Below are 143,012 nucleotides of genomic sequence, written 5' to 3'. Positions count from 1 at the left end.
TATCCCTAGGCCACCACCAATCTGCTTTTTGTCTATACATTGCATATTCTGGATATTTCATACAAATAGAATATCTGTTACTATTTTTCACATTCCTGAATTTTCCCTGTCACATGCTTATTAATACTTCCCGGTTTCCCAGGAATCAGAGTTTTTTGTGTTCCTTTTTTTTTTGACCCCAGTTTGTTTTCATTCTTTCTGAAATCAACTCTCCAAGTGCCCTTTGTCCTGCTGCTTCCGTTTGACTGGCCCCTCTGTTATTGTATAAGTGTCGTCTGTGTTCTTTCGTATTAGTCTCTTGTGTCCTAGATCGTATGTTTTCCTTTTTATTGCTTTATAGTCTTGCTGGAGCATATCCTGCAGAAGCTCCCTGGGAATGACTGTTTTGGAAGAATTTTTTAAAAATCTAAAGGGGGAAGGACTTGATCCCTACATAGAATGGAAGATAGGGTATAGAATTCTGGGTTTAAAATCAGACTTTTTTTCCTTTGGAAGGGCCCACAATTTTTTTTATGGTGTTGTCATTTTAGTCCTTTAACCCATTTGGAATTTTTTTTTGGTGTCTGTTATGATTTCATCCATATTGGTTTCTTCTTCAAATATTTAACTAATTCCTCCCACTTCAGGTTTGATTTTACCCTTTATCACTGATGCCTCTTTTTTAAATAACATTCTATTCTTATATATATCAGGATTGTTTTTTGGTTGTGTGTTCTGATTCAGTGTTTGGTATGTGTGTGTCTAGATATACATACACTAGCCGTTTAATTCCTGTGACCTTGTAAACTTCTTTTACTAAATTTAACCTGAGAGTCCTATACATAGTATCTGTGTGATCTTCAGAAGGTAAGGTAATCTTTGAACTTGTCTGTAATATGGGGGATAGCACTTAGGCTTTGTTACAAGCTGCAGAAACCATTTCTTTCTCTTTTTTTTTTTAAGATTGATTTATTTATGCATATAAGAGCTAGGTACAGGCCAGAGGTGAAGGGGGTGAGAGGATCCACCAGAGACAGAGTGGGGAACAGAACAGGCAGATTGACTGAAATACACAGCCGAGGGGAGCAGCAGGCGAGACAGGAGAGGTCTGCCTCGCCATGTGGTTTCTCCCTGGCCTGCCGGGGATCGAACTCGCATTGCAGAGGCTGTGGACCACCTCACAGTGCCGTGCTTAACCCCTTGCGCCACCAGGGAGGCCCCAGAAACCATTTCTGCCTCTAGTAAAAGTTGGGACACATGCTGATCAATCTTCCATTCTCCAGTGTTCTCTCTCCTGCAATGCATCCTTTGGGGCTGTCCTCTGTGGAGTGCATGTGGAATTTCTTTGTCGTCTGAGTTGTGACTGTTTGGTCAGTAGCAGAAAATCAGAGCAGACAGAGGTCAGAGTATTATTTCCTCCCTCCCTCCCTCAGCAGTTATTGTCAGTAGTCTTTCTCCTTCCCTCCCCCCCTCCCTTCCTTCTCCCTTTTGTTTTATTTTTTATGACCACAGACCCTATCATCATGTCTTTTCTGCTCTGGCCATATAGGATTCTGCTAATACACTCCCTTCTCTTGCTTTTTAGTCTGCAAGCAGAAATGGCATTATGTTGATGCTTCCTGAGCTCATCAGCTTCTTTCCTGGATTTCTTAACTCTAGGGATCTAGCTTGATAGAAGGTAATAACTTTTGGCAGGACACCACAGTTTGAGCTAGTGAACTCCAACCATTTTTAGGGGAGAATCTAAAGATTCTTTACTCAAAATCAATATTTGAAGAAAAAAGCAATTGGTTTACCATAGATACTGGCTTGGGGGAAGCTGTATACCTGGAAAAGTAGTCGTAGTGATGAATTCAAGGATAATTCCCCAAGAGAAATTAGGGTGACCTTATCATAGGAAAGAAATAGGATAAGAAAGGCATTGATCAGCCAAATAATACATTTCTGTTATACAGGATGGTGCTAATCACTGTCCCACACAATTGCAAAGATTATAGAAAAAAATATATAAAAGTAACAGTGCCTGATATATGGTTACAAATCCATAATTTTTTTTTTGATTTTTTTTTAATTTTTTTTTTTTAATAGAGGCATGCTTTATTTATTTGTTTGCTGGTTTGTTTGCTTGTTTTGTTTATACATGCACTGGGTACAGTCAGAAGTGCGGGAGGGAGGGTGAGAGAATTCACCAGAGCCAGAGCCGGGAGCAGAGCAGGCAGAAGGACCGAAGTACACTGCTGAGGGGAGCAGCGGGCGGCAGGAGAGGTCTGCGCGCCATGTGGGACCCGCCTCCGTTGGCCGGGGAGCAGCCGGGGATTGAACCGGCGCCGCAGAGGCCGCGCGCAGTTTCGCAACCCAGCGCTCAACCGCTGCGCCACCGGGGAGGCCCCAAATCCATAATTTTTAAAAAAGATTTATTATGCATTCAAGAGCTGGGGTGTAGTCTAGAGGTGCAGGTAGAGAGTGGTGAGAGGATTCACCAGATACAGAGTGGGGAGCAGAATAGGCAGATTGACTGAAATACACTGCTGAGGGGAGCAGCGAGTGAGACAGGAGAGGTCTGCTGTGGGTCACCTCCCTGGCTTGGGATTGAACTCGTGCTGCAGTAGCTGAGGATTGCTTCATAGTGCTGACACTTAACCCCTTGCACCACAAGGGAGGCCCCACAATCAATAAATTTTGACTTGTTATAAAAGTTTTTTCTATTGTAAAATATTTTATTTTTATTTTCCTAAATTAAGTTTAAAGCATTTTCCAGCATTTTGAAAAGTTGAAGTTCTTGGAAATTTTCATTGGAATCAGATTTATAAATAGGAAAGAATGTATAATACTTTTTTCTTTTGCTCTGGATATATGATATGTGTATTTATTTGTTCAAATATTTTTAATTTCTGGCAAAAATCTGTAGTTCACGTCATGCATTGTTTTTAATTACTTATAAGATTATTCTGTGTATTTTATGATTTCAGTTCCTGTCAGTGGAAATCCCCTTTAGTTATGTGTAAATTATTGCAGAGATCATCTGAGGTAAATTAGGTTTGAAAGTGGAATCATGGATTCAACAATTGCTCAGTTTTTGCTGTTTACTGGTTAAAGGTCTTTTCCACCTGGCCATTCCAGAGTTCTGGAAATCTGGCCAGAATTCCAATGTTCTCAAATTCCTTATGGTGTTGACCTGTAGGTGGCACTGTTGATTAGAACAAATGCCTCCGTTTGCTGGGAAGTGAGTTGTTGACTCTGGTATCCAGGAAGGTCACCATGGAAAAGGGTTTTGTTCAGACAGAAGTGGGAATATCAATGGCTCTGCTGATAAATTGCCTTCCCTGCCTCCCATTTGTTAACTCTGCAGATTACTTGAGCTTCAGGTGGTTACTCTAGGGCAAGGCATAAGCCCCAAGATGGTAAAGAAAAAACATGTTTGGCTATAATTGCCAGTGATCATGTATTCTTTTAAATTAAGAAACATAAGTAAACTGTTTTAATTTCCACCCATATTCCTTCACAGTGAGGTTACTGTATTTTGAACAACTCCAGGGGACATGTTGTTTGACTTATGTAGCTTACCACTTTGCAAAGCACTTACCAGGTGTGAACTCATTTAATTCTCCTATCTGTACAAAGTGGGTACTATTATCTTCATTTTACTAATGAGGATACTGAGCACGGAGAGGTTAAGTAACTATCTTCATGCTACACAACTAAGAAGCAATGAGGCTGAAATTTGAACCCAGGCAGTCTACCCCGGAGTTAGGGCTTATGTTTTGAATCTATCCTCTGAAGTTGAGGAGCTCTTAACAATGCATACCTTCCTTGCCTGCCTCTCTTAATTGCTGACCTTTTCTTTTTTCTTTTTTTTTTTAATTTATTTATTTACGCATAGAAGAGCTGGGGTACAAACCAGAGATGTGGGGGGACCCACAAGAGACAGAATGGGGAATAGAACAGGCAGACTGACTGAAACACTGCTGAGGGGAGCAGTGGGCAAGACAGGCGAGGTCTGCCTCGCCATGTGGGTTTCTCCCTGGCTGGCTGGGAATCGAACTCGTGCTGCAGAGGCTGTGGATTGCTTCATAGTGTGGTGCTTAACCCCTTGCGCCACCAGGGAGGCCCCCTTTTCTTTTTTCTTTTGTGATATTCTTTACTTTCATTTTAACATACCACAAGCTTAAAAGAAAAATTGCAAGTACAGCACAAAGAGCTTTCTCCCCTGAACTGTGAGAATGTTGTTTATCTGATGCCCCATCAACTTTAAATTCATTAGTATTTCCCACAAAGTCATTCACTCATGTAACTACAATGCAATATCAGTCAGGAAATGCTAATATTGATGTATTACTAACATCTAATTCTCAAATAAGAAATTTTGGTTACTTGTTCCAATAATGTCCTTTCAAGCAAAAGGAGCTATATTGCCATATCTCCTACTCAACTTTAGTCCTTTTTTTGACTTATGATTTTGAAACTTGAAATTATAGGCCTCTTTCATCAAATATCTCTCGACTTGATGTTTCTTCATGGTTTTTGATTCAGGTTGCACATTTTAAGAAGTGTAATCCCGGAACTATTGCTGTGTTTTCCCCACTGCATCCTGTTAGGTGGTATGTGATGTTAACAGTCACCTCTTGATTAGGGAGATGTCTGCCAGTTTTTTCCATTATAAAATACTTATTTTCTCCTGTATATATTAGTGTCCTTTTGTGGAGAGGTACTTTGTAACTACCAACATGAACTGTTCTCCTTCCAACTTTCCACTTATTCACTTATTTATATTTGTGTCATCATGTGTTTTCCTGGTTGTGCCAATAAGTTATAATTCATTTATTAAATAACTTACTTTGATGGGCATAATAAATTTTAGTGTACCTTGTTTGGTTGGCAGGATTCCCTTTGAGCTGGCTGCTTTCTTCTTTACATGTCTCCATTCTTCTTTCAGCTACTTTCTTACTTTCTAGAACAAGAGGTCCTAGTTTCCTCCTGTGCTTTCCTGCTCGAGCTGTGGACTCAGCCTTTTCTCCAAGGAGCCAGGGTCCTTTTAGTAGGGAACTATTCTTAGAAGCTGAATCTATCAATGTGTCACTGCTCCCAGGCTCTCACAGTAGATAGAGCTGGAAAATAGACGTTTACACATTTTAATTCTAAATCTGACTGCTTATATTAATGACAGTACGTTCACATCAAAACTTCTATATCCAGTCCAACAACACCACAGGGTTCATCTTAGTTCTTTTCCTTTTAAGTAATTGCAACTCTTACCTCTGATAATGAGAAACCTGCCTCCCACAAAGAGCAAATCAGGGAAACTTCAAAGTTGTATAGGAAAGGGTGAAAGGTAGGAGAAATCATATTGCATAAATGGTCCCAGGTACCTGGAACAGCAGGTACTTGGAAGAAGTCCTGGTAAGCAGAAAGGTGATAAAGGAAGAGAGGCAGGTCTGAGCATCCTCCTTGTGCCTCTGCTCCATTTTCCGCTCTGGCTCAGTGGATTCTTAATCTACCACGTCAGGACTCTCAGAAGAGCTGGATTCAGTTCCCATCTCTGCACCACATGATATTGTGAAAGCCACATCTCTTCTAAGGCCCAATAGCCTCCTCTGAAATGGGCATAAGTTTTCTACCATACTTCTTCCAACGTACAGTAAACTACAAATGCAGTATGACATGTTAAAACTGTGTCAAGTACCATAGATGATAAAGGGGGTTTGTGGAGCTGGTCTCGACTTGGGTCAGCCCAAGAGGCACTGATTTGATTATGAGAGGCCAGGAAGTCTGGACTGATGGGAATCATCCCTGATTGACGGTCATTCTTTCAGCAAACCTAGGAGAGCGCACACACTCTGGGGGGTTAGGAAGTTCTGGGATATCTGAATAGGTACCTTTCTGGAGAGGTGGAGAAGGTATCTCAAGTGTCTAGTAGTGAGAAACCCCTTAGGCTTGGCCACAAGTGGAGCTGCCTCTGATAAATGTGGATTCCCTTTAAGGAAGTGTTAGTCCAGGGCTTTTGATAGGGCTCCAGGAACCCTGGCTAGAACTGGTTTGAACTGCAGCAGAATCTCCACTTTTGACTGGGTTTGAACTCTTGAACTCCTATTCAAATTGTTCAGTGTACAGCTGTCAACATCCCTGGAGTGGAATGAGGGGACATTTTCTCCTTTTCAGGAGATAATTTGAGAGTTTCCAATGTGAGGACACTGGACTGTGAACTAGAAACCTGAGTTTTGCCCACAGTCTCAGTCAGTGCCTCTAATCAGCTTTGCCTGTTGGGGACTTTGATGTCACATTGCCTTAAATCTTACTCCATTTTGCTCTGCAACTTGGAGAATCAGATGTACGTTTTATACTATATCCCTCAGTATTAATAGTCTTAATTTAAATAATGTAACATGATTCTAAGAATAATGAAAATGATTCATTGAAGATTTTCCTTTCTTGCCTTAAAGTGATGGTCTGTTCCAGCTTTAAAAATTATGCATAATCATCAGTGTTTCCCTGTTGAAATCCAGACATTGGATACCACGAACAGAATGAGCAAATTATTTTAACCTCTTGAAGTGGAAAAGAAACTCTGAAGAAAAAGTACCAGGAAATTTTTCATAGATTCTGGATTGCAGAACCTGCAGCAAGAGAGAAATAAAATTTTGTCCTCATAGTTTTCCCTGTGTAAGGATCAGACAAAGATAGGACATTTTCTCACCCTTTTCTCTGCCCTCCACCTCAGCTGACAACTAAATCACAGATGATTCTAGTGTTTTTTTGTGAACACAGGTAAGCTGCATGCACCCAGCCTTATTCTCCATTTGTGTTTTTTTTTACCTCTACACATTTAACTATGACTTTCTTGTCATCACACTGCTTTCCTTCCTTCTTGAGGGATTTCATTATATTCGCACTCACAGAAAGCGCAAACCACACTGGCTGAGGCTGGTTTGACCTTCCCAGAACTCCCTTTGGACTGTCGCGTCCCAGAACTGCACCCTTTGGACGGAGCCTGGCTGCTGTTGAGATTTCACAACCCACGTGCCTCTCAGGCTAAGTGGTTGGAGTTGTTGCATCCTCTCTGTCCTGCGTATTTATAGACCACCAAGTTAGTATGCCCTCCTGTCTCTTCCTCCAAATGCTTCATCTCTGCAAAATGCTTCCTTTGAAGCAGGCAAAAGCCAAATTGTTCCCAAACCAAAGCACTTGGAATTTTAGTAGCTTCTGGAAACAAAAGGGGCATTTTTAAACGGACAAACAATTCCCACCAGCAAAGTCCTTCTGGCTGACCTTTGTTTACCATTAAGTAGCATAGTGCCAGCTGAACAGTGGCTCCTAGTTAAATAATCACTACAGGAAATTTGCTTCAGGGTCCTTGTTAGACTTAGAAGGTTTATTTCTGGTTTGTTATTTTTCTTGTGTTTATGTCCCTTGACAACAATAAGGAAGTTTACCAAAATTTTTTTATGACCATCCTCACCCCAAAGTCAAATTGACTATTGTAAGGGCAGGATGCACGGAGCAGGTTTTCTAATCCAGCAGATAGGGTAAAGGAGGAGTTCTGGAGCCCTCAGTGACTTTTGCAGGCTTTTATTGGGATTTACCGGGTACATGGCAGGTAGGGGTGCAGGGGGGCTGAGAGGCTGGCAGGCCTCCCAGCCCCCAACAAGTCTTTGCTCTTATCTGGGCTCTCTGGCGTTCTCTGGTGCTTCTCTGCTTCTACTGCTTCTCTTCTGCTGGTGTCCCCGTGACGCCACCCTTAAAAGCCCAGGCTTAGCCCAGGTGAATCCCCTCTACTTATGCCCACACCCTACTCCAGGTGCCCGCCATCAGGCATGCATTCAGGACCGCAGGGTTCCGTCATCCATCCTAATGGCCGGAGGGCAGAAAACCCTGATACTTTTACCTTACCCTACAACTTCTTTCTCTTTTTTGCTTCTGGCAGTTGTGCCTCTACTTTTTTTTTTTTTTTAAGATTTATTTATTTATGCATACAAGAATTGGAGTGTAGGTCAGAAGTGCAGGGGGTGAGAGGATTCACCAGAGGGAGGGGAACAGAACAGGCAGAGCTACTGAAATACACTGCTGAGAGGAGCAGGGGCCAGACAGGAGAGGTCTGCTGTGCCATGTTAGCTTCCTGGTCAGCAGGCTGGGTAAATCACACTGTAAAGTCAGGACTGGACACAGTGCAGGTTTTCTGATCCCATGCAGACCTGGTAAAGGAGGAGCCAGAGTCCTCAGTTTTTTGCAGGTTTTTTATTTGGGGTTCACCAGGCATATGGCAGGCAGGGGTGCTGGCTGGGGGGCTGGGAGGTCTTCACTCTATCTGAGCTCTCTGGAGTTCGTTCTGCTGCTTCTCGGCTTCTCTTTCGGCTTCTGCTGCCGCTCCCGCTGCTGCTATTGGTGCTGCTGGCGTCCCCCCCCCCCCCGCCCCATGACGCCGCCCTTAAATAGCACAGTCTTAGCTCAGCTGAATCCCATCTACCTATACCCACACCCTATTCCAGGTGCTGCCATCAGGCATGCATTCAGGACAAGGATCCACCATCTATCCTGATGGCAGAAGGGCAGAAAAGCCTGACATTTTCTTTACCCTACACACACTCATGCTGCAGTGGCTGGTGATAGCTTGATTGTGCTGTGTCTATAACCCCTGTGCCACCAGGGAGGCCCCATGCCTCTACATTTAAATGACTGGGTCTCTCAAAAGGAAAGCTCTAGGAGGGTAAGACCTCATGTAGCTTATGTGGCTCTAGTCTTGCCTATGTGTAGTGCAGTGCCTGGCTCACAGCATGGAACTAATAAATATTTGTTCAGTAAGCAAATAGATAGTTTGTGGAGATTTGGAGATTGGCTTTTTTTTTTTCATATGTATAAGGAAAGGAAAAATAATATTCTACCCTCTTAGGTTCTTTCACAGGATCTGTGAATTAAACTGAAGAAAAAAAAAACAGACTAAGAGGGGAAAACATACATAAAGTTATTTGATATTGCTATTTAAAATTTTTATGTCCGTGGAAGCCTTCATAAAATGAAGACCCAAGGAAGCAATTTCATTTGAGGACTTATATATCATTTTAACAATGGGCGTTAAATTGTTGAGAAGTGAGAAAACAAAGGAAAAGAGCTTGGTTTTAATGGAAGAGAAGGGGGTCTCTAATGAAGTTTAGTTCACGTAAATTTGTCTCAGTGTCCCCTCAATCTCTGGAGATAAAGCTTGTCCTTCCCTGCTAGGCATGGGGGTGGCGGTGTTGAGAGAGAAAGTTGGGGAGGGCAGCGAGAGAGGAAGAAGCCTTTTAAGGGAAGTTTATGTCTTGCTGTGAGGCAGATGGAGGGAGGGCAGAGAGCTTTTCCTATGCCAGTTTTTTTCTCAAATGCCCTCAACTCAAAATAATCCTCATGCTAAAGTGGCATGTTTTGGGGTGGCATATTCTGATCCACTTCATGTGCTTGATAGAATTTGGTTATAGCAGAGATGGCTTATTTCCTATTCTAACATCCATCCTCTTCCTCATACAGTGGGCATTTGACTGGAATAAAGACTCTCCAAGTCTCTTTGCAGTGAAATGTGGCCTTGTGGAAAAAATGGCTGTTCCTGAAGACTTCTAGGCAAGGCCATACCAGCTCTGGACTGCTCACCCCTATGCTCTTCTGAGACAGAGAGATAAGCTTCTATTTTGCTTATGTTTTTGTGGCAATTTTGGTGTTTCGTTTTATTGTTACAGCCAAACCTACTTGTAGCAGGTACGTTAGTTTAATGTTTACATTTCTGAGGATTAAAAATCTGAATCTGGCTGCAAAGAACATAGAAAAATGTCAGTAAAAGATGATAGATTTTATGACAGCCTTCACTGAGGTTTTATTCTTTTCTAATTTATTTCGTATCTATCCACTCACAAATGAGAAGCATGTCCCTTCTTTCCATCTTACCTCGTTGGCCTAGAAATATGAATCACAATTAGTAGATTTATTTATTTATTTTTAAAATGAATTTTATTTTTATATTCCCCATACAATTGCAACCCCCTTATTTTGACCCCAATCCCTCCCCTCCCCCCCCCCATAGAGTGTCTCTGGTTCATAGTTTTTTGTTGATTTTGATTTTCACTTTCTTATAGTTATTCATTTTCCTGGTCCCTTATTTAAGTTTTCTAGATTCCTGCTATGAGTGAGACCATCCGGTATTTTTCTTTTTCTTTCTGGCTTAGATTTAAGTGTTGATATATTTAATGTATCCTGTTAGGCTAAAAATACCTGTGCACCAGTGACTGACAACAAACCCAGAAGAGTTGAATGCTCTTACTCTGAGTCTTAAGGAGGACATGACCAACTGCTCTTTTGTTTTGTTTTGTTTTTAAGAATTTCCCCTATTATTTTTATGCCTATTTCTTTTTTCCTGATTCTTTTAAAGGCTTTAAATTTCTTTATTGCCTTGTTTAACTTAGCTTATATGAATAAGAATGTCCATGACAGTGGAATGTTTCTTTACTTCTTAAACAGGTTATTTTCTATCTACGTTGGTTGTTTAAACTATAACAAAGGTATTGTCTTTTAAAAAGCAGTGGTGTCTATCTGCAGCGTGAGTTTGATCCCCGGCCAGGGAGCTACCCACATGGCGCAGCAGACTCTCCTGTCTCACCCGCTATTCCCCTCAGCAGTTTATTTCAGTAGATCTGCCTGTTCTGCTGCCCACTCTATCTCTGGGGAATTCTCTCACCCCCTCACACCTCTGGACTGTACCCCAGCTCTTGTATGCATAAATAAATAAATCTTTAACAAAAAAAGCAGTGGTGGGTGTGGGTGATATGCAGATAGTCATGAAGGGGTAATCTATGATTTATGCCTCAAGATGAACAAATTTATCTTTCACAAAGTCAGGGGTTTGTGAAAAAGTTTTTGTTTTTTTTTCCCCTTCAAGTTTTATTGCATTTTCCCTAGTCTACATAACTGTAATTTGGGGGGTACAGCTTCACACCTCCATATGTGTATACATGCTTCTCCTACTCTCCACCACCTCTCTAGTACCAATACCCTATCATCTTCCCTCCTCTATCCTCTCCTTCCTCCTCTCACCTCCCCTCTGTTATTCAGGATATTATTCATAGAGTTTAAGAAATATTTTTGTTTTGCTCATTTGTTCTCTTTGGCTGTTTATGTTTTACAAATAAGTAAGACTATCTGGTACCTGCCTTTCACTTTGTGAGTTATTTCACTTAGTGTAATCATTTCAAGATCCATCCATTTTTGTCCTAAAATGCACTGTTTCCTCTTTTTTTATTTAATATATTTTATTTTATATAATTCTTACATCATTTTTCATTTTTGCACAGTGTGTGCATTTTCATTTTGGTTATATTCCCCATACAATTCCACCCCCCTTATTTTGACCCTAATCCCTCCTCTCCTTTCCCCACCCCGGTAGTGTGTCTCTGATTTATAGTTGCTCGTTGATTTTTATTTTTTCTTTATTATTATTAGTCTTTTTCCTAGTCCCTTAGCTGCGTAGTATTCATTCCATTCAACAATTTTTTTTTATCTAGTTGTCAGTTCTTGGGCATTTAGGTTGATTCTGTCTTGGCTATTGTGAATAATGCTGCTGTGAGCACAGGAGAGCATAAAGCTTTTCATATGAGTGTTTTCATATTCCTTGAGTAAATACCTAGCAGTGGTATTGCTGGATCATATGATTTTTTCCATTTTTTCCTTTTTTTTTTTTTTTAAGATTTATTTATTTATACAAGCATGGGGTACAGTCAGAAGTGCGGGAGGGTGAGAAATTCACCAGAGCCAGAGCAGGGAACATAATAGGCAGACTGACGAAATACACTGCTGAGGGGAGCAGCGGGTGCGGCAGGAGAGGTCTGCATGCCATGTGGGACCCTCACTGTCGGTCAGGGATTGAACCGGTGCTGCAGAGGCTGCGGGCAGCTTCGCAGCCCAGCGCTCAACCACTGCGCCACCAGGGGAGGCCCCATTTTTACCTTTTTAAGGACTTTCCATATTGTTTTTCATAGAGGCTGCACAAGATTATATTCCCACCAATAGTATATGAATGTACCTTTTTCTTTACATCCTCACAAGCATTTGTTTCCAGTTGTTTTTTTTTTTAATAAAGCCCATAGGAATATCTTTTCCTTTATTTAAGTCAGTAATACTTAAAAATTTAGAAAGTCCCATTAAGCTCTGACAATCATGAAATTGTGAACTTTATCAATTTAATTGGAGTCATGGAACATTAACATAAGTACTTTTTTTTTTAAATAATAAATTTTATTTTTATATTCCCCCATACAACTGCACATGCCCCATTCTGACCCCAATCCCTCCCCTCCTGGCCCCCACCCCCCAAAAATTGTCTCTGGTTCATAGTTGTTTGTTGATTTTGATTTTCACTTTCTTATAGTTATTCATTTTCCTGGTCCCTTATTTAAGTTTTCTAGATTCCTGCTATGAGTGAGACCATCCGGTATTTTTCTTTTTCTTTTTGGCTTATTTCGCTGAGCATGATCCCTTCCAGCACCATCCATATTGCTGCAAATTGCATGTGTTTATCTTTTTTGAATGCTGAGTAATATTCCATGGTATATATGTACCACATCTTCTTGATCCAGTCATCTATTTTTGGGCATTTGGGCTGTTTCCAAAGCTTAGCTATTGTAAATAGTGCTGCTCTAAACATAGGGGTGCAGGTGTTCTTTGGAATTGATGTTTCTGTGTCCTTTGGGTAAATACCTAGGAGTGGAATTGTTGGTTCATATGGAAGCTCTATGTTTAGTAGGTCCAGAAATCTCCACACAGCTCTCCATAGTGGTTGGACCAGTTTGCACTCCCACCAACAGTGCAGGAGAGTTCCTTTTTCTCCACAACCTCGCCAACATTTGTTGTTGCTAGTTTTTTTAATATGTGCCATTCTCACTGGTGTAAGATGGTATCTCATGGTAGTTTTGATTTGCATTTCCCTGATTACAAGTGATGTTGAACATTTTTTCATATGTCTGTTGGCCATTTGCATTTCCTCTTTGGAGAAGTTTCTTTTTAGCTCTTCTGCCCATTTTTTGACTGGGTTATTTTCTTTGTTGTTGTTGAGTCTCATCAGCTCTTTGCAGATTTTTGTGATCAGTCCTTTATCATTAGTGTTGGGTGCAAAAATGTTCTCCCAGTTGGTGGGGTTTCTCTTTGTTTTTGTTATTGTCTCTTTTGCTGTGCAAAAGCTCTTTAATTTGATGTAGTCCCAGCTGTTTATCTTTGCCTTCACTATCACTGCTTTGGGTGATGTGTCTGTAAAGATATCTTTGATATACAAATCACGTAGTGTTTCACCTATATTTCCTTCTATGTATTTTATGGTTTCAGGTCTTATGTCTAGTTCTTTAATCCATTTTGAGTTGATTTTTGTGTATGGTGTGAGGTAGTGGTCAAGCTTCATTCTTTTGCATGTAGCAACCCAGTTTTCCCAGCACCATTTATTGAACAAACTTTCTTTGCTCCAATGCATATTCTTTGCTCCTTTGTCAAAGATTAGTTGACCATAAATCTGTGGGTTTATTTCTGGATTTTCTATTCGATTCCATTGGTCTGTATGTCTGTTCTTGTTCCAATACCATGCAGTTTTGATGATTATGGCTTTGTAGTATAGTTTGAAGTCTGGGAGTGTGATGCCTCCATTCCCTTCTTTTTTTTTCAGGAGAGCTTTGGCTATTCGGGGTTTTTTGTGATTCCATATGAATTTCATCAATAATTGTTCTATTTCTTTGAAGAATGACATTGAAATTTTGATTGGAATAGCATTGAATCTGTATATTGCTTTTGGAAGGATGGCCATTTTAATAATGTTTATTCTTCCAATCCATGAGCAGGGGATGTCTCTCCATTTCTTTGTGTCTTCTTCTATTTCTTTTAACAGTGTTTTATAGTTTTCTTTGTATAGGTCCTTTACCTCTTTTGTTAGATTTATTCCCAAATATTTGATTTTTTTTGTTTCAATAACAAAAGGGATGGTTTTTTTGATTTCTTCTTCTTCAGATTTATTGTTTGTGTATAGGAAGGCTACTGACTTTTGCGCGTTGATTTTGTATCCTGCCACTTTACTGAACTGATTGATGAGTTGAATTAGCTTTTCTGTGGAGTTTTTGGGGTTCTCTATGTATAATATCATATCGTCTGCAAATAGTGATAGTTTGACTTCTTCTTTTCCTATTTGGATTCCTTGGATGTCTTTCTCTTGTCTTATTGCTCTGGCTAGGACTTCCAGTATTATATTGAAAAGCAGTGGTGAGAGTGGACATCCTTGTCTTGTTCCAGATCTTAATGGAATTGCTTTCAGCTTTTCACCATTGAGGATGATACTGGCTGTTGGCTTGTCATAGATGGCCTTTATGATGTTGAGGTATGTTCCTTGTATCCCAAGAATTTCAAGGGCTTTTATCATGAATGGGTGTTGCACTTTGTCGAAAGCTTTCTCAGCATCTATTGATATTATCATATGTTTTTTATATTTCTTTTTGTTGATGTGTTGGATAACGTTGATTGATTTTCGGATGTTAAACCATCCTTGTGTCCCTGGAATGAATCCTACTTGTTCGTGGTGAATTATCTTATGGATACATTGTTGGATTCTGATAGCTAAAATTTTATTGAGGATTTTTGCATCAGTGTTCATTAGGGAGATTGGCCTGTAGTTTTCTTTTTTTGTGTTGTCCTTGTTCAGTTTTGGTATTAGTGTAATGTTGGCTTCATAGAACGTGTTTGGTATTGTCCCTTCCTTCTCAATTTTTTGGAAGAGTTTGTGAAGGATAGGCACTAATTCGTCTCTGAATGTTTGGTAGAATTCATTTGTAAATCTATCAGGTCCTGGGCTTTTGTTTTTGGGAAGGTTTTTGATTACCATTTCAATTTCGCTGCTTGTAATTGGTCTGTTTAGGTGTTCTATTTCTTCTTTATCTAGCTTTGGGTGATTGTAAAGTTGTAGGAATTTGTCCATCTCCTCTAGATTGTTGAACTTGTTTCCATATAACTGTTCATAGTAGTTACTGATTATTCTTTTGATTTCTGCTGTGTCCGTTGTGATTTCTCCTCTTTCATTTATGATCCTGTGTATTTGTGCTTTCTCCCTTTTTTCCTTTGTGAGCCTGGCTAGGGGTTTGTCTATTTTATTGATTTTTTTCAAAGAACCAGCTCTTGGTTTCATTGATCTTTTGGATTGTTTTTTTAGTTTCAATTTCATTTATTTCTGCTTTGGTTTTTATTATTTCTTTTCTTCTACTGGTTTTGGGGTTTTTTTGTTGTTCTTTTTCTAGATCTTTGAGCTTCGAGATTAGGTTGTTTCTTTGCATTCTTTCTTGTTTCTTGATGTGAGCTTCTATTGCTATATATTTTCCTCTTATTACTGCCTTTGCTGCATCCCATACATTTAGGATATTAGTGTCCTCCTTGTCATTCAATTCAAAGAATTTTTTAATTTCTTCTTTGATCTCCTCGTTAGTCCAGTGGTCTTCCAGTAGTGTGGTTTTTAATCTCCATGAGGTAGGATAGTTCCTTGCCTTCTTTTTATGGTTTATTTCTAGTTTGATGCCTTCATGGTCAGAAAAAATGGTTGGTATTGATCTATCCATTGTTGATAGTGTTGTGTTGAAGTCTCCCACTACGTATGTGTTTTCTTTGATGTCTGTTTTCAGAGAGGACAACAGTTGTCTAATATATTTTGGTGCTCCTTCGTTTGGTGAGTATATGTTAATGAGTGTTATTTCTTCTTGAAGTATTGTCCCCTTGATCATAACGTAGTGACCATTGGGGTCTCTTTTTATTTTTTTGAGTTTGAAGTCTGTTTTATCTGATATAAGTATAGCTGTTCCTGCTTTCTTTTTTGGTCCATTTGCTTGTAGGATTGTTTTCCATCCTTTAACTTTGAGCCCATTTTTATCTTTTGTAGCTAAATGTGTTTCCTGGAGACAGCAAAAGGTTGGGTTTTGTTTCCTAATCCAGGCTGCAACTCTGTGTCTTTTTATTGAAGAGTTTAGTCCATTTACATTTAGAGTTAATATTGATATGTTAGCATCTGTATTTGCCATTGTGTTTGTCTTTCCTTTGATTTTATTTATTTATTCTTTTAATAACTTTTTTTTTTTTTTGGTCTTCTTTCGTTGTTATTCATCCCTCTGAGGTTCTGGCTTTAGGATTTCTTGTAGTGTTTTTTGGAGTGGGGGTTTAGTCGTAATGAAATTCTGGAGTTTCTCTTTGTCTGGGAAGGTCCATATTCTTTCTTCATAGAGGAAGGAGAGCTTTGCGGGATAGAGTATTCTTGGTTGGCATCTGTTTTCTTGGAGTCTGTTGACTATGTCCCTCCACTCTCTCCTTGCCCGTAGTGTTTCTTCAGAGAAGTCTGATGTCAGCCTGATTGGTTTTCCTTTGAATGTTATCTGTTTCTTCCCTCTTGTCAGCTTCATTATTTTTTCCTTGTCCTGGATTCTTGGGAGCTTTACTATTATGTGTCTTGCTGTGTTTTTCCTTTCGTCGTGGAAGTTTGGTGTTCTTCTTGCTTCTTGTATATCTATTTTCAGCTCCTTCTTCGCATTTGGGAAGTTCTCTTCAATTATCTCCTGGAATATTTTCTCTGTTCCTACATCTCTCTCCTCTCCTTCTGGAATTCCTATAACTTTTATATTTCCTTTCCTCATGGAGTCAGATAGTTCCCGAAGTCTTTCTTCGTTCTTTTTCCTTCGTACTTCTCTTTCCTTTTCTGTTTTGGTTCGTTTTATTTCTGTGTCTTCAAGAGTACTTATTCGTTCTTACATTTCATCTATTCGGCTTTCATTGCTTTTCCCAGAGTTCTTTAGTTCCTCCATTAATTCTTTGATCTCTTGCATTTCTTTTACTTCCCTCTTTAGGGACTCAATTTCATTCTTCTGACCATTGTTTTCCCTCTTTAGGGACTCAATTTCATTCTTCTGACCATTGTTTTCCCTCTTTAGGGACTCAATTTCCTTCTTCTGATCATTGTTTTCCTTTATGACTTCTGTCACTTTTTTAATCAGGGCAATTTTAAATTCTCTTTCTGGAAGGCTCAGAAGTTCTTCCAAGTTACTGTCGTTGCAATCTGGAGGGTGGTTTTCTTTTTGTGGTGTGCTTCTTTCCTGAGGCGTTGTTAGGTTGCGTGTGGTTCTTCTACTCCCTACTGTCTGTTTTCTAATTTGTCGTATGCATTGGGACACTGTGTTGCTCGGACTGGCCGTCATCTTGGGTGAACTTCTCCGCTCCCTCTGGCTCCTCCAGGAACCATCTCTGGCTTCTGGGGGAGCTTTCTGCTGGTTTTAGGCAGTCTTTACTGAAGAAATGTACGTGTTCTAAACTGGCGAAGCGGGACGCAGTCCCTGCGCATCCGGTGTCAGGCACACTCTTCTGCGTGCCCGGTCTGCCCCGGACGTGGGTGCCTGCTCCCTCTGTGGGCTCAGACTGCTGGTTGGAAGGGGCCTGGCGTGGGCTAACTTCCCAGCTGGCCACTGGGTCCTCCAGAAGCCTTCTGCCCTTTTCAAGAAGTCTTAAGAAATTTCCCTGTTCTATGGGGTGTTAGTGACTTTTTTTCTGGTTGCTAGGTGGCGCCAGAGATCTCTCCTATTGTCCTTGGGGGGCTGTTTTTCAACCCCCCCACCCCTGTGGGACAGGGAACAGAGAGCGAGAATGGTAGGGTAAACCTCAATGGCTTTGGGGTGCTGTGTCTGCCTTGTGCCCCACCGTCGTGGAGAACCCACGTCGTGGAGAACCCACGTGCCCCGGGTCTCAGTTCAAAGCCCTCAGGTCTAGGACGCGGGCTGTAGCCCAGTTCAGTGGCGCAGGAATGGCGCCTTTTGCACCCAGCTCCCGTGCCTGGGCGCCTGGTTCCTGCTTACTCAGGGAGGGACTTTCACCCCCATGAGGGCCTCCGCGCGTCTCCCGGCAAGCCTAGGTCGCAGGCGTGGGGACCTGGGCAGCCGCGATCCCGGTCCGCGTTTGCTTTTCCAGCGTGCCAAGCGCGCCGCTTTTCAGCGCAAGCTTACCGGCCGGCCCCGGGGCTGTGTGTAGGTCTCCTCGGGAGTCTCTTTGTTCTTCTCTAATGGTGCCCGGAGCCGTTAGCTCACCGCCCCCCTCTTTTAACATAAGTACTTTTATCTCCAAGTGCCCCTGGGTGACTGAAAATTGGACATTTTTTAAATGAATAGGTTATATATAAGGAAACTAAGGCGAAAGAGTTGAGGTTATTTGCCCATATGACATTGCTGGGAACGGGGGAAAAGTCTGGATCTTACTGAATCTGAAACCCAGGATCTTTTCATCAAGGGCCACTGCCCCTTCACTTGTATTTAATATAGAACCTCCTTGATTGAATTTAGAAGAGAGTAATCATTGAGATGAACCTTTTGTTCTGAAGCTATTGAAAAGCCTTGAGCTATTATACAGTTGTGTGACTGTTTAATATTAAAGAACCACCTCAGTGTATTGTTAACTTTAACAGTCGTCTTTTAAAAATACACAAATAGTTTGTTTTCTGACTATGAAAGCAGGACATTGAAGAAAAACAGCTGAAAGTACAGGTAGGTAAAAGAAGAAGTTTGGCAGTCACAAGCCCACCAGCCAGAGACAAGCACTGTTAACTCTTGTATGTGTATTCTTATCTCTGCTCATTTATTTCACCAATGTGCATGGAGTGCTCACTCTGCCTGGCACTGTAGTAAGTGTTGGGAGACTTTGAGGACACATTGGCATTGGGTTTGTCTCTGTCTAGTAGGGGGCAAAGTCAGCAAACAAGTAGGTCAACAAATACCTGGAAGACAAGGGTGAGATATTTGAAACAAAGTGTCACTAAATACAGAGAAGTCTATGATAAAGAACTATGGGATGAGAGTGAAATGATGAAATCTTGGACAGGGAGGTCCTTATTGAGGAGGAGGCATTTCAGCTGAGGTGAGAATAGTAAGTAGTCAGTGACAGAAGTATAGTCAGGGCAGTGAAGAGGATCAGGATGTGACACCCCAAAATATCCTGTTTTGATATGTTGGTTATTTTGAGCTTAAGGAACTTGACAAACACAGAAGGAGAAAGACTCTGCCCTCCTTTCTGAGGATTGCAGAAATTTCTCCTGAGAACAGAACCTCCCTGTACCAAGAAGAGGAGAACTTCTTATCAAAGGAAATGAGTTTATACAAACAAACCCAACTAAAATGACCCTAATTGTCCATTACCCACACCCCGATGTATTTCCTCATCATTTTCTAACAGTTTACCACTCCCAGGGAAAACCTACTTTTCCCTTGTCTTGTCAAGGACCTACGGTTTTTCAGTCTTTGTTTTGGTGATATATAAGGCTTTAGATTTAGGTTCTTCCTTGAGGGTTTCACTTCTTTCTAAAAGACCCCCATACCACATACAAATATTACTCTAAAATAAAACATATATAGTTTTTCTTCTGTTAATTATTATTTTGGGGGGTTTAATTCATAGGCCCTAGACAGAACTTGAGAGGGAAGAGGAAAAAAGCTTTCCTATAGCAGGAAGGAACTTGGTATATTAGAGAGACTTTCTAGAAGAAAGATGAGGAGGCCCATATGATTGGATTGCAGTGAGACAGAGACGTAGGCCAGGACCAGTGGTATACACTTTCATAGGACTTGGAAAAGAGTTGGAATTCTGTCTCTTGGAAATGCTTATCAGCATATGCTTCCAACATATAGTTTTTAAAAAGAAAAAAGGAATAATTTTGTGTACATGATCATTTGTAACTTGTTTTTCTAGATATGGATATATGCATGCTTTATTTTATTATATATGTATCAATAAATTTATATATCTTATTAATATATTTTACATAATATAATATTAACCCATTAATACAATATATTTTATTATATTAACACTCATATGCATGAGTGCTTTTGAATGAGAACTAGACTATTATTTCTACCAATGTAATATAAATTAGGAAAAAGAAATACTGCCCCTTCCCTGCATATGTGTCTATGAAAGTGGTTTGCCTGCAACTGAGCAAAAACACATAAAGGGATATTTTCCTGGTAGGAAAAGATTATTTTTTGTTGTTGGCTGTCTCCTCCCCTCTCTGAAGCCCGGGCAGGGGAGAAAAAAATCAATTTAATATATAGTGTTGGTATCATTAATTAAATTATAACATGTTAAAACCAAATTATCTTCTCTTATGTTCATCAGAATCTCACAAAACATAACCTAGTGGTTAGCCAGGTTAATACTCTGGTCTCTCCAAGAAGCTGATCGGCTCTTTTGCCCTTTAGCTGGTATATCAGTGGTGCATTTGGCAACATAGCTTACTTCACATCACTGTGCTCTTTTTGGTCACCAGCACTAATTTTTTTTTTTTTTTAATTTTCTAGAGGCATGTCTTATTTATTTATCTATTTGTTTGTTTGTTTGTTTGTTTTGGTTTATACATGCACTGGGTACAGTCAGAAGCCGGGAGGGTGAGAGAATTCACCAGAGCCAGAGCAGGGAGCAAAGCAGGCAGAAGGACCGAAGTACACTGCTGAGGGGAGCAGCGGGCGGCAGGAGAGGTCTGCGCGCCATGTGGGACCCTCCTCCGGTGGCCGGGGAGAAGCCGGGGATCGAACCGGCGCCGCAGAGGCTGCGGGCAGCTTCGCAACCCAGCGCTCAACCGCTGCGCCACCTGGGAGGCCCACCAGCACTAATTTTAATTGATATTCACTGAATGGTCCCAAGGAATATGGCATGTTGCTTTTAGAATTTAAATGTTGAGAATCACAAAATCCATTCCTTACAAGTCACACTTCATAAGCTCAAATGAAAAAGACATTATTTAGAGAGAGAACTTCAGCAAAAATGGCATATTTTGGGTGGTACTTGATGACAGACTTACACAAGACAAAGCAAACAAAACAAGCTCAGATCATTTTATACATGGTGGGTAATCTCACAGGGTTTACCAGGTCTCAGAAGAAAAATTCTTTTCAGGTTTGTGTACTCAGATGAAAGCTTTGCTTGATTGAGAGCAAGAAAAGCAACCCCCACATTCTCACACACTCTATTTGAGCGGAAAATTACCCTTAGTCCCTCTCTAACTGGAATTACCCCACTTGCTCCACATTTTGGTAAAATCTAACATCTAAGATGTGATTGCTGGCTCCAACTGTAGTTCCATAAGCCCAGAACATACCATGACTGGTGTGTGTGTGTGTTTGTGTTGGGGCTTAGGAGGGTAGCCATTTTTGTCCTATTCAAATTCAGGCTAGTCTGAGATTCAGAGGAGTTGGGGGTCATTTTACTTGGCAGTTGTTTTCCTGAATTATTAACAGAAAAAAAATGAAATTAATATGAATAGATAAGTGGTTCAAATGGATTTTCTTCAAATAAACTTTAAGTTTCCTGGTCAACTGTTACCATGAAGGGGGAAAGACACATGAGATATATTTTATTTAAGCAAATCTGAGTCCCAGAAAGAGGACAAGAAAACTACCCTCTGATTCAGCAGCTAAGGAAGTTGTAAGATTCCAAAATGGGTGGGCTTGAGTGAAGCATTGAGGGGGAAGTTGAATGCTTGGATTTTTCTCCATTGAATGACTTCCAGAAGATTGGAAGACTGTATTTAGTTGAAATAACTTATAGAATCAATGCTGGATAACACTGAAGTCATCATTAGAAAAAGTCAGGGAGTTTTCACTGTGCTTAGGAATCTTGAACAACTTAATGGATTTACTCCCAGGAGACTTTTTAAGAAACTGGAGGTTTGGGCTTCTAAAATCCCTGAGTGGAGCTTGAAATGAGAAGTGACTTTGGCCTATTTTATCTTTGATTTCTAGACAGTGAGTGCTGGCAAGTGGGACATGGGCTTGATTTGGCCTCTGATTCATTGGAAAGCCCTGGGCAGCCTTCTGTGGAGCTTCTGTTCCCAAGGCCTGCAATTCTGGAGACTTTTTCCAGAAATGTTTACTTTTAGAAAATAAATTTATGGTATTGGAGCACTTTTCTCAGTCTAATAAAAGAAATGCCTCATCTAGTAACATGGGTTTATTTACTTGGTTTCTCATTCTGAATTGGCTCCATTTAGACTTGGATAATGGGAACACATCTCAGGGACTTCTAAGATTTAAGGAACCCAACAAAGCAGTACAGTTTACTGATACAAAAAGAAATTGTAATCTCAATTATTCCACGCTATGGCTTCAGGAGTCACTCTGAATCTGTAATTTTTGCATTTTGCTCTCTAGTTTCCTAGCCTTGAGAAGTGATCTAATTTGTAAACATACTGACTGTTTTGATGGACATCTGTCTAAATTGTTACAGATCTTCCTTTTTATTTGCGCAAATAACCTTTAAAGTTTTTGTTTTGTTTTTACAAATACGTCAAAGAATCATGCAGTGCTGCAGCACTGGATACCATTCTAGGCAAAAATTCTGCACACTCTTTTGCAACTGGTCCAGTGATGGCAGAATCTTTCATCTCACCTTTATGGATTACTATGACCTCAGTATTATATTCAAAATAAAGAAATATACCATCTTTTCTCTGGTATGATTTTCATTGTCAAATTGCCACTGCTGTAAGTACCAGCAGTCCCTCTCCACCTCCTCCCTTCCATCATTTAGTTATGAGATTTTCATTTTTTTTTTTAAGATTTATTTATTTATTTATACATGCACTGGGTACAGTCAGAAACGCAGGAGGGTGAGAGAATTCACCAGAGTCAGAGCAGAGAGCAGAGCAGAGCAGGCAGACTGACAAAGTACACTGCTGAGGGGAGCAGCGGGCGGCTAGAGAGGTCTGTGCACCATGTGGGACGCTCGCCCTGTGGCCGGGGATTGAACCGGCACTGCAGAGGCTGCGGGCAGCTTCACAACCCAGCACTCAACCGCTGCACCACCAGGGAGGCCTTAGTTATGAGATTTTCAAAGCATTACACGCTATTAACAACATACTCCTGAGGCATATATTGTGGTAGGAAGAGACTAGGATTTCAAGTCAAAATAACTGGATTCAATTGTTTTTCCTTGCAGTTTATTCCATTGGGTGTCACTTAGATTGCTGAAAGTCAGCTTACTCATCTGTAAAATGTTAATATGTGCCTGAACTTTTTAATAAACTGGTGTTAAGTCACAAAAATCCAAACTAGTTGATTTTAAAGATTTTACATTTTAAGATAAAATTTAAAGATCACCCCTTTCTAAGAGATGGTGACTGCCTAAAATTTCCATCTTTTGATAATAACTTGTTTCAGCCTCTTTCTGTGTATAACAAGCTTCCATTTTTCACTTCTCACAGTGCCTTTCTACTTACTACATGGAAGGATGCCTGATTCCATGAATCATTTGATAAAGTCACATCTCCAAATTTATTTTGATGAATTTTGCTTTGTAACAGTTCAGTACTTGAAGCCTGTGATTTAAGTAAATGAAGGACAGATTAATAGGACAAAAGGTATAAAGGACATGTGTGAAGGGCTTCATGGAAAAGAAGTGAAAACCCCAAAGTGGCTATTAGACTTGGAGGCTTGTATACCTAGTAGGAGAAAGAGAAGGGGAGAAAGGTTGTTTACAGGAAAACAAATGACTTTTTGGTAAGACAAATGGGCCCTTAGGAAAATAGATGGGAGATGTGCTAGTCTGATAATGTCTGTTTGGATGTAGTGCTGACTTCTAGGAAGATAGAAATTATTAATAGGGAGGGGATTTATAATAATTGTTTTCTTATAGAATATTTTGATTTTAGTCAGAAAGGTGATACTGGGTGAAACAGAGGGACCCCAAACTGTTAAGGGGAAAAAACCCTGTTGTTCATTCTAAGGGTCCACACTACCCACGTACACAAAGGAAAGTAATCAATTCTACTGTGCTCAAATATTTTTAATAGAGAAATAGGTTAGAGAAAGATTTCAAACTACAGATTTCTGATCAAACTCAGAAATCAGTCTTTCCCTGGTAAGCATTAAATATGCTCAGCCAAAGAGGCAGGGCCAGATCTGATCTGCCAGGAGAATGAGTCCAAGGCACCTCCTGTCAGGGAAAAACAAATAGGTTGGGCAGGGCTGGGAGAAAAAGAGAGGCCCAAAGTTCAAAATGCATCATCCAAGCTGTAAAATCCACCACCAAGTTAAGATGGCACTGCCATCGTCTCTAAAGAGTGCTGGGGTGTCCAACTTGCCAAAGCAATCAAGCTAGAAGGGAAGAAATTGAAGTCAGCCTCTCTTTAGTCCTGTAAAGCTCAACATGGCTTCTCAACTCCACCCCTAGTTCCCAGTAGCTTCTGTCTACCTCCCTGCTATGAAAGTGAGGTTCATATCATTCTGGGAGTTGCAGTCATGTTAGTCCATAGATGGGGGGTGCACTTTGTCACTCACTGACTGAAATTGCCAGTGCCACCTCCTCTAACAAAGGCCTTTCAGAAACTCAAACTCTTTCAGCTCAAAATAATTCTTATACTAAAATAGCATATTTGGGGGTGGAATTCTGATCCCCTTCCATATGTTTGACTGAAAACTACCTAAAAGTTACCTAGTTAATGTGATATTTAGAGTTATTCACTGTGCTTCTGGTAAATAGATCTCTTGTAGGGAGGGATTCATCTTTATGGAGACTGTTCAGTGAAATAAAAGTCTTACAATAGGGTTTATTAGGTAATCAAAGTGAGTACTTGAGGATGGGAAGCAGTCTGACAGATTTTTACTCTGTAACAACTGTTCTAGACAATCACAAAGTTCAAGGTCAGTTATATACATAGAAAAAGTCGTTGAAGACAAAATATGTGATTATTCTTAATGAGATGGTGTGGGGAGGGTGAGTATTGGAGTTGGGCAGGAGGCTGGGCAAAAGGGGGCTTCTGGTTTTGGGTATGGGTTTTTTATTTTTTATTATTTGTTTTGTTTTGTTTTGTTTTTTTTTGCCTATAGGCTTAGATCTCTCAATTTCCTAAATTATCTTGACCTAAAGATATGTTTATGGTGTCTGTGGCCAGAGAAGGGCAAATTCTGGGCTTTACTACCTTCCTTGTTTTCTAAAGAATGCCCTGTGAAGATGCAAGGACTAGCTGCTTATTGTTTAAATCTTCCTGACTTGGCTCCTTAGTCATTAGTAGAGGCTGAAAGGCTGACTTACCTGCAGGTAGTAGTTTCCTTCATAGCATTTCGTAGACCAGGAAGTGAGCTCTGACTATGCAGCCTGCTTTGTTTTCATGCCTACTGGTGAGAGAAGGGGTTCTCACATCATTTACAACATGTTCACAATACAGTACATGGAGAAGCGCCCTTAGGGCAGAAGGTAGGCCTCCATGCTGGGGAGTCTGGCTGGAGGGGCTGCTGCCAGTGGTGAGGGAAGGCCACATGGTATGAGCAAAGGCACTGGCAAAGAGCAGACTGAGACATGGGGACTAGGAAGGAGAACAGCAGTGCTGGTTAGTGCATGATGAGCCCTCTCTCTAAGATCCCTCAAAATGCCAGTATATTTATACCTTCAGGCTCTTATACTGGATCTTTCAGCAAAATTGATGAAGATGGTAGTGCCCAGGTTACCAGTACCCATAGATATAAGTGGCAGCATGGATACCAATATGAGGCAATAAATCTGTGAAACAGAAAAATACATTTCAAGCAAAACTAAATATTAAAAAGGTAATAAGCTATATATGTGATGATTAATTTTATATGTCAAGCTGATTAGGCTAAGGGATGCCCAAGTAGCTACTAAAACATTATTTCTGAGTGTGTCTATGAAGGTGTCTCTTGAAGATATTAACATTTGAGTAAGTAAATTGAGTAAGTAATTTCACCCTTGCCAGTGGGTGAAACATCGGGTCTGTTAATAAAAGTAAAAGGTAGAAGAAGGTGAATTTGTTCTCTCTTTTCATGAACTGGGAAATCCATCTTCTCTGGCCTAAGACTTTAGAATTTCTAGTTCTCAGACCTTTGAATTCACACTGAATTATACCATTGAGTTTCTTGGGTTTTTTTCAGCTTGCAGAAGGCATATGGTGGACTTCTCAGCCATCATAATCATGTGAGTCAATTTCCATAATAAATCTGTTCTTATATAGCTATATGTGTGTATCTTTCTGGTTCTGCTTCTCTGGAGAACCCTAATTAATACAACATACTGGGTCACATAGGATGCCTAAATAAATTCCCAAGGGAACAATACACTTCAGACTATGTCCTCTGACCATATTGTCAAAGTAGAACTTAGTAACAGAAGAATAGCTTAAACACCTTACATCAAATAATATTACTATTGAAATCTTGAATTGAAAAAGAACTCATAAATTTAAAAAGAATTCCAAATTGACAAATATTTGCAAGTGAATGATAAGTGAGCCAGACACAGATAGAAATCCTCCTGGACTGAAGTCATGATTGACCTAAATATCTGAGGTGCAAGAAGGGCAAAACTATCACAAATGTTTGGGCAGTAAGATTGGCGTGATGCTAGGGAAGTTCAAGACCTTGTTTTCAGTAGTTTGATGCCAGTAAAGCTGCAAAGCCCTTACTAAGGAAGTGCATATTTTGATGCTTGGGATTCCCATGCTTTTCTTAAAGAATATGTCCTCTGAATTCTGGGTCATTGGGGACAGTTTCAGTTTATGCCAATTGTCCTCATGAAATTATTAATAGGACTGCCTTTTCTCTTCAAAATGTCATATAATGAATGATAATTTATGCCATTGCCTTAATGAACTGTTATCACTTAGAGTGGCTATCATCTGAAGGGACTGATATTTTTTATTTAAATAATATGTGAAATTGTTACATTTTTCTCTTGGTAATTGTGCTTGTATAATTGGTTTGTTTTTACCATTTTGATTGATTTGTTCCTTCCCTTTAATTCTTTGTTATCAAGTTCCCACCCTCACTCCACCCCTCCCTGCCCCATGAGAGAGTTGGAATGGATGAGGTCCACAAGATGAGGGGGACTTCCCACCCTGAGTGGAGCACATTAAAAAAAAGTCTGGGTCATCTTTCTCTGCAGCCCCCTCTCTGTTGTGAGGTTTCTGTTTCAGTACATTCTCATTTCTGATGCAGAAGAGAACACTTCCCAGGATACTTAACATTTAAATTCCACCAAGAAATGTATTTAATGTGGATGTGATCTATTTAAATTTCACAAGTGCAGAAGACCCCCCCGAGCAGTTCTAAATAGAACAAATTGCCCTGATTGGTCATGTGGGGATGAGAGCCTCCTGGTTCTAGAGGACAACTGTGCGGTGATTTTTAGGACGTCTGCCTCTAGTTGGGAGCACAGACATTGTGTTATCTCAGGAGATGCTCTCAGTTCATAATTGGATTTTCAATAACTATTGTGTTTCTATCAATGTAAATTTCTGGTTTGAAACATGCTCTGATATCTCTCGGTGAACATTTTTATTCATACCTTTTATCAGTGATGGTTCAGACCCACTCCTTCCTTTACTAAATCTGGAATAGGCATGATGGCTGCAACCATTAAGATAAGTCATGTCCTCAGGGCTAAACACAGACCTGGGATGGCTAAGCACAATGTTGGCTGCTGCTTCCTATTTCTTATGGCACATGAACATGGGTTTTGCTGGCAATGAATGTTCCCTTACAATTTTAAAGAACCTCATGACTTACAAGCAGGGCTAGTGAATTACTTGAATTTAGCATTTTGCTCTGTTGAGTGTGTAGGACTAAATTTTCAGAGATTTGATTGATTGATTGTGATTTTTCTTGTCCAAGGCTTATTGAAAACATTATAGCACAGCAAAAAAAGATTCAAATGGGGCCTGAGGATCTGTTTCAATGAACTGCTGCCTCCCTAGCATTCTGTGTTAGCCTCAAGTACATATTCTTGGTGGGACAGCCAATGCCTTTAAACCCATTGGGAGTTAATCCCTGGGGAAGCCAGAATTGAAGGGGAAGAGTCCTATGGAGGAATTCCTCCCCAGACTGGGCCTCTGGTTTCAGAAGGGTCAGATTTTCTTTTTCCGGAAGAGTCAGATTTAGAATGAGGGACCGATGATAGCAATCTTCTTGTGGCAGACTGGTTGGTTGGTCTGTTTTTTTTTTTTCCAGGGCCAGAGTAACTAGGAGAGCAGAGTGCCTGTGACAGCTTGAAGGTAGGTGAAACTTAAATACCTAGGAAAGTGAGCAACAAAAGCTTCCAGTGTCTCAACCTTGGACAGTGTTTGTATACTAGATGATTAAATTAGAATCTCATCAGGGAATGCAGTGTCTCATTACACTGTTTGATGTTGTGCCAAGTGCCCAAAAGTAAAGAAATAATATTAGCAAACATAAAGTGAGAAAGTGTTTATGGGATCCTAAATAATTAATGAAAACCACTTTCACAGGAACAAAAACTAAGTGCCATGTTGTTCATTTTCTCAAACCAGATCTTGACTGGACAGGTGTGTATGAACAAAGACACACAGGATGAGCACCCAGATTGGAAAGGAAGCACAGCAGTCTGAAAGAAGTCCTCTTTGGTCAAGCCTGCCTGCTCATCTCCAGAAATTTTTTTAGGCTGTCTCAGGTACTGTGTGTGAATTTGGAAGCAGAAGATGGGAGTGACATATTTTGTCCTTTACAAACATTGTGGGTTGATGTATTAAAATTTACCCAAAGGTTAGGAAATCTTTCCTATGTAAAAATTTGATAGTACTTAAACAAAAGACTATCAAATGTTCTATTTCTATTTTTGTTTGGACACAGTAATAAAAGAAAGTGGCCATTTAATGGCTTAGAAATAGATACCCCTCCTATTTTTTCCAGGAAGACAATGTTCCTCAGCCATTATCCACCTCAGTAGCAGGCGTGGTCATGTGGAACTATTTACTGGGAGGAGAACCAAATAGAAAGCTGGCAGCCTTTCCCGTCAATCTAATCACGTTGTTGCGGTTACTCATTTCAGAAAAAATGTGGCTGTCTTAGTGCCATCATCACTATAATTTTATGCCATTTTATAGCTTTAAGGGCTTTACAGTTGTCCTTATGCCCTATCCATCACCACTTCCCCAGACATTTTTCAAACTTTTAGCCTATATTTAGATTTCATGTTGTAGCAGCCGGAAGGCACAGGGCAGGATCTCTATGATCCTATGCAGACGGGTTAAGGAGAAGGTCCTGGAGCCCTCGGTGGCATTTTCAGGGTTTCATTGAGTTTACCAGGTACACAGAAGGCAGGGGTGCCCCGGGGCAGGGAGGCTAGCAGGCCTCCCAGCCCCTGGCGGATTTTCACTTTCTGGGCTCTCTGATGTTCTCTCGTGGCCTCTGCTTCTCTGCTGGTTCTCTTCCTGTCTCTTGCTTGTTCCCCTTTTGGTCTGTTTCCTGTGACACCGCCCTTATATGCCCAGTCTCAGCCCACATGAACCCACTTACGTATGCCCACACCCTACTCCAGGTGCCCGCCATCAGGCATGCATTCAAGGACCGCAGGGATCCATCATCCATCCTAATGGTGGGAGGGCAGAAAAGCCTGACAATCATTTACCCTACACATGTGAAAATGGACTCATTGTGTTCTGATTGGAGTCAGTCATGTTCCTTCTTCCCATGGCTAAACAGAAGGGGGATAGACTTCCGAGCCTTCAGCTTGGAGTGTGGATTCCCACCTACTTTGATACTTTGCCCTTCAAAAAAAGGAGTGAGTCAATTGTTCAGGAAGGTTTTACAGGTACTCCAGATGACTACCAAATTGATCTCACTTTTGGAGACCTATTTTCATATCATTTGTTCTTTGAAGTTAATTATTATTCTTCACATTGAAAATATAAGGCAAAAGATTAGCAACCTTGAACTTAAGCTTCTCAAAGTGTTCATATATAGTGTTCTTTTTTTTTTTAAAGATTTATTTATTTATACAAGCACAGGGGTACAGGCCAGAGGCACGGGAGGATGAAAGAATTCACCAGAGACAGAGCAGGGAGCAGAACAGGCAGAAGGACTGAAATACACTGCTGAGGGGAGCAGTGGGCGAGACAGGAGAGGTCTGAGGCACCATGTGGGTTTTTCCTGGCCAGCCAGGCATCGAACCCGTGAGCAGAGGCTGCGGACATCTTCACAGTGCTGCGCTCAACCAGCTGTGCCACCGAGGAGGCCCTGTAGTATTATTTTCTTATCAAACTTCATTCAAAGATCCATCCACGCAGAGGATCAATAGTGTCACAAGCCTGCAAGACAGACCTGCTTAAGCTGAATTTCATATTGCAGCAAATAGTGACAGAGAAGAGCATCAGTGTCATATACTACTCACTGATCATGCAAAAGGATATGAAATACAATTGAAAAATCTTCCATAGTTTCCCAAGAGTTTAAAAAAAAACCCACAAAGCAGACAATGACAGCAAAATGAAGTGTATACTGACCCAAAGCTTATTTACTTGTTTTACTGAAGTTCCCAATTAGGATTCTCCTCATAGGGAGTCATTTGCGCCCCGGTGCAGAACAATTTACTAGGTTTAGCTCACGAGGTCACTGTTGGATTGGGAGATGCAGGTGGAAATTACCTTGTGTTTCATCTTGGATAATCCCTCTTCCTCCTTGTTATTTAATTTTCTTTAGGGTGACTTCTGAATTTACACAGCATTTTATTCAGTTCAGTAGCTGCTTGGCTTTGACTGTGCAATCAGTGCTCTGCCTTCAATTTCCTTCTGTCAGTAAACTACATCTCTGGAACAACTGCCTGGCAAACAAATTGGGTCACAATATGCTTGTCTGCAAAGCCGACAGCACATCCCATCCTCCACACAACGTTACACAGACCAACCGTGTCAGAGCTCCCATGTTATGTGTCTCTTGTTTTTATTTCTTGGGTTAGTAAGAAATGGCTTAATTTCCTGAGGGAGAGTTTAACCCTTGAATGGAAATTTACCACAGTCTTAAAAATGGGGGACTGCCATGGAGGAAATGCAGATTACTTGTTCACCACAGTTCTTTTCTCAAGAACCATTTTATGGCAAGCAATCTAGGAAATTCCTTCACACACTCCCCCCAGCCCCGCCCCTGACAACTGACTTGCTTTGACTATCTTTCTAACTGAGTGATTACTAAATAAGGAGCATTTTAACAAGTCCAAAATTGATGGGGAAGCAGACTGGAACCTGTGAAGATCTCTCTCTCTCTTTTGGGGAAGTGCAGGACTAGGTTCTTCTGTGATCTAAAACAACCCATTGAGGGCCCTTCCTGGTGCCGCAAGTGGTTAAGTCTCAGCACTATGAAACTATCATCAACCACGAGTTTGATCCCCTGCCAGGGAGCTACCCATATGATGCAGCAAACCTCGCCTGTCTTGCCCGCTGCTCCCCTCAGCAGTGTATTTCAGTAGATCTGCCTGTTCTGCTTCCCACTCTGTCTCTGGTGAATCCTCTCAACCCCCACACCTCTGGCCTGTACCACAGTTCTTGTATGCATAAATAAATCTTAAAAAAAAATACCCATTGACCTGCTGAGGGGTGAACCCATTCCAATTAAATCAATGGATTTTGTGAGGAAACCAATGTTACCTCTGAAAAAAAAATTAAAAAACCTTAATAGTCAATAGAAAATAAATATCAATTATGATGTTTTATTCTGGGTTTCACCACACAGACTTCACCTCATGAAGGCTGATGCAACTGCGTGCCTAAGCCGACAACAGCAGAGATGGTCTCTGAGCCTCCTTGGTGGCAAAATTAATATATTGGCCTTCTGCCACTATGGAGAGGAAAGACATCTGTCTTCTTTGGAATAGGAATATGCTCTTGATATTGATCTGCCTTCTTTGCCATAGTGTTTCTGCCATATTCACCATCATGGTGGCGTCACTTCACACTATATTGCCTCTGATCAAAAAAACCATTTAACAGTAAAAGAATTCTAGCAGAGGCCCAACACCTGTGGAATTCACTGATTTTTACCACTTATTCCAGTACTCAGAAGCTGCTAGCTTCATAGAGCAAGGGCATGGCGTGCTGAAGACTCTGTTAGGCTGCCAGTTAGGAAAGACATCCTGAAAGCCTGGGGTTCTATCTTACAGGAAGTAGTAAATGCTATGAAGCAGAAAGTGTGCCTATAGCCATGGGTCCAAGAGTCAAGGCTGGAGGCAGGAATGGCTGCAGGTTTGAGCTCTAATAGTTGGACAGGTTGGTTTGCAAATGTTTCCATTGAACTGGAAGCTGAGACCGGCAAATATCTATTTTGGTGTACTAAGTCCATTTAACCTACAGACAACCAAAAACTACAATAAAAAGGAAAAAAAAAGTCCATTTCCTTTCAGGGCTAGAACTGTGGCAGTAGTGGGGTCAGGATTTCCTTGCTCTCTGCAGGTTCTGGGCTGCCTTCTTTACACCTTCTTATACCCTCCCCCAGCACCAGGGGGTGGGGCACTCAGAACCCCCTAAGCATTGTGTGCATGCTGTCCCAGTAGCCCTGCAGAGTTGCAGGATAAATTCTTGCCCTCTTATCCAGCAGGGCCTGGATGAGGAGCACTGTGTCTTGGCTCAGGTAGACAGGGCCAGGCCCTTCCTCATATTCTTCCTCCTCCTGTCCTGGCTTCACAAGGTTGCTGGTCGAGTCTTTCAGACTCTGGCTTCACTGCTGCAGCTCACCTACTGGGTAGGACTGGGGTCTGCACCTTCTTGCTAGGAGAAGGGGTCCAAAGGGTATACTCAGCTTCCCAGATGGGCCTTGAGCAGGGCCAGGATTTTCTCTGCCACCTCCATGCTCCCAGTCACAGGGGAGATCCAGGGCCTCCCTGCAGGGCTGTTACCTCCTAACTTTTTTTGAAGCTCACCTCTCTTCCACGAGCTGCTGCTGCAGCCAGGTGATGTTACTCCACATTATATTGCCTCTGATCAAAAACCCATTTCACAGGGTTCATGAAGCTGCTGTAGGGCTCGTGGGGAGGTGTGTGTGGGTCAGAGGGACTGGGAGATGTACTGGTCCCTGAATACCTCAGAAGGCCCGGTATCACCTCCCCATGCCAGAAGAATTTGAGTTGGAGGTTTTTAATTGGGTGCGGGGATGCCAAGTGAAGCCAAACAAGTCATCAGACTCCCCTGGTGTTGCTCCTTGAGGCTTCAAACCCACCCAACACCTGGCGCTGGGAAAGCCTGCGGGCCAATAAAGCCGGAAAAGCCGTGACTCCTCGGGAGGCGGCAGCCTGGGAGGTTGCAGTGAGGGCGGTGGCTCTCCATGCAGCTCGGGGAAGACGCAGCTCGGGGAAGACTCTGTACAGCAGAGACATACACCAAGAATGTCGGGACTTGGCATCTCATCGTTTTCAGGAAAGGTGAGACTATCTTCTTTTGTAGAAAGTATAGTTGCATCACGTGGAAACAGAGTTGTATTTCTTGTGTAAGAGTTCAAGTGTGTGTAGGTGCATGGTCTGCATGGATGCCCAACTCAATAACCACCCGAGCAGGCTGTTACTAAGTTATTATGGCTTAAAGTCTGTTACTAAGTTATTATGGCGTAGCCCTAAGCCCTCCCTTCAAGATTCTGCTCTGTGACGCAAATGTTGAGACTTGAAACCACATTTCTGTTTGACCAGCTGTTACCTGTTAGATTTTGCTAAGAGGTGCCCTAGTAAGAGCCTTGAGGCTAGAAGGGGCAAAGGGTTGCTCCTTGCTCTTTGCTCCCTAAGACCTTGTTGATTTATCCCTGTTCCAGGGTCACCTTCTCACTTCACCCTGCGAACGGATGCCAGTTTATTTCTGCAGCAGCAGCTGAATCCAGTTTGCCATTTGCTCAGCATTTGCAGAACCGGCCTCAGCACGCCTTTCTCACACCCCCCCACCCCATATGAGCGCCACCTGGTATGCCCTGTCTTCTGGGGCTGAGTTTCAGCTCCATGGAGCCCCTCCTGATTGCTAAGCTTTTAGTTTCTACCACGTCTTTCTAGTTCCTCAAACATAGGTTTTGCTACCTTCATTACTACCTAAGCTCTCTATTTCCCTTTTTTGTTGCCAAGTTAACACTTCTTACTGCTTGGTTCACATTCCTTGTCCTCATATTTCCTATGGTGTGGGATTTCCATTTCCATTCAAGATGCAGTCACATGGCCTAGCTTTGACTTCTCACCTGTGCGAAAAATTCAGAAAGAGCTGAAATACAAACAATGACCTGCTGAAGTAGTAATTAGTAAAGATTTGTCGCGCTCACACTGCAAAGAGTTCATTAACCAGGAGCACTCAGACCAAACCTGGAATGAAGCTCAGGGGCATGGGTTTGTTTTTTTTTTTTTTTTTTTTTTTTTTTGGTGGGACCTTCATTGGCTGCTGGGGAACGAACTGGCTCTGCAGAGGCTGCGGGCAGCCTAGCAGTCCAGGGCTCAACCGCTGCACCACCAGGGGAGGCCCCAGGGACATGGTTTTTTAAAATCAACTTGGAGAGTGAGGAGACAGTGGCTATTCTTCATAGTGATTGGTCGTAATATTAGAATTTTCCTAAATGATAGGGAATTGGTCAGTGGTTAATGTATTAATCCTGGAAAACAGTTTGAGTTTTGCTTATGATTGCCAGGCATAAAGGAGAAATAAGCCCAGTCATGTAGTCATGCAAAATAAGCTTCGTTAAGCTTTGCTTGTGTGACTAAACCAGTTTTGTCTGCTCAGAGAATTTCCGAGGCTGGTCTCCATTTGTTTTATTTTTTCACCTGAAGCAACCTCCCAAAAAATCCACACAAAATATGACACTGGTGATTAATACATTTCGGAAATCAGTTAATGGAGGACAGTTGTGCTTGAGAGAAGAGAAACAATGGAGAATAGCTCTGTGATTTCCCCAGGCTGAGGGCCTCCAGTGAGTTTTTAGGCTGTGGTTCAGGGAGGAGACTGGAGAAGAAATGAGCTACAGAAATAGAGCTGGGACTAAGGCCAGGTGGCTAGAATTTGCAGAACAAAGCACTGGAGAGGACAGCATCTCTCTTTGAAAGACATAAAGAGAAAAAACAAGCCATAGTCTAAAAAAAATTTGCAAATCACATATCTGCTAAAGAACTTTTATTTAGACTATAGAATGAATTCTCAAAGCTCAGTAATAAAACAGTCCAGTTAAAAAATGGGCAAATAATTTGAACAGACCCATCAAAGAAAATATACAGATGATGTCATATAGAACATGAAAAGATGCTTAACATCAATAGTCATTAGGGAGCTGCAAATTAGAACTACAGTGAGATATCATTATCACACCTGTATTAGAAACTCTACAATTTAAATATTTTATTATATTATTAAAATTTGAGGCTATAAGGAATTTAGTTTTTTTTTTTTTTAAGATTTATTTATGCATACAAGAGCTGGTTTACAGGCCAGAGGTGTTGGGGGTGAGAGGATTTACCAGAGACAGAGTGGGGAACAGAACAGGCAGATTGACGAAATACACTGCTGTGGGGAGCAAAGGGCGAGACAAGGAGAGGCCATGTGGGTATCTCCCTGGCCAGCTGGGGATTGAACTCGTGCTGCAGAGGCTGCGGATTGCTTCACAGTACTGTGCTTAACCCCTTGCACTGCTAGAGAGGCCCAGAAACTCTACAATTTAAAAGACTGTTTATATCAAGTATTGATGAACATTTAGATGAACTGGCAGTCTCATACACTGCTAATAGAAGTGTTTCATGGTACGCTTTGACAAAAACAGCTTGACAGTTTAACAAATTAAACACATACCTGCTATATGACCCAGCCATTCCAATCCTAGTTCATTCCAGAGAAATGAAAGTGTATATTCATACAGAGGCCGTACAGTAATGTTTGTAGTAGCTTTGTTTATACATTGAGGTAGTACCGGTTTACAACACTAAGTTTCAGGTGTACAGCTTCACACCCTAACCACTGTACATGCTACACTATGCCTACCACCAAACGACTGCTTATATCTACCAAAATCCATTTGACTTCTTTCACATGTTTGATGCATCCTTCTGGTAGCCATCATTCTGTTGTGAGTCTTAAGTGTTTGTTTTGTTTGTTTGCTTTGTTTCATTGTATTTCATATATGAAAGGAAATCATCACATGGATCTCATTTTATGTCTTATATAATTTCCATAACCAATTGCTGTAGCTTTAATTTTTGTTACTGTATCATTTTTTAAAGATTTATTTTTATTTATGCATAGAAGAACTGGGGTGCAGACCACAGGTGTGGGGGTGAGAGCATCCACCAGAGACAGAGTGGGGAGCAGGACAGGCAGATCTACTGAAATACACTGTTAAGGGGAGCAGTGGGTGAGACAGGAGAGGTCTGCTGCACCATGTGGGTCAGCTTCCTGGCCGGGGATTGAACTCAGGCCACAGTGGCTGGCAATAACTTGATAGTGCTGAGACTTAAGTCCTGCGCCTCCAGGGAGGCCCATTATTTTTCTCTTTTAATCTTTACTCTTGCTTTGTAGTTGATTGTGCCATTACTTTTAATGTGAATCTATCTCTCCCAGTGAGAGTTTATTCTTTTTTGTATGTTTTTGTTGTTTTTATTCAGTGCCTTTTCATTTTAGAGAAGTCTCTTCAGCATGCTCTCCTTAACTTTTGCTTCTCAGTAAAGCTCTTGCTCTTTCATTAAAATCTGAATGACAACTTTGCTGCTTTAAAATTCGTGTTTGAACGTTTTCTTCTGAGAAGAGCGCAAGGGACTATGGTAATGGTTCACGGGTAAGTTGATGGTAGGAATTTTATGGGGAGTACACCTACAAGGAGAAAGCATTCTAGCATACGTTGTGCAAGAATATACACACATACATTCATACATACATACATTTACATATACATACACACATAAAACAACTGAAAAGTAAACATATGATTCTACAAAAAAGTTTTCTTCTTTTGGCACTTTGAGTATGTTATACTACTGTCTACTGGGTTTTTTTTCCTACTGAGAAGTTAGCTGAGAGCCTTATGGGATATCCTTTGTATGTGACATGCTATTTTTTTTCTTGCTGCTTATAAGATCCTCTTTATCTTTAATTATTTAATTTTTTTTGATAAAAGAACTGGGATGTAGGCCAGAGGTGTGTGGGGGGAGACAGAATGAGGAGCAGAACAGGCGGATCAACTGAAATACACTGCTGAGGGGAGCAGCGGGTGAGACGGGAGAGGTCTGCTGTGCCATGTGGGTCACCTCACAAGGCTTTTTATAATCAAGGTCAGGTTTAGACAGAACAATGGAAGTGAGACTTACTGAAAGAATTCTTTAAAGACCCATGGAGAGTGGGCTGCTTGTGTTAAGTGGAGCCTCTGAGAAGGGTGTTTTTTTTTGTTTTGTTTTGTTTTTTGTGGGACCCTCGCCGGCAGCTGGGGAATGAACCGGCGCTGCAGAGGCTGCGGGCAGCCTTGCAACCCAGCCCTCAACCGCTGTGCCACGGGGGAGGCCCAGAGAAGAGTGGTTTTGCCTGTGGAAAGCAAGGGCCATCTGTCTCCCTCTTCTCAATACCACACGCTGGCATTATTACTATGGTGGATGCCATGTGTGTTAGGAAGAGTAATTATAGAAAATAGAAACATAGAGAAGAGAAACAGGAAGTAAAGTGACAACACTCAGGTCTCTGGATTTTTTTCAAAAGAGGAAAAATGCTTAGTTTTTTAAAAAATATCATCTTTAATTATTGGATAATAGCAATATTAAAGAAAACTTCTTTGTAATTCACAATTTCACTACTTCAACAAGGCAAGTATTTTCATGACTGTGTTCCCTACCAGGGATTTGTCCATATGGCTCAATATTTTTACTTAGAAACTGTCCAATAATTTTGCACTCAAATTTATTTCTGAACATTATAACTTTGAATATATCTTTGCTGCTTTTTGATTGTTTGAGGAATAAAACTTTCCTACTAGTTAGAAATGGACCTATAACAGTCACTTAGAAGGTTAAAAGCAGATACTAAAAAAAATTTTGCCTTAGCAAGAGTAGCTACTAACGGAAATTATTTTTTATTAAATTGAGGTATAATCGACAAATTAGTTTTAGGTGTACAACATGATGATTTGGTATATATATATTTATATTTATGTGTATATGTATGTATCTAGTTATATATATATATATATGTAGTGAAATGATCATCACAATAGGTCTAACTAACATCTATCACCATACATAACTACATTTTTTTCTTGTGATAAGAACTTTTAAGATTTATTCTTAGTAACTTTTAAATATGCATTACAGTATTGTTAACTATAGGCTTTGCATGCTTTGCATTACATGCTTTGCATTACATACTTTGCATTACATACATATGATTTATAACCAAAAATTTGTGCCTTATGATTCCTTGTACCCATTTTGTCCCTCTCCCATCTTCCTCACCCCCTGCCTCTGGCAACCATCATTCTGCTCCATTTCTATGGGCTTGGGTTGTTTTTTCATTTATTATTTTTACATTCCACATGTAAGTGAGATTATATGGTATTTGTCTTTTTCTGTCTTACTTCACTTACCATAGTGCCCCCAAGGACTGTACTCGTTATCTCACATGGCGAGATTTCATTTTTTTATATAACAGAATAATATTCATTTAATTGGAATAACTAATTCACCCTGTGATGCACACTTAGATTATTTCCATATCTTGGCTATTGCAAATAATGCTGCAGTGAACATAGGAGTGCATATATTCTGTGAATTAGTGTTTTTTTTTTTTTCATTCCTTGGATAAATGCCAAGTTAGTTTTTTTGTTTTCAGATAAATATCCACAAGTGAGCCCACTGGATCATATGGTAGCTTTATTTAAAAAAAAAATTTTATGGGCCTCCCCTGGTGGCGCAGGTGGTTGAGCGCAGTGCTGTCCGTAGCCTCTGCAGCGCAGTTTTGATCCCGGCCAGCCAGAGAAATATCCACATGGCGCGGCAGACCTCTCCTGTCTATCCCATTGCTCCCCTCAGCAGTGTATTTCAGTCAGTCTGCCTGTTCTGTTCCCTGTTCTGTCTCTGGTGAATATTCTCACCCTCCCGCACATCTGGCCTGTACCCCAGTTCTTGTATCCATGAATAAACATGAATAAATCAATCTTAAATTTTTTTAGGAACCTCCATACCATCTTAGATAGTAACTGAACCAATTTATAGTCCCACTAACACTGCATGAGGGTTCCCTTTGCTCCACATCCTTGCCAACAGCTGTCACTTCTGTTATCTCGGCTTTATTTGCATTCCCCTCATGATGATTTGTGATGTTAAGCATCTTTTCATGTACCTGTTGACCATCTTCTGGGAAAATGTTTATCAAATACTTTTGTTTCTTTTAATCAGATTTTTTAAGTACTAAGTTGTATGAATTCTTTATATATTTTGATTATGAACTCCATGTCAGATACATGATTTGCAAATATTTTCATTGTATATGTTACATTTTAATTTAGATGATGGTCCTCTTAGCTGGGTAGAAGCTTTTTAATTTGATAATCCTACTTGTTTGTTTGCTTTTGCTGTCAATCTAAAAGATCGTCACCAAGACTGATATCAAGTCACTTACTGTCTGTTTTCTTCTATGATTTTTATGGCTTCATGTCTTCTATTTAAGTCTTTGTTTTGAGTTAGTTTTTGTGTCTGGCATAAGATAGGTCCAGTTTTATTCTTTTGCACATGTGTGCATCCAGTTTCCCAGCACCACTTACTGAAGAGAGTGTTTCCCATAGTATGTTCTTGTCATCTTTACTGTAAATTGATTGACGATATATAAGTGGGTTTATTTCTGGGCTTCTATTTTGTTGTATTGATCTATTTTTTTATGTCATCACCGTACTGTTTTCACTACTATGGCCTTGGAGTCATTTACAATCAGGAAATATGGCACCTCTAGCCTTTTCTGTCTCTCAAGATTGCTTTGGCTATTTGGGATCATCTGTGGTTCCATACAAATTTTAGGATTGTTTGTTTGATGTCTATTAAAAATGCCAGTGGATTTTTAACACAGATTGCATTGAATCTATAGATTGCTTTGGCTAAAACCATGAAGTGCTGGAAATTCAGTGGTCAAAGATACTTGATTTAATGTGTCTGCATTTTTTTTTTTAGTCAGGAACTGGTCATATTATTAGCATGGATAGGCTTAATACAACCCAATGAAAAAATATTGTATCACTGAGCTCCTTTGTGAGCAAATTAGATTTGTGATCCCAGTGATAGTATGACTGATATACATAGAATTTTGATTTTTACAAAATGCTTAAAAGCAAAATCACTGGGCCATCCATAATATTGGTGTTGGGCAATAGGAAACATGCATAAACATGGAAAGTATCACCTGAATTTCACTAATTTTTTGGTCTATCTCCATGAATTTATGAATTAGCATGAGCTGAAGTCAAGGAAAAGGCATCATGAAAAATGTCTGATGGTTTCAAAGAATTAAGTAAATGAAAGTTTGAAGTTAAAAATATTTCCTCTTTATGTTAGACTTTAAATTTCTAATCACCAAAATAGTATATATTTAATCACACATTAAAATATCAAAATGCACAGAAATAGCATTAGTCAGTAATCTCTTAAGTTTTATCCCCCTGGTTCTAAATAGATAATACTTGAATTTTAAAGGACAAGGCATATGGTAGACAGTTTTTTTTTTAATATTTATTTTTTATTTATGCATGTAAGAACTGGGGTGTAGGCCAGAGGTGCAGGGGCTGAGAGGATTCACCAGAGACAGAGTGGGGAACAGAACAGGCAGATCTACTGAAATACACTGCTGAGGGGAGCGGCGGGCAAGACAGGAGAGGTCTGCTGTGCCATGTGGGTCTGCTCCCTGGCCAGAGATCTAAGTTGTGCTGCAGTGGTTGCGATAGCTTGATAGTGCTGAGACTTTAACCCCTGTGCCCCAGGGAGGCCCATATGGTAGACATTTGCCATCATTATGGTCACTCAATAATTTGAAACTCCTTCCTAAGGTTAGAATTTCCTACTTTCGTGTCTTGGTAGTGGAGGCTAATGAGTGTCAGGGGCTTGCTTTCTCGGGCTTCTTTGTAGTTAATATGTACACATATGATGGAGATTTTTAAATTTTTTAAATTTTTAAATTTTTTAAACAATATTTGCTTCTCTCCACCCCCCTCAGGTTGAGTCCCCATAGAATTTCCTTCCCCAAGGCACCCATGCACCATCACCTCAGTCCCCTGTGCTCCTCCCTCCCTTCGATCCCTCTCCCTCCTCCACCCCTGCAGTATGTCTGATTTATAATTGTCTGTTTTTGCTTTGTTGTGTTTTGTACTGTTACATTTTTTTTTTTTTACACTGATGTCTTATTTAGTGCCCCTATATTCCTGCTATAAGTGAAACCATCCGATATTTTTCTTTTTCCTTCTGGCTTATTTCACTGAGCATAATTCCTTCTAGCTCCATCCACATTGCTGCAAATGGCATGAGTTTATCTTTCTTGATTGCTGAATAATATTCCACTGTGTATATATACCACATCTTCTTGATCCAGTCATCTATTTTTGGGCATTTGGGTTGTTTCCAGGTTTTACCTATTGTAAATAGTGCTGCATTAAACATAGGTGTACAGGTGTTTTTTTGAATCAATGTTTTTGTGTCCTTTGGGTAGATCCCTAGGGGTGGAATTGCCGGGTTGTATGGTAGCTCCATTTTTAGTAGACTGAGGAACCTCCAGACAGCTTTCCATAGTGGTTGGACCAGTTTGCACTCCCACCAGTAATGTAGGAGAGTTCCTTTTTCACCACATCCTCGCCAGCATTTGTTGTTGCTTGTTTTTTTGATATGTGCGATTCTCACTGGAATAAGTTGGTATCTCAGTGTGGTTTTGATTTGCATTTCCCTCATTATAAGGGATGCTGAACATTTTTTCATATGTCTGTTGGCCATTTGCATTTCCTCTTTGGAGAATTGTCTTTTAAGTTCTTCTGCCCATTTCTTGACTGGATTGTTTATTTTGTTTTTGTTGACCCCTGTGAGTTCTCTGTATATCTTTGTGATCAGTCCCTTATCAGTTGAATGGAGTGCAAAGATTGTTTCCCAATCAGTGGGGTGTCTCCTTTGCTGTACAGAAGCTTTTCAGTTTGATGTAATCCCAGGTGTTTATCTTTGCCTTCACTATCACTGCTTTGGGTGATGAGTCTTTAAAGATGTTTCTGAGATGTATGTCTTGTAGTGTTTTACCTCTATTTTCTTCTGTATATTTTATGGTTTCAGGTTTTATGTCTAGTCCTTTTATCCATTTTGAGTTGACTTTTGTGGCATGGTGAGAGGTAGTAGTCTAGTTTCATTTTTTTTGCATGTGGAAGTCCAGTTTTCCCAGCACCATGTACTGAACAAACTGTCCGTGTTCCATTGCATATTCTTTGCTCCTTTGTGCTTACCTTTGAATGCAATATTCTTTGTGCTTACCTTTGAATGTAATTTTATCATTCTTTGCCAGTGTAACTCTAAATAGTGACATCATTTAATTACTGTGCTATTGAAATATAGCCTCTAGTATTTTGCTGTCATAAAACTCCTTTGTCAAAGATTAGTTGTTCATATAAGTATGTCTTTATTTCTGGACTATTTGGTTCCATTAGTCTGTGTCTGTTTTTGTTCTAATACCAAACTGTTTTAATCATTATGGCTTTGTAGTATAGCTTGAAGTTCGAAAGTGTGATACTTCCTTTCTCCCTTGTTTTCATAAGTAGGGCTTTGACTATTTGTGGTTTTTTGTGGTTCCATATGAATTTCATCAGTATTTGTTCTATTTCTTTGAAGAATGTCATTGAGATTTTTATTGGAATAGCACTGAATCTGTACATTGCTTTTGGGAGGAGGGCCATTTTAATAGTTAATTCTTCCAGTCTATGAGCAGGGGATGATATGATGGAGATTTTGATTTAGGGCTTGTAACAAAATTGAAACGAACAATATCCCCAAAGAAAAAATGACTAGGTCTAGAAGTGATGAAACTCTGTCTTTTTCAAGAGTCAACAGTAGTGATTATTGGAAAAATCACTAAAAAAGTAGCTTCTGGGGAAAAAATAGTATTGGTGCTATGTGTATAGGGGCAGTTCTGTGATTACCTGCTGACAATTACTTAGTATTTTAAGTCAACTTTTTGATTAAAAAAAGGTAGTAGCTTCACATTATTCAAGGTTTGGCAAGTATAGGAAAGATCAATGAATTTGCGCTTCTGTATATATGTACACAGACACATATGAGTAAATGTTTCTATAGAAAAACACAGTTTATATAGAAATACACTTTCTAAGAGCCCTTTGTAGTAGTCATGATTTGTAAGATCTTGGATCTGTTGACAAATTGAAATCATACATCTATGTCAGATATCATGTTACAGAAATGCTATTGATATAGAAATGTTTACTGTAAAATGAAATTTTAAAGTGGGATACTATGTAGTTTTGTGCTTACCTTTGAATGCAATTTTATCATTCTTTGCCAGTGTAACTCTAAACAGTGACATCATTTAATTACTGTGCTATTGAAATATAGCCTCTAATATTTTGCTATCATAAAACTCCAAAGAATATTCTTGTATATAAATCTTTGAGATCTCTGAATGACTAGGTCTCTGATTAGTGATTAAAGATAAATTTCTAGATGGCAGGTTACTAGTTCTGTGAAATTTGAACTTCTAATGTCTCTTCCATCAATTGTAGAGTTTCTTTTGAGGTGGATGTTAAACTTTTGAATTTCTGGTGGGTTTTAACTATGAAGCATTGGTCAAGCATAAAACTAGAATGTCCAATTTTAAAAAAAAATTAATATGGCACCTATTATCAGTTTACTACTTATCTCACATGGTGGTGTGCTTAAGAGATATTTTCACACATAATCCTCACAATAATACTTTTCAGCCTCATCAGTTAAATGGGGGAAACTAGCCAAATATTTTGAGTTTTGAAAATAATACTTGGGAGGAAAGAAGTATGGGAGAGTTAAAAGTAGAGAAGAGGTAAGAAGCAGCTAAAAAGCATATTGTCATAGTAAAAACTTACAAACTGACAAAACACAGGTTTAGCAGGGCATTTTAACCAATGAGTATTTATTAAAAGCCAGAGGTGCACCAGGCACAGTTCTTGTCCAAGAGGCTAACAAATATAAATGATAGAACCAATTCACTTATTAGCTTATCTGATTAAACAAAATACATTTCATAGAAATGATTATAAAATGCATTACAGATAGAAACAGAATATCTTTCACACAGATCTTGTGGTACCTAAATAATTAATAAAAACCAGCCAACCCAGATGATAAATAGAAGTTAGCAAACCACCATTTAATTTTTAGTCAGCAATAGAGTAAAACATGTTATTGTCATGATGAAATGGGTTTCAGCATTCAATATAGATGTTCTGCTTCCAAACTAACACAGTCAACCTATAATCTTAGAAATTCAGTGTTTTCATCCTGTCAAATCACTGCTACACTTTTTTGGTTTAGAGATTAGTTTTGGTTTTAGAGTAATTTAAATTTAGTACTTCTGACCCATGACTCACAGATTCTTGGCCTGGGATAGGTGAGAATCAGTCCAATCAAGTACTAGCTAGAGGAATATGACAAAACATAAATGGCATAGTTTAGTCTGCATTGCCGGTTATTCTTGTTAATAATGTACTTGAATGAGAAGTTAAGATAGCCATGTGATTTTAAAATGGAACTTAACAGCAGAAGGGAAAAAAAAAAAGACAATGTTGGTGTTATTTGAAGCAAGTCTGTCCATTAGAGCCACATATATTGCCTTTTAGAATCATGGCTAATTCTTCCCAGAGCTGTATCAAGTTTGTTGGCACATTACAGATTCTTAACTGAAGGCTTGTTAGAGGGATGTCAAGGAGAGAAAAAGAGGGTGGCAGTGACTGAAAAGGCATGGAGTGGAGTGTCTGCCCACCTGGCACCATAGTTGCTGAACCACAGCCATCCAACAGTGTCCACTAGGCTCTTCCTGAGACCTCTAGAGAAGGCTCTGTTTTCTCCAGGCAGCAGCAGTGAAAACTTCCTCAGAGTCAAGGTCAACTTTTATTGCACAGGAACCAAAATTACTCTCCTTTCCCCCATTTTCCTGAGCTGGGTGACCTCCAAGTGCAAACATGGCTGGGGTTGTGGGTCCACTTGCTCCTCTGGCCAGCAGGGAGCACTCCGCCAGGATGTGTTCTTGGGGAGCACATTCGTTGGGGAGCACAGTCTTCAAAGGGAAGTGCGAGGTAGCAATCTGGTCGGTCAGTCACCATTTTCAAGCAGCTTTTGTAAGTTGTTTTGTATCTTGAAATAATAAAAGAGAAGCACCTGTTACCTAATAGAACGAAGTATATTAAGGGCATATTTGCTATGGCTTATATAATGCTTGAGATTAATCTATTTTGCCTCAGATAAAAGCTATACATGGGTTATATTTAGATGAGGCAAATAAATTCTTTGTAATGTAACAGACTGTTGATGATCCATTTTACAATGAAGAAAGACAGCGCTAAAAAAAGAATGCAACAAAGATGAAAATGTCAATAGAGACAGAGTGAAATCGGATGGAAGAACAAGAATAAAAGTCCCGGTAATGCACCAGGTGTGATCAAAGTGCATTTAGAGACACGGGAAACCTGATTTTTACAGAGCCCTTTCAGGCCATCTGGCAAACACCACATAATGATGATTAACACTCCTATGAAATATTACGTTTCCCAGAACACTGAATTTTAAAGCGACTGTGTCATATCTTTAGATCTCAAGACCACAGTCAGGTGTTGAGCATGACAAATGTGTTCAGTGAGTGTTTGTTGAGCAAATGAACTTGAAAGAATTCAGAGCATGGCATTCTCAACTGCCAATATGTGACCAGTACCACCGGCATACACAGGTTAGGAGAGGAGGAAGGGTCTAACAGGTATGGGCCAGGACTGTGATATGTGTTCATCTCCAGCAAACATGACCACACAGAGGACACTCTGATACATGAACCTGAGGGCCAGAGAGGCTACATCACTATACCAGTTACACAGCAAGTGAATAGCAGGGTAGGGATAAGAACAATGGCCCACTCCATTGTAGGAGTAGAAAGACAGATATGAAAAAAAGGGCTGATGTCCAAATACAGCTGATTTTGACCTGCAAGCATCCATTCCCATGTGGATTTTGTTCAGTAAATATGTGGTTGGCCCTTAAGCCCCACACAGTTGAGAAAGCAGACAGCTGGATTCTGTGTGTTTCTGGCTCAAATACTACCACTTGTATGTCAGAGTGAACAAAACAGAAATTTACGGTCATTCCATTTGCTCGGTCAGCATGGACATGAAACATTTGTAATCATTTCGTTACAAAAAATGTCTTCAATTCTGAGAAACAGTAACATTAAAGAAAGGAAGATTCTGGTTGAAACCCCATTTTCTTGAGGTTGATTTTGGATTTAGAAAAGAAAAAGTTTCCAACTTTGCCCATAGAGAGAATGACTTAATAGGGAGGATCTGTCAAGCCTTGGTTCAGAAGAGAAATCTGTGAACTCCTTTACTCTTAATCTTTACTGGTTAAAAGCTAAATAACATCAGGTACAGCAAAACGGATAATTTGACTTATTTGTGTTTCACGTTTCTTAAGTAAACATAACCCTGCTTCTAAGGAGTGTTACCAAATACTGAGCATTTATGGTAGCAGTTCTAACTGAACACTTCACTCTAAACCTTTCATTAAGCATTAGTATAACATCAAATTATCAGATTGGAAGGGATGAAAATGTTGAAAGGACAAGCAAGAAAGGTTAATCAGGTTAAACTAAGCTATTTCTTATGTGCCTATCTTCTTGTTCATGTCCGTTTGACTGCTAAGAATGCCACAAGCCTACGAACAGGTTTCCCCTACGGTCTCCCTGGAGGAAAATGCTTTTAGAGGTAAGGATGCATCAACAAGGCCCAAGAGGCAGTAAAACAGAGGGTGTCTTAGCAGAATTTTGGAGTCTGAAAGACCTTCCAATTCCAGATCTGTCAACTCCCCATTTGTGCTTCCTTGAGCACGTTAATTTGAAGCTTCAAGTCTTCCTCCTTTAGAGAGGAGCAACGACATCTCTGATAGGGATTAAATGCAATACTTTATGTGGGGTGACATCAGTCTGGGTAGAGTTAGGGCAGTACTCTCTGACTGGGACAAAACTTCCAGTGTCCCTCAATGAGCCTGTTGCAGCAGACATCATGCCCTGTGGTGCAGAGAAATATTTCTAACCAGAGAAAAGCGAAAAGGTAGATCAACAAGAAAAATGAGGTTAAACCCAATTATTTTTCATGGAAAAATACTATTTCACATGTATCATGCGTCCTCTGGCTGTTTTTGGCCATGCAGGTTTCCTGCTGCACACCCGCTGGAGTGTATAACTCCTGATGTATGGCAGCCGACAGGCACAACACAGTTGGTCCCAAATACAGGAAAGAAATGAGTCACCTTTTCTAATTTCATTATGTTAGCTGTGAGCTCTTGGCAGAGGGCCTCGGCATTTAATTGTACTTGTGACCCCAGGCCGGATGGTGCTGTCTGTCTGTAAGAACAAAGAGAAAAAATTATGGTGGGCAAAAAGAAAGGCATGAAATGAAGACATTTTAAATTTATTTGAACAGAAAACTAGGTTGTGATAGAAAGGAAGGAACATTTAACTTGTTAACATTAGAAAGGCCCTGCAGTGATCCACAGCTCCAGACTACTTGTTTAGAGGACTGTTTCTTAAAAGCCCAGCTGGAAATCGCTCAAGCTATTTTTGTTTAAGTGGCTGTGCTGTGCAGAGGACTCCAGTGTGAGGTTGCTTAGACCCCTTGTTATTAACCCTTAGTGTCCCCTCTCTTCCCACTACAGTAAGAATGACTGCTCTTCTCAGTCATACACATTTTGTTTCTAGGGGAGACGGACCCATTTACACAAGAATCTTCAGAATGTTGGAAATTATTTTAATCAAATTTCTCTTGACACTTTATTATTTCTTTTCTGAGATGTGCCATGTCATAGTAATTTGCCTTCATCTACTGATCTGATGTCATTTACCATTTGACCAGATGGCATGGGCTTTGCCTCTGGGGTCTGATATTAGCTAAAACTATAGGAAATTTGGAGATGTATGCACATTCTGTTGGAGAGCTGGTCTAAATTTATTAGTGTTTCATGTCAAGGTTTAGAACCGTGGCCTCTATTTTCTCTATATGTGATGGTTATAATTGAATTGTAGCTGTTAAGTTTTTGGAGGGCAATAAATGGCCTATTTTATTTTACATAGGGTCCTATTTTGAGATATAGGCAGTTGGTAAATTGATGATTATCTAAACACTAAGAAAACAATCAGATGTTATTTACTAATACTGAAGTACTAGTGTGGATTCTTTATCATTCATCCGTTCTGTCAGAATTTTAGATCCCCAAAAGAAAACAATTTCAATCTTTTACTTTCTAGAAGAGAGATTTGAGGCCCAGAGAATGGATTTTACCAGAAGAAATTCTGACAATTTGGCCCCATGTTTGCATTCAAAATGATAGCCCTGTAACAACTGAAGAGCCAGATTATGAGAGCAGGTTTAGTGACCTGGGCAGCATGGATGCATTACCCTGGGGCGGTAAGATATTATGGACCACCCAAGTCCTATAAAAGTACTTTTTAACAGATCTTATCATAGGTGTTCCCTGGCCTCATGTCATTTGTGATCTGTCATTTTTCTTTAGGTGGATTATTTTTCTGATTGTACTTTGTCCTGGGTTGGTTGTAATGATAGGATATTCCACTTGCTTTCTGTTAGTGGAATTTCTCCCACATTATCACCTAGTTTAAATAACAGAATATAGTTTAATTTCCTAATAAAAGCAATCCCTTATGATAGTAAATTAATACTAATCTGCAATAATCCAGAGTCATCTCCAAAATGTTAACATTTTGAACAAGATGGAAGAGAGTAAGGGTAGGGTGGATCTATTTTTTTAAAAAATATTTATGCATACAAGAGCTGGGATGTAGGCCAGAGGTGCAGGGAATGAGAGGATTTACTAGAGACAGAGTGGGGAGCAGAACAGGTGGAGATAACTGAAATACACTGCTGAGGGGAGCCACAGGTGAGACAGGAGAGGTCTGCTGCACCATGTGGGTCAGCTCCCTGGTCAGGGATCGAACTCACACCACAGTGGCTGCTGATAGCTTCACAGTGCTGAGACTTAACCCCCATAAGACCATGTGCACATTTTTCACTAGAAATACAGCAGGCCAGAAAGGAGTTGTGGTATACAAAGTACTGGAAGAAACTTCCAACAAAGCAACTCTATCCACCAAAGTTATCATTCATAACTGACAGTAAGTATTCCAGAAAAAAATTCACTGCCACTAAACTGGCCTTAAATGGTTTTTTTTTTCACATTTTATTTAAATTTTATTTTTTATATTCCCCATACAATTACAATCCCCTTATTTTGACCCCAAGCCCTCCTTTCCTGCCCCCCACCTGCCATAGAGTGTCTCTGGTTCATAGTTGTTTGTTGATTTTGATATTTTCTTTCTTTGTGCTGAAGAGCACTGGTGCTATTTTTTTTCTTTACTGAAGTATAATTGACATACACTCTTAATTTCAGGTATACAACTGATTTCTGACATTTGTATTACAGTGCATACATGTGACTTATTTAGTTCATAAATAAATTCATACCTCTTGTTCCCTTTGCCCTTTCTGACCAACCCCCCCCCCCAACCCACGTAGTAACCACCAGTTTGTTTTCTGCATGAGATTTATTTAGTTTAGATTTCCACATGTCAGTGAAATCATGCAGTATTTTTCTTTGTATTTTAGCATTGTTTAAAATACTAAATTGGAGAAATTCTTCAAATACTTTGGATATTTGGAACCTTTTGTGGTTCTATACAATGTTATGGTTCTATTTCTGTGAAAAATGCCAATGGAATTTTGATAGTGATTGCATTTAATCTGTGGATTGCTTTGGGTAATATATTTTACCATTATACTTTAAACCCATGAGCATTTCTTTGTGTCTTCGATATCTCTCATCAGTGTCTTAGTTTTCAGTGTACACGTCATTTACTTCCGTGGTTAAATTTGTTGGTATTTTATTCTTTTTTTTTTTTTTTTTAAAGATCTCTTTCTTTCTTTCTTTCTTCAAGCACTGGGTACAGTCAGAAGCGCGGGAGGGCGAGAGAATTCACCAGGGCTAGAGTGGGGAACAGAATAGGCGGACTGACGAAAAACACTGCTGGGGGGAGTGCGCCAGGTGGGACCCTCGCCAGGGGCCGGGGATCAGGGATCGAACTGGCACTGCGGAGGCTGCAGGCAGCTTCGAAGCCCAGCATTCAACCCCTGCGCCACTGGAGAAAACCACCCTCCCACCCATTTCTTGAAGGCCCATTTAAAGGTGATGAGCTTCTCTGGAATAGCCACAATTTCTCCTTCAATTCTGAATAATATAACCTTGCTGGGGAAAGTATTTTGGGATTGAAATTTTTCCCATTTAGCATTTAAATATATTATGCCACTGTTTTCTGTTCTGCAAAATTTCTGAATAAGCAGATAGTCTTATGAGGGGGTGGGGAAATCTGTTGATTTTACATGGAACTGAGTTCTCCCTAAGTTTCAGCCATTATTCCTTTGAATAGGTCTTTTCCCGCCATCCTTATAGGTCCCTTCAGGTTTCTTTAAACATTATTTGTGCTGCTGCATTGCTTTATCTTATGATTTATTTTTTGGTTTTATCTAGTATGCTGTTCAATTTGAAATGTGCTAATTATTTCTAACAGATTTTTTCCCATGTCTTAAGTGTCCATCAATGGATGAATGAATGAAGATATGTGTGTGCATAATAATCATTTCACAATATATACAGGTAAGGAATTAATATTGTATAGATAAAAGTAATTTAAAGTTATGTGTCAATTATACCTCTTTAAAAAGCTTGTTAAAAGTAAGCTAACAGTCATTTTTTGTATGCCTTCCCTAACTATTCTAAGATCTGAATGTTAAGAGACACATGACACTAATTATTAGCCACACGGATCTTTATAGCATTCAAGAATTTTGTAAATAAATGAGTTATTATAAAGAATGATACATGGGCCTCCCCGGTGGCGCAGTGGTTGAGCACTGGGTTGTGAAGCTGCTCACAGCCTCTGCAGCGCCGGTTCGATCCGCGGCTACCGGGCAAAGGTCCCACATGGCGTGCAGACCTCTCTTGCCGCGCCCACTGCTCCCCTCAGCAGTGTGCTTCGTCACTCTGCCTTCTATTCTCCGCTCTGGTGAATTCTCTCACTCTCCCGCGCCTCTGACTGTACCTAGTGCTCATATAAATAAATAAAAAGATACATGATGAAATATGCTGAGCTGCTTGAAGATAAATTTGTATATTTAATAAATGGGACAAGGTCAAAGGTGTTACAGCAATAGAAATAGAAAATATAGACTTATTTTTTTCCTTGTCACTTGGCAACACTATAGCAATTCAGGAACATGCAGAATCAGGTCATTCATTTCTGGACTGTCCCACCTCTTTATTTCCCATGTATGCACTTATCCTTCAGAGTGAAAACTGCACTGATGTGAGCTAAGGAGGAGGCTGAGCTCAGACCAGACATTATATTTGTCTCAATAACAAGCAAATGATAACACTGGAGGGAACTGTCTTACTCGGTATGATGGGTGTCCACAAAGGAGGTTAGTGACCCCAGCCGGTCCTCCAGAGTATTAATTCTGTATCTCATGTAGAAGGTCGAGATGATTAGTGCACAGACACTGCAAGAGGATATAAAGGGAAATTCTCAATAGGTTACTAGCCAGGACCTGATGTTAACAAAAATAATAAGCTCAGCACCAACGCTATATTCAAGAAAAAATATTTCTTAAAAGAACAAGGCCAAGGAGACTTGAAATGGTATTTTTCAACAGGCTGATGCTTGTTATAAAACTTTATAGAGCTAGGCGATTTAAAATTCTTTGGTCCAAATTCCTCAATTTTCAAATAAAGGGCATTATAATGGGATTGCTCAAGGCCATCCAAGTTAGATTACCAAGCCAGGGCACAAGCCACTGTCTCCCCCAGGGCCTGGCCACTGAGTGTCCAGTCTTGTTTCTCGTGACTCACAAATTCTGTTTTATCTGGAAACCGAACTGGGCCGTTGGTTGTGGAGAACAGCCTAGAATTGGGTCAGACTATTTTCAAAAAAACAACTGGTCACAGACTTGAAGCAAAGGAGGAAAGTCAATGCCAGAACTTACAGTAAACAGAATGACAGCCAATGTCATCTATGCCTCCAACTTACCCTCTAACTCATGTCCTCTAAATAAACAGTTCACACAACAATCTGACAACTGATAGTCTCCAGTCAGAACATAGCCCTCTGCTGAATTTGGCACATTACGCTTTTTCTTTCCTCCCTTCTATTTTTTTTTTTTTTTAATAAGAAGGGGATGAATATGAAAATGTGACCTAAGCCTAAGAAAAAAAAATACACTGAAGACAAAATTTGTCAAAATCTTGGACACATTAGAGACAACTGAGATTTACAGTGGCTCTTGGACATGTGAGTAGAACCCATAGATTCATTTACTTACACAACTGCATAGACTATAAGAATATGTTGCAGAGACAGACAGCTCTGAGCCTTGACTTTGTGTAAGATTCCACTGGTTTCCAGCTGACCTGTTGAGTATAAAACAGAGAGCAACACTTATTATTTTTTTTTTTACATCACTGTTCATTTGATTTCTGTCCCCACGTGTAGTCCCTGTTCTCCCACAGCACCCGTGACCCATCACCACAGTCCCTTGTGCTCTGCCCGCTCCTACTTTCCCCACTGTATGCCTCAGATATGGCCAGCTGGCAAGTTTTGTCTTTTTCCTGCCCCTGGTTTGTTTTCTCTATATCCCTCACATAAGTGAGAGGAATGAAATATACCTTTGAAAAGAAAGACATTTATCTTTCTCCTTCTGACTTAATTTGCAGAAAGCACCAATTTTAAAACTAGAATACACTTCCTTCATCCGGTAATATCCCTATAGGGAAAGAGGTACTTAAAAGAGACAATCATTCCTACGTATTAGAAATCACAGAAAATACTTAGAGGTGTCATTTGAAACCAGTAGACATAATTCTTCCAATACATTTCATTCAGAACATATTCATTGAACAATATGTTTGCTTTCATACCAATGTGAGTGGTAATTAGGGTACTTAGTAAATAAGAAATAATTCAATAATTTGAGTTTGCTAGCAATTTCTATGCTGTAGTCTCAAAGTGTTGAAAATAGTGAAGGGGCCTCTATGAATCTTCTCTTCCTTTGTAGTAAAGCACAGAATTGAGTTTTGTCCACTGAATGGATAAATGAATTAATATAAAACATAAGTGTTCTTTAAAAGTTATAAGCATATGTTCCCTTGCCAACCCATACAAAACAATCTCTTTCTTACCATGTGCAGGGAGACTCTTGCTTTTGCCTTCAGCCACTCTGTTCACATGGGGATCTGCCCGAGGTGGCTTTGCTTCTCCTTTGGAGACATTCAGAACTGTCTGGGAATCTGTCACATGGAAATCTATCAAGTCAAAATGAGGCTGGGTAAGTTTTCCTTCCCCACTGCAATCTCTTACATATTATGGCCAAGAAAATAAGTGGATCTTCTCAAAAGTTGGCTGAATGATTGGAAATCGAAATCCAATGCTCGAGCAAATAATAAAACTGTAAGGACAGTCTGTCCTTACCCTCTGACTCATGGGGACGATTCAGTTATGACAATAATATTGCTGAAATGAGAGGTAAGAAAATAGTGTTTCCCTCTTACAGCCACCCCACAACTATGTCTATTTAAGAGACATTTATTAAATGTACAAAAAGGGAAATGGATTTTTACCACACAGGCAGTTTCTTTTCCTAGAACTTTGAAACTACTTTCTCTAGATTTCCTTCATTAGGAAGACAAGGTGCCTGCTGGTTTAAGGGCTGGGCTAAGATTGTTCCAGGAACAAGAATTAATTTTGTCACGATAGAAGAAGCAAAAATTTCTCAGACCTCTAGAGTTCTCGGATTCAGGACTCTGAGAGCCAGAACTGCTGTATTCTTCCATATCTTGTCTTCTTCGTTGAACTATTCCATCTAGATCTGAGAATTCATCGTTGAAATCCTAAAGGGAAATGATGAAATGAAGAGAGGCTCATTTCCCTTTATTAAAACCTGCAGGCCTTTGTAACCCCAGTCCTTTCACTTAGGCCTGATCTATAAACTACAGAAGAGCAGGAAGGAATACCCTATACTCCTGGGCTTTTCCCAACAGATCTGACTACCACTTCTCTGGGCAGTTAGAATTCTGTCGCCAACAGTTGTTAGCCTGTTTCAAACAACAAATGTCTAGAAAAAAACTGGAATGCTGATGATTTAAAAATTTCCAGGGTGAGGTCAGAAAAATCTCATTAGTTTTTTGTTGTGAGAAAAAGTGACTGGAGTAGTTACATACATAGCAGAAAAGAACAGACAGAAAGCTCTAAATGCATGTTTGAACATGCAGACAGACACAAAGGTATTCAATTATAATCTGGAAACAGAAAAAGGACAATGGCTTAGCAAGTTAGACTCTGAAAGAGAAGTTTTAGCTTTTTTTTTTCTTCATTGAATCAAACCAGGGTTGGTCAGTGATACTACATTTAAATTACAGAAAGTTGCTAGAGGACAGAGGGGTAGGTGACAAGTACGAATGGTCTTTTGTAGTCTACTTGTTCTCCCAAAGAACTTTAGAGCTTAAGAAACAAGAGGTATCATTAAAATGTCCTGGCAAAGCTACATTTAGGCTGAGCTTTTCACAATTTAGTTAGCTGTCAAATGAAGGAGTAAATTACCAACCTTCCACCTCACTATCATTTCTTTTGGTCGTTTCAATGTCACAAAAAAAATTTACAGGGAGAGAAAACTTGAAAAACTCAAGTTCCTTTAATTTAATGATGGATGGCCTACATCAGGCAGTAAGCAAAGCTCTTTACAGATATGTTCGTACTTAATATTTGCAGCCTAATCAGGAGCTTGACATTTTACTGAAATAAGAAATAGCAGAGAGAGAGCCCATCCACTGGCAGAGCTCATGTGGGCTACACCCAGATTTGAAACCAGGTTTGTTGGATCCCAAATCACATGAGTTTAATTCTATTTTGTTCTACTACTCACTACTTTTTTTTTTAAAGAGTTTTTAAAAAACAGATAAAAATCATACAACATAAAATTCACCATTTGAAGTGTACAATTCACTAGTTTTGGGGATATTCATAATGTTGTGCAATCATCATGATATTTATATCACCCATAGAAGCAAACCATCTACCCATTAGCAATCATAATTTCCCTACTCCCCTTCCCCCAGCCTTGGGCAAACACTAATCTATGTTCTTCCTTATGGATTTGCCTATTTATACATTTTGTATAAATGGACTCATTTATGGTCTTCACTCAGCATCCTGTTTCCAAAGTTGTTTCTATTTCGGGGGTATTATCAGTAATGCACCTATGAACGTCTTGTACAACTTTTTGTGTGGACATGCTTTCCATCCCACTACTAACAGCTCTCCAAAGAGATTTTTAGATGTTGAAACCATGTCTTATACTGCTTTACCAGAAGTATTTCAACATTTCACAATAATCCATTTGGGAATAGTCATTTGATCTATATGGCTCGAACTCTATTGGGCCAACATTATCGGTACTGGAGATCTGTAGTCAACAAAGTCTAAAGGAATTTAAAAAATGTCTACCTTTTGCTTGGGCATTATAACTTTCTTCTACATTTATCTCTTGGTATTTCTTATCTTCTCCATTAAGTTGTAAAGTTTTTAAAGACAAGAAATACTTTTGACTTTACCTGATGTCCTTATAGGGTTCACTAGCACAGTGTGTTGATGTAGATGATAGCCAATTTGGGGGATGAATCATACCTCACCCCAGATAGATTTGTGAATCCTTCTAAGAGAACATTGACAAGCAAACATAAGACTTCAAGAATACCCTCAAACTCACCAAGCTGGTTCACTATCACATTTTTCTTTCACAGGACAATTCTTCAGTTATTTGAAAAAAGTTTATGTCCTCCGATGGTCCCGTCTTCTGGACAGAAATGCCCTATTTCTTTACCTTTGTCTGAAATATTATGGCCCCAAGTTTCTCCCACTCCCTGGTCAAGGTGAGTAAAGGGGAGTTGTGGGACAGATTTCCTTTCTTTAGACAGTTACGTAGGCAACTCACCAGAGGCAGCGATGAAGGGCGGTCTGCCCGAAAACTGTTCTCAAGGGGAGACGGATTGGGACTGTTAGCGACGCTTGTATTCTGAAATTATCAAAACAAAGTGAAAAGCCAGATCGACTAGAAAACTGTAAGAAATAGAAAAGAGAAAAGCAACCAAGACTAAGGGATGTCATACTTACATCTAAGTGTCCACACACAGATTTTATTAGTTTGTAAGTTGAATCTCTGGAGAGTAAGGAGACAAATATGTACTGAAAAATAAGATGGAATAATTAACAGTTACCTCCTGACAAGTAAGTTCAGAGTTCAAAAGTTTATCTGTATATATATATTTTTTATTTTCAAACAATGTAGACCATTCTCTGGTCTATATTCTCATTCTGCTCACCCACTCCATTTTTATTTATGGAATATTTTCCCAAACTAGCAACCAACCCCCAAAAGCCCACTTTATGTAATAAATGCACAGCAAAATGAAGATTCTAATATCCTGACTTTGGGGTCCCAAATACACACACATAGAAGACCAGGTATAAAAAAAGCCAGCAAACACGAACCTATACCCCTGAAACATATATAGTGTTTGTTGTAAACCAACATTATCTCAAAAAAAATTTTTTTTTTCAGCTAGTGGTATCTGCTAGATCCTCTTTAGGTCCTTTTAAAAGTCTGTCTTTTTTCAAATGTATTTAACAGTTCCCAAGGGTCTACTGTCCCTGCGCTGAACTTGACTCCCATTGAAAACTTCCCAGGGGCTCTAATAGGCCATTTCTTTTTCAAGCTACTTCCAGATTCTTCCTGGCACAAATAGGGAGATTTTCCAGTGGGTACTTATTAAGTTATGGGAAAGTAAAACTAGAGCGAGACAAATAACCTGGAGACAAATCACATGTGGAAAAAGGATTTGCCCGTAAGTGCTATGTTAATATAAAAACCCACTCTTTCTCCACTTAGTTAAGCCACAGCGTCTCTTCACTTTCCACAAGCTTGTAATATCACTCTCACTCACCAATGAGATAATTTGATGTAATTTCCAAGGAAGTATTATATGCCAAAATAGGTAACTTTCTAGGCTCTAGCATAAGACCCAGGTGCAAATTTTGGCCCTGACACACAGTGGGTAACATTGAGTAAATTGCATAGCCCCTCTTAGCTTTAGTGTCCTTCACAAATACTGACTCCTCAGGCCTCCTCGGTGTTGCAGGGGTTAAAGTCTCAGCGCTTTCAAGCTATCACCAGCCACTGTGGCATTAGTTTGTTCCCTGGCCAGGGAGCTAACCTCACATGGCGAAGCAGACCTCTCCTGTCTCCCCCGCTGCTCCCCTCAGCAGTGTAGTTCAGTAGATCTGCCTGTTTTGCTCCCCACTCTGTCTCTGGGGAATCCTCTCACCTACCCCCTGCACTTCTGGTCTACACCCCAATTCTTGTATGCATAAATAAATGAAAATCGTAACAAAGAAAACTAATACTTACTCCTCAGAGTGGAATTGGGTAAAAGAAAATAGTTAGCATGTACCTGGCAAGAAATGACTATTTGTTTGTCATTAGTATTAAAAAAAAGTTCTCAAATTACATACTAATAAGCTTCCTAGTTTATCTTTCTCCTTATTTCCCTCAACAAGTTAGAAGTATGGTTAGAAATAGAATGTAGCTTTTATGCTTTCATTAAAAAAAAAAGTAGGTAAGATATTAAAATAGTAAGTTGAAATGAAAAACAAGTTACCAAAAAGTCCCACTCCCTCTCTTGCCAAGCTGAAATTGACCATGAGCGATGCAATTATTTCTGGGTTTGTATGTCTGGGATAGTTCAACAGATAACAGATCAAGAATTTCTGTATATAAGAGGGGTAACAGACAACCTGGAAGTGTTATGTTTTTGGGGTGACTGTAGAGTAGTAACAATTGAGGTCATGGGAAGCCAGGTCCCCCCACCCCAGGGATTCCCCAGTGGTGGTGATTTTAATATTAAAGAAACCAATTATATTAGTTTAGCCTGACCTAACAGATATTAGGGAAAGGTAAGTAGGGAAGGAATTTTAATTTCTTGACCTTGGTCAAGCAAATATAATTGTTATCAGGAAATTCAAAATTGGCAATAATTACATTAGAATAAATCAACCTATGAGGGAAAAGAACACAAATGTTCAAAGGCTATTATTTTTAAAAATAGTCTTCTATTTCTTGGATCACCACAGAAAATGGCATTTTTGCTTCAGGATCTTGGTCCTCAGCAAGAGGCCCCTAAGGTCACAGAGCCCCAAGCTAGACAAAGCAAAGGTGTCTTCGCTTTGTGGGATACTCACCCTCTCTTGGACTGTTGTTATAATCAGGGCATTTGGCACCAACAGGGCTGTTTTGGTTTTCTTTATTAGGGTTACTGAGAACACCGGAATACAGATCTGAAATAGAATGTCTGCGTTAATGCTGCTTCAGGTTTCACAGAACAACACCCCAAGTATTCATGTTTAAGGAAAAATCAAAAATCACAATGAATCTAAGTGAGCAAGCTCTCAGCCTCCATGAAGAAAAGTGAATCTTAAAGAGTGTCGTGGCTGTGCCAGTAAGCACCTCCAGTGGTGTTTGCAAGACTTGAGGAGAAACCGAGAGCACTGATTTTACTGGAAGGCTTGGTGCCGAAACCTTTTATCTTTAGAGGTGAGAATAGCATGCAAATGTACACGTTTTAAAGAATGCACGTGGTTGTGGTCATTCACTTTAGGCTCACCTCCACACACCTGATCCTGTCTTCTGCACGTGTGGTGGGGAGTGCTGAGAAGCAGTGGTGCAGTAGAGGCATCACTGGAAACAAATCTGGGCCCTTACTTCTCAATTCACTCCTCTCGCTATTTACACGTCCTATACAACCTGTACGCGCTGTCCTTTCTAGGCCAGTTCCCTGATTTGTAAAATGGAAAATAAAATAATCCTAACTACCTTCCATGACTGGCCATGGATTTTCTGCTTCAAACGTAAAAACGATAAGAATTACAGCAGCTATCATTATTAATACCGAGTCACCAGATGAGAATGTCATTTAATTGATAATTTGATAGCTGTTCTAAGAGAAATGCACATCTGTTTAAAAAGGCATATGACTTGCTCCAGGTCATAAATATAATAGGTTCCTTTTCAATGTAATAAAAGAATGTAGCAGAGGCCACAATGAATAGTGGATATTTCTGATATGTTTGTTATATCCCACCAGCCAGGTTTGGTCTCCACAAAAAAGGATCGCTTCACTTTGATCCCTGCAAAGAGTCCGACACATCCATGGTAAAAGAAAATGACGCTGTGATTTTCACAACTAGTACAAACATTACTGTAATGAACATTTGAACTAAAACCTGACACTCACTTGAACATCTATTTTGTGAAAATGCTTTGTGTATTCTGAAAGCGATTAACAGGTCAGTGAGGAAGAGAGGAGGTGCTCACGTTAGTACTGCCAGTGTGAAGGAAGGAAAATGAGTTTTTAATTTTGAATATTTAGAGCTGTGAGCTGGAGTTCTACTGCCCTTTAGGATTCCAGGTAGGAAAGCTCTGGAAAAATAGGGGTTAGTCCAAATTAAACATTTTATGAAAACTATTTAGCCAAAGAAGTTGACGCACAAAAATGCTGAAGTGAGGTCATAACTCAGAAGTTGTAAGTTAGGGGCCTCCCCAGTGGTGCAGTGGTTGAGCGCTGGGTTGAGAAGTTGTAAGTTAGGACACCTTTGGAGAAAAAAAATTCCAGATCTACCAAGCTAGATGGTGATGTAAAAATAAGTCTAATATTTCTTCTGAGCGGCAACACAAATGCAGCAGCACAGGACTATCAATTTGGATTATTTTGTAATCTAAAGCATGGAGTACCCTTAAGTTTTCAATCAGTTGCTTCTTTAACATGAAGTAACAGTGAGGTAGCCTAACTCACTTTCCAGTTTGAGCCTACGTGGAATGTGATACATTATAATTTACTCACATCTGAAAATACTGACAGGCTGACTAAATGCTCCTGATTAAATTAAGGCTACAATTAGTATTTTTTCAGGGCGCTTAGAAAATTCCACTTCTAAGACCGAATTGTTTGGGTTGCCCTTAGTTCACTCTCACTACCATGGTTCTTGTCTTCCCAGCCCCTGTTAATTTTTAACCTCGTGTCTTGGATTAGACAAGCACATCCAAGAGCAATCCCAGTATGTCCATGACTTTACGAAACTAGGGTCACTCCTTGCTTAAGGTAGAAGCAGGATTTTGATTTTGAACCCATCACTAGAATCTTATTAGCTTGAAACTAACTAGCAGCTTTGTGAATTTTTCTATCTCTAACAAAGTAATTCTTCATCTGCTAATGTCTTCAACCCCTGCTGCTTTGATCAAAAGTGCTGGCTCCCTCTGCATTCCTGAGAATTACCTTTATCACGGTGAACTGGACATCAGTACTACCCACCTCCGCCCCCACTCCATGAACAGGTTCCTATAAACCAGCAATCTAGAAATATGATGCAATACTACTTCATACTGCTTTGCATTTTATGGATTCAGATAAAGCTGTTACTCAGAATATGTTTAAACACACAATGAAGGGTTAATATAAAAACACATTTGACAGAGAATAAACAGTATGCTAGTCCACTGAGCCAAAACCAACTTCCCTAGTATTTCTTTCATGGTCTTTACCTCTATTTAAACATTCTCTTCTTACTTAAACATTCTCAAAACAAAGAATGTATAATCAGCTCAAAACAATAGGAATTTTTAATGAGCTGCTTCTTGAATGTAAAAGTGGCTTTTCATAATCATAACTCAGGTGACTGGAAACTCACTGAGGTCATGCAAACCCTGGGTGTTTCTCTGACTCCACATGCTGGAAGCCTGAATGAACTATGACATGATATCATGACTCAAAAGAAAAAAAGCCAGTGAGATGGAATTAACTTCCCTTCTTATGCCACAGTCCCAAGAACCTCCTTTTAGAAATGGTGACTTAGGGGCCACCCTGGCGGTGCAGTGGTTGAGCGCTGGGTTGCGAAGCTGCCCGCAGCCTCTGCAGCGCCGGTTCGATCCCCAGCTGCTCCCTGGCCACTGGAGGAGGGTCCCACGTGGCGCGCAAACCTCTCCTGCCGCCCGCTGCTCCCCTCAGCAGTGTACTTCGGTCCTTCTGCCTGCTCTGCTCCCCGCTCTGGCTTGGTGAATTCTCTCACCCTCCTGCACTTCTGACTGTACCCAGTGCTTGTATAAATAAATAAATAAATAAATCTTAAAAAAAAAAAAGAAAGAAAAAGAAATGGTGACTTAGGAAAACTGCCAATTCCTTCAGGCAATTCTCCTTAATAGCTCAGGCCTCTGCTTCCCGCCCACTCATGTACTTAATGAGTAAGAAAGATGTCCATCAGTGTGCCCTGGGGATTGTGGTATGAGACTGTCCAAGGGTAGACTTGAAATGTGCCAGTTCCTGCTCATTTTGTGCTGGTGATGGTACAAAGAATTCTAGTAAGTAGCTTATCCATAGGCTTGTTTTCCTAGATGTATCCAATGATAACTGGTATAAATACAGTATAAAAATGGATATTTCTTGAAACAATTATTTTGAGTTTAATGTACATATTTGTAAAAACTTACTGTGCACCCTCCATATTAAATATCTTTGAGAACATGATGGTAACAGCTAGATAAAAAGGATTCATTTAGGGTAAGGTTGTGGGAGAGAGAGTTGTATAAGAAAGTAAATGACTTTGGTGTTAAGGGAAAAAGAGAAGTTATTTCTATCCTGAGCCACTGAGAACCTGTAATTTTTGCAACTACAATAAAGGAAAGTTGGTGTAAAGATTTAATAAAGACAATATTTATAAATACTGTTACACTTAATCAATATTCACAATATGTAATAAAGTAAGAGTTAGCGATTTTAAAGAAAATTATACCAACCTTAATATCTTTCCCAAAGACCTTGGAATAAAAACAAATCCAGTTTTCTGATACAAAGAGTTTTCCTTGATATAATATTTCTTTCTGTAGAGCACAGGTAAAACCTGGGGGACAAATATACAGGTATACCATCGGTTAGATTTTCCATTTAAAAAAAATTCTGTACGTATGTTGGTGACAGATGGGCAGAGATAATAGGGTCATATGTTCAAAAAAATTATCACCTCAGTATCAGTGGAATAAAGCCACAAGACTTATTTTTTTTTTAAGTCTTAACAACCTTAGTATAAAAATCAAAATGCAGGGCCTCCCTGGTGGCGCAGGCGGTTGAGCGCAGCCCTGTGAAGCTGTCCACAGCCTCTGCAGTGACGGTTCGATCCCTGCCGGCCTTGGAGCAGCTCATATGGTGAGCAGACCTCTCCTGTCTTGCCCGCTGCTCCCCTCAGCAGTGTATTTCATCCGTCTGCCTGTTCTGTTCCCTGCTCTGTCTCTGGTGAGTTCTCTTACCCTCCCACGCCTCTAGCCTAAATAAATATAAATCTTGTATAAATAAATCTTTAAAAAAAAATCAAAATGCCAAGGCAAGTCTATCACTGCAAATGAGAACTCAAAAATAGTATTTCAAAGATCTCTTCTCTTTAGGGGGACATGTTATCCTGGGTGATGTCAGGCTCCTGACCCCTTTCCTAGATTGTCACCAATGACTCCTTCTGAAATAGATGGTGTCTCAGTGGGAAGAGCGCACCACCCATACCTCGCTATCTAGAGGTCATGGCAGAATCTAGTATCTTGTCTTCACATTTTTGCATGGAAGGGGGCAGGATGAGACACTGATCCCTTGATCACACACAGTGGGGCAGAGCAGGAGCTTAACTGGCATGTTTAGATATGACATTTGGGTGCGATCATCACACCCTGCACAGTGAAGGGGCCAATGTGTCTGTCCACTTTGATCTCTGTTCCCTTTTTAGTGTCTTTCTAGTTGCCTTTCTTGCTCCAGGCCAGTTAATCTCAGGACACTCCAAGCACAGTGCATTTCTGCAGTGAATGTGGAAGGCGAGGATACCATTCTGGAATGATCCGAATGATACCCTGTCACAAGGAGAGATGCAATTTCCCCTTCTCCTCTCTTGTCTTCCCAGGGACCGGGAAACCTAAATGAAGCTGGCAGGCCTGTTGGTTACATCCTGACTTTTAGAAATCCACTTAAGTAGATTGCCAAGAATTATGAATGAAGAGAGCTCATGTGCATCTCCTTAAATTATTCAGTTATCTGCTTAATTGCTCCATGCCGAACACTTGTTGAGTTATGCATTACTGTATTTAACTTGTTGCTTAATTTCTACATGTTTATTTTCAGTAAATGGAGCAAAGTGTTAGCTGGCCCATATTTTTAGCACAATGTGCTGCACACAGTTCCCAACAAGCAAATAAGGTTACATGTGTTGCAGAATTTCCTTTGGATTAACTAAATATTGCCTGGGTCTAGTTGAGTTCTTTTTTTAATTTTTTTTTTCCCAACTTGAAATGCTGCCTTTTTATTGTTTGAAACTGAAAATAAACAATTATTGAACCATTTTGAATTTAAAGAAAAATCTACCCATTTGGGTGATTCAGTCCCCAGACTGCACCCGCTTCTCCCTCCCCAAATCCATCAACACCTTTTCAAAAATGTAACTTCAAAAGTCCAGCAGGTCAGAACTTACTTTGTCTCAGCTGTTCATCAGTTGGGACCGTAACAAACAACTTGTGAAACTGCATGTTTGCCTTGTACTGCAATGAGAACAGAAACAGGCGTCACTGCTCCCACTTCTGAGATGCAGCATACACCTCAGCTCCGATTCAGACTGCCTGGCAGTTTCTCCCTCCCTCACCCTTATTAGAGCATCTTCTGGAATCCCTTCTCTGATCTTACAGAATCCAACACCACCCTTCCGTGGCAGAGAGTGGAAGGCAGGGCACCCAGTTCTTGCTTTCCAAACAGATTCTGGACTAGCTGCTTGGACAGACGTCTGTTGTCACCACGCAGCTGGTGGTGAGCTTTCTGCTGAGGTGACTGGGCGAGGATGTCCCCGAGAGTCAATGACATGCAATTTGAGGAAAGTGGTGGATCCCAGGGCGCTCAAGATACAAATGACACTCAGAAGAGGGCAGATAAGCCTGCATGTAAGTCTTGGCGGAACCTCTTGGGTTTGTGATCACGGCCTAGTTACTTAAAACTTTTGGGGCCTCAGTTTTCCCTTGTGAGCCAGAGATCAAAAATAGCAGCTGTTTAAATGATGCTGTAAGGCCTCATTTAAAAGACCTACTGCCTGCTTTTATCACTATCACTATTATTATTTATTTTTCCAGTCTCTAATGTAATGTGTTTTAAATAAAAATGAGATGATAGCACCCTACTTTTTAAAGTCTGACATATCAAAGGTAAATTCCCCCATCAATAAAATAATTCCCCACAAAGATATTTTAACAAATGTAGTCTATTCCATTATATTAAAGTAACAATTTGTAACAATTTATGTAGTGATTTCCTAATTAACCATATTTTTCATTTTATTGCTATTATAACTATCACAGTAATATACAGTTTAACTAAAATTTCACTTTTCACACTTTTCAGCACATATATATATGTATGCTTATACATACAGGTGTGCGTCTATACATCACCCACAAGTACAGGCCTGTAAGTGTGTGCATGGCTATCACTGTTATTACCCTGAAGGTGTGTCCTTAGCCACTGTCAGAGGGAGATGACTGTCAGGACATGTCAGGAGTTCCTACAAAGCTCTTAACTCTCAGGGCAGTGGAAGGCCCAGGAGTTTCTTATGCTGCAGATCATTCCATTTTCAAAATATCTGTTTCCACAACTGTGATAACAACCACGTACAGACAGCAATTGTTTACTGTTTGTAAAATATTTTCACAAAAACCACCCCCTCAATGACCCGGGTGCTGCTGTCCCCATTCCAAGGGTTCAGGCAGCGCCTCAGGGATATGAGTGGCCTCACTGGCACCACGCAGCTACCGAGAGGTAGATGTGGATTCTCCTTCCATGAGACCATTCTGCCTTACAGGGAGCTTTTTTTTTTTTTTTAATAATAAATTTTATTTTTATATTCCCCATACAATTGCAACCCCCTTATTTTGACCCCAATCCCTCCCCTCCCACCCCCTACCCCCCATAGAGTGTCTCTGGTTCATAGTTGTTTGTTGATTTTGATTTTCACTTTCTTATAGTTATTCATTTTCCTGGTCCCTTGATGCAAGGATCTTATGAGCAGAGCAGAAAGACAGCACAAGTAGGCGCTTGACTGGCCCTATTTCTGCTGTAAAGGAGAGCTTCAGACAGGTCATGTAGATGGATGGCAGATGTCCCCCAAAAGTTAGTGATTTTATAGATAAGCACCTCCAATAAAGTACATCACCTCACATTGCTCTCTAGGGGTACATTTTGCATCCAGAAAGCGACCTTCATTAAAGCTAAATGACCTATGGGGGATTACTGAGCTTTTGGGTTTAATGTCTAAAAATGGTCACACTTCATTAAAAATATTCTGGATCATGGAATCTTCAAGAATGTGAGCATAATACAAAAAAGATAGTGGGGCTGATCTAAATTAAAAGCAACATGACAGATACAATTCATGGTCCTTGACTGATTCTAGAGTGGGAAAAACAAAAAGACTTTACAAAGGACCGTGACATCTGGGGTAATTACAGAAACTAGACAATGGATTTTACATTAAGAATACTTTTGCATATTTACTATTTAGTTAAAGTGCTTGCGTGTGCCAAAAGGTTTTGTTCTACTTATGAGGAATCAAACATTCAAGCATTTAGAGGTAAATTATCCAAAAAAAAAAAAAATCCCCAAACTGTTGGCTCCAGTAATTATGTCACACTCTGACACAGAACTGGTCCTTGTTACTAAAATTACCTCTGGAGGAGAATCACGTCCCTGTTCACAGGTATTCCTGCCCCGTGTGCAGCCGCAGGGCTTTCTATTCACACCGGTTCTTTCATTTCCTACAGGATGTCACATCAGCTATTTCTTAGAAAAACACACAACCCTACTCTTGACCCTTCTCAGAGTTAGGGGTCGCAGGTAGGGCTCACTACCCCTCAGTATATGGTAGAAGATCAGTTGTGAGTTACAATAATGATGACAAAATTGTCCCAAGGAACTGGAGCCTGTCCTTTCTTCTCCATTCTAACCTACCTCGGAGGCAGTACTGCTGGGCCAGCACATACCGCAGTCCCAAATTACCTGGCTGGAAGACGAAGATTTTTTCCTTTCAGTCTTAGAATCACTTTTGCTTTCTGTTTTACAGTCACTCTTATCATTTGGTGAACAGGCACCATCACAACTGGATTTTGACCTGAGGAAAGAAAATCCAGGGACTCTGTAAGAAGAATTTTTCATGCTACTCACTCACTTTATTATAATAAATCTTGAATATTAAGCCATCTCGCAAGAAAACCTGATGTAGTCTCGCTCTTCTAGACTTCAATAATCACTCATAATACTCCACGGGCATTTACATAGCATGTGCAGTAGAAGGGTGGAATGATTTCAGCAGGCTGTGTGAGCAAACTGCAGAAATTGTAATTTATAGTAGGGAGAAGTAACCACCAAGTTGTGAAAGTAATTATATCATCTCAAAAGTATTTTAATCAGTATAAAGATAATACTAGAGGCAAGTTTTCAACAAAATTGCAGCTATAGTTCAATCAAAGAATATTTTGTTTCAGAATTGCATTAATATTTTACAAGTGTTAATAGAGTGCACCTTTGTGTTACATGCCTTCAGGTACACAAGACTCTTTATCCTCAAGGAGCTCGTGCACACACGAAACATCTTTTTTAAAAGGCAGTAAATGATTTAGCAGCTAAACAATAAAGATTACTGGAACAGGAGGTGGTACAGGGACAACCAGCCTAACAGGAGGTAAGAGAAGAAGAGACGAACAAGACAATGTGGGCTTATTACACCGGGCATAAGAGGGTGAGCAGGAACTGGGTATGCAGAAGAGAGAGGCAGAACATTCTAGATTGGGAAAATTGTAGAAGTGATATCAGGACAAAGAAAAGTACATATTTGGAAGTCAAGTTCTCCTTTGTTCTCTAAAGGGGAGCGCTCAGAGTTCCAGGATTCTAAGGTGATTCCAGTCCTGACTCCCCATTGGAGTAGACATGCGAAATTGCACTTATCTTCAACCCTACATACAGTCACTTCAAAGTGGAAGGCATGTGCGATATTTAGAAGTATATATGAGTGAATTTTATGATACAATCATGTTGATTTATTGGGGGAAAATGGCATACGAAGCTTGTATTCCAAAATATGATTTCTTAGGATGAGGCTGAGTTAAAAACAAAATTTGGGGGCCTCCCTGGTGGCACAAGGGGTTAAGTCGCAACGCTATGAGGCTGTAGGCAGCCACCACAGCACAAGTTCAATCCCTGGCCAGGGAGCTACCCACATGGCGTGGCAGACCTCTCTTGTCTGGCCCGCTGCTCCCCTCAGCAGTGCATTTCAGTCAGTCTGCCTGTTCTGTTCCCCGCTCTGTCTCTGGTGAATCCTCTCACCTATGTACTTCTGGCCTGTACCTCAGTTCATGTATGCATACATAAATGAATTTTTATTAAATAAATTGGTTCAAAGTGGATTGAGGAATCAAGTAATTTGGGTGGTACACAAGTGTCACTAAGGGACAGAAATGGTGGAATCAGACAGACTTTAGGCTTTGGTTTCTCAGCTGGGGAGACACACACTCTGTGTTGTCCCAGGCCCTTTCAGTCCTGCCAGTCTGAGTCCATGATGCTCAAACCACACATGAAAGTCTCTCAGCAATTCAAGGCACAGACCAGCCATCAAACATATTCACAGATACAAATTCCTTTAGGCTTCCAGGGCTCACTCCCGCCCCTTCCAAATTATGAGTAAACTCTTTGAAAATCATTTTAAAAATATGAAGTTGGGCCTCCCCTGGGGGCGCAGCAGTTGAGCGCTGGGCTGCGAAGCTGTCCGTAGCCTCTGCAGTGCCGGTTCGATCCCCGGCAGCAGGCAAGGGTCCCACATGGTGCGAAAGACCTCTCCTGCTGTGCCCGCTGCTCCCCTCAGCAGTGTATTTCTTCATCAGTCTGCCTGTTCTGTTCCCCACTCTGGCTCTGGTGAATTCTCTCACCCTCCCGCGCTTCTGACTGTAGCCAGTGCTTGTATAAATAAATAAATCTTTAAAAAAAATATATGAAGTTACCTATTATTTATACTATCCACTAATTTGAGTCTATCACCTCTACTGCTTCAAATGAATACATATTAATGGAGTTGCCAAGGAAATAATTGAATCTTTGAAGTACCATGGACTGGGAGCCAGTGACAAGCAGGGCAGCTGTACCTTGGTCATTCCAAGAGGAACAGCAGTAAAGGGCCCTGTCTGCACAGCCCTGGTCTCTGGGGAGAGGAAGGTGCTGATTTACATAGTATTGATTTCTTTTTTGGCCTCCTGACCACATTATTCCCACTTCCTACAGGTGACTTGTGGTACCAGAAGCCTGGTACAAAATGAAAATACGGGGCTCCTCATTCAAAAATGAAGAACTCCCAGACAGCGAGAGCAGAGCATTACATACAGCAAGGGCTGTTCACAGCATGTAGATTACACGCCCCCCAAGTTTAAGGTGCGTGCCCTGAAGATGAATGTATTATTCTCATCTGAAGCCTGGGGAAAGTTGGAGTGAAACCAACAGTGTTTTTCAAGTGCCTGCTGCGGCGAGCCACTATAGGCCACGACACAAGAAACAACATGCTTTGTGCCTTTGCGGAGGGGCTCCGGTGGCAAATGGAGCAGGGTGCTCTAACAGGAAACAGCTACAGGGAAAAAAAACAGGGTAAATGTGAAATGCGTCAAAACAGGCCGGTGAAAAGATGCAGAGATACTCGGTGAAAAGATGCAGAGATACTCGAGAGTGCTAGAAAAGAAAGATCTAGGCGAAGAGGGAGGCTTGGTTCTGAATGAAGGCTAGATTTAGAGGGGAGATAGGAGCTGGGTAGCCAGGAAGGGGAAGCAGGAGCTATTAGTCATCACTCAGCAGGGGCCTCGGGCCGGAGGGGGAAGCAGTTCTCCCAGGGAGGAGAGCGACTGCTCGACCGTGCGGTGCAGACAGACCGCCACATTTACCTGAAATGGATCATTGGGTTAACCATTCTCTTTGAGGAGCTAAAAAGCAAACCTACATTTTCCTTCTCCCTGGAAAGGAGCCTGTAACTTCTGTTTGCGATGGGGACCACCGTTCCAGCCACCTCACAGCCTCCACAACCAAATACATCCTGGCTCCCAGCCCCAGAAACTAGGTGTACATGCTGCCCTGGGGAGCCCAGACGGGCTTTCCCTCCACCTGTTTTCGTGGCTACCAGGAGAGAGAGAGCAGGGTGCCCTACCAGGGGCTGAGCAGACACTCCGGGCTCAGAGGACCTCATGGGCAACCTGGCCAGCCTATCCAGGTGCTTTAAAATCTCTGTGGGAAAGTGGGCCTTATCAGTCAGCAAAATCAGTGCTTTATGAGTAGACATTTTGTAGAAGGCTGGGACTGGAGGGAGCAAAAGATGGTGCTGGAAGACCTGGAGATGAATGTCAGGGAAAAGGACCCACTTTTTCTCAGAGGTGTTATTTGCCTCTCTAGGTCCTCACTCTTAACCACCATAAAACTAGAAACCCCAGCTCCTCCCAGCAACCCCCCCTCCAATCCAGCCAAAAAAGAGATGTGACGAGAGAACTCACCGTAGGGAAATGATTCTCCTTTGGTCCGGGGACTCGGCCTCACTGGACAGCGTTGGGGACTGGGGTGGTGGCGACTTGCAGACCTTCTTCTTCTCCTCCACACCATTCTCAGCCTCTGAGCTGGAGAAGAAACAAAGACGCTTCACCTTAGACATCCAGAAGGGGCGGGTGGATAAACGCTGCAGGGACCTCACTCTCTGCAGAGTGGACTGATCTTCTGGAGTGAACTTTGACAGCTGTGGCTGTTTCAAATCTCTACTCTAACCTCTTTCACTGGTGCCTCAAGGAAAGCAGCTGCAGGTCATGCTTGCTTCATCAGGTAGATGTCCAGTTTTATGTTCAGGTAAACGTCAGACTTTGTGGGGACTGGCTGGCTCCCAGCTCTGTGTCCTGCGTGGGCCCTGCTCTGCTGTGCTGGGGCAGCTGATCACCTGCAGGCTGTGGGAGGGCCTCCGCGCACACTCACTCCACACACGCTCACACATACCCAGTCACGTGAGGCCCACTGCAGGTGTGAGCCTTCCTGCTGGGAAACCCCAGGCCCTTTGTTTGCCAGTCTCCTATATCACTGATCAACTTTTGTTGTAGTTACACAGGCTCCACATTGGGTGTTGTTATTTTAACCACTTTATAGTCTCTCATCTACATCCACCCAGGCTGGGTGGGAATGATTACCCCTATTTTATAGAGGAGGAATCTCAGGCTCCCAGATGTTGAGTATCTTGCCCAAGTTCCCTGAACCAATAAAGTCTAAGTTGGGATTCAAACTCAGGTCTGTCCATCTGTAAGGCCTTTGTTGGGGCCAGAATCTTCTTGTGATATTCACAAAGGGCCTTGGATAGTGCTGGTCTATAATGTGATCACGGGGCTCTGGGAAAACTAGATCAGACCTTGGTAAAAGAGGGAGGACAGGGGACAGTAAGTCAAGAGGGGTTGGCACACCGAACCACAAATGAATGGCGGTCAGCGATGTGGAGGACTCAGAACTGAACTCCCTCAATCTCACGAACAGAGCAAACCTTTTGCCGTGGAGAAAAGAGGAGGGAAGGCAGTTGGTGGCACAGAACGTACGGTGTTATGTACATGGCTGAGACTTTCTTTGGTGCCAGCCGGACAGCAAAGAACTGAAAACTTACTTCTGAGAAGCCCATGGTCACCGAGCACAGAGGAAGACATGTTAAGGGAGCATTGCTATGACAGGTTAGCTATTTTTAAGCCTGGCTTACCACCCACTTGGTATCTTCACCTGCAAATGACCTCGTAGACAGGAAGCATTATTGGTTAGCCTAAGCGCTGTGCTTGCTTAACACTTCGCAGCATATGAAAATTCCAGCCCAGGCATGGAGTCCTATTGGAGGGTCAAAATCAAGACCAAGCACATCTGACCAGTCGTCCAGTTAATAATCCCTATGAATGGTCACTGCTCTCATTCTGTAGCTGGCGTTCCCTTTTCCTAAGCAGGTAACATCTGAGGACAGAGGCCCAACTTTCCACTTCTTCAGCTCTTCTGAAAGTACTGAAAGCACCCTAAGTGCTTAAAAGATCTCAGTCCATAAGTGAACCCCATTATGTGCAAGGGTATATGGGAGGTCTTGAATCATTATCAAGAAACACTGCTTTGGCTTAAAAGATAGGATTTTAAATTTAACATCAAGTTCAATTTATGTATTCAAAGAATTTCAGAACTTTCTGCCTCTCCCCTCCAAGACACACATAATCCCATTTCTCAAAAGCATCCAGCAAAAATCCACTCAAGTGTTTATGAAACTTCAATAATGCTTCAAATTCATTCACACATTTACTGGATTTTATGGAGGGTCAGATTAAAATGTAGAGGCAGTGCCCTGGCTGTCCCTGAGCACAACTCTGGACTTGCTGCTCCTGTTTGATCACAAAAGGTGCCCCTCTGTCTCGATGGAGCCCTCCAGACAGACAAACACGGCGGGCAGGGATAGGCTGCCCTTGGCTCTGAGCATGACCAGGCCGGCACCAAGGTCCAAGAGAAGCAAAGTTCGGCTGGATTTCAGCCCCTCCTCGCCCGGTGTCCCTTCCTGGCCAGGCAGGCTCGTGCAGGCAGGCCCTGAGCGCGTACCCATACTTGGTGGTCCTGTTTTGGGCCCCTGGCTGGAGCACCAAAAAGATGATAGTTCAGGTCTCTCTCTCCCAGCCAACCTTAGCACTGTCTTTGACAGACAAGTTAAATGGCTTCTTTCTTGATAGTCTCCATCCCACTTTTCTTTCAACTCGCACCTGGCCTCCAGCACTGCCTCCGCCCTGAAGGCACTCCCTAGGGAACAGGCTCCACCAAGCCTTCCATTGGCTCTGCCGGCTTTACGCTAGGCTCCTCATCAGTGAACGGCGTTTCTTCGTCCAAATGTCTTACTTATCCAACCAACTACTAGCCTGAGTCCCTTTAAAGCTGGGGACTTCGACTTTGGTTTTTGCAAAGCACTCAGCTCAGCATTTTGTTCACAGCTGCCATTTGCGTGTTGACAGGTGTGAGATTACTTCTGAAGTGTCTCAGAGAGGAAGTGAAATTTATCTATGGACCAGTCCACTTTAGGTGTCTGCTGACTTAAAGATGCTGTGAAACTCAGGCAAGTTAATTTCTGCCACAGGAGAGCTTCTTCCCGCGAGCGCCCCCACCTCAGAGGTCTTGCCAGCCACCCACAGAAACGACGCACCACCCCAACGGCAGAGACTGGCCTGTGTTTGAAGGAGCAGAGTGGGAGGAGGAGGAGAAGCCTTTCTCAAGGCCTCTCGGGAACTTTGAAGTTGCTGTGACTGAAGCTGAGCTCCTGGTTCCAGGTAGATGAAAAAGCAAGTCTCAGGTCTCATTTAAATCATGAAAATAAGGAAATCTGTTTTTTTTAAAAAACTCAAGAAGACAAGGCACTTTCAAGGACACTGTCTGAGAGTCAACTAAAAGTAGAAACACAAATAAAGGAAAAGCAATTCTCTTTCAATGTATGGCTACTGGCCGGGTCCCTGGCTGGAAGGTAGGACGCTTGGAGCGGCCTGGGCGAGACAGGTAGGTCGGGGACAGTTGAAGTAGCCACACAAGCAGCAGTGGACACTGGGAACCCGGGATCGGCCTTCACTTCGCTTTGGCGGGTTATTTCTTCTTCCATCCCCACCACAAATTTAAGCCTCAGTTACAGGACCTGAGCACATTTTAGTGGGGATTTTAGAACAGCAAGACAGGGAGCCTGACTGATGCCAACTAAGCCTGGCTTCACCTACTGGGGACAGCATTTGTTTAACCAGCCTGGAAGTACTGGTTTCAATAAGACACTGCCACACACTGTTGCACAATCTATAAATAAAAAACAGGTTGGTCAATCCCTATCACCAGTCCAATATTTGTCAACTCCCAGTCCTCAACAGCCTGGTCAGGACAGGATTTGGATTTCGCAAGTTTGCAGAATTGGAATTCTTCCGTGGAGCAACTATCATCCATCCTGGAGAGAATGAGCTTCAGGAAAAGTCAGCTCTCCTCTCTCCCCCACACCGGTCTCCCGGGCCCCCTCTTCCTGCTGCTGAGGATGTGCTGTCCTCAGACACCAACAGTAGCAGGTCAAGGTAAGTAGTTTGTGGGCAGGATGATTAAAAGGCATCTCGGGTGAAGGAATGAACTGTGTCTCAGGTAAATGAAAACAAGTGCCCTGCCCTGGGTCAGTCCAGAAAGCTGGGTCACCTTCTGGTCAGTGAGAAAGTCCTGAGTCTGAGTGTACCCGCATGTTTTAAGTTCGTCTAAACTAAGGCATAAAAATATCACCTACTCCCTTACGAGAGGGGGGTGACGGCCATTTTCCACCCTCTATCACTTCAAAAAGTCCATGTCATCTTCTAAAACTTTCTTAAGCAACACAGGTTTAGAAGTAACTTGAAGAGTGGCCTTAGGATAAATGCTGGATGGTGCGAAGGGCAGGTGGTCAACAGCCCTGTGGAAAGTCTGGACTGGCTATGAGGCTTCACCTGGACTTTCTGGCCTGGCCTCACCTTGTGCTGCTGGCCCCCGGCCTGCCGACTGGCCCCAAGGCTGGGAGGCAAGGGCGGTACTGGGGAAGCCTGAGTCGGGCTCCAGGGACAGAGGAGGGCTCTGGGGCCTGCCGGGCAGTAGCCCACAAGTGGAGGAGTCACAGGAACCCGAGGAAAGGGGTATGGAAGTTGGGATGAGACCAAGAAGCCGCAGCCTGAATAAAGTCAGGCTCTCTCAAGCTGGAGTTTTCTAAGTCAGGAAGAACAGCCTCTCATTTAGTTACGAGACAGTAAATCTTCGGGAAATTTCAATTTTATTTCTCTATCTACATCCTCATTTCTGAATAGTTAGATAGGAGCACGGTGTACAAGTTTAAATGGAAAAATTAAAAACCCTGTTTCATGGTGGCTCAGTTTCTCCCCAGAGATGCACCGACCATGCCAGTCCCTGCGCGTCCTTCCAGGGACAGTCTGTGTGCACATAAGAGTGTGTGTGTGTGTGTGTTAAGCATAAACATAGCATGCTATTGTACACCTGGATTTTTAAAGGTAACTTTTCAAAGCTTGGTGTGTCTGGGTGTCCTTCCCTGTCAGCGCACACAGAGCTTCCTCATTCTAATACTGCACAGAGCTCCACTGTTAGGGATGAATTAGAATTTAACCATTTCCTTATTGAAGGGCATCTGGGGAAACTTCAGTCTAACACAAATACAAACAATGTTGCAACGAAGGTCCTTGTACACTTCTTATAACCACAGGATAATTTCCTGGACTGGAGCTATTGTATCAAAAGCTACAGGATTTTTGAAAGATTAACAGACATTGACAAACCGGCCTCATTTGGTCTGACACCCAAACCCACAAAATACAGCAGAATTCACACATTCTCACTACCGAAGTGTGAAGCAAAAATTCAAAGTGCCCAGTAGAGGACTGTGGCCCAGAGACTAATAAAATCCTATTATTATTGTTTTACATTAAATTTTTCTTCTTATGAGTAAGACTGAATTTATTTTCATTATTTAAGAGTTTTTAAATTTTCTGGTTTGTGAATTAACTGTGTATATATACAGCTTGCCAATTTTTCTAACGGGCTGTTGACCAGAACATTTCAGGAAGACAATTCTTACTTAAAGTGCCATCGCCAAAGCCAAAAGAACTGACTTTTTAAATAAATAATGGAAACATTTAGAAATGTTCAGAGCATATTAGAGGTCAGCATGACATGAAAAAATTATTTTTTCTTTGCTAGGCTTATAGCAGATAGATTAAAAAAATTATCAAAAACATGGTATTCTTTGGTTTCAGCAAAACCTTTAAAGAAATCTTCCAGTTCAGGGTGGAGAACAGCAGCAGAAATGTGTGCCTGTCTTTCCTGAGACTTGGTAAAGTGAGTGCTTATAAAAGAAGAAGTAATAATCCTGCCACTGGAATGGGTCGACCATCAAGAGAACCATGATTTCCTGCAGGAGAGGAAGCAGTAGTTCAGAAGATGGACGTCCGTGGAGGAGGAGCAGGTCCGCTGTCAGAGACCGATGTATGAGGTGATGAAAACATGAGATATGTATGCACTTTGGAGAAATCTGTGATTTCCCCCAGCCCCAAACCTCAGATCCAAATGGAAGGCAGCCAGGCCCTTAACCCATGAGGGAAAAACTATCAGAGGGGCTGTCAACAAACGAGCACAGAAGTGCAGAACACCCAGGTACCTACTGTGGGGTTCAGTCGCAAGGAAATCCTTTCTCATGCTTTCATGCTGAGGAAGGTAGATTCTAGGTCCAGTGTCAACTCCTGATCCCTATTCTCCCAAAGAGGCTGAGAGAACTATTCTGGTCTCTCAAGCCCCTGTCCCTCAATCTTAAATCTGAACTATTAACAAAGGAGTGTCAGACCTTTGGAACAAACCTTAAGTCTAACACCCAAGATAAACACACAAGAAAAATCCTTAGGAAACGGATTTCACAGAACAGAAGACAAGACATCTCCAACGAACAAGAAAAACCAAACCTCCAAACGGTCTAATTAATATCTTGAGAGAGAAAGAGGTCAGCCCCCTTCAGTCAGACCACAGCGTTATGGAAGAGGAACTCTGCCTCCACTTCTCAGTTTCCACAGAGTTCAGACCCTTAATACCAAGAAGGCCTGCCATCACCAGCCTGTGCGCCCCAGGATCTCTGACCCCCTTCCTGGGCTCTACTGTAGCCAACTCCTTGCTCCCTGAGAAAATCTGTGCACTGTCTGTGTCCCCCACCCCCCCCCGCCTGAAAGGCACCACCCCACCCTGACACCAGGATCCTCTCTCACCTTTTTGATGAGACCTAGGTATTTCACCACAGGGTGGGAAGAGAGCACGAAGGTACAGAAATTTGAAAGGGCGAAAAAGTGAGAGGGAAAAAGTAGATGTGTTTATACCGGGTACATCTATCTCAAATGATTAGGAGTTCCAAATACATTAAAAAAGGAAAAGAACAGGGCCTCCCTGGTGGCGCAAAGGGTTAAGCACCGCACTATGAAGCAATCCTCAGCCTCTGCAGCACGAGTTCGATCCCCGGCCAGGGAGAAACCCACATGGCATAGCAGACCTCTCCTGACTCGCCCGCTGCTCCCCTCAGCAGTGTATTTCGGTCACTCTGCCTGTTCTGTTCCCCGCTCTCTCTGGTGAATCCTCTCACTCCCCACATCTGTGGCCTATACCCCAGCTCTTGCATGCATAAATAAATAATTCTTAAAAAAAAGGAAAAGGTATTCTTAACCTCTCAACGAAAAAGTATGAGATAAAAGGGTGCAAGAAGGGCTGAGGTTATTTCTTACCCTAAAAAGTGTGACATCAAGTGGATTTCACAGAAGATGAAGGTAGATGTGTGATTTATAGAGACAAATGCATGAAAGTAGGAAGCAGAAAGAGAGATATGCCTATTTAAAACTGGGAGTAGGAAGGGAAGGAGGCAGGTAGTTAGTATAAATGAGTTGACTCTTATTTTCTACAAACAGGAAGTTTAAAGAGAAGACTTGAAATAAATAAGCAATAACTGCAGGGTGTATACATTTTTTTTTATGGATAATGAGGTAACTACAACAACTAAAATCAGCTACAATTAAAAGTAGCTTCTGGGTAGGTAGATGGAGAGGTAGGATTGAGTTCATTATAAAGTTTAATATGCTCTATTATTTTGACAAACATTTTAAAACATTAATATCCTTGTAGAGAAAATATAAAATAAGAGTAGATCAGGGAATGTCCCCTTAATTGGGAATTTGAGTTTAGCACATAAATAAGGCATAATATGGGGTGTAAGAGAGAGTCCTCTACTGTAAAGAGAGTGCTTGGGGGAGTTCAGACATCTCTCTCATTGTAAAGAGGAGAATTAGATGAGTTTTGGGGAGGAAAAAGGCATAACAATGTGTGGGGTGGGGCAATATGTCTTATTTAGCTGAAAAATACTGTGATTGTCAGCACAGGAAATTCTTGTATGTACAAGAAATGAGAAATGCAAATTCTATGTGTTCTGTAACGAAAATAAAACAGTTTCTGTGCATGGGGGGAAAAAAATCAAAATCTTCCTTTATCCATTTGCAACCATCTGCACCACTTCTCAGCCCCAAGAAACACTGTATTTGTGCACAGCTTATCATGGAAGGATTGACATTTGAGCTGGTACCTATAATTTGGACTTGTGGAAACACAGAAAGGGCGTGAGAAATACAAGGAAAGGCAGAAGTGAAAACATGTAGACAAAGAAGAGTCAGACAAGCACAAGGAAATGTAGCAGTGTGTGTGTGTGTGGGGGGGGGGTTCTGAAGGACAGGCAGCAGAGAGAGGCAGAAATTAGGCTGTTGTGAAGTTTTATTCCTAATGAGAGAGGGCTGCTTTCACATTTCATTGGGTTGGCAGTAGGGAGTAATTGATAATTTTTACACAAAAGGAATGAAGTGACAACCTATTAAGAGCCCACATTTTCTCACAAATACAGCAGGAGGATTACACTTGCATCAGTGTATAAGAATGGGGTGTGTGTGTGTGTGTGTGTGTGTGTGTGCACGCGCGCGCTGGAGGCAGGTAGGGGAACAAATTTGAAGGCATGAGGCAGAGACCACACTGGAAAAATAATCCAGAAGTATCACAAGAATGAGCACTGAGTCAGCAATAGAGAGAACCATGCAGATAACCCAAGGCCATCTGGGGGTTGGAGAATGTGGCATTACCACTAAGTTACAGAGAACACAAGACTATGTGTAGTTTGAGGGGAGGTGTTCTGCAAGTGTGGTTGTAGATATAATAGACATATATTGTTAGCAGATAGAAAACTGTATCAGAAAACCAAAAGAGACAAAAACAGCAACAGAAAAAGAGTCTGCATTGCACAGAAAGAGGATTCTGCCAGCTGGAAAGTAATTCTGCTGAGTCCCAAGCACACCGTCATAGCAAGGGGTAAAACTTAAATCTCAGATGCAAGAGTAGGACTGGAGAAACGGCTCAGCACAGGCCACCCACTGGCCCCAAACCTGTCTCAGAGCTCCCCTCGGTCCTCATTAAAATGGACAAGTCATTGTCCCACTAACAATCCTGGGATTCACCGCCACTATCTATTCCCAATTCTGTTTTCCTAAATCACTGTTTTTCTTTCAAAGCCTAAGGTAACTCATACCTGCAAAAACCTGTGTCAGGATTCCCATGGGACAGAAACCCAGCTCAAACAAGATTATGCTTAGAAAATAGGCCCAATCCCTACCAGCACTCTTGCCGTTGCTTTAAGATGAAGTCTACAGTAGGGAAAGCTGCAGCTGCAGACACGTCAACCTCCTCGAGCTCTGGAACGCGCGGCGGTGATGTGCAGGGTGGCCCTCTCCGAGTCTCCTGGGACATCAATGCCCGATTCATCCTCAGGAGACACAGGCGCATTATGTGCAGCCGCTGCTCCAGGGGCAACAATGCCTTTCTGTTGCGCATCTGCTTGAAGCATCTGGATATTAGCCGACACCCTCCAGAGCTTTACCGTCTCCCTCCACTTTTCAAAAAGAATTCTCCATTCTAGCCACGCTGGTCTTCTCAACACAACCTCAGTGACGTTGTGCTCTGTCTTCCCTCTGGGCACTGCTTCTGATTCTTCTAGGCTGGATTATCCCCTCCGCCCCTTTCTACTCACTTCTCCGTGCCTGGGATATGTCCAATTAGAGATGAACTTTGGACAAGATTTTTTTTTTTTATTGAGGTAACACTGGTTTACATTGTTGTTGTTATTTTAGAAGCAGAGGATCCCCTTCTTCAGGTGAAGTTACCCCAAGGCTCCTGTCACTAAAGCATTCAGCCCACTCACCAGAGTCCATTGGACTCTGAACTTTCCAGTCCATTGTACCTGGATATTTTTCTATCTGAGGGTTCCACATTCAGGGGTTCAATCAACCTTGTATGTCAGATGGCTGAATCTGTCAAGGATGCTGAACCTTCTTATATGGAGGGCTGAATAAAAATTATACTCTAATTTCAATTGGGGGAGGGTAGAAGTGGGGAAGTATGTGGGTATGGGGTATGGGTGGGTGGGTGTCCCTGACGCCCCCACATTGTTCAGGGGTCAACTGTACATATCTTTTTGATATTCTCTCCCATCTCTTAATTCCAATGTTGGATATAAAATATATCCAGGGCCTCCCGTGGTGACGCAGCGGTTGAGCGCTGGGCTGCGAAGCTTCCTGCAGCCTCTGCAGCGCTGGTTCGATCCCCGGCCACTGGCGAGGGTCCCACATGGCGCGCAGACCTCTCCTGCCACCCGCTGCTCCCCTCAGCAGTGTACTTCATCAGTCTGCCTGTTCTGTTCCCCACTCTGGCTCTGGTGAATCCTCTCACCCTCCCACACTTCTGACTGTACCCAGTGCGTGTATGAATAAATAAATCTTATTTATTTATTTATTTATTTTAATTTTATAGAGGCATATTTATTTATTTATTTGTTTGTTTTGTTTATACATGCACTGGGTACAGTCAGAAGCGCGGGAGGGTGAGAGAATTCACCAGAGCCAGAGCGGGGAGCAGAGCAGGCAGAAGGACCGAAGTACACTGCTGAGGGGAGCAGCGGGCGGCAGGAGAGGTCTGCGCGCCATGTGGGACCCTCCTCCGGTGGCCGGGGAGCAGCCGGGGATCGAACCGGAGCCGCAGAGGCTGCGGGCAGGTTCGCAACCCAGCGCTCAACGGCTGCGCCACCGGGGAGGCCCTAAATAAATAAATCTTTTAAAAAAAGTGGTTTTTTGGGATTTAAACTTTTTCAGAAAAGTTTAAAAAAAAATAAAATAAAAATATCCAGTATATACTCACTGACTGGACAATCTCGAATATATTTGTGGTATAGGACAATGAGCATTTTAATGGACTTGGGCTTAGATTTTATCTCAAAACCTATGTTACAGATGTCTTCCTCATTGTGGTCTAATGTTTTATTTCATTGATTAGCACTCTGCATATCCTTGTTTCTCTCAGTTAACATAAGTTAATTAAGCAATAATTTGAAACCCAATGGAAACTCGAACAGATTATCCTCCATTATCGGAAGAAACAACTGCAAGCAAAATCATAATCAAACTAAATAATCTCAGCAGTGGTATTTTGAGGCCAAGTACAACTGGAAAACAAGAAAGGAAAATGTCAACTAATTTTTCCGCTTTCCAGGAAAGGTAGATTGATACTGCTGATACTAAGTTCCCTTTTGTAATTGTTATTTATTCTCTCACTACTTAAACAAAAATTTTGCATGTCATGTTGCTAAGAAGATTATATATATATATATATATATATATATATATATATATATATATATATATATATATATATGGATCTCTTTAGACTTGAATCTTCAGGATCAGGATCTTTACTTTCTTCTTCCCCTTTTTTTTTTTTTTTTTTTTTTTTTGGTATTTCTTGCTCTCCTTACTTGAAGCTGTTCTTCTACCATGCACTGCTGACAGAATAAACCACTTTTCATATACCTAATACATATTGGAGGACATCTATTTAAATAAGGTTTTTGGCCTGAAAGGATATGTTCAGGGATGAACAAGATTTTAAAAGCACAGTGAGAAACACACCAAAACAGAGAGATAGGGATGGAACAGGAGGGCATGAATCTATTTTGACAAAATGACAATATTAGGATATCCTCCGTTTTCATGGCAAGTATTCATCACACAATATGAAATGAAATTGAAAAGTGCCTGAGGAAGTTCAGGAATAACTATAAATTAAAGCCTAGACTGGGTCACTGGGAATATTTTGGGGGGAGGTAATACAGAAAAAGAATATGCCATGTAGTAAATCAAAATAGTCACTGGGAATTAAAGACAATTTTGAATGATAAAATCAATCTGTTTACATAAGCCAGACTTGCAAATGGTCAATTTATACATGAGCCTCTACCCAGAGCAGGACCCCTAGAATTTAGGGATAATTAAGAAGTTCTTTCACTTAGCTTGCAAGGTCACACCTAAAATGCTTAAATGGGAATCTGATCTATTTTTAATATCTCTACACCCAAAGAAGTCTTAGGCCATGATAAGTAGCCACACAAATGGTTTGTGAAGCTGCCACAGCCTGAATATAAGGAAAAACAAACACCTAAAGGCTCTCCCTGTTATGGTGACTTTTTTTTTTTTTTTTAAAGATTTATTTATTTATTTATACAAGCACTGGGTACAGTCAGAAGCCCAGGAGGGTGAGAGAATTCACCAGAGCCAGAGCGGAGAGCAGAGCAGGCAGACTGATGAAGTACACTGCTGAGGGGAGCAGCGGGCGGCAGGAGAGGTCTGTGCGCCATGTGGGACCCTCACCCGGTGGCCGGGGATCGAACCGGCGCTGCAGAGGCTGCGGGCAGCTTCGCAACCCAGCGCTCAACCGCTGCGCCACTGGGGAGGCCCTGTTATGGTGACATTTCCAGCTTAACACAGAGCAAAAGCTGAGTTTCCGCAGTCATAGTAGCCAGACTAAAACCCAGAACAAAAAATGCTAATGCCTTATTCTGGATTTTTCAGAATTAAATGGGGTCCGTCACAGACTGTCATTTGAATTATTGTAAAGGCACAGAGGACCAAGGATAGTACAAAATTAGGAGGATGAAGACTTTGGGGCAGGGTTGTAAAAAATTACATAAAGGAGGGATTAGGTAACCTGCATCACCAGGAATGCCAAGGAGACGGTTAGCAGGAGAATTCAAGAAGTGAAGAGAATTAGAAGGGCGCAGGGCTTGAGGGCTGCATGGACAGAGGGGGGCGTAGGGTGCAGCTGAGCTGGGGGACTCTGAGTGCAGGAGAACACCAGGCCTCGTCATGCTTTCCGGAGATGCTGCGCGGCCTTATGAAAATGCTGCTTCTGAGAAAATGACTGTCTCTCCCCTGGCAGATGGGGGTTGGAAGGCAGCGAGGGCAGGGAGATCAGACTGAGAGGGAGTCTTCCAGGGAGGAGGTGCTGAGAGGAATGAAAAGGGAGGAGGCCGGCACCCCCGCAGCAAGACATCGGTACTGAATGTCCGGGGCGGAACATTTCATGTTCATTCACATTCCTCTTGAACTAGATTTCACGTCCCTTGGTAGCATCACTATGATGACAACTTCTACCAGAGAGTCGGCAGGGGAGGGCGCCTCCTGCCAGAATGACATGTAGTTATCCACAAGGGGACACTTTATCTATTAATAGCACAGAAACATTTTAGGTAAAGAAAAAATTCCTCAGAGGCAGACTTGGGAAATATTTACTGTTGCTCTGAGGGAGGCCCTGGCCCTGGGGAGATGAACTGTGCGACTCTGGCCTCAGCTGACGGAGACGGCGCTTGCACCTGCAGCATCGGTGATGTGAGCCACCTCCCGCCGCCCTGGCCATCGTCTGGGATGAGTCAAGTCCTTTCTTTCTCCTTAAGCCCTTCATTTCCTGGAACTCTGTCTCTCTGTTCCACGCAGGAGAAGAAAGAGAAAAAAAAAGATCAAAAGCTAGGAACGAAAAATCAGAGGTTGGCGGGCATGGCGGCAGAGTGAAAGGCTGCCACAGAGCTCCAGAGAGGCTCCACAAACTCCATCTGTTGTTCCTCTCCCACTCAAACTTGGCAGCTCAACTTGCTCAGCCGCCTGTATCGGGGTCTCCAGTTGTGAATTGCGCCTATCAGGACAGCTCAGGATGCCCGCAGGGCTGTGCCACACGGAACCTTCTCCAGAACAGCCTCAGACTCCTGCCACGTCACCCCTGGGGGTCGGAATGGGCAGTGACTGCCACACTAATGAAAATGGGGGGAACTGAATGTCTAGAGAAGAAAGGTAGTGAGACACAGGGCAAGCTAGGGTTATTAGGCAGTTTTAGGGACAGTGCAGGAGGGGACCTCTGAAAAATTTAGGGAGGCTTCAGAGATAAGGACAAGCAAGGGAAAGTAACCCATTCCATTAGGAAAAACAAACATGCCAGGACCAAGGACAACATTGTTAACGCTGGTCCTGGTTTCCTTCAGGTGGTAAAGGGAGGCGGAGATTGGAGAAATGGAGAGTGGTTTAATTTATGGTCACATTAGAAGGGCAGCTGTTTAACTTCAATGCAGGGATGCCCATCCAGAGGACTGGGCCATAAAGATAAAGATGCAACAAATGGGAAAATAGAAAGCTGTTAGATAAGAAATGTGAAGATCCTGCACTCAGTAGCAAATTAAGTGAGACAGCCGAGAACTAACCAATCACAAAGAGACTGGGGCAGCTTTAGAATAATGAGGGAAAAAAGGTATATATTCCCTAAGACACGACTCCACTTTGGCTTCCTTGCCCCTCCCAGGCCTGGTTCCCTGGCCTGGGAGTCCCACTTTATTTCTGTTTCTCCTCAATAAACTTTTTCTTCTAAACAAACCTGCCTCTTCTCGCTTGCTTGCCTGAGCATCTGCGAAGTTCCTGCTGCGGCTTCGTGAGACACCAACCCGTGGGGGTCTAGCGGCTGGGGCTCAGCGCTGCCCTGCAGCCTGGGATCCGTTCCTGGCTGGGAGACTAGGCCTGACAATTCCGGTATCAGTAGTGGACCTCCCCGGTGGCGCAGCGGTTGAGCGCTGGGTTGCCAAGCTGCCCGCGGCCTCTGCAGCGCCGGTTCGATCCCCGGCAGCCAGGCGAGGGTCCCACATGGCGCGCAGACCTCTCCTGCCGCCCGCTGCTCCCCTCAGCAGTGTACTTCGTTACTCTGCCTGTTCTGCTCTCCCCTCTGGCTCTGGTGAATTCTCTCACCCTCCCGTGCTTCTGACTGTACCCAGTGCTTGTACAAATAAATAAACAAATCTTTAAAAAAAAAAAAAAAAAAGAAGAAAGGTAGAGCCACATCTGAAACGATCTATACATTAGAGAAAACAGTTTTCTCTCAAAGGTCTTGGTTCCAGACTAGGAACACTGACTGAAGGAAAGAACCGTTCAGGCTATCCTACAGCAACAGTTTAACAAAGGATACCTTTTTAGTTATTTTAAGTTGTAAGGTCTCAAGTGTTCAATGTAATGTACTTAGGAAAGTAAAACCTACTGTCTCTCTTACCTTATTTATCTCTTTTACCTTATATTGACCGTCTCTTTTACCTTATGTTATTTGTTTTTTCCTGGACTCTGTTTTGTACATGTTAGTGTCAGTGATAGGAACTTATTCTACATTATTATTTATGTTATAATATAACACATCATATACCATGTTATTTCCAGCATACCATATAGTTGTATACTTGTTATTGTATCAAAATAGGGAATAACCATAGGGTAACTCCTCTCTGCTGTTTTATTTATTTATTTTAGTTTTTAAAGATTTATTTATTTTTATACAAGAACCGGGGTAGAGGCCAGATGCGCGGGAGGGTGAGAGGATTCACCAGAGCCAGAGCGGGGAACAGAACAGGCAGACTGACTGAAATACACTGCTGAGGGGAGCAGCGGGCGAGACAGGAGAGGTCTGCTGCGCCTTGTGGGGTTCTCGCCGGCTGACCGGGCTCGAACCCTCACTGCAGAGGCTGCGGACAGCTTCACAGTGTGGCGCTCAACCCCCTGTGCCGCCAGGGAGACCCCTCTCTGCTGTTTCAAAGAAACATGTTAAAGACAACAAACTTGCACAGGACAGAAGAATTATAATTCATCTTGTTTTCACAGGACAACTAGCACTACTTTCAGGGACATCAGCAGTGTCTACATAGATGTTAATAAATCTTACTTCCGACATCCTATTTCTTGGCCTTCATTTCTCCCCCTGTCAACATGCATTTTCTCTACCTACGCTAAAAATACATTGCTTTGGAAAACATCTTCCCACTTCCTTGCCACTCCTTCCGCCGGGCATTCCCAGATGACTTTACACTTGCCGTGCTGTACTCAAAGAGCATTCACACCCCTACCACGATGCCACGGTCGCCCTCGTGCCAACCTGATGAGACATGGACAGGGGTTATCCATATTGCACAAGAACTGAAACTAAGCTGAGAGTGTGGCAGAACCACACAATCATCTGAGTGGCTGGAAGCTCCGTCACTCTCATACTTTGACCCTCGTCTCCCAAGAAGCCAGTCAGGGACCAAGACTTGTGGACTTTACCTCCTTAGTGTTTTCCACCCACATTCCCTCCTTTAATGTCTTCAGTCTGCAACGTCTCCTGCTGAACCATATGTTCCTCTCCCTCCCTCATGTGACTTATACGTGCTCCTTCTCCCATCTCAAGTCTAACTGCATCTGTGTGGAAGATCACTTTACCCTGTGATCTTGGAGACATCGAAAAAAGATCGCATCAGCTCCCCACCCCCACCCTACTTAAAACCCTTTTGGTTCTCCACTGTCTCCAGGCTAAAGCTGAAGATGAGCACAGCAAGGGAGGCCTCTGCAAGCTGCAAGCCCCATTTCTGGCTTTTAACCTCTTGCCATATTTACCCCAAGCCCATGTTTGGGCTGCCCAAACCCTCTCTTGCATCCTGGGCAAGCGCTGCTCATTTTCCACGACTTACTGTGGAGGGTGTCACCTCCGGAACAAGCCCTTCCCCACACCTTTTTTGCCCCAGGACTGACCCTCCCTTTTTCTGCATTCCTATCCAGCACTGACAAGATCTGATCATCATGGCAACTGGAAGCTTTGTTTAAAAACTGCTTTAAAATTATGAATGGCCACTGTTTGTCTTTCCCCTCCTTAGAGGGTAAGCCCCGGGGGGTCAGGGTCCTGGAATGGTCACTTCTGAGTTCCTGGCAGAAGGGGGAGGGAAAGGTGCTCAGACCAGTGCTGGAGGCCACGCTTTCTAGTTTCTAGTCCAGGATGCTTTTTGGCTACACCAGGCAATATAAATAGTAACAGGAAGGGAAGTATTTCACTTGGAATTCCTGCACTTGGGAAGACTGGCATGGGAACGGCAAGAGAAGTTTTCCGATGGGGGTTGGGTTGTGTTCTGGCAGGAGGGTTTTGGTGAGGCAGTTGCCCGCCCTTCCAATTCTTCTAGACAAAGACCTGACAAATCCAGCCTGCAAAGGTTGTGGGTAGAGATGAGACAATTCCACAGAGGAAGTGTCATCATTTGTGCCCAGGAAAACTGGGGGAAAGGTAGTGGAGTCTGCCTTGCTAGAGGCTAAATGAGCCATCATCACTGCTGGGAGGGGCCGGCAAGCCTCAGTTGGTTTTATTTTTGTGACGAGTTTAAAGTACAAGTATTTCAAGTACAGTATTCCAAGAAACTGAAAGAAAACAGGATTGTTTTTCTTCATGTTAGATCTTCCCTGAAAGAAGGTAAGCCTCAAGGAGAATATCTAAGCCAGCAGCTGTTTCTGCCTACGAGGAGCCCAATGCGAACTTTCTGGAAGCAGCTTCTTCAAAAGGGATGTTTATAGCTCCTGCCTCCCTCCAGGGCTGCCCTGCATGGCGATGTTGTCTATCACAACTGACTTCCAGCTAGAAAATACTTGCTTTTTACAATAGCTAAGCTTTGGAATCAACCCAAATGCCCAAAAATAGATGAGTGGATCAAGAAGATGTGGTACATATACACCATGGAATATTACTCAGCATTCAAAAAAGATAAACACATGCAATTTGCAGCAACATGGATGGCGCTGGAAGGGATCATGCTCAGCGAAATAAGCCAGAAAGAAAAAGAAAAATACCGGATGGTCTCACTCATAGCAGGAATCTAGAAAACTTAAATAAGGGACCAGGAAAATGAATAACTATAAGAAAGTGAAAATCAAAATCAACAAAAAACTATGAACCAGAGACACTCTATGGGGGGGTGGGGGCGGGATGGGAGGGATTGGGGTCAAAATAAGGGGGTTGCAATTGTATGGGGAATATAAAAATAAAATTAAAAAACAAAACAAAACAAAACACTATATTCCCAAAACCACCTGAAAGACTGCTAATCTTAGCCCTGAGCTTGAAGAAAAGGTTCCAATCTGCTCAGGACATAATCTGTATAAGAAAGCCAGGAAGTATTCAAATAGCTATAATTTATAAAGATTAAAAAAAAAAAAAGAAAATACTTGCTTTTTAAATTTGGAGTGAGGGACCTTAGGGGAATGCACACGTTCTATTTAACCTAGGAAGCTAGAAGGCATGGACAAGAGAAATAGAGGCAATGTTTGAAAATCAGTCATAGATTTTATTAGAAAAACTCAGATGGGTTTACTTTTTGCGATTAATGCTTCCTTTACAGTAGAGCCCATACCTACATAGTTTTATGAATGATGAGGAAAAAATTTCCAAGTACTTAGCATGAAAATTGTATGATATACAGAAAGGCAGAAATATGATCGCCTGCTTTACCTACATTCCTACCTATACCTCCTACCTTCTATTTATTTATTTAATCAGTGACTTTTTTTTAGCTGTTGTACCATTCAGAAACAACATGTTAATCTCAGGTATAGAACAAAGTGATTGGACATTGGTAGACAATGTCTACACAGTCACGACCAAAAAATGACTATCATCTTTTCTTAGCAATTTTCAAATTTGCAGTGGACACTATGGCCATCATTCCCATGCTGTACATCACACCCTGTGACTTATTTATTTTACAACTGGAAGTTTGTGTCACCTCCTATTTATTTTGAACCAAATCCAACAGTATCTTTGTGTAACTATTACAGTAGGTAGCTCTAGAAGATAAAGACTCATATTTTTAAAAGATAAACATGATACCTATAACAAACCCAATAACAATTGTAATTGGCTTAAAAGAACCAGTAAAATCTAGGTGCTCCTCAGAGAAGGTATGGTAGTAGCCTGATGGATTACTGAGCACTAAGAGGATGCTGCTCAGGAGCTGATTACTTTGGGTTGTAGGCCCTCGAAGAATGTAGGGAGAGGCTTTCTCGGTACTCACTGTATTTGCCTGAAGACAGATCCTCCAAAAGGAACTCAACTGTCATAAATCCCTCCTCAAGAGCTTCATCAACCTGAGAGGACTGACTCATCACAGGGGAGGCGACTCGAGGTGGGACACCCAGACTACATTGTCACTAACTGTCTTCTGTCCCACCTATTCATTTTCCCTACAATCTTATACTTTGCCCTGAGGCCTACACACACTCTCCCCTTTCCCTAGTAAGAGGATATCTAAGCCTGACTTCTAGTGCACCTTGGGTAGCTACTGCTTTTCCCCTGAGTGTCTCTCATGTATTCGTGAGGTGTACATGTCAATTAAACTTCTTTTTCCCTTGTGAATATGGCTTTTAAGACCAGGGTCTTAGCAAAGAAGTCCGGGTACAGAGGAAATTATTTGTCCTCTCTAGTATTAGGATGGGAGTGAGTAAGACAGCACTAGGCAAATTGCTGGCTGTTTGAGTGTCTGATATGAGGTGAACAGGAGGTACCTACTTTCATATTGCCAAGTCTGGGGGAGCCCTTTTCTCTGGGGGGCCTAGTTGCACTCTGGGGAAAGGAAGAAACAGAAATGACATTCCCTCATCTCAACATCTGGGCCATACTGGGCTTGGAGGAGGATGAAAGAAAAGAGATTTGTAGTTACATGAGGCAACATGAAGCTTATAATTGTGAGCAGAATTCATCCAACTGGCTGAGCCACTGCGACTCCAGGTAGGATGACGGAGCCACACTCACATCCTGCCTGTACCACACGCTGCAGAAGCTTCTCTCTAACCCCTCCATCCGCCTGTTCAGACCCAAGGGGCAGTGTTGAGAGACACCTGAGCAGCAGCAGTCACAGGTGGTGATGGGACAGCTCAGCGGCCCATGTGTTCTGGCTCAGCCACATGACGTGTCAGCCTTCCCACAGACACACGCATTTGCCTTTGAGAAACTGCAGGTTCAGGCCAGGCTGCTCAAATACGTGACGGAGAGAATTCTGCGTCCATCTAAAAAGCAAGTACTGTGTGATTTGAAACAACATACGGGGATCTGACTGCAAACATTGGCTCTCTCAGAAGTATTAGGATTTGGTTGTCAATAATATATGCCATAAATGGTTCCTGCCTCTTTCCATCCTCACAAGAGGTTCTTGCCAATTCTTAGCCTTTAGTAAAAAAAAATTCTTATGTAACAATAATTTCTATCCTTCCCTTGAATAGCTTCAGATGTCAAACAGACAGGTTACCTTAAAAGGGCACTGAGGAAACTTGTTTCTTAAACTAAAAGGATAATTTACCCCTTTCTCCTCCCCGTTTTAAAGGCGCTATCAGTTGTATGATTTGCTCAATTGTGGGAGAGAGAGAGGCAGGGGCCCCTCTTTTGTAATGTCCCTGAATGCCCTTACCTTCATCCCAGAATGCCCCGAAATCCCCTCTCCCATATACCCCAGTCCTGTTTCTCTGGAAAAATCTTTGAAAAGGTCAGCCAGGGTGGGGTGGTGGAGTAATGGTGGGCATCTTCCTCTTACTGATAAGAAGGTAAAAACCCCAATGCAGAGGACAGCCTCTGCAGCATGAGTTCGATCCCCAGCCAGGGAGCTACCCACATGGCGTGGCAGACCTCTCCTGACTTGCCCGCTGCTCCCCTCAGCAGTGTATTTCGTCAGTCTGCCTGTTCTGTTCCCGGCTCTGTCTCTAGTGAATCTTCTCATCCTCCATACCTCTGGCCTGTGCCCCAGTTCTTGTATGCATAAATAAATAAATCTTTTTTAAAAAAAAAAAAACAAATTATCAGCACAAACCCCTCCATCAGAAAAAACAAGCCCCTTAATGATGCAGCCACCAATGGCAACTTCCCATGACAGATGCGAGAAAGCCGGTCTGATGAAGGGAAGGCAGCAAAGCACAGTGGCAGGAAAGCCAGCTACTGCGTCAACACCTCTGCTGGGAGAGGGAGGTGACTGGGTAAAGGGCGTCTCTGGAAACAGAAGGGAAAGGGTGTGAAAAAGGATGTGGGAGGTTCTGCAGCTTCAAGGTCTTGTTAGGGGAGACCTACTTGCTCTTCACAAATAAATGGGAACCTGGCTCAGGACACAAATACACAGACAGAAACAACATTAGAAAAGTCAGAACTGAGAATATAAATAAGGTGGAGGAAGTTGACTTTCCTTCATGATGGGTGAACTTGAGTCATACAGCCCCTTGTATACCAGCTGGTGAATTCCATGGTGGTTCCCAGCCTATGGACAAAGGACCTTCTAGTCACAACCAGCTAAGATTGTGCAAAACTGCACAACCTTAGCCTTACTTCACTCCCTTTTAAGACTTAAGTCTTGTACCCACTAAAATCTCAGAACTACTGAGTTGAGTGTCAACTAAGTGGAGACTATTGAGACAAAGGGGGACAGTCTTATAATGCAGACAGGAAAGAGGAGTGAAATTATCAGCACAGGGCCTCCCTGGTGGTGCAAGGGGTTAAGATGCAACCTATGAAGCTGTCCGCAGCCTCTGCAGCATGAGTTCGATCCCCGGCCAGGGAGCTACCCACATGGCACAGCAGACCTCTCCTGACTCGCTTGCTGCTCCCCTCAGCAGTGTATTTCAGTCAGTCTGCCTGTTCTGTTCCCTGCTCTGTCTCTAGTGAATCCTCTCATCCTCCATACCTCTGGCCTGTGCCCCAGTTCTTGTATGCATAAATAAATAAATCTTTTTTTTTAAAAAAAGAAATTATCAGCACAAACCCCTCCATCAGAAAAAACAAACCCCTTAATGATGCAGACATAAAATTAACCTCAGGAGTGGAGTTTCCATATTACTTAAACATACTATTCAAAATCAAAATATACGTTTGCAATTTCTTTGGGAGATACAACTACTGGTGATTTTTATTTTTATTTTTTGCTGTGACCATGGGTGCTAAGTTCCTTATAATAACTGTTAGATTTACTTAAAAGTTCTTTTAAAAGAGAAGAAAAGTGAAAAAAATTGATTTTCAGACACTAAATATGTGAGATGTCTTAAATTAGAAGAGATTTCAAATTAATGTTTAGGCAGGGATTTTAAGCAGGAAAATGCCTGGAAAATGCACCTCAGAGTTTTAAATGAGTTTATTTCAAAATTATGACTGATGTAAACATTCAGCTGAAGAAGGTGACTGGTGGTGAGTTAGGAGTTAATAGATTAATGTGCTAAATTAAAAACAAGATAGGCTTTTTGGTCTATCTTGTTTTCTGGCTTGGTGTTCATGAATGAGATAGTTAACCCTCTGTTGAGTCTCCATCTATATTAGCAGTAGCAATTCCTAACTTTTTAGGATGTTGTGAGAGGTATTTAAAATTCACAGATGAAAAACAAAGAAAATAATCCAGTCAAAAAATGGGCAGAAGAGCTAAAAAGAAACTTCTCCAAAGAGGAAATGCAAATGGCCAACAGGCATATGAAAAAATGTTCAACATCACTTGTCATCAGGGAAATGCAAATCAAAACTACCATGAGATACCATCTTACACCAGTGAGAATGGCACATATTAAAAAAACTAGCAACAACAAATGTTGGCGAGGGTGTGGAGAAAAAGGAACTCTCCTGCACTGTTGGTGGGAGTGCAAACTGGTCCAACCACTGTGGAGAGCTGTGTGGAGATTTCTGGACCTACTAAACATAGAGCTTCCATAGGATCCAGCAATTCCACTCCTAGGTATTTACCCAAAGGACACAGAAACATCAATTCCAAAGAGCACCTGCACCCCTATGTTTATAGCAGCACTGTTTACAATAGCTAAGCTTTGGAAACAGCCCAAATGCCCAAAAATAGATGACTGGATCAAGAAGATGTGGTACATATACACCATGGAATGTTACTCAGCATTCAAAAAAGATAAACACATGCAATTTGCAGCAACATGGATGGCGCTGGAAGGGATCATGCTCAGCGAAATAAGCCAAAAAGAAAAAGAAAAATACCGGATGGTCTCACTCATAGCAGGAATCTAGAAAACCTAAATAAGGGACCAGGAAAATGAATAACTATAAGAAAGAAAAAATCAAAATCAACAAACAACTATGAACCAGAGACACTCTATGGGGGGGGGGGAGAGGCGGAGAAAGGAGAGATTGGGGTCAAAATAAGGGGGGTGCAATTGTATGGGGAATATAAAAATAAAAAAAATTAAATTAAAAAATAAAATTCACAGATACAGAGCCTCCCTAGTAGTTCAGCAGGTTGAGTGAAGCTCTGTGAAGCTGTCCGCAGCCTCTAAAGCGCCAGTTCGATTCCCGCAGCAGGCCAGCCAGGGAGATTCCCACATGGAATGGCAGACCTCTCCTGTCTTGCCTGCTGCTCCCCTCAGCAGTGTATTTCGGTCCTTCCGCCTGTTCTGCTCCCTCATCCATCACTGGTGAATTCTTTCACCCTCCCGTGCCTCTGGCCTGTACCCCAGTGCTTGTATAAATAAATAAATCTTAAAAAAAAAATAAAATTCACAGATGCTTTACATAAACAGATAAATACATCCATACCCTAAAACTTGTTTTAGCCAGAAAAAGAAGTATTTTGATTCCATGTGAAAATTTTCAATGCACTATAGTGGAAGAGACCTAAACACACTAATCCTGTGAACAGCAAAGGTTGTCCTATTTTTTAGGGAATTCTCTCTCCCACTTAGTATTGAAATGCCAGGAATTTGAACATTTTATTAAAAGTCTCTAATAATCTGGTTCACATATGCTAAAGAAAACTGTCATTGGGGAGCTCTTATTATATATATATATATATATTTTAATGATTTATTTATTTATGCATACAAGAACTGGGGTGTAGGCCAGAGGTGTGGGGGGTGAGAGGATTCACCAGAGACAGAGTGGGGAACAGAACAGGCAGACTGACCAAAATACATTGCTGAGGGGAGCAGCGGGCGAGTCAGGAGAGGTCTGCTGCACCACGTTTGTACCTCCCAGGCCGGGGATTGTACTTGTGCTGTAGTGGCTGCAGATGGCTTCACAGGTTGCATCTTAACCCCTTGCGCCACCAGGGAGGCCCAAGCTTTTATTATAATTAGAACTGTGTATTTGTTTACTATAAGGGTTTAATATAAGGACTACCCAATGCAATGGTAATTCTGAAATGTGTCTGTATGTCAGCATTATTATTTACAGTTCTTCCTGTGTGGCAAGATCAAATGACCCAAATAAAAAGGCTTATAGGAAGAAGCAGAGAGAGCCTGGGAGATGTGCACAGTCAGATCTGAGACCTAATTTCCTGGTCAATGATCAGAACAGTAGAAATCTGACTTCCTGTTGCTACATTTCAAATAAGCCCAGCTAACAGTGTTCCAGGGCATTTACCTCCTCTATAAACAGTGGATCTAAGTTTAAGGGGATATATCTATAGGTAGGGAGAAAGAGTACCCTTGTAGAATTAAATAAAGGTTTTTATTTTTAATACAAAAAAAAAAAAAAAAACAAACAAATGCATATATTTTTGTTTTTCCTGAATTGGCCCTTATGGTGGGGGATAGAGTTTCTTTTATTACTAGGATCAAGGATAACACACACAATTCTTGTTTTAGTCAATCTATCACAATTTCTTCCTTTCTAATTTCTGAATTTAAATGCATGTAAAAATAAGACTTCAAGATTATATAGTGGTTTCTGCTAGTAGTTTTATAGATTCTTTTTAAAAGTTTTTTTTTGGAGACAGCTTTATGTAAACGTCACAACAAACAATTTTAGGGTATATTTTATCACTATAAGAGAAACCCTGTTATCTCTAGTTCTCACTCCCCAATTTCCCTAATTTCTCAGACCTAAGCAACCATGAGATTTTTTGTATCTATGTATTTGCCTACTTTGAATATTTCAAGTAAATGGAATCACAGGTTACATTATGATTTTTATTGGTTAACTTTACTCAGATAGTTGTATTTCATATTCTTAAAAATTTTTTTGAGCCTTTTACTTATAATGTCCTATATCTACAATGTTTGTAGCATTATGACAGCTTGTGCTTTAAACTATGAATGGGGCCTCCCCTGGTGGTGCAGCGGTTGAGCGCTGGGCTGTGAAGCTGCCCACAGCCTCTGAAGCGCCGGTTCTATCCCCGGTCAACGGCAAGGGTCCCACATGGCGCGCAGACCTCTCCTGCCGCCCGCTGCTCCCCTCAGCAGTGTACTTCGGTCCTTCTGCCTGTTCTGCTCCCCGCTCTGGCTCTGGTGAATCCTCTCACCCTCCTGCGCCTCTGGCCTGTACCCCAGTTCTTGTATAAAATAAATAAATAAATCCTTTTTAAAAATCTCAGTCAGGGACTTATTTTAATCATGAAACAAAAGTTCCCAACTCTAATTTTTCCCAAATGGCTGACCACATTTTCCATCTTTTCCTCATGGATTTGAAAATAGCTCTAGTTATATTTGGATTTTCTTCTGACTCATCATTAGGCTAGCTTTAGAAATAGATCACAACAAATGTTAAGTTGTGTATACACAACAAATGATAAATCTGCCTTCTTTCATTAAGATCTAGCCTGTATATTCGTGCATGCTTATTCTTTGTGAGGAATTCCAAATCATTCAGTAATCCTTTCTTAAAAGTGTCACTGAGATTTTGTTTGGAGTTACATTTAACTTAGATATATAAGTTATTGCTATCTTTGTAATGCTATGTTTTTCTAATGAAGAAAGTAAACTTCTTCATTAATAGTCTTTTTAGTAGATACATTGCTTTACTTTAAGTTCTAAGAAATTTGAGTATTGTATGATTTTGTTGCTTTGTTACACCATTTCTTCCAATTAATTTTATTTTGTTATTTCTAATAAAAGAGGTAATCAGCTCAAAAATTTTTTTTCTGGTAATCCATCAGTCTCCATGAGTTATTCTTGATCTGGCTGCTTTTTTTTAAATTTTATTTTTTATTTTTAAGATTTATTTATACAAGCACTGGGTACAGTCAGAAGTACGGGAGGGTGAGAGAATTCACCAGAGCCAGAGGGGAGAGCAGAGCAGGCAAACTGATGAAGTACACTGCTGAGGGGAGCAGCGGGCGGCAGGACAGGTCTGCGTGCCATGTGGGACCCTCGCCAGGTGGCCGGGGATCGAACTGGCACTGCAGAGGCTGCGGGCAGCTTCACAACCCAGCGCTAAACCACTGCGCCACCAGGGGAGGCCCAATCTAGCTGCTTTTAATGTTCCTTAGTGCCCACGTCTTCTAACATATTGATCATTTCCCCTTTATTGAAGACTTTGATATAAGGATCCTCCAATGTCCAAGTGAATGGTATCCAACAACTTGGCATTAACTCCAGTGACCTTTACTTTGATTTTACATAAATAATCATCAATGCCTGGCTTTCGTCATTGCTCCATGCAGAAATCTTCTGTAAATAGGACATCTCTCACCTTTCACGGTATACCTGTAATCTGTCTTTCCAATCACCACCCCTCACCACACCCACCACATGTATTTTTTAGGCCTTGGAGATAGACCACAGTCCTTCACGTTCCCATGTTCAAGTCTTTCAATCATCTGAACTTATTTCCTGAATCAGGTCAGACTACCTACATGGCTGAGCACATTCAGTTTTCAATTTTCTGAGAGCTTCTGCTATACCCATTCAACATAAACATCCCAAGATCAGCTCAAATTTAGATTTTTAATTTCTAATCCTCTGGCAAAGTTCACTAGTAATCTTTATATTTCTAATCCCCATACTGTTGATGGGGAGAAAATTACTCTTTATTGTGGCTAAGTACCTTTGCTGAAAATCTGGCCCTCAGTAGTTTCTCAATCTGCTCTCCAAACACTTTCTATGTTCCTCAAGCCCCTAACCAAATGCAACTAACTCATGTCCGTGGATGAAAGCAGTCTGGTTATGACTTTGCTAGGAAAACTCTGCACAAATGCACAGCCACATGCCTTTTTCTGATTTATAGTTTCAGAAGCCAATGTTTCACTCCAACTGACGTTCAATTCTGTTTCCTGATGCATCTGGGCTTGTTCTATCAGTTATTTTATCTTCATGCTACATCTTCCTCTTTGCCCTTTCTGCTGCTATACTCTTTTTTCTAGTCTATCAGACTCACAAAGCTCTCTTATCTAAAAACCAAAACTTCCTTTGACCTCAGATCTTCTAGTCACCTTCTCCTCTACCTCCTTCACTTCTCGGCCAAGTCTCTTGAAGCCAAATCTACTTATTCTGGGTCCACTTCTTCCTTTCCCATCAGCCCAGTGCACTGCAGCCTGGCCTCCAATCCCATTGTTCCACTAAGGTTTCTCTGGCAAAGTTCACTAGTAATCTTTATATTGGCAAATGCCAAGGAATTTCAACAAAGTTGAAATTTCAACAAAGTTTCCTTAATGCTGCTCTTGGTAGCACCTGCCATTGTTGACTTTCTCCTGAGGTTCTCCACCCCCACTTTGTTTTCATGACTCTATTCTATTTTTTAAATTTTATTTTTAATTTATTATTATTGTATTTATTTGTTTGTTATTGCTGAGTTGTTTATTCTCCGTTACATTTGGCCTTTCCAGTGACCAGCCCTGTTCTCATCTTATCTAAGCATCCAGTCATAAGTCACCTATTAGTATAAACTCAGTAGTGATCAAAACAAGTTTCACTCAGGAAATTCCAAGGGTTTCAGGAGCTCCCTACCAAGGAAATGGGGACAAAGACCAAATATATTCTTACTGTAGCACACACCTCCAGCCCAATCTCAACTTTTACTAAAAGGGAAGTCATCATTTTAATACCCTAATCTCCTTCACCTTCTATGTTCCGTAACTTAATTAATAATGTCACAACCCACATAGCCTTGCTGGAATGAGAAACTAAGAGTCATCCCAGCTTCGTCCCTCTATCAATCCAATCATCTCCTGGTCCTTCCAATTTTATTTCCTTGATATTTGTTCAACCTATTCTCTCTCCCCCAACCCCAGTTTTTCCTACTAAAAACAATCACATCTGGATTGTTACAAAGCCAGCTAATCCCTACTGCCTGTTTTGATCTCCACTGAATCTATCTTCAAAGGACCACTGGGATCATTTCTAAAAAGCAAATCTGATGGTACCACTTTCTGGATAAACCCTTCAGTGGCTCCCTATGCCTTATAGGTAATTACGTACCAGCCTATAAGGGCATTCTCTCCAGTCTACTGCTAATCCCTCATCCATTGCTACTCAATCTTTACATTTAATGTTCTAGTAACACTACTTCTCATTGTCATCAAGCTGTTTCATACCACTGTGTCTTCATCTAGACTATTCTTTCTGAACAGAGTGATCTCCCTCTCTCTTTGGCTGCATGCTATTCCTACTTTAAAACTTAGGCATCATTATTTCCTCTAAGAAATCTTTTGTCAATTCCCACACCGGGCTAGTTTCTTTGCCCCTCTTCTCTTAAAAACACCTGTACAGATTCTTGTTTATCACCATAGATTGAAATTCTTATTTTATTTATTTTTTATTTTTTTTTAGGCATGCTTTATTTATTTATTTTTTTATTTGTTTGTTTGTTTTTGTTTATACAAGCAGTGGGTACAGTCAGAAGTGCAGGAGGGTGAGAGAATTCACCAGAGCCAGAGCGGGGAGCAGAGCAGGCAGAAGGACCGAAGTACACTGCTGAGGGGAGCAGCAGACGGCAGGAGAGGTCTGCGCGCCATGTGGGACCCTCCTCTGATGGCCGGGGAGCAGCCGGGGATAGAACCGGCACCGCAGAGGCTGCGGGCAGCTTCGCAACCCAGCGCTCAACCACTGCGCCACCGGGGAGGCCCTGAAATTCTTATTTTATATCATATTAAGATATTGCTAAAATTCTACTGAAATGTGCTCTAATGTTTCGAGGGCAGGGTTCATGTCTTCTACATCCTAATATCCTTGTAACATCATGTAGCACCTATCAAAAGCAGGTCCTCAAAAATGTGTGCTATAATCAAGTACTGATGTAAATACAAGTACTTCAAGAATATAAAGTGCTTTAAAAGCTCTACTGGAACGATGAAGTACAAATGTAAACTTAGTATCCTCAACATCATTTCTCAGAAAAAGAGCTTAAGGTTTAAATCTTAAATTGTATCCTGTACTCAAGTGTGATATATGAACATTTTCACAGCTGATACACAGAGAAAGTTACAGCTCTACTAATAATCAATTTGGTCCCTGTTTATATTATAGATGTTAAATTAAGTTTAAATTTAAACTTGGTCTAGAAGGCACTGTGGCCCTGTCAAGTGCAGCCAAAGGGCAAAGCAGGGTTGTCTAAATGCAGTATGAATGCTGATACGATCTAGTAATGTGTTAGAAGAGAGGTTAGGTATGTTCCAGAGGCAGTCCTGCCTTCAGTTTACCTAGGAAGAGAAATGAAAGAAAAAATAAAAGAGGCCAAGCCTAGTAAGAAAGCAAGGATTCTAGTCATATTGAAAAAGTTTTCCTCCGTTTGTTCAGTCTGATAAAATACTTTACACAAAAGCTACGAAAGAGCCCAGAGAAGTAGGGCAGTTTCTTCAAAGACTGGTACTCTTCAGGTTGGAAGGGATCTAACAAATCAGGTCATTCAGCCCTGTCTTTACAGAGGAAACTGTAGACTGGAGAAGAGAATGACTTCCCTAACGTTTCAAAGAATCAGTAGTAGAGTCAAAGTCAGAAATGAAGCCAAGAGAACAAAGCAAGGATGAGAATTCTAAATGGGGTTCCAAGTCCTTCCCCATTCTGCTCTTCTTGCAAGTCCTCGTCCAAACAGCATAGCCACAGGAGATCCCAAGTGTTCATCAAAAGCATTAATTTGAAGTTCCTGGAATTCTATCCTTGCTCTTCCCTCTGCTTGGAATAAGTTTCTCCCTCCACTCAAGGTCAAATGCTTTCCTTACTCATCAACCTCACCTCAAACAGTACTTCTTATCTCGGTTCACCTCAAGGAAAACAAATTGCCGACATCTGTTCCCACAAATGTTTGGTAACCACTGCGCAATTTGCAACACACAGTTGTGTGTGTCTGTGTCCACTCTCCTCTCTCCAGACTGGGAGCTCCTAAGGACACCACACTCATCCCTCTTAGCTTGTATTCCAAGCACACACTGTGTTCTCAGCGCAGGTTAAGTTTTAGGCAAATACTTGCTGAACTTCCCTGGACTAGAGGACAGTCGCATCACATCACATCAAGTTAATAAACAATACTGTATTAAAATCAGATCTTAGGCACCAAATGCCAATCAATCCATTCTGACCAAAAGTCAGGAAGGTCAGGAAAACATGCTTGTCCATCAGCAGATTCTGGGATTACCAAGCAGTTGACCAATCTGGCCATCCATGTTAACTAGCGGATGATATAAACAAGATGAGGAAGCTTCATGCTGGTAACTATCATGTGGGAAATACAGAGGGTCTCACAAACAATATTAAAAACTGAAATGCAGATAGGACCTAAAAATATGTAACTTGTATCATGCATCATATTGTAGAAGATGGTACAAGAAGACTGATGGCTGAACTTTCACTTACTTGACTGTCCAAACTCACAGAATTTTTTTTCAAAATTATGTTTTCCATAATACATAGGGCACACTCTTTAAAAAAAAAAAAAGACTTATCATATGTTATATTTGCCTCCTCAGCGTATTTCTAATATTTCCCACCTACCTGGGAAGTGATTTTAAAATACTGAAAGGTGATTTTTTTGACACAATCATAACGATAATATTTCACTGTTTTTATAATGAGGTTACAAACTGAAAAACCTAATTTTGAAAACACACAAATTGGTTTATACGACTCATCAGAAATGAAGTCTGAGCATTTTATAATCACATTTTGTTTTTGATTACAAAAAATATTCCACAGAGTGGATTAAAGGTATTTAAACAGTTCTTATCCACTTTATTCACCAAATTTGGCTCCTGGCTGTTTCCAAAAATTGAATTCATTCTGCAAGGAAGAGAATTTGCCAACCTTATGACTAGTCAAAGAATAGGCTCCCGACTTTGAAAGTAACTCTGCAAGAAGAATTTCAAAAAGATTGTGTGCAATTGCAGCATTTTTGGAAAAGTTTTTAGGTTTCGTTGGTGACTACTTTTAAAGAGACAACATTCCCATGTATTTTCAACAAATCAGAGACATTTCGCTTTACAGAAACACCCTGTACTTGTGAAAAGAAGAAACCCAATTAAGGTCTTCAAAAAATCGGAACTTTTTAATGACTATTGTGCAAATCAACATAAAACTGTAACTGAGACAGTTCTAGCTATCAAGCCTGGCTACAGTAGAATACAAAGTATCCAGAGAGTTGTGTTTGAGAAAGTTCACAGTAGGCAAAGAAAGTATCAGTCCCAACTGGTAGCTAAAAGTGCTCTCTCTATCCTGTTCTCTATGAACGCTGAAAATCCTTTCAATGTTAAAATTGTGGGATGGAAATGAGCCTTGGTTTTAAAATCAACGAAACAAGCCTATGAAAGCTAAGAGGTCTACTCGGGGAAGCACAGACACTTGCAGGGAGGTGTCTGCTTTCTGCATCCTTGTTCTTCCTAAATCTTCCGAGGTTCTATAAATAATGACTTGAGGAGGCTGGTTCAGATTAGATTTCTGCACTTGAATTTTGGCTCTAACACTTTAACAGCTGTTATGACCTTGTGCAAGTCATTGTGTCTGTTTGATAAAATGTGAGCATTCTTACCTCATTACATATATGTAAAAGTAGTGTGGACAGTGATTAGGCATAGCATTGCTAATACCTCATCTCATATATACTTTGATAGATTTTTTGACCTTTTGAAAGAAGACCAAATCTCAAGACAAAATATCCCCATTTTCTACTCTATTTTCCTTCTGGGGCTTATCTACTTATCTTGCGGGTTTCCAAGACACTCAGCATGGTGCCCAGCTTAGTAAATGTCAGTTGAGAGCAGATCTCTCTGATTATTATCAGTTGTTACATTGTCTCCCTCCTAACTCATGACATTTGTAAACTTTTGAGAAAAGATTCTGATCAAATCAAGACCATGCATAAGAAATCTACAAACTTCATGTCAAAACAAGCCCGCCTTTATATGCTACACAGTATTATGATTATGAGGAGAGAAAAATACATTCATGACAGTTCACACAAGCTCTCAGAGTACTCTGCATTACACCTTACAGAAGTGCAGTGTTTAATAGGATCAAATGAAGAGCTGCTTTGCAATGAAGTATTGCAACAATGTAGTGATAATGAATTATGTTGTCATAATTTTTTATCACTATGGAAATATGGCAACGAATTCACAATACATTTATACAGCACTACATTCTAGTCTGAAAGTCATTTGTAGGAACACAAAATAATGGTTTTTAGACAAGTCTCCCATAGTCAATGACACAAAATTAGCATATTCTGAGTTTCTTAACTTTTAATTCAATCCACAGGCTGCAAGGCATAGTTTGAAAAGTCTCTAACAAATAAGGATATAATCATAAACCTGTTACATATGGACTGTAAGAAAATACCAACATTTATACACAGATCAATAACTATATTAAGGAGGAAAGGCTTCAGTATTCTCCCCACACCCCCCCTACACACACTCTTTTTCTCTCTATTTTCTTACTCGTCTGCAAGGCCACATTTCCACGTCTCAGTTTAGTCTCTTTTTGAAAAATAGGTCTCATCACTATGGTGACCACTAACTAGTTTTTCATTGCGTTATTGCCACCTCATGTGATTAAGGGCTGGTCTAGTTTCACCCAGTTAGGAAAGGTTAGAAGATGGAACTGATCACTTAAGAATGGCTCAGCCAGGATCAGCCCCTTCATGTAACACCACGAGGCCACTTTACTAAGGTCATGTTAAGAAAGTTGTGCTCTGATGATTGTGAAAATCTGTGTAGGCTACATTATGGGTAGATAACTATTTTGCAAAGAAGTTTAGAAAAAAGATGTGGCTTCTGAGAACACCGTCTGCCATTCATTGAGCCCTCTTCTGGTGAGCGGGCCAGTGCTGCATGATCACATCAGTCCTCATGATAACCACAAGGTGCTTCATTTCCAAGTCCAACAACACACTTACATGTGTATTGGGAAGTGCATATGCCAATGATAAGCAAAACAAATCAACAACAAACTTGATTCTGGCCTTAAATGACAACAACATAAGAATAAACCCAAAAACTTGTTAAGTGAACAAGGAACTGAAAGGTGAGGAGGACCTCACTTTTTATTTTGTCCATATTCAATACTATTTTAATTTTCTTTTTTAAAGATTTATTTATTCAAGAACCAGGGTACAGGCCAGATGCACAGGAGGGTGAGAGAATTCACCAGAGCCAAAGCGGGGAACAGAACAGGCAGACTGACAAAACACACTGCTGAAGGGAGCAGCAGGTGTGACAGGAGAGATCTGCCACACCATGTGGGACCCTCACCGGCCAGCGGGGATCAAACTGGCACTGCAGAGGCTGCGGACAGCCTCACAGCGTGGCGCTCAACCGCCTGCGCCACTAGGGGAGGCCCACTATTTTAATTTTCTAACGTCATACAGGTATTTCATTACACTTCCAGCCTACATAAGAAACAGTACAATTTAAAATTCTCTTCTTTATATTATCATAAAAAAGTACTAAATGTTAACATGCAAAATTTTAAGAGCTTATAAAAAAAAAAAAAGAAAAGAAAAAGAAAAATCCAAACCAAAAAGTGCCAAGGAAAGATAGCCTGAGTTTTCTTTAAAATGTAGTTTGGGGAAGGGGATTTGAAAATCCAAACTATAAATTTCACTTAGTCAACATTCAACAGATATTTGTTATAAAGTGCCTACAATTTCGCTTCCCTGTTATGTGAAAGCCCTTTCTCTTAAGTCCAAAGAAATTAAATTATAATTTCACATAAAGATATGCACAGATATTCATAGCAGCATTATTCATAATGACCAACAAGTGGCAACAACCTAAATGTTTATGAGAAGGTAAAGAGTAAGACAAAGTGTGGTATAGCCATAAAATGGAATATAGAAATTTAATAGTACAAAAAGCAATACACTACTGACATAAAGTACCTCACAGATGAAACTCTAAAATATGATGTTAGTGAAAGAAACCAGATACAACAGACCTCATAACATATGACTCCATTTATATGAAATGCCCAGAAAAAGCAAATTATAGGGGGCCTCCCCTGGTGGCGCAGCGGTTGAGCGCTGGGTTGCAAGGCTGCCTGCAGCCTCTGCAGCGCCAGTTCGATCCCCGGCCACCGGAGAGGGTCCCACCAAAAAAAAAAAAAATGCAAATTATAGGGATGGAAAGTAATTAGTGACTAGCTGGGGCTGGTATATAGGGGACAGGGGGTGGGAATGGAGACTGAGTATAAATAGGGTCAAGAGATCTTATTGGGGGGATGATCTAAAATTAGATTGGGTGATGATGCACAAGTTGGTGCAGTTACTAAGAGTCATTAAATTGTACACATGAAATGGGTAAATTTCATATGTAAAATAGTATCTCAATAACCTTGTTTAAAAAAAATCTGGGCCTCCCTGGTGGTGCAGGCGGTTGAGCGCAGACCTGTGAAGCTATCTGCAGCCTCTCCAGTACTGGTTTGATCTCCACCGGCCTTGGAGCAACCCACATGGTGAGTAGACCTCTCCTGTCTCGCCCACTGCTCCCCTCAGCAGTGTATTTCAGTCAATCTGCCAGTTCTCTTCCCCACTCTCTCTGGTGAATCCTCTCACCCTCCTGCACATCTGGCCTGTACCCCTGCTCTTGTATAAATAAAAAAAAAATAAATCCTTAAAAAACTAAAAATCTGTCTTGGAACATCATGTCGATTATGGATGTGGGAATCTGACACAAATGAGAGTAGGTAAATTAGTTTACCTTAAGGAGTACAGTGTAAGTGAGTTGGGTTTTTTTGGCCTCTTTTTGAAGGATAATTAAACTTAAGTTTGGATAAAAATACTCTTTCTTTAAGGAGAAAGTGGCTGTGGAGGAATCTATATCCAGGACTTGCACCTTACACCCTTTTGAAAATCTGTGAAGTTGAGTATTCCATTGTGTACACAGACCACTATTTGTTGATCTACACCTCTTGTCCTTGGGTACTTAGGTTGTTTCTCCATAACTAAGTTTTTGTAACTAGAACTATATCTATCTATCTACACACACACACACACACACACACACACACACATGCACACAGTGGACAACTACTCAGCTATAAAAAGGACAACCTCCTGCCATTTGCCACAACATGGATAGACCTGGAGAACATTATGCTAAGTTAAATACATCAAATGGAGAAAGACATATTAGATGGTCTCACTTATATGTGGAACATAGAGGCACATAACAAAGAGTCAGTTAAAACAAATCAAGACTAAACTTTAACAGCTGACTACAAAACTCAGGCAACCAGAGACGAAAGGTGGCTGGGTGGGAATGAATAAGCTATAATTGTGGGGCAAGCAAATGTACCTAAAAATTCTAACTGCTACTGGTGGAAAATTTGGATAAGAAATTTTAAAAGGGTAGAATTTCCTGAACTAGTTCAAACTGAGTATCAGTGCTAAGCATAGGATAAACCTTCATTTGAGGGGTTGGGTGCAGCCAATACAGATCACCAACATGTGGTTACTGAAAGTGATTATCTGTTGGGCCCTCTGAGAAATTTGGTAGATAAAGCCTGGTTGGAGTTTGTAATCTATTTAGGGGAAAGTTAACTAATATACACTGAGTGAGTGAGTATACATTAAAAGCTGAAAACAGTACTTTGATCATAATAAACAGTCAATAAATGTTAATTGTTAATCAATAGTAATAGCAGCAGCTAAATTCTATGGTGCTGACCATAGAAGATTTATACAAGGTGAGCACTGATAGGAAATTGAGTATGACCAGCAATAAGGGAAGGTTTTAAAGGAAGGAAAACTTGAGTTGACGTATAGAAAGATACTGAGAGAAAGAAGAGAGGAAACTGCTTGAACAAAGGAATGAAAATGAGGAGAAAGGAAAAATGGAGGGAACTTCATTCAGTGCTACTTCTGCACACCTATTGTCTGTATGATCATCTCTTAAGTATAAGGCCTCTGATAAAATACTTCGGCTAAAAGATGTGCATGCTTGCTAGAATTAGGACGTCAGGTTGAAATGATTTGTGTGTGTGTACCTCACTAAGGGTACACACTTGGCAGAAGAGCTTGTTTTTTGAGTAGGTCATGGGAGCCAATATAGATTCTGGAGTAGTGGGGCACAGAGAAAGTATTCAAGTTTAGGCGCTTGAATTAAGCGGTCGGGACTTGAATTTAAGCTGCTTTCTTTATGCTTAACTTCTTATAGCTTCAAAGTTCTTACTTGTAAAATGGAGATGACAGCCTCTACTTCATTTTGTATGAAAATGCACGTAAAGTGTTCATTACCAGTCAGTCTCCTAGCAAGCATTTTCAATAAATACCAGCTGTTAACACACTTCGGAAGTTAGGGTCTAAGGTGAGGAGGCGCATGTGGCTGTAGTTATAGGGACAGGGAACTGGGAGCGGACAGGCCAGTTTAACACTCTTGGAAGAAAATATCCATTGAGGCACCTGGACTTGAACACCTCTGAACTTAGTGACGACCTGAGTTACCAACTTCAAAACAGAGACGTGACAAGAAACAAGCCTTTGAAACAAGAAATCAAAGCAAGTAATAAAGCTATTCTTCCACACTTGAGCCCAAACTCCAACAGATACGCACAAACACAACAGCCCACGTGGAACAGTCTATGCTGAAATAATCAAAGATGGAAAATGAATCTTCGCAACTAAGAATTTATAACCTTTTTATACTAGTACCAAGAATTCTGGGTGCCACCAAAAGTTTGGTACCATAAAAATATAACAGTGATCGGATTTATTTATCTTCCCATCATGTTACAGTAATACAACAAAGCAGCAAATAATGATTCTTCTCATTTTTAAAAGAAGAACGTTTGGGAATACAATCATGTAAATAATCAACACTTTTGGATTAAGAAAAACAAAGTAATAGACATAAAAAGTTTCATTACAGAAAGCTAATCCTTGTCATCCAAATATTTGAGTTTTCAGTTTCTTAATCCAGAAGAGTTTATATGCCAAACAATGCAAATCCGAGTATGCACTGTGACTCAAGACTGAAGAGAACAGAAATAAGCCACTATTTGAAGTGTTTTATTATATAGTCATTGTGTTCGCCCTCACCCACAGCTCCAAAAACAGGGCGGTTAAAAAGTTTGTGGAAAGTACCAGCTAAAGACAGGGAAAAGAGAGTATTACATGTTGTCCACCACTTTTCCCTTCTCTGGGAGGAAAACAATGAAGGGGGGGAAAAACCCTCAAGCTCTGAATCAACTGACACACACACATCACCGCCTACCCAGATGGCATCTCCGAGAAAACTGCATCTATCCGCACGTCATTAGGAAGTAGGACAAATAAAGATCAACGCTGTTTCTTGATTTGGCTTCGAGATCAGAAAGGTTTCCCCAGACTTCCCTTGGGAATTATGAGACACCAGCAGAGGTTTCGGCTGAAATAATAATCCACCTCCCCGCTGGCCTGCCAGCTACCAGCACATTCCTGAAATGTTCCCGTGGTGCCCTGTCTCCACTAAAGTATCTGACAGCAAAAAGCGACTGGGCGCCTCAAAAAGCCCTCAAGCCTGGTGGCAAACAAAGTTTCAGAGACCCGTTCCGCTCCTCGCTCATCCCGGCAGAGAAGTTGGGGCCGCGCGCTTCCTCTCGCCACGGAGAGGTCGCAGCTGAGAGCACTTACTGGGCTGAGCCAACTTTGCTCTCTCTCTTCCCCAGCGCTTTGGCAGGCTTGGGGTCCTCCACATCTTGCTGTAGTTCAGTCATCAGGGCACCTCCAGACCTCCGCGGGCCCGCAGTCTCCTCCTGGTCCGTGCGGTTCTCGCGGTCCGGGACGCAGGCCCAGCGAGCCCCACTGCGCCCTCCGCTGCGCCCTGGGCGGCGCGCCTCATCCAGGCCCCGCGAGCGCCGAGGCGGCCAACCTGGACGCGCTCGAGGCCGCGCGATTGGTCCGGGTGAGCGTGGCACGGCCGGGAGGGAGGAGGCAGGAGGGAAGGGGAGGGTCGAAGCGAAGTGACAGCCTCTTTCCCCAACCCAGGAGGCCGAGGAATAGAAAGAGGAAACCTGTTGAACGAGTCTTTCTGGAGAGGAAGCTAATTGGCCAGGCAGGTGAAGCATTTGCCTAACGCGGCGCGGGGTATTTAGCCACCTGGTAAAGTGGGGTTTTTCATGACCTTGTCTGTAACTTGGGGAGTTTTAAAATGGGCAGCCGGCTGCAGATACCGAAAATGGATACTACCGAGCGAGGCTTTGCCTCCCACGTCTGCACTGTGTGGGCCGGCCCCTGCCCCAGCCTGAATTATTCAACAGGATGTGGCCTCCTGGTGGACTGCCTCGTCGGGGCTTAACCGCCAGGTTCTGCTCTATAACAATGGTAATGAGAGGTAACTGCCTTTAGTAGTTGCCTGATTAACCCTTTACAGCTTTTCCTTGGGGTAAGGGTGGGGGCCCATCATCAAAACCTCATTAGCAACTTTTCCCCTATGCACCCAACTAATAAAGCGAAAGCCTGCTTTGCGCCTTTTGGTGAGGTTTTGACTTTGCTGGTTCTCTCTGAAATTTTGCATGGTTTTCTAATTTGTTACTGAGTAGCTGAGAAGGAGCACAACCAGTGTAAAACCTTATTGTCAGGAAACCGAACTTTAAAACAATTAAACAATTATAAGTAGCTTTATAAGTAGAGCATCCTATGGCTGGGTAAAGATAACTATGCTTTGGGGCTGCAAAGTCTATTTTTTTTTTTAAAGATTCATTTTAGATGTTTAACATCACTTGTGATCAGGGAAATGCAAATCAAAACTACCATGAGATACCATCTTACACCAGTGAGAATGGCACATATTAAAAAAACTAGCAACAACAAATGTTGGCGAGGATGTGGAGAAAAAGGAACTCTCCTGCACTGTTGGTGGGAGTGCAAACTGGTCCAACCACTATGGAGAGCTGTGTGGAGATTTCCGGACCTACTAAACATAGAGCTTCCATATGAACCAGCAATTCCACTCCTAGGTATCTACCCAAAGGACACAGAAACATCAATTCCAAAGAACACCTGCACCCCTATGTTTATAGCAGCACTATTTACAATAGCTAAGCTTTGGAAACAGCCCAAATGCCCAAAAATAGATGACTGGATCAAGAAGATGTGGTACATATATACCATGGAATATTACTCAGCATTCAAAAAAGATAAGCACATGCAATTTGCAGCAACATGGATGGCGCTGGAAGGGATCATGCTCAGCGAAATAAGCCAGAAAGAAAAAGAAAAATACCGGATGGTCTCACTCATAGCAGGAATCTAGAAAACTTAAATAAGGGACTAGGAAAATGAATAACTATAAGAAAGTGAAAATCAAAATCAACAAAAACTATGAACCAGAGACACTTTTGGGGGGGTGGGTGGCGGGAGGGGAGGGATTGGGGTCAGAATGGGGGGGTTGCAATTGTATGGGGAATATAAAAATAAAATTTATTATTTAAAAAAAATTCATTTTAGATTTAAGAATAATGACAAGAAAGTCCACCATAGTACCTATATACATACGTTTTATACATATATATGTATACACACATATACACATCAACGTGTCTGTAAAAGAAAGCACCTTCTAAATGGCCTCAGTTATTTCAGACATGTGACACTGATGGGTAAATGGACGTTACCAGGGGTTTTTCCCCTGCCCTCCTGCCATTAGCATCTGTGATCAACACCTGTGGTCTTACATGCATGCCTGATGGCGGGCGCCTGGAGTATGGTGTGTGTGCGTACCGGGCACGCCTGAGCTAAGACACCGAGCTTATAAGGGCACCAACAGAGGACAGAGCCACAGAGTGCAGTAGAGATCTGTAGGGTAAAGAAAATATCAGGCTTTTCTGCCCTTCTGCCATCAGGATAGATGATGGATCCTTGTCCTGAATGCATGCCTGATGGCGGGCACCTGGAGTAGGGTGTGGGCATAGGTAGATGGGATTCAGCTGAGCTAAGGCTGTGCTTTTTAAGGGCGGCATCACGGGGACGCCAGCAGCAGCAGCAGAAGCAGCAGTAGAAGTAGAAGCCGAAGCCGAAGCCGAAGCCGAAGCCGAAGCCGAAGCCGAAGCCGAAGCCGAAGCCAAAGCCGAAGCCAAAGCCGAAAGAGAAGCCGAGAAGCAGCAGAACGAACTCCAGAGAGCCCAGATAGAGTGAAGACTTGCTGGGGGCTGGGAGGCCTGCCAGCCTCCCAGCCTGCACCCCTGCCTGCCACATGCCTGGTGAACCCCAAATAAAAAACCTGCAAAACTACTGAGGACTCTGACTCCTCCTTTACCCGGTCTGCAGGGGATCAGAAAACCTGCACTGCGTCCAGTTCCTGCCCCTTACAAGATCCATGAAGAGATCACAAGAGAACACCAGAGAGAGTAAAAATTTGCCCAGGGCTAGGAGGCCTGCCAGACTCTTGCGCCTCCCTCCATCCCCCTGCCTGCCATGTACCTGGTTGCCTCACTACAGGTGGTGTAGAAAGATCATTAAAAGCCTGAAAAAGCCTCTGAGGGCTCCAGGAATCCTCCTTTACCCATCTGCTTGGATCATAAAGAAACTGCTCCATGCCTTGCTGGCCCTACAGACTCCTTTTTAAAGTTTTCTTACATGTGCTCCATTTACATATCATTAGGCTAAGAGAATAAAAGCACCTTTTGCAGCTTTCTTGTTCCAAAATTAATTCTTGCGACGCTTGAAAAATTAGCAAAAGGAAAAAGTTTCCATAGACGCCCTGAGAGATTGTTTTCCGGCTCTCCTCCTGTGGTTGCCAGGCTGTGTGGGGTGGGGGAAGGCTCAAGGTGACCTCTCTGTGTGCTGTGGAGGCTTGGTAGCTGTTTTTTCCATGTGCATAATTGTCTCTTCCTGGGATATTACTGACACCTTTAAGTTCCACATCTCTTCTCTAGCGTCTGACCACACTTGGATGGGATTGCCACCGTCCCAGTCTCTGGGTAGTGACTCTCCTTTAATCTCAGACGCTCTGCAAGCCTCCCCCGACACAGCTCAGCCCAGAACGGACTTTTTCGCTCCGCAAGTAATTATTGTGATAATATCATAATAAGCATTGGTAAACCAGTGACCTTAAATACATTCACAGAGTATATAGCCCTAAGAGTGACCTATACCTAGAACTTTTCTTTGTGATCCCCATTATAAACTGCAACCATTCAACTATCATTTTCCTATACCCCTTCCCCACAGCACCTGGTAACCTCTATTTTACTTTCTGTCTCTATGCATTTGTCTATTCCAGGTACCTAATATAAGTGGAATCACACATTATTTTTCCTTCTGTGTCTGGCCTCTTTCACTGAACATAATGTTTTCAAGGTCCTTCCAAGCTGTATTGTACATGTTTCACCTTGGTACAACTGATGCATACATAGTATAGTCATGAGGTGCTTAACAACCACAAACGACAGTGGGCCCATTAGCTATACCATTGAGGTCTAATTACACTCTTTGTTATTACCATAATAACAAAGTCACTTAACGATGCATTTTGCAGAATGTATCCCTGTAATTAAGTGACACATAGCTGTACTTCATTCCTTTTCAGGGCTGAATTATATGCCATTGCATGTATAGTCTATATTTGTTTATTCATTCATTTGTTGGTGGACACTCAGGTTGTTTCCAGCTTTTGGCTATTGTGACTAATGCTGCAATGGCATTGATGTACCAATATCTGTTCAAGACCCTGCTCTGAATTCTTTAGCATATGTACCTAGAAGTGGAATTGCTGGGTCACAAGGCAGTTCTGTTTTACCTTTTGAGAAACCATAGTTAGATTTCTTTTGATGCCTGAGTAAGGCCAAGTACTTAGAGCTTCCCCAACATGGGCTTACAGCTCAGTTAAAGAGCAATACCTGAAACTTGTTCATTAGTATATGGAGTAAGGATTCCCAAAGGTGTGGTTTTAAGTGAAAAAGGAGGAGAGAAAGGAAGGGGAAGCATTAGGTGGGACAAATAGCAGATTGTCCTTTCCTAGACTTGCGAGGAATTAGAAAGCAGCAAATAAACTACATTCTTTACCTAATAACATTTGCTTAAGTTTAAAAGACATTGTTAAAATCCTTCCCAATTTGTTTTTTCTTGGGGTTATTGTACCGTAAAATGGAATGCAATATGTAAAAGGCAGCTGCAGTCTATGATAGAGGAAATTTCACAGCAGGATGATAAAACAAAGGCATAAGATCATGTCTGACACATATTTTTAGGTGCACTTTGATTTTGCACCAATAAAAGACCCTTTGCTTTTCTCCTGCCAAACCTCTGGGAACACAATTTCTTGTTTTGAATATCAAAGAAGAGTTTTGACCAATACTTTTTTTCAGTTACTGAAGCAGCTCTGGTAGAAAATGCCTATCACCTTTCAGGAGATAGGATTTTTTTTTAATATAATAGCTTAGAATATTGCTCAAATGTTGGTATCTTTACCAAATTATCTATCTGTCCATGGTCTCAGGAGCAGAGTTCAAATATGTTCAGAGATTTGAGGTGAGATTTGGTTGCAATGTATGGTTAAGTAGATACTTGATTTACAACATGCGGCTACGTATGTTTTTATTTGGCTATATAAGTACACGTAAAGTCATCACATGCCTGTAAAGTAATGTATATTGTCTGATGACATATGTTTTAGAGTATGTTGATATTCTTTATCAAGATGTAATCTGTACGCTCTTTAACATTTTTTTATTTCATACATTTTTTGCATCATTTTCCATTTTTCCACAATGTATGCATTTTCATCTTGGTTATAGTCCCCATACAATTCCCACCCACCTTGTTTTGATCCTACTCCCTCCTTCCCCTCCACGCCATAGTGTGTCTCTGGTTTATAGTTGCTTGATTTAACTATGCATAATATTTAATATGTCACTGTCATGTCAAAGAATTTCCAGGGACACTCACGAGACCATTCCTGTTTTCATTTTAAGTTCAATCTGAAGAAGAGCATTGGAAAAAAAATTGACAGAGTGCAAAAGACAGCCATATGGTGACACTGAAGAACTAATTACAAGACTTTTAAAAAATGTTATAAGAATGGAAATTGAGAAGCATATGGGAAGGGGACCTTGATTAAATGATTTCTGGCAAATATGAAGGAACGTTTCCTGGTGAATACAGCCATTAAACAGTGCAATGGGAATCTACAGTAAGCTATAGAATCTTCTATTATAGCAACCTTTGAAAATAATGTTTTTTAATTAAAGTTTTAAAACTAGCAACTAATATATTAAATAGAATATTTTTGAGGCAGAATTTCATTAAGCCAAGTTATAATACTACAGATGGGAAATTTGAAATAGTCTGTTACTCTCTCTAGGGATGAGGCAAGAACTAGGCCTAGCACCTGTGTGGAGAGGAATAAGGGCAAGATGTCGAGGGCTTACTGGTTTAGAGGGAAGGGAGGCTGAGAAACACTAGCATAAATGGTTTGTTAGAAAGCAGAAGCAATAAAAACTCTTCCAAAAAATGCATTTATGTGAAATTAAAGGAAATGATGCAACATAAACAATAAATTAAAAGTGACCCCAAAGTTTTGTCTATATTCTATATGGTAAATGTTACAGAACCCAATATGTGAAGTAGGGAGTTCTTCAAGATCACCCTTCATAGTGATTTACATGCTCATCACAGGGATTTACATGCCCCCTCCCTCTCTGAGGGAGTCCAGGCTCTGGAGCTAGTGAGGGGAAGAGCTGGTTCAACTCTAGTGCCCACCTCTTACCATTACAATGTATGGGCACTCCTGCTTCAGCTAGAATTCTTCCTCTTACATCTTTCATGTATTTGGGGGTTCTATATTACTTCCTATTTGAAAGGATCGCCTGCCACACACTAAACAAAATTAAGACTTGAAATCCCTGCCATCATTCTTCAATGAAGTGTCCTGAGCTTTAGAGTTCAACGACTTGGCCAAAATTACAGTGACTTCATGAGGATGAAGACCCAGCTTCCTGATTTCCAAAGTGTGCCAGTAGGGATACAGGAGGCTGAACAATGCAAAACAAATTTTGTTAATGGTAGAGACACAGGCATTGTAGGAGAGTGTAGGTGGGGAAAGCCCAAGGAATCTTGGATTTTTATTGTATTTGTGGGAAAAGAGCTAGCGCTGAATAATTAACCACCTCAAAGTCTGGTGATTTCAAATAATAAGTGATTACATTCTCTCACAGTATGGTGGTTTGATAGGACTCAGCTGGATGATTCTCTTTTTTGGGGGGGGTTCTTTCATGCAGTTACAATCAGATGGTACCCAGGGCTGGAGGCATTTGTAGCTGGGTTTTTACTCCCTTCTGAGATGCTTCAGCTGAAATAACTAGAACAGATGTGGACTAGCTGATCACTTTAGTCTCTCCCGATGGGTCTCCCCTTGGCTAGGCTGGGCTTCCTTACAGCAGGGAGATCTTGGTATAGTTGGACATTTTACTTGGTGGCTGCCTTCTCCCAGAGCATGCATGCCATGATAGCAAGGTGAAATCTGCAAGGCTTCCTATGAAGTAGCTTTGGAAGTCATGCATTTTTATCTCTTTGATATTCTGTTGGTCAAAGGTAAGCCACTGGCCCAGCCCAGTTTCAATGGGAGAGAACTATACTCTCCCCCGAATACCAGGTGTGAATACCAGGACTATAGTTCCCTGAGGACCATCACTGAAGACCAGCTCCCACGATGCTGGTAATAGCTTGGGTCTTCTGACAATATTTGCTTTGTTATCAGGTGATTATAACAGCACTGCCTAATGCATGAAGTGAAGGAATGAGCAAGACAGGCAAAATCCACGCTGTCTTAGTCTAGTGGTAAATACCAAAAATAAAAGAAGTAAACACATCCCTAACAGTTTCAACAGGTAAGAGATATAGATAAAATGAAATAGAAAATGATAGAGTGAGGGGGACCTATTTTACATGGGAAGGTGAGAGAAACCTCTTTGAGAGGTGACATCTGAGCTGATATTTGAAGGAGAGGAAGGAGGGAGACATGTGAAGACTGGGTGCAGAGCTTTCCAGCCAGAGGGAAGAGTGTAGGTAAAGGCCTCACGGCAGGCCCGAGCTTGGCATTCTAGGAACAGCAAGGTTACTAGTCTCCACTGTGCATGGAGTATAAGGAAAGAAGAAAAGGTTGGCAGGAGATGGTCTCACAGACATATTATCATCCGTTCATGTGTCTTATCTGTTCTTTTCCTGATGCATACAGCCATTAAACATTATAATGGGAACCTACAGTAAGTTATAGAATCTTCTTTTATAGCAGTCTTTGAAAATAGTGATTTTTCAAAACCCAATTTTAAAATCTCAAAAACAGGGACTTGTCTGTTACGCTCATCACTGCATCCACAGGGCCTAACTCATATTAGATGCTCAATAAATAGGTTGAATGAATGAATGAATTGGTGGTGGTTGTTTCCAACGAGTGAGTCTCAGGTTCTCAACCATATTCCCTTGGAACTCTGCCTCACCTGAGATGTTCTGATGTTGGATAATTTTGGTCGTCCCCCCTGTTCCTCCCCATTTGCGGGGGGGGGGGGGAAAGAGTGAATGGAAAAGAAAGAATTCTACTCACAACCCCTCAACTAAAAAGGAAATCTTCCCTCATGCTTCTTATCACTTGTCTGTGAGTTGACAGCAAGTGTCTCCAACAAGTCAGAGGTTTGTGACTCCCAGATGGCCTCGCTCAGGAGCAAGTCCAAGAATCACTGTTTATAATTCACAGGCAACCACTGAAGTTATGGGATCTCTCATTTTCTTGGAGAAACACTCATACAGCTACTTCCTTTCTTTGTTTTGGGAACTGATGATTGCACCGTCAATATGAGGCCTGGCCTTTCTCCTTCCTCGCACCCTCGTTTGGCATGTTCCATTTTCCTCTCTGTGAAATGTTTTGACAGTGCAGTCCCCGCAGTGCAGCAAAGCACTGTTTTGAAGCAGTTAATGTTTAAGTGTTGTTCAAGGAGTTTCTACATATTATATATTCTCTTTTTTCTTTTACTGTTCTTCTTTATTCATTTTAACCTCTTTGCATCCTCAGTGTTGGCACAGTCCCTTTTAATTAGATCAAATAAGTGAAAAAAACAAGCCTGTAATTTGTATGTGGGTCATATGTGCCTGTGATAATCTGCTCCTGGTTGAACATGTTGATGTAGGACACCACCACCGAGGTTCTGACCTAAAGAATATATGATTACAAGTAAGCTTGGCTAACATAGGATTCTGGTGGAGAAAGTTATACTTCAATAAAGAGGGAGGAAATCTGCAGTGTAATCTTCTCAAGTCATTCAGCTTCAGTATTCGGCATGAAAGGGAAAGTCATCAAATGAGACATATGCGGTATGTTGCAGAACCTCTAGTGTCTATTGGAGCTGGATATGGCTGCCATCTCCTCATCACTCAGCTTCAAGTCAGAGATTTTAAAGTTCTTAGTGATGTGTGCTGTGTCACAGACTTGGGGATCACGGCCACATTCCTCTGGACGTGGAGCCAGATTAGAACCTGGCTGTGCTCTTGTTTTGCTTAGCTCAGTCTCTTTCTTGGGCTCCTCCAATAGGGAAGGCTCATGTGGCTTGACCCATGGTCTGCTGGGAGACCCAGAGGGTGATGAGCAGTGATAGCAATACCCTTGGGGTGGCACTACTGGATCAGTGTCTCCTGTGTGATGAGTGGCGCTCACTCTGGTTAGTCATTGGCTTGTATTTCAATGCAGGTTTGTTCAAGATCCTTTTGGTCTGGAAATGATTGAAGGTGGAGACCCTACAGGATTTCACCAGCCCCTCATCCACCAGCCCCTCCCTGGTCTCCCGAGCATCCAAGATGGGATATTGCCTTTATTATCTTTGGGGAAAAATCCTTCCAAGCCTCTAGTCCCTGTGGCCGGTAAATAAGATAAATTTCAGATCCTTAAGGGTGTACCAACAGGTTTTCTCAGGTTTTCTTCACTACCATCTCTCAAAGGGGTGGGTGGTTCCTTGTTAACGAAGAAGAGATCCTCCCTCTTCACAGTCTTCTCCTGGATCTTTTCCTGGATAGCTTCCCCCACCTCACTCTCACAGATATAGATGCAGCTGACGTGGGGACAGCCTGCATCAATGGCCACCTTCGCAGTCTCTTCTACTTTGCATGGGAGGGACTTTAGATGCCCATGATGGGCACCTTGGCTTTGGTACTGAGTTCCATGAAAGTGACCAGATATGTACAGAATATACACACACAGAATCATAGTTAAAAACTATCATGTTTCTATGTGGCATCTATTCATTATCATATATCATATTATATATGTTCATCTATCACTGCCAGACACCAGGACCAAGCAGCATCATGTTGTAAAATGTGGTGGGGTGGTGGGTAGGGGGCAGCAGACGGCCTTATGATGCTTCCAGTGCTGTTCTGGGTCACATATAAGTCACCCTTTTATCCCTTCCCTTTCTCTCCCTTCCCCCAACATCCACACAACTTGTCAAAAAAGCTCTAGGCTGGAAGTCAGGAGAAGTGGGCTCTAGTCCAAGCACTGTGCTTTGTGTTGGAATGTGGATCTATTAATGGAATATAGCACTGAAGTATCAGAATGCTGGCCTCAAGGAGAGGATCCTAGATGTCAAGGTTACAGCAGTATCACTTCCTACTTTACAGAGACCATAAAAAGGAGGGGAGGGATCCCATCAATTGAGAAATGGAAATCTGCGATAACTTTCATGACCGGAGAGTAATTATTGAAATCTATTCTCTGGGAAGTTAAGTGCATTTGCTCTTTTTCTACAGAGCTTTGTGCTTCTTTGCACTTTCAAAAGCATACTAGCTGGACAAAGACTATTACCCTGTGCGTTGATCAAAGACTAATTAAAATCAGATTTAATTTTCATTTTTAGTAGTAGTATATCAAAGAAGTGAAATTAAAAGTTCATCTTGCCTTCATAGCAAAAGTACATAATCAGCTCCTACAAGACATATATTAGAGAGAGACTCAGAGACTGGAAATGCTTGGTCCTGTAGAAACCTAACCCCCGAGAATGAAAATATTATATAAAGTTGTACCATATACTGCAAAGAAACGGATACAAACTAGTGGGAATACATTTGGTCCCTAGCTTTTCAATTATATCTCCCAGGTTGTACAGCACGTGCTTGTCCACCCCTGCTATCCAAGAGATTGCCTGTGGTAACCTCTCAGGAAATGACTACCCTTGTTTCATGCTGGCTGATGGAGTTGTCCTGACTGGGGAAGGGGAGTTAGAAAGATTAGAAGGAGGGAATGATTAAGAATCAGAGTGCGGGCCTCCCTGGTGGCACGAGGTGTTAAGACGCAACCTATGAAGCTAGCTGCATCCACTATGGCATGAGTTCGATTCCCAGCCAGGGAGCTATTCACATGGAGCAGCAGACCTCTCCTGTCTCGCCCGCTGCTCCCCTCAGCAGTGTATTTCAGTCAGTCTGCCTGTTCTGTTCCCTGCTCGGTCTCTGGTAAATCCTCTCACCACCCCCCCCCCCACCTCTGGCCTGTACGATAGCTCTTGTATGCATAAATAAATAAATCTTAAAAAAAAAAAAAGAATCAGCATGATCTGAGAATCTGAATATGCATCTTACTACCTTGGAGGAGTAACTTACTTCCTCTAAGCCTCAGTCTCCTCATCTGTGGGAGGAAAACAGGGAAATGTGGTAGTAGTTATTGATAGCATCTTTGGAGGATTCAAAGAGATAATGTATATAAAGGAACTGGTTCAGTGTGCCAGGCCCATGATAAACTGCTGAATAGCATCATCACATTGACCAGAACATTTTATCAAATTAAGAGTATTGCCCTCCCCCCTTAGATCATCAGTCCTTAACATTTAATGATAACCCACAGAGTATAGAATATCATATAGTATGTCATGCTAGAAGGAGTAATAAAGATATGGAAGATGTAACCTCTGTTCCCTTCTGAGTCCTTTATCTTCCTCAGGCTGATTTCCCAGCATCAGAAACTAAGTGTACAACCTTCGATCAGAAGCCCTAATATGTTTAACTAGTTAGATCTCACACATAATTTCTCATGTCTCTTTTTTTCCCCTCTCTCAGACATCTCTGCCACCACAAAGCTTCAGCTGAACTAATAAAGGAGTTACTGCAATTACGAGTTAATCAAGGGCCCCCCTGGTGGCATAAGGGGTTAAGCACCGCACTGCGGGAGCAGCCCACGTGGCGCAGCAGACCTCTCCTGACTCACCCGCTGCTCCCCTCAGCAGTGTACTTACGTCAATCTGCCTGTTCTGTTCCCCACTCTGTCTCTGGTGAATCCTCTCATCCCCTGCATCTCTGGCCTGTACCCCAGCTCTTGTATGCATAAATAAATAAATCTTTAAAAAAAAGAGTTAATCAATATGAATTCTCAGGGAGTGGAAGTTTATGGTATCTAGAATCACTGTATGTCTTGGTTTGTTTGGGACAGAATTTAGGACTACTATGCTGGTATAATTACAATAGAATCCTCTTTAATTCTCTAAAGGTATCTCCATTTGAAAAATTTTCATAGCATCTTTAGTATTGACCTATGAAAACATCATATTAGCTCAGTTGTTTAGACAAGGCTTCTAATGAACCAAAGTCTTGGATCTTGGATTGCCTTGCTCCCATTAGGCTACCCTCTGTCACAGATCTACTCTTAACTTCTATTAGATGACCCCAAATTTATCCAAACAGTGGGGTGAAAACAAATATATGCAAGAACATCAAATTATCACCACTTGAAAAACAACTCAAAGCTCATGTTCTGTTGAAATCAGATTCCAGGCATCCGGATGCAGGGTTGATAGCTTCAGGACACAGTCAAGAGTTTGGGAAGAATAAAAGCTTTAACTCTTTTTGTTTCCTTTCACATTTCCCTCCCCAATAAAATGTTGCCATCACAAAGGAATGAGCGTAAATTCAAGGCTTCATTTCCTCAGGTTGAGATGAGAATGAAATGCTGGGATTTCCAGGTTTCAGGGAAGGCCACTGTTGTTTTTATTTCAGCTCAGAAAACTGAACCTCAGCACTTCAATAGCACCAGACTATTGTTTTCAAAATTATGACATGTAGAGCTTCGTGACAAGCTTTCTAAAAATGTGGACTAAGGCTCTCGGATGTAGGATGTTAGCATTCCAATCTTTTTTTTTTTTTTTTTTTTTGGCAAAGCTGTGCATTTTTTTTCAGTGACAAATTTCAACTATATTGTTTTAACATGCAATTATTGTTCAGTGCCTAATATTCAGAAAAGAGGTGCCGTTATTCTACTGTGAGCTTTGTAAATTGTTTTTTCCAGATAGTCTCTTCCTTATTAGCAGAACTTAGAAAAATATATGTAATTAGAAATTCTCTCTGACCTTTGCAAAGGTTTGGAGGCTTTTATGTTGCTGAATGTGAATTTTTGCGTGTTGACAAACTATTTTTGGTGATACAAAGCTGCCTTTAAATAAGATGCAACTCATCATGGGGAAGTTGTTTTTTTTTAATTTTTTTTAAGATTAATTAATTTAATTTATTTATTTATACAAGAACTGGGTACAGTCAGAAGCGCGGGAGGGTGAGAGAATTCACCAGAGCCAGAGCGGGGAGCAGAGCAGGCAGAAGGACCGAAGTACACTGCTGAGGGGAGCCGAGGGCGGCAGGAGAGGTCTGCGCGCCATGCGGGACCCTCCTCCGGTGGCTGGGGAGCAGCCGGGGATTGAACCGGTGCTGCAGAGGCTGCGGGCAGCTTCCCAAGCCAGCGTTCAACCGCTGCGCCACCAGGGAGGTCCGGCAGGCAGAATCTTTTCTCATACAGTCATGTGAAAAGGACTTAGCAGCCTATGTTCATTCCTAAAAGTGAGTTTATTCCCTTGCTTACTCGAAAAGCATGATTTTCTAGGTTAGCATGGGAATTAAATCATCATTTTAAAACTTATTTATATTCTGAAGACACTTCTTACGCAGAACTCCCCCTGAATTCAAATCTGTTTCTCTTTATATAGTCTTTTTCCTAGGTGAATATTAGTTAGAAGGATTCAGAGTGATGAGAAACTGGTCACCAGGGGTAACTACTGTCTTCTCCAGGGCTTTAGGGGAGACTCTAACTTCTGATTCTGTAAAAGGACACTCCTCCCATTTAAATTCCTTACCAAATTATGAGGGCTTCTAATTTCCATGTGACCTTCTTGTTTTAGCCACACATCCTGTATGGAAAATAGTGAAGGGAAACTCTGGGAATAATTTTGAACCTACTAAAGATCCATAGGCTTTAATCCAAAACCCATAGGGCAGATGTGTTTTGGAATTCAGAGATATGTTTGGGTTTTAGAAAGGTAATATAACACATATGGTGCAGATTACATAAAATCCTTAGCTTGTAATTCAACACAATAATTTTCTTCAGCTAAATGTGTGAATACTCCCATTAAGCAAGACAAGTAGATATTGCTTTTAGCCTCACATCAAAGGAATGATAGCCATGATCTACAAAGAATTCATACAATTCAGCAAAAAGAAGACAACCCAATCAAAAAATGGGCAGAAGAGCTACATAGTCACATCTCCAAAAAAGATATACTGATGACCAACAGGCACATGAAAAAAATTCTCATCATCACATCATCAGGGAAATGCAAATTTTTTTTTTAAATATTTATTTTTATTTATACAAGAGCTGGGGTACAGGCCAGAAGTGCGGGAGGGTGAGAGGATTCACCAGAGACAGAGTAGTGAACAGAACAGGCAGACTGACTGAAATCCACTGCTGAGGGGAGCAGCGGGGGGGACAGGAGAGGTCTGCTGCACCATGTGGGTTTCTCCCTGGCCAGCCGGGAATCGAACCAGCACTGCACAGGCTGCAGACAGCTTCACAGTGCTGCGCTCAACCCGCTGTGCCACTGGGGAGGCCCAGGAAATGCAAATTTAAGCTACAAAGAGATACCACTTCACCCCCGTGAGAATGACCCACATCAAAAAGACCAGAAATCTAACAAGTGTTGGTGAGGGTGCAGAGAAGAAGGAGACCTCATATACTGTGAATGGGATTGTTGACTTATTCAGTTTATAATCAGTATGGAACTTCCTTAAAATAGTATTGATATTTCTCAAAATGTTAAAAATAGATCTACCATATTATCCAACAATTTCACTCTTAGGTATCTACCTGAGAATGCAAAAAACATGAATATGAAGAAATATATACACTCCTATGATCACTATAGCACTGTTCACAATAGCCAAGCTATGGAAACAACTTAAGTGCCCAAAGACAGATGAGTGGATCAGGAAGACATGGTATATATACATAATGGAACACTACTCAGCCATAAAAAGATAAACTCTTGCCATGTGTGACAACGTTGGACAATGGAGGGAATTATGCTAAGTGAAATAAGTCAGAAAGGGAAAAACAAATACTGGATGGTGTTACTTATGGAATAAAGAGAAACAAAATGAAGAGTCAGATGAATAAAATCAATAACAAAATGTAGAAATCTGACTGTAGAATTGAGGCTACCAGGGATGGAGGAGAGTAAAGTGGGGAGTGGGAACAATTGACTAGGGTTTTCGGTACATGTGTATTTTGGTGGGAGTGTGGTGTAACACACACATGAAGGGTGTATACAATACATGATGTTATAAACCAATGTTACCTCAATTAAGAAACCAAAAGAAAAAAAATGTGTAAGCTTTTGAAAATCAGTAAGTTAATTTATCAGTCATGAAAAATTATTTAAATACTCCGTACTTATAGAATATAAGCTTTCAAAAAGAGGAAATGGATTCTAAGTATCTGTTACTAGCTTTTAAAAAATATCAGTTTTATTGAGATAGCATTTATATTAAATGTTACATTATATTCTTTCAAAGTATACAATTTAGAGGCTTCATCACCACTACCCAGAGTTGCACAACTATCATCATTCCCTAACTCCCAAACATTTTCATCTCAACATAAAGAAGCATTATTCCCATTAGTATTCAATTCCATTGTTCCTTTCCTCTCATCCCTAATGATAGATTTGTCTCTTCTGGACATTTATACAAATGGAATCATGTAGCCTTTTGTCATGATCTTGTATCATCAACATTATAGCATATAACAATACTTCATTTCTTTTTACAGCCAAATAATATTCCATTCTGTGAAAACAACACATTTTATTTACTCATTCATCAGCAGATAGACAATTGGGTTGTTTCAACTACTCAGAATACTATGTACAAGTTATTGTGTAGACTTAGGTATTCAATTCTCTTTGGTACATACGGTAACTGTGTTTAACTTTGAGGCACTGTCAAACTATTTTCCAAAGCAACCACACCATTTTTCATCCCCATAGATAATAGATTTAGGTTCCAATTCCTCTACGTGCTTACCAACGCTTGTTATTTTCTGACTTTCCAAGTATATAGCCATTCTGGTAGATGTGAATTAGTATCTATTGTGGTTTTAATGTACATTTACCTAATTACTAATCATATTAAGAATCATATTACATCTTAATAGCTAATTATATATTTTCTTTTTTTTTAATTTACTTATTTATGTATAGAAGAACTGGGGCACAGGCCAGAGGTATGGAGGGTGAGAGGATTCACCAGAGACAGAGTGGGGAACAGAACAGGCAGGCTGACTTAAATACACTGCTGAGGGGAGCAGCAGGTGAGACAGGAGAGGTCTGCTGAGCCATGTGGAAATCTCCTGGAGCCAGCTGGGATAGAACCTGTGCTGCAGAGGCTGTGGACAGCTTCACAGCGCAGTGCTCAAGTGCCTGCGCCACCAGGGGAGGCCCAATTACAAATTTTCTTTGGAGAAAAAGCTATTCAAGTCTTTTACCCACTTTTATATGTATTATCTTTTTATTATTGAGTTGTAAGAATTCTTTTATATTTTGGATGCTAGACCTTTGTCAAATATATGATTTACAAATATTTTCTTCCATTCTGTGGATTGTTTTTTCACTCTCTTAATGATTTTTTTTGTATTTAATTTTGATAAGGTTTAATTTATTAATTCTGTTGTAGCTTATGCTTTTTAAAATTTTTAAAAGATTTATTTATTTATATAAGAACTGGGGTACAGGTCAGAGGCATGGGAGGATGAGAGAACTCACCAGAGAGGGGGGAGCAGAACAGGCAGACAGACTGAAGACACTGCTGAGAGGAGCAGTGGGCGAGACAGGAGAGGTCTGCTGTGCCGAACCGCGCTGCAGAGGCTGCGGACAGCTTCCCAGCACAGCGCTCAACCTGCTGCGCCAGTGGGGAGGTCCTGTAGCTTATGCTTTTGGCATCACATCTCTCACATCAGATTTCATCTCACATCAGATTACCCACTTACTTTAAGCGGTCTATATCCAATTCTACTGCTCCATGAAGTTTGGCGATAAAGAGTGGGAGGTGTTGAAGTAGAAAACACATGAGATTTAGAGTCTTAAAATTGAGTGCAGTTCTTCCACCATGGAAACTAAATGTGTATTTTTTCCATGTCTCAGTTTTCTCTCTGCAAAGTGGGGTAATAACAATCCCCATTTCATAAGGCTATTGAATTAGCTAAAGTGTGAAAAGGTCTTATCACAATGCCTGGTGCACAGGTTATTGTCATTTTAATTGAGAGATTTGGATTTGTGGCTGGACCTAATGAAGAATTATCCAATAGAATTAAAACTGTCACATGGCTTTTAACCATGCAGTTCTGAAAAATTATTAAAATTACATGAAACTACAGCTTAGTTTATGGCTAGATAGACTTTTCATCATGGAAAAACCTGATAAACTCACAACAGAAGAGTTTTATTTCTTTTGAATTCAGGGATAAGCAATGCAATTGCTCTTTGGTATCCTAAGAAAATCCTGGATGAAAAAACTACGGTGTCATCATAAGTGAATGTTTTCTCATGGTGTGTGCATGTTATTTATTATTAATAAGTCTTTGATATATCTACATGGACTTAAATAAACAAAATTCCTTCCCTGTCACTTAGATATGAGACCTCAAGAAAGGTTACATGATATTTCTGTAAAATATTTACCATGATTTATAGCACTACCTCAGAACTTCCATATTAATGACCCAATCATTTGGTGTTCACAGACGCAGTGTAGATTAGGGCCACAATAAAACATACTGTTTTATTGTTATACACTTAGGTATTGGAGAAAGTCCAAAGTCAAATCTTCTCAGGGTAGCCTGCTCCTGTGACAAGTAGACTAATAAATTTGTACTTAATAGGAAGAGACCTTTCTGCAACTTTTATTTAGACAATCCAATTAAAACTTTGCTACTTTATTCACCATCAAAATGTAAACTCCTGGTCAGTAATCAGTATAATTGTATTTCCTAACACGGGCAATTTTGCAACTATTGAAAATACTTTTGAAAAACAACAACACTCTTATGCAGTAAAAACATTTACTTTAAATTGTTACACAGTTTTTTGTTTTATTTATGTCATGTGAACTGGCAATCCAAAAAATAAACATTTAGGGAATCTTCTAAGGCAGACAACTAAACAGTACTTTAGGGGACTGCAAGGCTAGATAACAGCCTCTTCCACTAAAAATATGGATGTTTAGTAGGTGAGAGAGGAGCAAGATATTGTCAACTGGGTGAATGACAGTGGGATAAAATTCTCCATTACTACTTCGGTTGAGAAAACAGTGAAATGACAGCCCAAGTAAGAAATCAGCCAGAGATGTTTTAAATAATGCCAATAAACTTATTAGGGACTTTCCTTAGCACGTCACAAATATGGTAAGTCATTCAGTCCTCACACAAACCCTACGAGGAAGAGGTACTCACTTCACCTTTAACAACAGAAGCAACTGGGTACAGATACTACGAGATTTGAATGAGGTAGGAACACAAGTAGTCTGACCGAGGAGTTGGAGCTCTTAATTATGAAGCCACTTCTCAATTCCATAGGAGTAGAAGAGAAGAGTAGCTTTTGGATTTCTAAACTCTTTCTTCAAAATCCCCCAAATGTGGGGCCTCCCCGGTGGCGCAGCAGTTGAGCGCTGGGTTGCAAGGCTGCCTGCAGCCTCTGCAGCGCCAGTTCGATCCCCGGCCGCCGAGCGAGGGTCCCACATGGCGCACAGACCTCTCCTGCCGCCCGCTGCTCCCCTCAGCAGTGTACTTCGGTCCTTCTGCCTGCTCTGGCTCTGGTGAATTCTCTCACCCTCCCGTGCCTCTGACTGTACCCAGTGCTTGTATAAATAAATAAATAAATAAATAAATCTTTAAAAAAAAAAATCCCCTAAATGTGGGGTGCAATAATGTAGTTAAATAAAAGATTCAATAGTAATTTTTCTCTTTAAAGAGGGAAAGTAAAATAAAATAATATATAAAAAAATGGGAAAATAAAGATTTTTCCACTTTTATCTGTGTTTTACTCTAAAATTGTCTATGTTAGAAATATTTTATATATGCTAATACATATAGTTATAAGATTCATATCATGTGATTATCCTGTATAGTATCAATATGAAGGCTCCAAAAGAATTTTGTCTGTGCTGGGGATACATTTCATTTCCATAATTTCCAGGACTCTACATACCTTTTTATATATAATTATAGCTTCTTGTATAGATTGGTTAAATTAGCTGTTAGTAAACAATACCCCATTTACTGCTATGAACTCAGATGCGAATAGCTAGAAAATTGGTCTTGATTGAAAAAAGCGTCTTTAACTTAACAATCACAACTGGGGAAGATTCAGTTTTGTAGTGTCTGAATCTCAGTATATGAATTTTCAGAAATAACATTTTGATTCCGATATGAAGAAGCCTCATTACCTTGTGTCTTTATTTTTATTTTTCTGTAGAAGAAACTCGGGTTGGATAAATGTAGAAAGCCTTATGTACGGTAAGGTAAAAGTATCAGGCTTTTCTGCCCCCCACCATTAGGATGGATGAGGGAACCCTGCGGTCCTGAATGCATGCCTGATGGCGGGCACCTGGAGTAGGGTGTGGGCATACGTAGATGGTATTCACCTGGGCTGAGACTGGGCTTTTAAGGACACCGTCACGGGGATGCCAGCAGAAGCCAAGAGAGAAGCAAAACGAATGGAAGAGCAGAGAGCAGAGACCACCAGAGCAGGCCGGAGAGCCCAGATAGAGTGAAGACTTGCTGGGGCATGGGAGGCCTACCAGCCTCCCGGCCCCCCAGCATCCCTGCCTGTCGTATGCCTGGTAAATCCCAATAAAAGCCTGCAAAAGCCACTGAGGGCTCCAGGACTCCCTCCTCCTTTACCGTGGTCTGCTTGGGTCATAGAAAACCTGCACTGTGTCCTTCCTGCCCCTACGCACACTCTCAAATTTCTGCATATAAAACTGTTTAACCTTGTAAACCAGTAGCAATGTTGCTATGAGACAGAAAATGACCATTTGAACAGGTCATTTTTCTAGAGATAATCACACTTTTTTCCAGAAGAGCTAAAATCCTGAGAAAATGACAACTCAGTCCTGGTGTCTTTTTCTCTACCTTATTACATATTTCCTTAAGTTATTAGAATACAGACCAGCAATATCAGAGAAATGAAATAGCTTGACAGCTGTTTGGCTCCTCAAGTCCTAATGCTTTCTACATGTTTTCAAATATATTTTGCATGGAAATATTTTTTTTTTAACTTCATGTACTTTGCCTCCCTGGTGTTTAGCTGTTAGTCATTTGTAGGTTATAAAATAATGTTTTGGAATAATAAAACAGATAGGAAAAAAGCCTCTTAAATTTTCACATAGGAGTGCTGGGGTAATGCCGTCTAACCCTGTTTCTATAGTAACACTACGTTTACATTATAATAATAGCTATTCTTGAGAGCTCTTACTTGCCAAGTACAATATGTATCCATACTTAATCTTCAAAACAGTCTGAAAAGGTACATGGTATTTGCCCCATTTTATAAAAGAGAAACCTGAGGTTGAGAAAGATTAGGTAAGTGATCTAAGGTGACAAGTGAAAAAGCAGCGCTGAGATTCAGGTAGAGTAAATCGTCACTTGACATCCTCAATAGGTTCTCAGAAACCTACCACGAAGCGAAACGTATTTTAACCAAAGCAGCTCCTTGAATAATGTCATTTTGGTCAATGTTGGCGTTATTTCTTTTTCTTATCAACATTATACAGGTCTGAGTAACTCCCAGGTACAGCCCTTTCATCATATACCACCTCTTAGATTAAAAATATATGGCAGTTTTGACATCATCCCATAATTATTATGGTGACCAGCCTCCAATGATCCCTTTCTCTTGACATTCTCACCTTTGTATCATCCCTTTCCACAATGAATGTGTAGGGCTGACCAATGTACCTAAAAGAGTATCACAAAAATGATGTATGAATTCTGAGTTTGGGTCATAAAAGGGATTGTGGTTTTCGCAGTACAGATGATCTTTGAACAACATGGGGGTTAAGGGTGTGTTACCCCCATGTAATCAAAAATCCATGTGTGATTTTTGACTTCCCCCAAATTTAACAACTGATACCTTGCTGTATCAAGCCTCACTGATAGTGTTTGTTTCCATTTCTAGCACCATGTATGGCCTGTTAAGTGTTTGTGAGCATACGTTTTGATAAAGTTTAACTTTTTTAATGCAGTTGTATATATTTTATGATAGTAAATTATAAAATAGACAATTAGCCACATAAACGTATGTCCTCAAGATATGACTTTCTCTTATTATTATTATTATTATTATTATTTTTTTTTTTTGCTATTTCTAGGCTGTATGGCTTATCTGGGAGTTTTCTCAAATTGTTGCAAATCGGTAAAAAGTTTTCCAATAGATTTATTGGAAAAAATCTGTGTGTGAATGGACCCACCCAAAGGGACAATTGTAATGTCTCCTGACTCATTTGCTCTGGGGGAAGCTAGCCACCATGTTGTAGGTACAAATGGCTCGCTATCTACTTGGAAAGCAAATGAGGTCCCTTGCAGACAACCAGCACTAACCTACCATGTATGTCAGTGAGTCACGTTGGATACCATCCTCCAGGCCCAGTCAGGCCTTTGGACAAATGCAGTGTTGGCAGACATTCTGGCAGCAACCTCATAAGGGTTCCTGAGCCAGAACCATTCAGCTAATTCACTCCAGATTCAGAACTCACTTAAGACCGTGTGAGATATTAAGTACCAACGGTAGCTTCAATTTGGCATCATGTACTGTGAAGCAACTGATAACTCTTATAGCTTTTGTCAGACATTCTTACTCAATTTGGAATGTGCCTGTTTAGTGATTTTACATTCATGTTAATGACGGGTTTGGAATTTGTATTTGCCTTTGAATGTTGGGTAGCATGAAATCGGTCAAGGATCAGTGGGCAAATCTTGGGTAGTGATGGTGATACACAACTATGAAGGAGAAGTGGCTGCCTTTTGTTCCAAAGGATGGATGTTAAGAAAGGAATTGCTGTTTCACTTATAGCAGGAATATAGGGAAACCAGATAAGACATCAGTGTAAAAAAAACAGTAACAGTACAAAACACAACAAAGCAAAAACAATTAATAAATCAGAGACATCCTTCAGGGGAGGAGGAGGAAGAGGGATCAGAGGGAGGGAGGGAGGAGCACAGGGGACTGAGGTGATGGTGCACAGGTGCCTTGGGGAAGGAAACACTATGGGGACTACACCTGAGGGGTGGGGGGAAGCAAATATTGTTTAAAAATGAACAATGATGTAAAAAATTAAAAAATTAAAAATAAAAGAATTACTCTCTCAAAGTCTATATTAACTGGACAGTATCTCTGAACGGGTGATCCTATCTCAAATAGGATGATATTATTTCTTGAGGGTATCAGCTGTGTTGCGAAGTTGGGACAAGATTAAGGTTTTGATTTTCATTTTTGTTTTGAGGATAATATGTCTGGTCTCTACTTCATTTCCCCTTGACTCTCCCTGTCCCTTGGTTTATCTGGACACTCAGCATTCTTTCTGCATCTCAAAATGTTTTTTTTCTCTTCCACAGAGAAGGGGAAATACTTTCTCTTCAACATGGGGTTCTATCTCTTCTTCTCTTTGTCACCCTTCCTTTGCCTCATGCTTTGTGCTCATCTTATATTTCACTCCTTTTTAAAATAACTATGTTTTATTGAGATATAATTTACATATCATAAAGTTGAGGTGTACAAAGTGTTCATTTGATACATTCCTATATTGCTATATGATTACCACAGTAGCTTTGGCTAAGACCTTTATCATGTCACATAATCAACATTGCTTTTTTGTATTGAAACAGCATTCCCTCAGGGACTGGTTTATATCCTGGGGGCTGGGGTGACTCTCCTCACTCCACCTACTCCCTCTGTACTCCGCTATGCTAGGAATTCAGCATCCTGTTGAATGCCTGCCTCCCTCTGATTAGAGCAACAGAGGAACCCGGATCATCCTTGTTATAGTCCCCACTGAATCTCTAGAGCTTTATTATTTGTTGATTCAGTAGGTATTGCTTGAGGGAAATTTATTCCAGACAGAGAGAGAACAAACACAGAGGCATGAAGATATGAAATTTGTGGCATGTGTCAGGGACAATTTTCTAAATTAAAAAAAATCCGTATTTTATTAAATTCTTATTTCTTTCATGTATAGATTAATTCAATTTTATAGTAATTAAATTTATTTGAAAACTTAACATTGTGTGAAAGTAAGTTTAAGTGAAATTTATATTGAAGTGTATTAAACTAAGTTTTAGCCTAGATTGCTCCTTGTAGCCTTTTTGTTGTGTCATTTTTCTCCCAATTTCAAGGACAAAATATTTGGGGCCACAGGGAGACACATGCCAGTTCAGATTTAATCATGAGTCACTATGGAACAGTGGAAAGGTCCCGGACCATGTGTCAGAAGGTCTGAGATGCCATTTGATTTTCCATTTGTCATTTTCCCCAAACTGAACAAATGCCTGTCTTGTGTGCCCTGACTGTTCTGCGAGTTTCAGTCCTCGTGGGGTGAGGTCAGCAGCACCTCCTGATTGGTGGCAGCCTTGCCTGTCAGCTAAAGGACTCTCTTTATTTTTCCATCACCCACCATGTTTAATTTGTTCATCTAATATTTATCATTGTCTACTTTCTGCCAGAACGGTGCTGAGTGATTGGTTAGAAACAAAAGGCAAACTAAAAAAAAAAAATAAATAAATAAATAAAAACAAACCCTTAGTCTCTGACAAGAGAAAGGTTGTTCCTAGAGGGGAAAAAGGTTGGCTGGGGGGAGTGGTTAAGGGAAGTGATCTGTTGGAGGTGGATGGTGACTGGGCATTTGGTGGTGGGTGTGGTGAGAAATTATACACCTGAAACCTATACAGTGCTGTAAACTGAGGTGACTTCAACAAAAAGGAAAAAGAAGAAAGACAAATATGACTTAGCGTGTGCCATATGCTACAGTGGAAGGAAGTGAAATGTGTAATGTGAGCACAGAAAAAGAGCGATTGCTCTCAGGGCTGGCTTTCTGAGGGCAGTGATAACTGGATCAGTTTTGAAGCACAGGTCAAAATTGGCCCTGCCAGAGTGTTGGAGGCAGCGAAGAAGGTGCAAAGGTCTGGAACTAATATGCGCAGCTGGAAGTTTCCCGGCATATAAAATGGGCGAGAGATGTGACCCGTGAGGCTAAGTCACAGAGTCCTCCTCAGAGTCCAAAGGGTAACTAAGATAAATGAGCTTGCTGGTCACCTGCTTGCCTGCTCCTTCCACAGGCGTGTGTGCTGAGTGAGGCTTGTTCACAGCACACATTGTTCGGCCCCTATGGGGTTAGAAATAAAAGAAGTTTCCTTTTCTCCAGATCATACTGGAAGTTGCTAATATTTTACACTGGGCAAATTTAATTTTGTTCCACGAAGGATTTGAAATGTGTAGTTTATTTTCAGATCTAAGTATTGGAAATGGGGATTAACAGGAAACGTATTGTGGGAAATTATAATTTGGAGAGCTAGGCTAATAATTTAATATTCAAAGTGTATGTGCATTGCCTGCCTTCTCTAGAAGCCTCTGTGTGTGTGTGTGTGTGTGTGTGTGTATCACCAACAGGTAAGAGCCTTTAGAAGCAGGAGTTGGGTCTCAACAGTGTATTTATTCCAGAGAGTCTCACAGAATCTCTTCCATGTGCTAGGTACTGGAGAAAGAGAGGAAACAATGTATTGTTAGCCTTGAAGAGCTCTAGATGATAAGTGAATGTACCCATTTTTCTTTCCTGGATCTTTCCCACTGCCTTATAATAACTACAACTAGCATTAGAACATTTGCTGTGTGCCAAGAACTTTGTTATTTAACATTCTCCATAATCCTATGATTATCCCCAGTTTCCAGTGGAGGAAAGTGAGACACAGAGAGGTTGCATAGTTAGTAAGACAAAACCAAAAGCACACCAGTTATCGACCCCTTTACAAAGATTACAGAAAATATTCTATAACTGTTTGATAATTAAATTACCTACCATACTTGTTTTTTGCCACTCCTCCAAAGTACACAGCGCAAACACAGTTGTCCTTTCACAGGTAAATTTCACTGAAACTTACAGAATTACACAATGAGTCAGTGTAGAATTGAGAATCCCAGATAAGTCTCCTTAACTTTGCTCTTTCAAACTGAGTAGACCTACTTCTGAGACAGTGTCCCCTCTGTGATTATAAAACTCACCCTGGGTGAGATGAAGAAATGGAATTTAAATGATCCTTGAAGATGGATTTGATTTTTGGAAATAGCTCAAATAATTTGAAGCCACGACTGATGAATGAGTTGGCAATAAAGTTAGATAATGCCATTTTGGTCATGTCCTGGCTGTGCATTCACTACCACAGCTAATTTCATTGACTTAATTTTGTCATACAATATCAACAGAAAATTCCTTTATTCGCCTTCCTTTTCTGAGTGCTGTAGAGAATAATTATAGTCCATCTACCACAGTGAAAAGCCAACAAGGTTTATAAGGTCATGTCTGTAAAAAGCTGCCATGAGTAAGCCACTGTGCAAACAGAAGAAACTGTTATGACTATTACTGATTACTTATCACTAATGGACTTCTTGGTAGGGTTTCCCAAATTGTCCTCATGCAGCACCACATAGTTATATAAAGAGGCAACTCCTAGAACTTGCACTTCAATTACACTTGCCCAATTTTATTTCTTTAAAAAAACATGGAGGGAGATAGAGAGGAATGAAACATGTAAGTGAGCTGAAATCATTAAAAAAAAAACCTTTTATGTTTAATCTAAGTGGGGACTTTATGTTGAACTCAGAGATTTAGAAATAGATTTCCACGAAGTCTGAAAATTTCAATTAAATGCCAGCTAAAGATTAAAGCATAGGGCCTCCCCGGTGGTGCAGCGGGTTGAGTGCAGCGCTGTGAGGCTGTCCACAGTCTCCATGGCACCAGTTCGATTCCTGGCCGGCCAGGGACATACCCACATGGCGAGGCAGACCTCTCCTGTCTCACCCGCTGCTCCCCTCAGCAGTGTATTTCAGTTCTTCTGTCTGTTCTGCTCCCTGCTCTGTCTCTGGTGGATTCTCTCACCCTCCGGCACCTCTGGCCTGTACCCCAACGCTTGTATAAATTAATAAATCTTAAAAAAAATTAAAAAAAATTAAAGCACAATTTATAAAATTGCGTTTTAAAAAGCCAATATTAAGTGTTCTAAAAAACTGAATGAAGTGAATATGGATGAATAAAACTTTTGTTAAATTAGTTTTTCTATAAATATTTTCAAAATTGTCAAATAAGGGATTGATAACAGGCTGTTATTTAGAAGTCAATATGCACTCCACTTGGGAATCCATTCCATTATGCTGGCAGAATCACACCTGCTGCTTCCCAGAACTGCCCAGCACACACCTGAGTCCAGTTCCACAGATACAAAAAGCACAGAGCAGTTAGAGAACAGAGACACAGAAACAAGCTCAGGGCCTCCCTGGTGGCCTAGAGATTAAGTCTTAGGCTATCACCTCTAATGCCTGAGTTTGATCCCTGGCCAGGGAGCTAACACACATGGTGCAGCAGACCTTTCCTGTCACGCCCACTGCTCCCTTTAGCAGTGTGTTTCAGTGGATCTGCTTGTTTTGCTCCCCTCTCTGTCTCAATCATCCTAAACCCCCGCATATCTGGCCTACACCCCAGTTCTTCTACACACACACACAGATAGAGAGAGAAGAAACAGTGGCAGATCCAGGTTTTGTGGGCCTAAAGATGATATACTTATATATATATATATTTATTTTATTTGTTTGTTTTTGTTTTTTTTTTTGTTTTGTTTTGTTTATACAAGCACTGGGTACAGTCAGAAGCGCGGGAGGGTGAGAGAATTCACCAGAGCCAGAGCGGGGAGCAGAGCAGGCAGAAGGACTGAAGTACACTGCTGAGGGGAGCAGTGGGCGGCAGGAGAGGTCTGCGCGCCATGTGGGACCCTCCTCCGGTGGCCGGGGAGCAGCTGGGGATCGAACCGGCGACGCAGAGGCTGTGGGCAGCTTCGTAACCCAGCGCTCAACCACTGCGCCACTGGGGAGGCCCGATATACTTATATTTTTATCAGCTGCATTATCATGTTTACAGTTCTAACAGGGGAGGACTTCTGTTTTGACTTGGCATTCATGAGAATGAAATCTTCCGCTTCCAATTTCTATATCTAACAGTGGGAGAGTCAGTCAGAGATTGGCGTCTAGCTCCACACATTTCCAACTTTGTTTCTCTTTCGTTACCCATGTACTTTTGATGCACGGCACCCGAAGGGCATGCTCATATCCTGATACCATCTCTGGCTCTGCTCTTCTGGGTCACCGAGCAGGATGAATTGGCTTGGCAGGTGCTGGGTGTATTCCAGGAAGCCAGGATGGCTAGCAACTTACATAGGAATGACAGCAAATCATATAAACACATTCCACTAATCACAAACTAAATGTATCTCCAAACAACTTCTAAGGTCAGAATGCTAAAAAATGCTGTTGGCTACCTGACTGGGAAGTGGGACAGAGAGAAAGCTGGAGTAGATAATACATAAAATTATAATGTTGTTTGAAAAGTTTACAAAAGTGTGTGACTTTGTGAATATCTTACTGAGACCACACCCACCGCCTTTAAAAGGGCCCATATGATGAGGGTAGATATTAAAACTTCATTGATTTGTAATGATATACACCTATAGCAGTATATTCTCTACATGGTTAATATGAGAGATGGTGCCAACAAAAAGGAAAAGGTGCTAGTTCTTCTACTTCTAGTGGCGATAGAAGGCCACAGGGAAATCTCCCCAGATGTTATGCTACACTTTTTGAAAAGGTGCATATGGCTAGATGAATAGGGTTTTGTGGATTTTTTTTTTTAAAGATTTATTTATTTATTTATACAAGCACTGGGTACAGTCAGAAGTGTGGGAGGCTGAGAGAATTCACCAAAGCCAGAGCAGGGAAGAGAATAGGCAGACTGAAGAAGTACACTGCTGAGGGGAGCAGCGGGTGGCAGGAGAGGTCTGCGCACCATGTGGGACCCTCACCTGTGGCCGGGGATCGAACCGGCGCTGCAGAGGCTGCGGGCAGCTTTGCAGCCCAGCGCTCAACCACTGCACCACCAGGGGAGGCCCTGGATATTTATTTATTATTATTATTTTTTTTGAAAGTCAATGGGTATATAGCGAGCATGCTGAAAAGCCTGGTGACAGGACAGAGGATGAGTATTGTGAGAATACTGAATTCTTTGTATAAGTGGGTTATGGGGAAGTATCTGGGGAAATTTGGGGAAGAGACTGTTGGTCCCTTCTCTCCTTGCAACATTAGTTGCTAGGGAGTTCTAGTCATTTCTGCCTGGAAAATTCTCACTCTCCTATCAAAGAGAGCTATTCCTCTATACTCCACCTCCTTGTTCTAACTTCCACATCTCTGTGTCCACATCCTGACTCACCTCATTCTCTCTCAGGCCCCTGACAGTCTGCCCATCATTCTCCCCTCTGAGCGTGGCTGAGTTCACAGGTCCGGCCACCCGGACCTTACCAACTAAAAACAGATTGACTCCATTTGCTGAAAGACCTGCCCGTCACCGAGGTTACTAAAAAGATTATATATTACCTAAACACGGTGCTGCTTCCCTGATGCCACCTACTCAATCTTGCTCCTGGAAGAGAAAGCCATTTCCTAGAACTCATCCTGCCTCCAACTTCTAAACATCACTCTCTTTTTAATTTAATATTCCCCCTTCCATAACTTCTTTTTATTCAGGAAAACATTAGCTTACAACACTGTGTATCTTTTAGAGAAATAGGTGCACACCTCTTCAGATGTATGTTATCACATTACCAAGGCACCCCAAATCCTCTACCGTAGCCCATTGAGACCCTTTTCTCGTGTTCCTCTCCCCCCACCTTTCACTTTTCGTAGCTCAATTCTACAGCCAGATTGCTAAGGTTTGTTTTGGTTTAGTTTTGTCTGATCCTTTGCTTTGTTTCTTTATATATCACATATGAATGAAATCACCCAGTATTTGTTCTTGTTCTGAGTTTTCTTAAGCACAATCCCCTCCAGTTCCATCAATGTTCCTGCAAATGACATGACTCCATTTCTTTTTACAACTCCTGTGAACAGGAGCTGAGTCCAGGGGCTGAGGTAGCGTTCTGTTGTTCAGGTTCCAAACATGCTCCTGTCCTTTTCCTAACAGCTGAAGTGGGTTTACCTAAGAAAAAACAAGGCTTTAGGAGGAGAAAGCAGAAGGGAAGAGGGTTAACATTTTCCCTTCCACTACTCACTGGTGGTTTGGAAGAGAAAAGCAGGAGCAGGGTGCTCCAAGTCAGGTGGAGTTGACCTGCCAAGGTCATTGCTGAATGTAGGCTGGACTGGTCCTAAACCCAGAGCATGTGCTGTCTCACCTTTGCCTTCTCTGGTTGCTGCCTTGCACCTGCTTGGTACCTGCAAAGCCCATGTTATCTTATTGCACATATTAGCTCCAGTGGGAAACATTTGCTTTTGCCTAAAGTTAAAATAGATTGACACTCTATTAAAAATATTAAAATTAGTAGAAATATCTATTAGAAATATTTTGGGAAAATTTATTAAAAGCAATAATCTAATGGCTAATTTGTACTAAAGATGTCCAAGAGCTAATTCATTCACTAGAAAGTCTTCATTTTTCTTTGATGAAAGGCTAATTTATGAAACTATTAATTCACCAGAGTCTTTCCAGTCAACCACTTATACAGCTTACAGCAAGTTATGTTTTTAAAGGTTGCCTAATACTCTGTACATTTTGGGAAATGATTTCTTATGAGAGTTTAGAAACTGTGTGCATTATGAATGTCAAAGATTTTCAAAGGATCATCTCAAGGGAGCTTGGGAGAGCAATCAATAATTTCAACAACCTCTCAGTAAACCTCAATTAGGAAAACTTTTTAACTAGAGAAAGTCTGATAAAACCAGAAAATTTAGAGGCATTCCCTTTAAAATCTGGAACAAAGCAAGATTGCCTGGAGTTACTACTTACACTAACACTGTGGGATCCCTTGCTTCTCTCTCTAATAACATTTAAAAAGATTTAAAAGGCATAAGATCAGAAGGAAAAAAATGATATTTAAATTATTTAAAGTAATATTAATGTCTACCAAGAAAGGGTTACGGATTAATTTTTAAAATTACAAAAATTTAGCAAGGATGTTGAATTTAAGTTTGATTGAGAAATTTATATTTCTGTATAACATCAACAAAAGAAAATACAATAAAAATATAATTCCAATACGAACAAAGACATAAAATAGCTAGGAATAAATATAACAAATGATGTGTGAAATCTCTGTGTAGAATATTCTGAAACTTTATCAAGGGATATTAAAGAAGACCTTAATAAATGGGGGCATGCACACACGTATGACTAGGTATATTTAATACCATAAAAAGTGAAATTGCCTCATATTGAACAATAGATTCAAAGAAATTTCAACTAAAAAAAAAGGTCTGACTTGACAAATTGATTCTAAAATTTAAATGGAAAGAGAAATTTTCAAGAATAGCCAAATCCTTGTGAGTGAGGTAAAGGAGTCTTATGTCTTAGAAAACAAAACTTATAAAGTGACAGTAATTAAGACAGCAAGGTATGACAGAACTGGCACTGTAGATTCACGGATAAAGAAAAGACGATTCAATAAATAACATGGGCTAATCAATTATGCAGAAAATTAAAATGTTCTAATTCACACCGGAAACAAAAATAAATTCCAAATATATAAGGGACCCTAGCTTGAAAGAAAAAAAACACACTTTTAGAAGTGGGTAGGAGTTCTTAAACAAGTCACAGGAAGTACAGACTCATTAGGAAAATAAATGATAAGTTAAAAATAAGAATAAGAACTCAGCTATAACAAAGAGTGTGAATAGACAGGTCATATGCTGGAATAAAATATCTGTAACACATACAAATTACAAATGATCAGTACATGGAATGCCTAAAAAACTAAGAATAAGAAAAAGTTAGGTGCCTCTTTCCCCTTGTCCTGCCTCAAAGGATTATAAATCTGTAAGCAGGAATATTACAGAAGAAGAAACAAAATGACCAATAAACAGATCGAAAGGTGCTTCTCTCTAGTAATAAGGGATGTACATATTGAAAACACACTGAGATACCTTGCACAACTTCCAAGTTGAAAAAAAGTCAGACAATATAAATATTGAGGTGGTATAACTGCTGATAGCAATGTGAATGACACAAAACCTTGGAACACAATTTGACACAATGACTAAACTTAAGCAAGTCCATTCTCTATGACTCAGCAACGCCTTTCTTAGACATGCGGTGTAGAGGAAATCTCAGAAACAAAGACATGGGAGACTCAAGCAAGATGCAGTATTGCTAGGATGAGTGCCAAAAATGGAAGTAACCCAGAGTGAGGCCAGAAGTAACCCCAGTGAGGCCTTCGAAATCTTCTAGTGGCTTCCCATCACAATCAGAATAGAATTCTAACCCTCTTCCTCTTCTGCTTCTCTCTCTGATTTCCTCTGATCCTATTCTACCCAAGTTCTTCAAGACGAAAGATCTCCCCCACCTCAGGGCAACATGCTTCTTCTCAATCTTTCTATGGTTGGTTCTTCCTCACCCTATAAATAGGACTAAAATACCACTTTCTCAGAGAGTTTTTTACTTATCACCTCAGCTAAATTAGTTTTCTCCATCTTTTTCTTTAATGTTGTCTTTTATTAGTTTCCCATAATAACATACATTAATATTTGTATTTTGTATGTACATATGCATTCATTCATCAAACATTTTAGGCCTATCTTTGCTATTAATAATCTCTACGAAGAGAGGGACTTGGCATTTGTCACTCATGATTATATCCCCTGCGTCTTCCACATAGACCAGTATATAATAAAAATTTATTGAAGTGAATGATTAAATAAAAACACTCCATAAATTGTATTTGTGCCTATTTGAAGTAGTTTGTTGATCTGAGAGTGCATTTTATTAGTTCTAGTGCATGGAAAGGATAATGGAATGCCACAACATCCACATAAATTCTTAGTATTTATTCAGAAGGTAAAGGGAAGTGATTCCCTGGTCTTATTTTTGACTTCAAACAATTAACCAATATGTGTCTAAATAGTTCTACAAATTATACTCAATGATTTTATACATAATGCATTAAATATACCATTTTACCAGACTAAATTCCTCCAATATAGAAACTGAGATACATGTAGTGTTTTAAGTTAGTGCTGGTATACATCAGAAAAAACACTTATAGATACTAATATAGAGATTTGATATTGAATATCCAAAAATGTAGGATAAATAGACTGAGGTTTCTCTTAAAGAGGCTTGTTTTAGGTTGATGCAGGATTTTATTTCTATTTTAAGTAGCTATACTTATTGAAATTATATGTGTTATATTTACCTAAATTAGAATGTATGTTTTATATATTTTAAAATATTACTTGTCTGTATATTTTAGTTTATAAACAAGTGAGGTTTTCTGGTTTGAGATTCCAAATTTGTTGTTTTTTTTTAGATTTATTGATTTATACAAGAACTGGGGTACAGGCCAGATGTGCGGGAGGTGAGAGGATTCACCAGAGACAGAGCAGGGAACAGGCAGACTGACTGAAATACACCGCTGAGGGGAGCAGCAGGCGAGAAAGGAGAGGTCTGCCACACCATGTGGGTATCTCCGTGCCGGTGGGGACCAAACTGACACTGCAGAGGCTGCGGACAGCTTCACAGCACTGCACTCAACCGCCTGCGCCACCAGGGAGGCGCTGAGCTTCTAAATTTGGTTAGAATCCCAAACAGGAGTTTGTATTACAGTCTACATAAAAGGTGGAGTAAACAGACAAAGCGATTTGTGAAACACTTTATGCTCAACAAAACATGGAAATAATACAAGAATTTTACATTTCCAATTACAGGGCTTGTGCTCTTACTCAAGCAACTGCTAACACAGATATATTAAGTAACATTTTGCATAAATTCAGAAGCTTGGTCTCTAAAACTGCTTCTTAAAATTACTTAATTTGTTTTCATGACCTGACATTCTCATATGTGAATGCCATTAAAGTGAAATTTCTGTGTTTCCCATTTAATTTTTAAAAACTATGATTTTGAGCATTTTTTTGTATAAGTGATTTAAAAATAAAATAAATCATCACATTTCTGGTGTACTGTGATAAAAAAGCACAGCTCAGGTGTGGAGGCTTTGCCTCTGTCTTCACTTGAGAACTGTACATGAAACTTACATTAAAGTTTACATCAAAATTGGATCACAAGCTTTTTCCTATAAGTGACATCCACTGGCACTTGACTTCTACAATATATAAGGAGCTAGAGAACGCTTATGAGACAAAATGAATAGAGTTGTTTTAACTAATTGACTTTTTTTCCTATGAACTTGAGATGGAGTCAGGAATTGAGCAAATGCATAGCTGACTATCTACTACTAAAAAATATTAAAGAAAACACTGATAATGATTTTTCCTTAAAAGATGATCACATCTCAGGGGAACCCCCTGGTGGCAGAAGGGGCTAAGTGTCAACACTGTGAAGCAATCCACAGCTACTGCAGCATGAGTTTGATCCCCAGCCCGCTGCTCCCCTCAGCTGGATATTTCAGTCAGTCTGCCTGACTTACCCGAGACAGACAGTTCCCCACTCTGTCTCTGGTGAATCCTGTCACCTCCTGCACCTCTGGCCTGTACCCCAGTTCTTGTATGCATAAATAAATAAATCTTTAAAATAAAAATAAAAGATGATCACATCTCCTGCTATGTACCTTTAACAAATCCACCAGCCCAGACGCCTAGGTTATGCCTTCTTTTTCCTTGTGGCAAATTGCTACCTTGGGGATGAGGAAGAAACACTCCAAGAAATACTGTGGGACGGCCAAGGACATGAGGGGTAGACAGGATGGACGTACCTGAGAAACACAGAGCCCGGGCTGTCTGTGGAGCTGTGTGGAGTCTCAGCGCCTACCTTCTTCGGGCTGCCTGGAACCTCAAACTGGAACACAGAGTCATTGGAAGGCACTAATTTCTTCACCATTGTGTACTCGCCAATCACCCAGTCAAGAAATACGATCAAAAACTCATTGGCTCAATCTTCCCAATAATGTGAAAATCTCTGCGTTTTAGCTTTACACAGTTTCTGCACTGCAGGAAGCACTTGGTTCACATGACTCCTAATCTGGCCGAGGCTATTTTTTTTTAAATCAGTTAATGAGTAACATATAAGTAAGACACGGGGTGATTTTCATCCTACCAGCATTTTCTCTAGAGGGAAAATAATGTATTTGGGAAATTTAGCTTTTAGTTTACTCATAGGAATACCCCCTAACTCTGGATTTAGGTGGAAGAGTCTAAAGCAAAGCTTTAAAATAATGAGGTGCAGAGACTGGCAGTAACTAAACATTAAACACAGGGATAGTTTTTCTACCCCCCTGAGCCTGTACACTAAGGTGAGGAATGTGGATGCTTTATGCCTTTACATATACAGGAAATCACCTGTCCACCTCAGGTGGCAGCCAATGTATGGCAAGGAACACAGAGGCTTCCAGGCTGCACTGCTTGGTCCTTGGTACCTGAAGAGTTCTGGAAATTCCTAAGGAGGGGGTATGTACAAAGTCAGGGGAGCCTCAGCATTATGTTTATATATTTGCTGCTTACGGGAGGTGTGAGCTATGTCGAAACCATCACCACCACTATCACACACACACACACACACACACACACAAACAAATAAAAAATTCTAGGAGGCGAGGGCCCCAGCTCCATCTCGCTGTTTAGTTTCTAGGTAACCACAGGTGATCCCAACCTAGCTGAGCTTCATATCTGCCATACCAATTTCATAAAATTAGAATGAAATCATGCAGAAGAATATACTATGGAAGTTTCCCATTAAGCGACGGATTATCTAGGGGTCATTCTTATCATTTAGAACCATTTTAACCCAGAGCAGGAAGTTCAGAAAATGAATTTCCTTGTGTGGACTTTCAATTACTCAATATTCACACATTAGGTAAACATTAGTGTCCTTCCAACCCATGCTAGCAGCAGCAGTGAAGGATGGAGTCCCGGGTAGCTATACTCGCTTCCTCTTCCCTTTGTGATGAATCAGTGGCATTGGAGAATGACAGGCTTAGATGAAACACATGTATTTGGATTGTAGACAAGAGCAAAGTTTCCAGAGAAATCAAACCTTTAGCCTTGGCCTCATTAGCACTTTGCCTCAACAAGCTGATAACCAGCCAGAGGGAGGTTTGTGCAGCCTAAGTCTAAAGGCACTGGCATTTGAGGGGAGACAAGAAAATGAAATTAGACAAAACGTGTCATTCAGTGGGATTTTATGGGTATACAACAGGGTCACTAGCTTGTTCTAGTTTATCTGACTTTCTATTTCCACACTGAATGCCCCTTATCCTTTAGGGCTGGGCTAACTGTGACGGGTGCTCACCTGAGCTCCCAGGGCTGTCAATGCTACAGTTCCAGTGGCTCACTGCACCCAGCTGACCTCCGAGTCCTTCCTCTACAGTGCGATATGATATCTGTGTTTCTCTATTATTACTTAACTCTATGTTGCAATTGTGCTGGAAAGACATTAATTAAGCTAAGCATCACCACTGTTGTATGAAATCTATCGTTGAAGCTCATATAATAGCACAGGCCTGTAAAATAGTTTCTGTTCCTTGTAAACAAAATAATCTGTACAGATATTAATAACTAGTTACTATCTTTCTCGCAATTTTGTATTTTAACTGGGGACAGTGTTTAATTTAGAATAAAATGTCTCTAGAGCAGGAATTTCAGTGTTTTTGTTTCATCTTTGGATTTATTTTCTTTACTGAGGTAACACTGGTTTACAACATTGTACATGATTTAGGGGACTAGGCTCACACATCCTCAGATGGATCTCACCACCAAAGCACCACAATCCTTTGCCCTGGGCCATTGGGTCCCCTTCCACTTTATTCCCACCCTATCCCCCCGCCTCTGGAAGCCTTAATTCTGCAGTCATATTTCTGGGGGTTGTTTTGGTTTAGTTTTGTTAGTTCCTTTGCTTTCTCTATTCCACATGAGTAAAACCATTTGGTTCTTGTCTTTCTCCTTCTGACTTATTATACTTCACATAATCCCCCCCAGTTCTACCCATGTTGGACATATTTTAAATTTTTTTACCTTTTTAAATTTTATTTATTTTTTATTATTTTTTATATTAATTTTTAATTTGTTTACATCATTGTTCATTTTATGTATTTATTTATGTATTTATGTATTTATTTTAAAGATTTATTTATTTATACAAGCACTGGGCACAGTCAGAAGCGCGGGAGGGTAAGAGAATTCACCAGAGCCAGAGCGGGGAGCAGAGCAGGCAGAAGGACCGAAGTACACTGCTGAGGGGAGCAGCGGGCGGCAGGAGGGGTCTGCGCGCCATGTGGGACCCTCCTCCGGTGGCCGGGGAGCAGCCGGGTATCGAACCAGGCACTGCAGAGGCTGCGGGCAGCTTCGCAACCCAGC

The 143,012-nt window shown here is 41.1% G+C and overlaps 1 protein-coding gene and 1 pseudogene across 3 annotated transcripts; both read right to left on the bottom strand.

Annotated features, from left to right (window-relative positions):
* Positions 1-45,048: 45,048 nt before the first annotated feature.
* Positions 45,049-140,541, bottom strand: GRAMD2B (GRAM domain containing 2B; the record flags this gene model as incomplete). Of its 2 annotated transcripts, none has more annotated exons than XM_084252501.1 (14): positions 45,049-45,090; positions 47,248-47,341; positions 51,459-51,563; positions 52,383-52,470; positions 53,239-53,361; positions 53,835-53,946; positions 56,046-56,126; positions 56,225-56,296; positions 58,349-58,444; positions 61,953-62,056; positions 63,659-63,725; positions 66,223-66,334; positions 69,741-69,860; positions 140,417-140,541. In XM_084252501.1, the coding sequence occupies 14 exons, from the start codon at positions 140,539-140,541 to the stop codon at positions 45,049-45,051; spliced, it is 1,341 nt and encodes a 446-aa protein (XP_084108627.1). The 2 variants fall into 2 exon arrangements, with proteins under 2 accessions (XP_084108627.1, XP_084108628.1); XM_084252502.1 differs by lacking the exon at positions 140,417-140,541 and adding an exon at positions 106,762-106,844.
* LOC311182815 (aldo-keto reductase family 1 member B15-like) lies at positions 115,448-116,317 on the bottom strand (annotated as a pseudogene). The gene has a single exon. The product of its transcript is annotated as an aldo-keto reductase family 1 member B15-like (transcript).
* Positions 140,542-143,012: the final 2,471 nt, after the last annotated feature.

The sequence above is a fragment of the Talpa europaea genome, assembly GCF_964194135.1.
Source record: "Talpa europaea genome assembly, chromosome: 13".
In the NCBI taxonomy this organism is placed as follows: Eukaryota; Metazoa; Chordata; class Mammalia; order Eulipotyphla; family Talpidae; genus Talpa; species Talpa europaea.
This window is presented reverse-complemented; position numbering and strand designations above follow the sequence as displayed.